Source organism: Tiliqua scincoides, chromosome 5 (genome assembly GCF_035046505.1).
Source record: "Tiliqua scincoides isolate rTilSci1 chromosome 5, rTilSci1.hap2, whole genome shotgun sequence".
Classification (NCBI taxonomy): domain Eukaryota; kingdom Metazoa; phylum Chordata; class Lepidosauria; order Squamata; family Scincidae; genus Tiliqua; species Tiliqua scincoides.
This window is the reverse complement of record NC_089825.1, coordinates 118,204,052-118,339,746: the sequence shown is the minus strand read 5'-3', so window position 1 is coordinate 118,339,746 and position 135,695 is coordinate 118,204,052. Positions and strand designations below refer to the sequence as shown.

The 135,695-nt window shown below is 46.3% G+C and overlaps 8 protein-coding genes and 1 pseudogene across 9 annotated transcripts; 3 read left to right on the top strand and 6 right to left on the bottom strand.

Moving 5' to 3' along the window:
• Positions 1 to 1,279: 1,279 nt before the first annotated feature.
• PRODH2 (proline dehydrogenase 2) lies at positions 1,280 to 10,090 on the bottom strand. Its single transcript, XM_066630334.1, has 10 exons — positions 9,911 to 10,090; positions 9,362 to 9,555; positions 7,342 to 7,462; positions 6,149 to 6,232; positions 5,963 to 6,043; positions 2,797 to 2,943; positions 2,469 to 2,635; positions 2,243 to 2,353; positions 1,553 to 1,641; positions 1,280 to 1,449 (listed from the first exon to the last, which is right to left on the bottom strand). Exons 1-10 carry the CDS (start codon positions 10,088 to 10,090, stop codon positions 1,280 to 1,282), a joined length of 1,344 nt encoding a protein of 447 aa, XP_066486431.1.
• A 3,609-nt stretch (positions 10,091 to 13,699) lies between these two features.
• On the bottom strand, positions 13,700 to 31,151 carry LOC136651629 (eukaryotic translation initiation factor 3 subunit C). 2 transcript variants are annotated; one of them, XM_066628208.1, is made up of 21 exons: positions 31,019 to 31,151; positions 28,514 to 28,665; positions 27,424 to 27,489; positions 26,953 to 27,142; positions 26,328 to 26,453; positions 26,090 to 26,144; positions 25,868 to 25,977; positions 25,387 to 25,514; positions 23,171 to 23,327; positions 22,953 to 23,056; positions 22,031 to 22,172; positions 21,752 to 21,877; positions 21,475 to 21,568; positions 20,593 to 20,780; positions 18,885 to 19,109; positions 18,024 to 18,387; positions 16,586 to 16,745; positions 15,923 to 15,988; positions 15,693 to 15,780; positions 14,466 to 14,628; positions 13,700 to 13,874 (listed from the first exon to the last, which is right to left on the bottom strand). In XM_066628208.1, exons 2-21 carry the CDS (start codon positions 28,612 to 28,614, stop codon positions 13,789 to 13,791), a joined length of 2,739 nt encoding a protein of 912 aa, XP_066484305.1. In that variant the 5' UTR covers positions 28,615 to 28,665; positions 31,019 to 31,151; the 3' UTR covers positions 13,700 to 13,788. The 2 variants fall into 2 exon arrangements, with proteins under 2 accessions (XP_066484305.1, XP_066484306.1); XM_066628209.1 differs by having other exon boundaries at positions 28,514 to 28,661.
• Positions 31,152 to 34,325: 3,174 nt separating this feature from the next.
• Positions 34,326 to 45,898, bottom strand: CLN3 (CLN3 lysosomal/endosomal transmembrane protein, battenin). The gene is made up of 16 exons (XM_066627469.1): positions 45,822 to 45,898; positions 45,636 to 45,723; positions 45,469 to 45,553; positions 44,078 to 44,180; positions 43,225 to 43,296; positions 42,590 to 42,669; positions 42,242 to 42,327; positions 41,380 to 41,452; positions 40,218 to 40,361; positions 39,017 to 39,123; positions 38,653 to 38,702; positions 37,630 to 37,698; positions 37,463 to 37,518; positions 37,239 to 37,332; positions 35,760 to 35,900; positions 34,326 to 35,043 (listed from the first exon to the last, which is right to left on the bottom strand). Exons 2-16 carry the CDS (start codon positions 45,682 to 45,684, stop codon positions 34,924 to 34,926), a joined length of 1,329 nt encoding a protein of 442 aa, XP_066483566.1. The 5' UTR covers positions 45,685 to 45,723; positions 45,822 to 45,898; the 3' UTR covers positions 34,326 to 34,923.
• Positions 45,899 to 48,384: 2,486 nt separating this feature from the next.
• On the top strand, positions 48,385 to 52,278 carry APOBR (apolipoprotein B receptor). The gene is made up of 7 exons (XM_066630333.1): positions 48,385 to 48,516; positions 48,645 to 48,781; positions 48,919 to 48,973; positions 49,055 to 49,193; positions 49,649 to 51,828; positions 51,908 to 52,095; positions 52,215 to 52,278. Exons 1-7 carry the CDS (start codon positions 48,385 to 48,387, stop codon positions 52,276 to 52,278), a joined length of 2,895 nt encoding a protein of 964 aa, XP_066486430.1.
• A 10,191-nt stretch (positions 52,279 to 62,469) lies between these two features.
• Positions 62,470 to 70,585, bottom strand: IL27 (interleukin 27). The gene is made up of 5 exons (XM_066630332.1): positions 70,498 to 70,585; positions 65,671 to 65,867; positions 64,207 to 64,305; positions 62,800 to 62,964; positions 62,470 to 62,709 (listed from the first exon to the last, which is right to left on the bottom strand). The coding sequence occupies exons 1-5, from the start codon at positions 70,583 to 70,585 to the stop codon at positions 62,470 to 62,472; spliced, it is 789 nt and encodes a 262-aa protein (XP_066486429.1).
• Positions 70,586 to 78,007: 7,422 nt separating this feature from the next.
• Positions 78,008 to 78,127, bottom strand: LOC136654601 (5S ribosomal RNA; annotated as a pseudogene).
• Positions 78,128 to 86,699: 8,572 nt separating this feature from the next.
• LOC136651186 (phosphatidylinositol transfer protein beta isoform-like) lies at positions 86,700 to 99,341 on the bottom strand. The gene is made up of 12 exons (XM_066627377.1): positions 99,243 to 99,341; positions 94,514 to 94,544; positions 94,136 to 94,281; positions 93,965 to 94,056; positions 92,972 to 92,979; positions 92,601 to 92,675; positions 91,715 to 91,798; positions 91,451 to 91,528; positions 89,376 to 89,486; positions 89,000 to 89,122; positions 88,469 to 88,551; positions 86,700 to 87,775 (listed from the first exon to the last, which is right to left on the bottom strand). The coding sequence occupies exons 1-11, from the start codon at positions 99,260 to 99,262 to the stop codon at positions 88,504 to 88,506; spliced, it is 816 nt and encodes a 271-aa protein (XP_066483474.1). The 5' UTR covers positions 99,263 to 99,341; the 3' UTR covers positions 86,700 to 87,775; positions 88,469 to 88,503.
• A 3,210-nt stretch (positions 99,342 to 102,551) lies between these two features.
• Positions 102,552 to 114,435, top strand: LOC136654407 (sulfotransferase 1B1-like). Its single transcript, XM_066631425.1, has 7 exons — positions 102,552 to 102,946; positions 103,194 to 103,322; positions 103,398 to 103,495; positions 103,596 to 103,722; positions 104,281 to 104,375; positions 113,306 to 113,486; positions 114,243 to 114,435. The coding sequence occupies exons 1-7, from the start codon at positions 102,766 to 102,768 to the stop codon at positions 114,353 to 114,355; spliced, it is 924 nt and encodes a 307-aa protein (XP_066487522.1). The 5' UTR covers positions 102,552 to 102,765; the 3' UTR covers positions 114,356 to 114,435.
• A 3,384-nt stretch (positions 114,436 to 117,819) lies between these two features.
• On the top strand, positions 117,820 to 123,647 carry LOC136654378 (sulfotransferase 1C2-like). The gene is made up of 8 exons (XM_066631361.1): positions 117,820 to 117,908; positions 118,020 to 118,194; positions 118,743 to 118,865; positions 118,963 to 119,060; positions 119,393 to 119,519; positions 119,802 to 119,896; positions 120,128 to 120,308; positions 122,828 to 123,647. The coding sequence occupies exons 2-8, from the start codon at positions 118,023 to 118,025 to the stop codon at positions 122,938 to 122,940; spliced, it is 909 nt and encodes a 302-aa protein (XP_066487458.1). The 5' UTR covers positions 117,820 to 117,908; positions 118,020 to 118,022; the 3' UTR covers positions 122,941 to 123,647.
• The last annotated feature ends 12,048 nt before the right edge of the window (positions 123,648 to 135,695 follow it).

The window sequence follows — 135,695 nt, the reverse complement described above, 5'->3', positions numbered from 1 at the left end:
TCTTTCTGAGAGCTCTGTGGAGCCTGTGAAAATTTAGGCTCATGTCACAAGGCCAAGTCTGAAAATCCCCAATGCTTTGGGAATGGGACTGTCTCATCTGGTGGGTGGAAAATTAGCCTGCAAATAAAATGACTGCTCAACACTGGTGGATGCCCCTGTCCGTTGGGCTTTAAGGGGTTGGGAAACATGATAAATGACAATCTCAGTCCAATAAGAATCACTTCCCAGAATCCTCTTAATCACCACAATCATCAAATTGTCATAAAAATAAACAGAACAACCCTCCAAAAACCCAAAACACCCCTCCACAAAAAATGTCTCAGATTGTAATAAAGGAAAATCTTGTTAAATTGCCAACCCCATTATCTACTCAATCTCCCCCCCGACCCACATTCATTACAAAGCAAACCTTCAGCTCCTCTCACTTTCCTCCAGTATGTTGTGCTTACCTCTGCAATGTAAAATGGAGATTCCAAATAAAGCAGAAAACCAGGGTACATGTGTTATTCTAGTCCAGGAATTTTTCAAACTTTTTCATCTTACAGCACACTGACAAAGTGCTAAAATTGTCAAGGTGCACCATCCGTTTTTTGGCAATTGACAAGGCATACCAGTGGGAGGTTCACCCCTCCCCCCATGGGTCTACTAATAAATGACCTTCCCCCCAACTCCTGTGGCACACCTGCAGACCATTCATGGCACACTGGTTGAAAATCACCGCTCTAGTCTTTTCCTATCCCCATACTAGGACAGATCCCCCCACCCACAAGTCCATAACCATTGTGTGTATTTGCTTCTATTCACATGTGTACTTGCAACAACAAACCACAAAAAATTACAGTATTTTTCTTTGGCTGTCAAGGATAGCAAAATGGTGGCAGTAGCAGCTCCACAATCCAGCTGAGTTCAGATGGCAACCCGCTTGTGGTTCACACCTCATCAGCTGAAGGTCTCTGCTTTAGGACAATTTGGCTGTCATTCAGCGACGGGATTGTTAACAAAAATCATCCAATGTGAGAAGAGTGGCAAGAGGTGAAAAACCAAGGTGGTGGATGCACATCAGTGATTTTCTTGGTGGATTCCATTTCAAAAGGGGGAGCTAAGGTGAATCTCCCCTATACACAAAAAGAGCAGCCTTCTTTTGGTACAGTGAAGGAGATGGTTAAAGGCTATGAAAAAGGATGTGAGACAGGAGATGAGGAGTTGTATTGTGGGGTCCTGTTTTCCATGAATCCAGTAAAATGGAAATGGGGCAGCTCTTTTAGATGTTGGGGCTCCTTCAAGGTTGCCTCAGAATCCGTCTCCGTAGCTCTAAGCGCAATAGATCTCTCTCCTTCCGGATCCCAAGTAGTACACTCTCATTCTCATGAGCACGACGGATCATGTAGGGAATCACCTCTTCCACAGAGCCATATGGGATGGATTTGTAGACAGCATAACCAGCCTGTCCTAGGTTTGAGCAGGGGGCAAAGAAAAAGGGAAAGGAAGTGACATCTCACAGGAAAAAGAAAGGAAATGGCAGGGAAGCAGGGGAGACCAGCATGCATCTTACCCAGTGCCAAGGAAACCTGGTCACACATGCCCAGAAGCTGCCCAAAGTTGATTGGTCCAGTACTCTTGTCGATGCCCATCTCTGCCATCCTTAAAATGGGTAAAAGAAGCACATCCCACTGCTATGTGAGGGAGAACTATCTATAGCACAGGCGTAAAGAGCAACAAGCTGTAAGCCAGAAGACATGAGTTCAAATTCTTGCTCACTGGCCTTACTGGAAAGCCACTTGCCATGATCTCTCATTGTCAACCCCTCCCCCATCTGTAAAATGGGGAAATGACTGACTTTACGGGATTGCTGTAAAGTGCTGTAAAGGCTCTGAAGCCTCCGTGAAGCAAGGAAAAGCTGTGCTATTCCCCAGCGTAGTTCCTAGGGGAAGGGACATTTGAGGAGGATTCTCTTCCAGGTGAAGGTGTAGGTTCCTTCTTTTTTCCCCAACCTCTTTCTTCGGCTCAGCATCATTTTAATTCAGGAAAGTGTTTCAGGAATGCACAGACTTGCAAATGTATGAGACATCTTAACAGGTAGTTAAACAAGAAGACAGCCCTCCTATTTTCCATTTAGTTATTTGATTTTCTCTCTGAACTGCTTTGTGAACTTTTTTATTGTTGAGAAGCAAAATATAAATATTCTTCATAAGCATATTCTTAATTACCACAACATTCTCCATCTACCTCTAGCTCCTCTTACCTTCGCACAGCCTGCATCACTGACGTTTCATTGTGTGTGGCCACAATCAGTTCAAATCTGCCTTTGGCTTGAGCCACCTGGTCCAAGGCGAAATTCAGGCAGTGCTGGTAACTGTGTCCCATGGGAAAAGGAATGGGTTTGTCAGCATGGAGGGGACCGCCAACAGGATGCATTGTATTGAAGGTTGGTAGAGTTGAAGAGCAGATCTGTGGGGGAAGAGCCTTACCTTTCATTGGTAGCCTCCCAGCTGGGGTACACAGGATCAGAGTACCCTTTTTCCTTGGCCAGTTTCCGTTCCTTCTCCAGATAAGCCCCCCGGACAAGTTTCACACCAAAACATACGCCCAAGTGCTTGGAGAGGGCCACATCCTGATTCATCCGCTCCTGAGTGTCCTGGAGAATGACACCGTGGTCACAAGCAAAATGTCTGCTACAGATCAACAAACACACAGGAGTCCTCCAACAGCATGGAGCTGGTGAAGCAAGAGTGGACTACTCTACCTCAGGAAGTGTGGTGGACAGAATAGGGAGAGTTGTTGCTGAAAGAGGCATACCTTGAGATATGCCTGATATGTATTCCAGATCCACGGGTGCTGGGTGTTCCAGGTGGCCATCATTGCCATGGTAACTAGCGTGAGGGCAGGGTTAATGTATGTGTATTCAGCATCCACCAGGACACGGACTCCTTTTTCCACAGCATACTTCGGCAAAGAGAAAGGGAGACATAAATAACAGGGATGGCTCCGGGTAGATAACCAAGCTGTCTTATTGCTGAGGATGTTGCACTGCTTGGTCCCACTCAGTCCTCTAAATATCAATCAGATCTTAAGAACGACAGAGACATGGGTGGCACCTGAAAGTTGGACTAACAGTGCAATTCTGTGCATGTCTAGTCAAAAATAAGCCCCACTGAATGTAATTGGAGTTACTTCCTGGTAAGTATATATAGGAGTGCAGCCTAAGTTATTGTGGCATTGGATTGCATCCAAAGAAAATGAACCAGAAGTAGGGAGGGGAGTCAAATTTTTGGAAAGGAAGTCCATCTTGAGAGTACTGCTCTGCTCTGCAAATGCTGCTGGTTTGCAAGCAGACACAAGAAGTCGGCTGAAGGATGGTTGAAAGCACCAGAGGAGGGACCTGGAAGGCTTATCCATGAAGAAACTCCTGGTTTGGAGTGGTTGCAATGCTCACACAGGTTGAAAAGCAGGGGTGTGCTCATGTGTAATTTCACACTAGGTAACTGCATGTTTGGTCTGGGCCTTAACCTCCATGACCCCACACTTTCCTTTAGTTCTAGCCCTCTTCCTCTGCAAGTTGGGAGCAATACTGAAGCACCCAAATTCCTGGGCTGTCTCTGGTCCCCGTCCCCCATCCCCCACACTGGACACTCATTGTATGCAGGAAACTACGAAAGCACATTTAACATAGCCATTTTTCTGGGATGTATGCAACACAGTACTAGGGTATTTGCATCCTAGACCAGGGGTGTCCAAAAATTTTGGCATGAGGGCCACATTATCTCTCTGACACTGTGTCGGGGGCCGGGAAAAAGAAATAATTAATTTACATTTAAAATTTGTATAAATTTACATAAATGAATTTATTAGAGATGGAACTTATATGAATGAATGCAGGTCTTGCAGTAGCTCAAGGCTTATAAAAGGCCTTGCACAAAGCGAGGCCAGCCTTTCCTTTGCTGCCACTGTTGCATCACAGATGTGAAACAGCAAGTAGTGGAGGGAGCCCTCATCCCACAGCTCAGGTGAGAAGTCAAGCAGTCATCCTCATGCTGAGAGTAGTTGTGTTGGGCCAGCACAGGCTCCAGCAAGTCTCCAGATGGCCAGAAGCTCATTGAAGACTGGGGGCTCTTTGAGGGCCAGATTGGGAGCCCCCGAGGACCGCAAGTGGCCCCTGGGCCAGGGTTTGGGCACCCCTGTCCTAGACTATTGTGTCCTGGTCATATGCATCCCAGTCATTGGTGTCCCTGGGTTCACATCTGGGTTTTTTTGCATCTCACTATAACTGGACAATAAAGTCCATGTTATATATCCTAAACCTCTTATCCATGCCCTAACCCTATCTTTGCATTTAAAAAATACATCTAAAATAAATATACATATATTGGGACACAAATGTCCGAGATGAGCCAAAAGAAGGGATGCAAACGTCCAGTACTGAAATGTATTTGACTGGGACACAACTGTTCAGGGCGCAATGGTCCTGTCACTAAACGGGAGCAATCAACAGGTTTACCTTTGGATAACAAGCAAAATGCAATCAGGTGCCTTCCCACAATCCAATACAATTGAAGGAAGTAGTATTTAAAGGTATGTAGAAGAGGATGCCTCTCAAACCCGTAAACTTATTGATGTGGAGGACTACACAGGACACCAAATTCATATATATTTTTCAAGTGAACACCCAGAGAATTTGTCAGGTTCTATGGATCATGTTATAGCCACCTTTCTTTTGTTAATTAGGTTTCTGGTTAATAGCCATCAGTTGCTGTTTCACCAACAGGAACTAATGGTTCAGTGGTTTCCTGATCAGTGGGGAATCTCTCTGTTTTTGAATAAGATATCAATCAGAGTTTGGGGAAGGAAACACCCATCCAGCTGAAGAGAGGGAGCAGATTTAAGATGTGTGTCTGTGAGAAGGAGAGAACAGCCTTGGCCATTTGGGAAGATGCAGGGAGAGACAGGAGAGTTTCTAATTGGACTTAGCTGAAAGTGGATGTGCAGTCTAGTGGGATGTTTAAGTTGCTCTCTGGAAGATCTGTTACATTGTAAGAGTGTCTCTTGTTGGCCTCTACTTATGCCCTGCTTGTATATTTGTCAATAAAACTGATACAGTATTATAAGGATAGTGTGTGTCTCCAGTGCTCTTTTGTATCCAAAGGAAACTAAACAAACCTAAAGTAGAATAGACAAATGAAAATACAGTACAGTTGGACCTCAATATCCATTCACAGACCCCCTGTAGGTACCGAAACCCACAGATAATGGAATCTGCAGGTGGGGTCTCACAGAACCTCCAGACATGACCGTAAGCGTCTTCCATGCAAGCCTTCCTGGGCCTCAGAAAGCCTCCCAGCCGTGATAGGAAGCTGCTTCTGGTCGCATCTGGGTGGTCAGGTGAGGTCCTCCAGCATGGGTTTCAAACCCACACTGATTCAAATCCAAGGGTTCTGAACCTACAGATTAAGAGGGCCCACCTGTATACCTTTACCAATTAATCTGTGGAACTCCTTGCCACAGGATGTTGTGATGGTACCTGGTTTAAGCGCCTTTAAAACAGAATTGAACAGATTGATGAAGCAAAAGTCCATCACAGGTTACAAGCCATGATGACTATATATTTAGTGGTAGACTATATCTGAATTCCAGACGCAAGGGAGTGGCGGCAGGATATAGGTATTTTGATATCTTGAGTGCTCCCTGAGGTATCTGGTAGGCCACTGTGAGAAACAGGAAGCTGGACTAGATGGGCCTTTGGCCTGATCCTGCAAGGCTTGTATTCTAAACTCTGCATGGTAGTGTTGACCCAGGACCTCTCACTGTTCTGGGAAGCAGAAGCTCCGAACAATACAATAGGCATGTAACAATACGATACAATAAGAAGAGGCACGGACTCCTTCCTCATTCCCTGCCCCCACCACACATCCCTCCCTTCCATTTAAAATTCCCCATCAGCCTCCTGGAAGATGTCTTTTTCCTGTACCTGTGCTACAGAGTTGAGCCGACTCAGTGATTTTTGGAAATGCAGGTTCTCTTCTCTGGTCAGGCAGCCAAAGCTCAGTTCCTGGAGAGATGGGGTAGGAAGGGGAGCAATTAACAAGCTTTAACTCTCTGAGGAGCAAACCAAATCCACAGGGTCAAAGAGCAAGGGAGAAGGAACCTCTCTCACCTCTCCTTTCATGAGACCCGCCACTCTCTCTACAGTCAGGTCTGATGCCCCCTCCTGTTCTCGTAAGCGCAGGGTAATAGTCTTCTAAAAAGAGAGACAAGGAAAGCTCAAATGAGACCGGAATAAATCCTCCTTCCAAAAGCTGTAACAACAACAACAACAACAACAACAACAACAAGTATTTATATACTGCCTTTCTTGGTCTTTATTCAAGACTTTATTCAAGGCGGTTTACATTGGCAGGCTTATCTAAATCCCTTATTAAATAGGGATTTTTACAATTGAAAGAAGGTTCATTTCTTTCAATGCTATACAGGCACTGATGTCTGACTTCCCAAAATCCTGTTCAAGCCTTCTGTTCTCTGTAGCGTACCCCCAATATCCATGGATCTGGCTTCCATGGATTTGATTCACCATGGATGCCATGGATACCAAGGAAAATCCACTTCCAATTTGCCACCAGAAGTCACTTTCTGAGGCCTCCAGGAGACCAGCAAACTGGAAGCAGCTGAGATTCATGTATCCACGGATTCAAGTATCTGCAGGTGGTCCTGGAAAAGATTCTCAGTGGATAAAAGGGTGAACTGTACTTCTGAGAGGCCACCAGTCATTGCTTGTGTATATTCAAGTCTTAATATACTTAGTCTTAAACCCACCCTTAAATGCTAGAAACTTGTGACTTTAAAAAAATAATTATCTGACTACCAAGTTCTTCTTTAAATTCACCTTTCCCACCACAGTCACTACCCCGTGAAGGTTGAAGACTTCCTTTGCATGGCTGCTAGAAGCATCAATTATTTGGGGGAAAACAAACTGCTATCCTGCCTGGCAAGCACCCCCGTAGCCCCTGCTGTACTGGACAGCAGTGGGGAACTAAGGTCCAGTCCTATCCAACTTTCCTGTGCCAATGCAGCTGTACCAATGGGGTGTGTGCTGCATCCCATCCCGTAGTGGGGAGGCAGTCATTGAGGCCTCCTAAAGGTAAGGGAACATTAATGGTAAAGGGCCTGTATTGCAGCTGCACCAGCACTGGAAAGTTGGATAGGATTGGGCAAGGTGGCAGTGGATCCTCACTGTCTTGCCCAGGAGTTAGTTGGGCAAGAGTGTGGGCTTGTAGTTAATGGGGTCCAGGCATATTGTCCCTCCTGCTGAGCTGCTGCTGGGCAGTCCCCACTCTGCCACATGATACTCACACAGAGCTCAGCTGCCATCAGGGCTGTCACTTTCAGTTGCATCATTGGATTGGCAGCACCCCCCACGGACAGATCCAGGCAGTTAAGCATTGAGCGGGCATTCTCATCGTACCACCCTTCCCTGGACAAAACAGAAGGAAAAAATTCTATCTCCCATGTGAAATCTTCTCCTTTCAATGACCAATGAGGAGCACCACAACCACCAACTCCTAAGAACAAAACCCTGAAACTCTTCTGATGCCTCTCCAGGGCCTAAGCTCCATTTTTCTGGTCTGCCCACCATTGTTGTGTTCCAGATAACTTCCTCCTCTCAGCATCTCTGAAGCTTTTGTTAATGATATCCAAAACAGAAGAAAATTGATTCCTGTCCCTTGACCTTAACATGTGAGATTTATCAGTCTATAGTTTTGAGGGGCTTTTTTTCTTTTTCTTTTTCTGCAGCCTCCTCTCTTAGCTCACTGCAGTTAAGGAAAAATGTTCCCCAAATGTTTTGCCAAAGATTTTTGAAGATTAACCAAAGGCCCTTCAGTTTTGGAACTGGAAGTCCTTCACTTCCTGGTCTGATGGCAGTGCACAAGGGGAATGGGAAGGGTTTTGGTTTTTGTTTTGTTTTCGTAGCGCAGAAGTGGCAGACCAGGGGTGGCATCAGGTGGTATTCCGAATCACACTGACCCTGGACAGAATGTTTGGATCACACACACCTCCCAGGATGTGGTAATGGCCATTAGCTTAGATGGTTTTAAAATGGAATCAAATGACAATTATTGTGGGGGGTACCTAAGAAAGGGGCTATTAGCCATAAAATAGAACCTCCATATTCAAGGATAATGTACCATAAAATACCATTTCAAACTTTCAGAGGCATCTGGCTGGCAACTGTGCTGCTAAGCAGAATACTGGACTAGGTGAGTCCTTGGACTGCTCTTTGATGGCTCTTATGACCTGCGATTGCTTTAAACTACATTTTCTATCTTCCTTTGGGAGGGGGTGGAAGGTTCCATCTTTGTGTGCTGCAATTATCATTATACTTTAAAATGGCATCTTACCTTGCCGCTTCTCAAGTGGCGACCATGTGCAGAATAAAAGTGTGAGATTACCCTTTTGCACCTGTTATTTGAATCACCACTTCCTGAATGCAACATCTCGAGCTGCGAAGACATTTAAAGAGCAGCCTTGTGCATTATCAGGAGATCCCAGAGGACAGGGGTGAATCATGGTTCCTGTGTTCACATTGTATGCAAACCCGTGCATTTTCCCGCCACGACACAAATGCTGCCCCAGCACCTTCACCACTGCACAACCACCAAAGTGCTAACTCGCTCATTGAGTCACAAGGGAAGCAAAAAAGGACATGTGATTCGTGCTCATTTACCACTTGCGTGCAAAACTGGCTTGCAAAGGTACCCCGAGCAGTGCTTAAATTACAGAGGGGAGGCAGTGATCATGCACCTACTCTGCAAACAGACCAAGTACAATCCTTGATGTCTCTAGAGGAAAGTTCCTGTCTGAAACCCAGAAGAATCCATGTCAAGCATATTGGGTTAAATGGTCTGATTTGGCATGAGGAGAGCCAGGGTAGTGTCATGGTTTGGGAGTCAGACCTGGAAGATCCAAGTTCAAATCCTGCTCAGGCACAAAATTTCCTGGGTGACCTTGGGCCAGTCACTCTCAGCCTCACCTATCTCACAGAGCTGTTGTGAGAACAAAAGGAATGAACTATATAGACCACCATGAAGAAAGGTGGTATAAAAATGTGAAAAATAAATAAGGCGGATCCATTTGTCCTTTAAGGACAACCACTAGCCCTATAGTCAAATCATGCTCTTCCTGTAGTGCACAGGTGGGCTTCCCTGTTCCCATGTAATTCAAGTGGAATACATCCTGTGATAATTCTGAATGTATTCTCAGCCAGGACATCTGTGCTGCTTCAAGACCCAGACCACCCCTCTCCTCCTCTTTGTGCCAACGCAACTGTTCCTCTGCTGTTCAAACCCAGCCCCCTCTACCTGGGAAAACTCACCCTTCCTTTGCCTGCCCCACATCTTCTTCAATAGGGACTGCAAGGAGAGGCCGGACCCCCAAATGCTGGAGCCGCTGCAGTGTGTTCTGGATCTCTTTGGGGGTCTCACCAGCCACAAATTGTCCATAGAGTGTGCACCGGAGGAGAAAGCTCCAGAATCGGCGCCCCAGAATTCGTCGGGAGGCAGAAAGGAGCTTGGAGGAGCAGAGGAGAAAATATTGGACAAATTATTGGACAAATTCAGGAGGGGTCTCTGTAATAACATGCTAAAAAATGGTTAAGTGGCCACAGAAGCTATCAGGGACTAGAGCTGGGTTTGTATAGCTGCTGAATGAAGTCACCCTTCGTGAATCTGATGAAGTGGACTCTGGGACCACCCAAGCTTCTGCTACAATAAATCAGTCTTTAAGATGTCATGAGACACCTTTTTGTGTAGGGCTAGGGTTACCTGTTCCCACAACTTGGCCCCTATATTCCTCTCCCAGTCACAACATAGCTAGCCACCACTTATCGTGGTGGGAGAACAGATTCAAGGCCCCTGCATCTCACCGAGGGTGCTCTCTGAACCAGCCATGGGGAAGAGCAGAGCAAAAACACCAGCAGGCCACGCGTCACCTCCCAATTGCTCTTAAGCCGGAACACCTTCCCGTCATCCAAGTTGAGCAAAGGCTGAGGAGGCATGGACTTCTGTGCCGTAGCAGCAGCTTGGGGGGCTGGCTTGGGAGGCATGGATCTCTGAGCAACAGCTTGGGGGGCCCATAGGGCTACCAGCCTGCAGTACAAGAACTGTGCCCTGCGCTTCAGCATGTTGTCAGCTCCGCTTGAAGGTTAGCACACCACTCCTGGAAATAAGCACCTGGTGCTGATCCCACAGCTCCTGGGGCCAGCAGAAAACCCTGAAGGAGGTGGGAAAGAGAAAAAAAAAGAGGGCTGCACTGGATCCACAAGATGCTGGTTCAGCAGGTGGAGGGCTGTGTGTGAGCAGTTCAGTAGGGTAGAAAAACTGCTGAGGAGGAGAAGTCACTGATTAACACCGGGACTCGTGGTTCCATCACATAATTGCTTTAGCCCATCAGATTCCATGCCCTTAAAAAACTGAGAAAGAATATGAAAAACACACCCCAAAATCTGGGTTTCCTGGTGTAACAACCAAGGCCAGCACCTGCCCTCCATGGCGAGAACTTGGGCACAACCCAAGACACAAAGGCTAAGCCCATCTTCCACCACCCTGATTATGCTGTCTCTGCAGTGAGAAGGTATCTCCCTCCCAGGCTGATTATCACCAGCTGTGAACTTCAGCAGTAGCCTGGGAGTGCCCCTCCATTGGTGTTTGATTGACTCATCTTGGCCAATTGGCACCCTGCGCTCCCAACATAACCTCCCTACTCTAACCCAACATTGGCATGACCCTCGACCTTCTCCGCAGCCCTGCACCATTCCATGGAGTTCGTAAGTTTCATTTTACTTGTCTATTACGTGTGCGGGTTTTATGCCTGTTTACTTTGCAAACTGGGAATAAAAAGATATCTGCTCTTGAGCTTGCTGTACTCCTTTTCCCTGATCCTTAAAAGAACCACATGGGCTGTGGGATGGCCCAAGGACTGGATTTTCAATACATCAGAATCCTCAATAAAATACAGACCAATATTAATACCGTTAATGTGTTCATTAATACCCCCCACCAGAAGGCTAAGTAAATTGTTATGCTGCCCCAAGGTTGGGGACAGGGCAGCACCACTGAACTCCAGCAAAATAGGGTCTCTAGTGTAAGATTTTGCAAGATTTGGCTACAGGAAAGGTGACAATTATTGGGAGTGAAAGCTTTCAGTCCACATCCTGGTGCATGACTGTGCTAACCAGTTCCATTGCTTGGGATTTTTTTATGCACAGGTCTCTGTGATGGGTTCATCTTGGCAAGATGGTTTTTGGCAAAACGGAATCTAGGAAAAGGTACAGTTCTCTGTTTAAGCAGCGAGCCATATTCTTGGAGATACATGCTGATAAAGCAGCAACGCTACTAAGATATAAACAGGGACAGGTTGAATTGCAGTTGGTTGAGATTCTCAACATGTTAATGAAGTCTTTGGTCTTTACGACCAACACACCTCTGTTAATGAACTCTGAGTCTTCTCTTGTCTGCATCTCTCTGCTTTCATGAAGGCTGAACCCTCAGAGACTTGAACCAGGAACCTTTGCAGCAGGTGGTGTGGAGCAGACAGCAGCAATGCCACTAATCTGTCACCACCTATGGCTCAATTAGCTTTTCTGGGTAGAAAATGACACCTGCCCAGGAAAGCTAACAGGGAACCAGGCAGCATATAGGGCTACATCCTTCTTCACTGCTGCTTCTGTAGCCAAGACTAGCAACATGGAGAAATTGTGTCTGTTGCCTGTTCGTGGAGGATGTAGCTCATACAAGTTAACAGCTATAGAGAAAGCCTCCCAGAGGAATTCATTAATGTTGTTGAAAACTGGGTCAGCTTTCAACAAGGACTCCATGAGTATGCAGAAGGCCAAATTGCAGCACTGCAAGGAATATAAACTACCCTACAGTGAGGGAGGCAAAGTCACTTCAGGAACTGAGACTTAAGGCAAGACTTTGTGGCTTCTGCTGCTCACACTTCAGGGAGTCTTTCAGCAGAAAATTAAGTTGGCATTTTTCAGAGATGCTGTATGCAAAACGCTTTATTTCCAAGACCTGAATAATGCATCTGTACAGGAAACTGGCTAGATTTCTATGGAACTATGAGACCAATTACAAGACATTAAGGATAGAAAAATTGTTGGGCTATGCAGCCACTTCTCTGGGTCAGTTAGCACTTCAGGCCTGCGGTAGGATTGTTTGGTTCATGGTACAAAACATGCATTTCCATGCTGTTTTCTCTGGAATGTCCATCATTCATTCATTTGCTATAAATGAATGAACGAGCAAGGTACTGTTCCAGAGTTCTCCCTGTTGCCATCCCACCTTTTAAAGACCTGGCAAGTGCCAGATTTTCAAATATAACACCCACAGATCCAGCCTACATCTGCCAAGTGCTGTTAATGAAGCAGGTGGAAGGAGTGATCTGAGGCTGTTGTTAAGCAGGGATGAATAGTGTATGTTGAGCTTGCTGCAATTGGCTTGCTGTAGGAGTGCCTTAATAAATTAGCTGTGCTTCATTAGGAAGAGGCTGCATTTCTGTCTCAAAGTCAAACTGAAAAAAAATAATCCTCAGAACCAAAGTCTCTTTGAAACACAGCCAGTAACACGATTGATGAAGAAAGATTCCTTCGCTGCTCCCAACTTTCCCACGAGTAAATAGCCTCATCCAGGTCTCAAAAATTATGAGCAAAAGTGCCGTGTGCGGGGGGGGGGGGGGGGACAGGACACAAATACCCCTGTTCCCTTTGCTTCTTTGAAAGGAAGCTCTATTTTCTCCACAACTGCACTAAACACAGGTGTGCTAATAAAATTAAACATGAACCAATGTACAGATCTACAGCATATCAGTGCAATATTGTAACGGGGGGGGGCACACAAACCTGCCACCCCCCTTTGCCATGGACAGTAGGTTCTACTCGTATCTCCACAGTGCAAGACGGACCTAGCATGGAAAGAGATTTAAAACCAATAGTTCTTAGACTAGACCCACACTGACTAAACGGCTTTTTTGGCCAATTCAGAGAGAAGGGGTGCATGGGATTCAAAGGAGTTTCTTACTAGTGCTTGAGTGCCCATCTCTTTTTTGGATGCCGGGGGTGGGGTGGGAAGAACACACAATGGATGCAGCTGGAAAAACCTCAGTAATGTGTGGCCAACTCACTTGGAAATGTTTTCAAATCCATACAGTTCAGAACAATATCTCTAGGTCTGTTTGTTGGGAGTGCTGCTCTTCCTAAGCTCCCGATCTTAACCTTTTTGGAAACGTATTCTTATTAATTTAGGTGTTTTCTTACTTTTTAATTAACCTGCTGACCCTCATGTCTTATAGCTGTGCTATATATTTCTGTCTCAAAACACCAAGACCGAATCAATGCGTGTCCATTTTTCCTTTGTATTACGTTGAATGTCCATTTTTAAAAAACCAATCTTGCACCTACACAGGAGTTGCAGATTCAGTACCAGTTCCCATGAAGTGTGAACCCCAAGAGATTTTGCAGGACTCTACCCCTTACAATGAAAATTTTGACCAACCTATTTTGCCATCTTATGAAGGGAGTGTGTGTGTGCAAAAATGGCTGGCAAGATAACTCCGTGCACAATTCAGACAGGAAACACTTTTGCCAACTCACTTTCACTTCTCTCTGGAGCCTCCCTCAAAGTGACCCTCACACCCAAGATCTCCACACCTCATCTCCTTTCAAAGTTATTCTTTATTCAGCAAAAGATGTGTCCCTCCCCACAATTCCACTCTGAGAAAAGCTCCATGGTGACGGTTCAACAATCAGTAATTGCTCTGTCGTTCTTGCTGCCGGTACCCTCCACGGCGCATATAGCCTCCTTCATTCTTACGATAGCCATCTTTCTGGTCTGTAGAGAAAGAGATAAGAGAGCTGATGAACAGGCATCGTGCTCAGTAAAATACCCTCAAAGTTACAGATCAGAGCATGTGAGAGCAGGCAAACATTTCTGGTCCTTCTACCAGAGTCCAGCAGTTATGTCAGAAGTCACACTTACCATTTTTAACAGAAAGGCAAGAGTAACCATTTAAAATAAATAAGTCTATGTACATGGGGCTTTGCTGGATTTATGAAAATCCATTTTATAAAAATGACAGTATGACACTTTGAGAGCTTCTGCTGAAGAGCATCTTATGAAAATAAAATAATTTCAGTGCCCTGTATGAAGGAGACAATTCACAAGCAAAAAGCAAGGCCCGTGAAAAGATGAGGGAAGATGTTGTTCCTTGACAACTGGAAGTTTCATTTAATTAGCGGAAATTATTCATATGCTTCTTGGTTGTCCTCTACAACCATGAGGATTAGAGGTTTGACTTGCAGGGATTTCACAGAAGCAGTGGCCTCCACACAATTACCATTGCCACAAAGTGACTAACGGAACAGGGAGGAGAGCAATGTGGAAGAAGCGTTAGTTACACAGGCTTGTAGTGATCTCACTCACCCCTAAAGTAGCCTCCATAGTTGCCTTGCTTCTGGTCAAAGACCCTCTCATTGTTCTCCACAAGGCTGCCCAACTTCTCAGCTAGCTGCAGTGCCAGATTCTGTTGCGCTGTAGGCTCTGTCCGGTGCATCACAACTGTCTGGGTTGGCTGGTCCAAGGAGGCCTGGGGAGGAAAATAGTTTGAAATTTGAGGAAGCTGGATGGAACCAGCTCTCCCATCCCCAACACATGCAGCAACTCTGGCAAAAGCTAGACAGATCTCTTGGTGCTTGTTTATTTTTCACATTTGTATATCACCCTTTCTTCCAAGAAGCTCAGGGTTGGTTCCTTCCCCCCTTTTGTCCTCACAATGACCTTGTAAGAGAGGTTATACGGAGAGATAGCGATTGGTTCAAGATCACCCAGGAAGTTTTGTGGCTGAGTGGGAACTTGAACCTGGATCTCCTAGGTCTAAGCTCAACTTGAGAACCACTACACTATCCTGGCTCCAGAGATGTTTAGTTGACAGACTATTTGGAACGCTTATCTTGTACACTCAGCACCAAACAAGAACACACAACACTTAAGGTAATAAAATAAGACACTCCCCTATGTTCACATCATGTTTATCTCAAAGAAGTTCCAAGCTAGGGTCTCTCCTTAAAGCTTTCCAATGTCCATTTAACTTGCCATATAAACCTCCTACTGATGTATCCATTCACCAAGAAGGTGATATTTTAGGGGATATCCACTAAAATTCAGTGTTGGGAGGGTTAGGACAGACAAAAGAAAATATTTCTTTACTCAGCTTGTGGTCAGTCTGTGGAACTCCTTGCCGCAGAATGGGGTGACGGCATCTGGCCTGGATGCCTTTAAAAGGGGATTGGACAAGTTTCTGGAGGAAAAATCCATTACGGGTTACAAGCCATGATGTGTATGTGCAACCTCCTGATTTTAGAAATGGGCTATGTCAGATGCAAGGGAGGGCACCAGGATGCAGGTCTCTTGTTATCTGGTGTGCTCCCTGGGGCATTTGGTGAGATACAGGAAGCTGGACTAGATGGGCCTATGGCCGATCCAGTGGGGCTGTTCTTATGTTCAAGCAATTTTCGTTGGTTTGTGTGCAAGAAATACATTTCTCCTAGCCTGTCCTTATCTCAGTCACCCTCAATGTCAGACATCCTGAGCCCCATAACTTTGTTTGTGCTCCCACTGTCTCTGCCTGCCTCTCTACAAAGGACTGCTCACCATTAGCTCTTCATTGATGATCATCTTGCTAATGATACTGTGGACTGTGGGCAGGTCCAGTTCAAACATATCAGACAGGATCTCCATGCTAGGAAGACAAATTTCAGAGTGAGGAGCAGAGATTGTGATTTAGCCATCAGCAGCGGCACCCCAGCAGCTCTGCAGGGCTGAAATGCTGTTGAGGGGAAGGCACCACAGAGGGCTGTGTGATGAAAAGTGGCCCCAAGTACCTGATGGAATCGTAGACGCTGCTGTAAGTGAAGAGATATGTTCGGAGAGACTCTTCTTGGATCTTCCTGTAGGGAGAGCCAAATAAAACAGCTGTTAGAGCCAGAAACCGATAGCAAGAGCAAAGACTTCTGTTCTTACTAACAGCTACCAAGCTCCTTGCCACCCAGCCATGAGTGAATAAAGCAGTCACTACACAGTGACCTGCGGCAGGGCTCCAGGGATTCAGCCCTACCTAGGGATCTTTTGCTGGCCTTCCCCATTTCTTTCTTACCAATTCCACAGTGGGGCTCCCCTCTCTCCTAAGCTTGCATGCTGATGTACAGCTTGGCAGCAGAACATGTGCTTTGTATGTCTGAGGCCTAAGTTCAGTCCTTAGCATGTCCAAATTAAATAGAACCCACGAAGAAGGGCTGGAATAGGCTACTGATTGGAACTTAGAAGACTGACACCAGTCATCGTAGACAATCACAAGCCAGATGGAACAAGGTCTAACTGGGTAGAAAGCAGCTCCAAAACATGCACCTTCCATATTTCCACTTTGACTTCTCACTACAGTCACCTTTGCCAGTCCACCATTATTACCATGTTTAGAGCCCAAGAGTAGACATCCTTGCACTCTTCCCCTTTCTCCACCCCCAAAACAGTCCCCACACACAACTGACCGGACAAGCATGCTGCGCACTTTGTCAGCCTCAGGGAACAGGTCCCAGACCTTCCCATTCATTTTCTCATTGACGATGAAGCGGTGACACGTCTTCCAGTCACCCATCTTCATAGCTTTGGATGCTGCCACCACATGCTCCCGCATAGATTCTGGGGGGCCTAGAGTAAGGAGAAGAGCAGGGCCATAGTCAAATGACAGAAAAAGCCTTCCTGGTCTGGATGGATAAATCCACTAAACAGCACCACCAGGCTAGATTGGGACCAATTGCAGCACAACCTCCTTAACATCCTCTCACATGTAGAAAAAGCAAATATCCCCCAAATTTCAGCTTTAAAGCTTAAATAAAAGGCTTTACATCCATGGATCATCATTAGAGTCATAATTCAAATCAGGTATCTTGGTCTATTATATGTGTTTCAGTTGATTCAGTTGATTCAGTTGTGAAAACAGAGTTAATAGAACAATTCTGAAGAAACATACACTTCTTTTAAAATGGGGATACAGACCACAGCATGTGTTATTCTAAAAGAGGTACCTCCCTTTCTCAAACACAGAAAGGAATGCCTCCAAGACCATCCTTATCTGAAGTTTTTACATGCTGAATTTTGCTGTTTAAAAGCAAGCAATGTGACTAATCAGGGGCACTTTTGGGGGAAAAAATCAAAGTGATTGAACAATCAAAACATGCATCCCTAGGACTTTGACTTAACTTTGATTTAACTTTGACAAATGCACTAGCTAGGGGCAAGCACTCCTGGCCTTACGACAAACACACACGGTAGCACAAAGGCACTGTACCCCAAATTCCAAGTGAACTGAAGAGGTCAGAAACAGAACGGTATCTTTAATTACTAAAAGGAAGACGATATTTCTTCTGTTCTCCAGTGCAAATAGAAGACCAACCTGCCTCTCTTCCAAGCCATGTGCATATGGTAGGGACTCAGAAGAGCAGAGGGGGTTGGTGGAAAATTCATATAATAGGTTATTAGTATGCCACACCATGTTGTGGCCTCCCAGTAACACCTGGTGAAGTCCTAGAAGCCAAGCCATGTTGAAGCAAGGATTCCCATGCCTTAGGAACTACAGCTTTAGCACCCTGCCCTACTCACAAGCTGAATTACATAAATAAGCCATTATACAGTGGCTTAATTTGAATGATACACAGATTGCAGCATTTAGCTGTTCTTGGTGCCAAATTACAAACAGCCCTAAAAACAGCTAATGTGGCTGTCATCTGCCTTGAGGGGCGGCGGTGATTTTGTACCACAAAATTAAGCCAGAGAAAATTCCTATGTTGGTGGATATTCACACACCATAAAGAGTGACCCTGATCAAAACATCAGACCAAGGCACTAGCAGTGCAAGCACACATTCACGATAAGAACTGCAGTTTTCGTGGTTAAAATGTTCAAGTGGGATATTCCAGGACTGCTCACCAAGAAGAGGCTGGCGCTCGCCCACCCGCAGTTGGTGGTGAAACTGCTTGCTGATCATGCGCCGGCGGGCATCAAACTCATGGGCAGCCATGTAGGGGATCTCCAGCAGCATGGCTGACACAAGATAGACACATTCCAAGAGCTCCAGGTTAATATGCATGTGGAAAGGGACCTGACGCCGCTTCTCAATCTTCTCCTGCTCCTGGTTGCGCTCCTGCATGCTGCGCATCAGAAGGCCCTGGCCCAGCAGCTCTTTGGCCCGTCCACTGGACTGGATATCCAGCAGAGCATTGTGGGCGTCCTTGATCATGCCCTGGCGGAATGCGCAGATCCCCAGCTGCACCATTGTTCGGTTATACAGGATCTGCAAAGGAAGGAGGTGGATTGAGGAGGCTGTAGACCTTCAGCTTTGGCCAACAATGCCTTGCCCTTAAAGACCAACGCCAAGTAACTCATTCCCAGCCCAAATATCTGCTTTCTGAAGGTCCACAGGGCAGGCTACAAGCTCTGTCCCTACTATGCTGTATGCTTCATTTTCCCTATTCAGTCCCTATCACCTTGTCTTTCTAGGCTTGCCATGTGTTTTTCCAAAACAGAAAGCAGTTGGCAGAGAATATGCTGCCAAGAGGGATGGCAGGCAGGGTGAAATCAGAATATAAAGTCTGTCAACTGTGCAGGATTAAGTCTGCCGGTCCATGGGCTGGAGGAGCAAGATGCTCCATTCCAAACCTCGCACCATCACCCACACAGGCAATGTGAGAGGTTCTCAGAGAAGTAAGCCTCTAGGCTCAGCCTGCTCTGCTTGTGGAGGACTGCTGCAACAAACCCCCAGCGCTCCTTGCCCCAGTTTTGCCCTCTCACCTGCACTGGCGGGTCTGCGTGTTGGATGTTGTCCTGCAGGTGACTCATGAGCATCAAGTCGCGGGCCTGGTACCAGCGGTCATGCAGGGCATGGTGGTATATGTGGCAGAGGATGGCACAGGTACGGATCCTATCTGTTCGGTCCTTGGCATAAATAAACTTGCAGAGGCGCTCCATCTGCACTGCAGAGTCTTCAGCTTCATTCTCGGCTTGGTCCTGTTCCGACTGCGGGCAGTAGGTAGGGAGAAGTTCTCTGGTTATTTGCTGAACAAATCGCTTACCAGTAGCCGACCAACCACTTCCCCCCCATCCACCCCAGTTACCTGCTTTCTTGGTAACTACTAGACAGTGTCCATATCGTGAACGTAAGCAAGTTTCAATTTGGTTTAACATTCAATTGTTAACATTTGGTTTTTAATCTCTCCCCCATCCCCCAATAGTCCAGGGAATTGTAGATCTAGGGACAGAACTGGGGATCTCTATGGAACAATGTCACTGCATATATGCACAGCTCCAAGAATATTCTGAAGCAAATGAAACCAAACCTCAATTAAGAATGTAGACATGCCCCCAAACCACTGCCATCCTTTCTCCACCAAGCCCTTGGCATTCACATGGTATGTGCTATCATATACTACCAACTGCCCAGCTTATCAGTAACACTTCCAATTCAAAAGAATAAGATTATCCCAGTTGGTACAGAGCAAAGAAATTGTTCAGCAACCCATTTTCTCAAGGTGGTCAACCAGAACATTCTGGAAAGCCCACAAGCTAGGCATGAACCTCCTAGTGCTCTGCCACTGTTGTTCCCTATGATATTCCATGGCACACAACCACTGAAGAGAGGATTCAGCTGGTCATCATGACTAATAAGCATTGATAGACCAGCATCCTTCAAGAACTTTGCTCTGCTTTTTAAAGACATCTAAGCCAGCAGCCATCACCACATCTTACTGAATTTCATAAATTGTCTAGATCGCCTGTCCAAAAATTTTATTGGGTGACCCCCCCCACGTCCTAGTATTGAAGGAAATATGCCTTACCCTGTCATTTCATTACCACCAGCGAGACTGATGAACGCAATCCAGCCTGGTGCTGGTGAAGAATATCGACTAAGAAACTGAGCTGAGACTTCCCTGGTTTGAATCTTGCCTCTGCCGTGAAACCACTAGGTGGCCTTAGGCAAGCCCCTCCCTCTCAGCTAGTTCCCCAACAGCAATATGGGGATAAATGAAACATTCACAGGGTTGTTCTAAGGCAGGGCTTTTCAAACTGGGGCGTCGCAACGTCCCAGCCTGTGGGCTCTGGCCTCTGGCCCCTTAAGGGGTGGGGGCAGCCTGGAGGTAGGGAGGAGGCTTTAGCGGAGTGCAATCGCTCTGCATTTACTTTCACTGCTGTGGGGAGCCCTGCTGCAGGTTGAGCCGGGCTCCCCACACCTCTGGGAAGCTGCAGGAGGCTTGGGTAAGTGTACCCAAGCCCCTGCAGCCCCGAGCGGTGCAATCCTGGGGATCGTGCTGCTGCCTTCTCCCCGCCTCCAGGCGGCAGAGACCAGGGCCCTCAGGCTGAGGCATCACGACACCCCAGTTTGAATAGCACTGGCTTATGCTATGGCGCACACCCGCCTGAAGGCTAGAGATGCAGCCAATATACTGAATGCTCTGGCAAGCAGCTATTGGGAGGAGCTTGGCTGCCACAGCAGCTGACCCACCTTGCTATCCCCAGCTGGGCCCTGCTGCCGCTGATGGGCCTTGTAGTCAAACTTATAGTAGGTGTGGAGGATGCAGCGCAGGTAGATGCGGCAGATCTCCTCTGTGGTTCCTTTGTCCTGAAGGTAGGTCTGTACCCGATTTATGATCTTGCAGACTCGGGCCTCGTCCTTCAGGTGGTCCACATACTCTGGCAGGAAAAAAGAAAAAAATTCATTCACAACACTGTCCGTCCAAGCAGAGGAGATGGTGGCACAAAGCAAACAGGCAAGTTAAAGCTAGCGTGGAATCCTTAGAAGTCCTGGCTTTTGTAGAAAGCACACTTCTACCTCTTGTAGTTGCCAAGTCAAGACTGAAGCAGGCAGGCTGCTCCTGGTAAAAGGATCCAAGACTGAAGTTTCTGTGCTTTGATTAGCTGCCTCTTCCTCAAGGCCTTCAGTCACCCATACTGCTCCTCTTGCTACTGCACTACTTTTAACACATCAGCTTTGCATTTTTGAGGTTTGGAGGAAGAACGCATAATAAGATCTCATGAAGCTACACAGACTGTCACACAAAGGCCTGCTTCATTAATTAGCCCCCCCAGCCCATAAGCTGAAGGGCAACATACATTTGTCAAGGATGCAGACTGTTCATGGATTTAAACTGTCCATTCCTTAAATCAGGGACTTTTATACTTTGCAAAATTCCATGTGCACTGATACTGATGGCATTTGTCAAGAGAAAATAGTGCATTTTCTGGGAAAACACATAGCAGAGTCTGAAGTATTCCTCAGAAGCAAACTGTTGGTGTTTCAGGTATTACAGAGAGCCACATGCCAAGAGCTCCACTAACCCTACTTTAGTGTCTCCTAGACACCTCTTTCTTGGATGCCCATGCTTACCCTGGGAGTGGGGGTCTGTGTTCTGCATGATCTTGGTAAACTCCTCATCCATGCGTTCAACTAGTGTCAGAATGCAGCCACGTACACGGAGAGGCTGGGTACAGAAAAGAGGAAAACAAATGGATGAACAAAAGTGGCACTTTCTTCTCTAGCTTGCCAGCCTAGGCCAGCATCCTGTCTACTCCCCACTTGTAGATTTCAAACCATCTCATCTCATTTTGGTTTGATGCCCCAAGAATAGTGAGAAGCTAAACACACCTGCCTCCATGACACTCACCTGTTCAACGTTGGACAGGTTCTCTGAATCCTCTGCAATGTTCTCACCAATGAAGATATTGGGCTGAGCAAAGAGGATGTCCAGAAGCTCTTCAATGCTGTCAAGACATTTTTGCCACATTTCAGGCTGCATGGGAAGGGAGAGGAAGCACAAAAAAGGTCACACAGGCCTCAATATTACAGAAAAGAAAGCGCCAGCTTCTCAATGTCAACTAGAGACAGCAATGTGCGGGAAAGGGACTGGACCTTATGGAGAAGTAGACCCCACCCAGTTCTATACCTTCATGTATGTTGCAAGATTGGGGTTGTAGTCATACAAGGAAGCAACAATGTTGAATTTGATTTTGACATCAATAGCAATCCCCAAATTGTTCTCAGCTGCAATTCCAACTAGTAGCTGCAGAAGATCAATTTGTGCTGCTCTGTGGAGAGGAGGAAGAGAAGATCAGTGAGGTGTGTGGTTGAGGGGAGGGCGGAGGGGGGGAAAACAGTCTTTACCCCTACTCCCTCCAAGCTGTGCAGCCATGCAGCTCTAACAAAAGCCCTGTGGGGCTTTCACTTTCCAGAGCTTGATAACGACATTGCCGGGCACTCCAGAGTGGCTCCTACACAGCTCCACTAGGGCTCCTTGCACTTAGGGGGTTACAATTAGGGGAAACACAGCTCTCCATCTCTTCTTTATTGGTTGTAGAGATTTAGACACCATATGGCCTTGCTCCCCCTATAGGCCCATACCCCTTATTTCTTTTTCTGCTGCTCCTAGTACCCAACTCCTACTTCAGGGCAATGGAAGGAGAACATGACTCAGTGGGCCTGCAGGACATCATTGCCTCCAAACCCATCCCTTACGTAGTCTAAGAAAAAGTGGCAACCACTCAGTAAAACCAGAAGGCACAGATAGGCAACAAGGAAAGGGAAACCAGAGACAGTTTCATAGTGTTTTGCGTGATTCTCTCTCCCTTCCTTTCTCTACGGAAGGGATAAAAATAGATGCTTATCCCTTGGCAGCATACCTGGCTCTCCACCTCTCCTACTCACTGTATGCTTACAATGGACCTGTTAAGCAAACAGGGCCAAGTGTATGGCTGCCCAAATGACTGCTCAATAAGCTTCAAAGAGATCTGAACTTGACTGTAGCCACTACACTACACTGGCACTAAACAGAATTATCTTCCACCCAAGCCATCCCTCTCCAGCCTCACCGATCAGTGCCTTTCTTTCCACGGGCCTGCAAAATTTCATTGAGTTTCTTCACTACCACAGCATGGTTGATCTCTGTGCCTTTGGCAAACATCTTCGGCTTCTCCTGTAGGAAGAAATTGACAGATATGTTCAAACCCTGTTCAAGAGAGTGGAAGCAACAAAAAACCATTCCTTTACCCCCCGCCCAGCTACCTCCTGGTTGAAAAGGGTGCCTCACCTTCACCAGTGGGACTCCCCCCTTGACCTTCTCCCATTCGCCACCCTCATTGTCGTCCTCCTCATCATCGTATTTCTTGGATTTGCGGTCTTGCTTTTTCTTTGCTTTCTCTTCCCGTTTCTTCTCCAAAACTCTTTTCTCCTCTTCAGTGCCAGTCCTGGTTTGGGGGTGAAATTAAATAGATTGAGGCAGTTTAGGGCCACAGAATCTCTAGGCAAAAAGGAATTGCTCACATTTACAAATCCCTGGGGGCTGGGGGATAAGAACAGGCCCTCAGTTTGGCTGTACTTGTCGTAAGAGGCGATTAAACAGCCATCGGGTAGATGAGACTCGTCAGCCTGGGAAGGCAGCTCATCTGAGAGAAGGAAAACTCTGATCCCAAACCTCCACTGCCTTGTGGCTACATCCAGTTATGGAAAAGGCTTCAGGAGTCAACCTCGAGGCAAAATCTGGAGCTGGAGTCCCTGAGGCAATTCATGGCTGAATAGAGTCATGTTCTGGCAACTCCCGCGACGCCACTGGAACAAACTGTATTGGCTTCTGTCTTTCCATTGGACCATTTCAGCAACATGGAGAGGGGGAATTTGCTGCATGGGTAACAGTCTATCCTCTGTATCTACTTTACCCAGGCTTTGCGCACTGGAGAGGACACTGTTCCAGAACCACCATTCAGAGCACAACACCATAGTATTCCGAGACTGAAGGATGCCAACAAACCCCAGCTTGCCTCAATTACAGATAAAACACACACTATCGTCCTATCTGACTTGCAGTCATGAAATCCAAATTGTTGCATGTAACAAGATACTTACCAATACAAACTGGTTGAGACTCCCCTGGAATCTCTCTCCATAAGTTATTAAAATAATTTACGTATCACTTATCAAAAAGCACAGAAAGCAGTATACACAAAATAAATGAAGACATGGTTCAGCTTCTAAACGTACAGTGTCCCAAACCTCTAGAGCCTAGACAAAGCCCTTAAACAGGTCCAAAACAGACATGCCATCCTGATCTGCTACCATGTTTGATAGGAAATAACCAGATGAGACCCAGCACGTACTAAGGCCCTGGAGATTCTATAGTCGCCTAGGTCAAAATAGTTCTAAACGTGACATTTTTACTAATTTTGCCAAAATACCTTCTGGAACACAGATACAATTTTCTAAAGCACCAAAATGACAGGTCAAGCCTCTGAACCTAGCAACTCAACCCTAGAAGTGGGTCCGGGAACAAAAGAATTTTACTCCCAGGTCCTTTATACAGATTCTGACCTGTTCATGGTTGATGGCCCTTGCGGCCCATGATTTTTGGATCACTGTGGCCCACGATAAGAAGCCCTGCCTGTCATGGATATGTACAATTCAGGCCTAGTAGCATTGTAAGGCCTGAACCAAGCTAAAACAGTAACACAGAAGTGGCTTGCATTTCCTAGCTGCTAGGATTTACATCTCAACGGAAGGTGATTATGTAGCACCTAGGCAGCCAGAAAGACGCCCATCAAGGATGGAAAGCAGCTGCAGATCTCCAGGGGGGAGGGAAGAGCTGAGAGGGCGAGCTTCCAGCCCCATTTCTGGAGGACAGGGTCTTTGTTCCTTGTCTCTTGGTGAGAGAGGTGGTGGGTGCACATCCTGCCCCGCCAGGACCATGTGGCCATAGGTAACTGGCCCGAGGATCTACAAAAGAAGCTGACCCAGGTGAGGGTTAGGAAATAATAGAGTTAGCCAGTTAGCTTTGTTGTTTTATGCTGTTATGTTTCCTAGAAGTTTTATGCCTCTAGCATTTGCTGCCTTTTGTAACATTTTGTACCCTATGTATTTAATAAAGTAAAAAATCTTTTTACCATGTTGGTATGTTGGTTCATTGTCTGTTGGGGACAAAGGTTCAGAATCCTGCCTAGCCGTTCAGCAAGCTACCAAAAATCCTCATTGAGGACTAGTGACTTGAGGACTGAGACTTTAAGTAAAGAAAATGCTCAGTGCCTACAAGGGATATAGTTAAGCCTAAAGGGTCTTGGGTTCCCTGGACTGAGGCACTGGCTCTTACAGGGTGGTGGCAGTACTACCGAACAGGGATCTTTGAGGGCTCTAGGGTTCAGAACCAACAACTCTGAGCACCCCAAAACCCTGGGAGTGAGACCCAAGTGTACGACACTGCCCCAAAGGTGCATTCACATGTATGCTTCCCACCCTGTTCAACAGAGGCAGCCCTCTTACTTCTTAAGGAATTTTGAGGCCAATGACGTATATTTGCCCTCATCTTCATCGGACTCAGAGTCAGATTCTGAATCGGATGAGCCCCAGTCTTCATCATCATCCGAGTCCTCCTCCTCCTCATCTTCATCCTGACATAGAAAAAGAGAAAAAGATAATGCACCAGCCAGATTGGAAAATACAGGCTGGGTAGAATAGAAGAGCAACACAGGCCAGTAAAGGGGGGGGGGGGTTGGCTTCTGCCAAGACTCATGGGAAAACGGCTTTTGGTTTGAAGGCCTCTGGGAAAGTTTCTTCAACTCTTTTCTTCCACAAAGGTTCCTACTTCCCACCTCCCTCAACTCCATTGTGGCCTCTTGTCCAGTGAGTTTCCTAGCACCCAAATCCTCCCTGCAGAAATCATTCTGTTTTGAGGGATACAAGCAGTGGAAGTCTTAGCTCAGGTGGTGAAGATGGTGCAGAGATGCTCCTTCTCAGGTCTTACCTCCATCTTTTTCAGGAACTTTGCACGTCCTTCACCCGCCCCCTCCTTCTTCTTTAGGAAAGCAGCCGCACTCATTCCCTCATCATCATCGTCATCCGATGAGGAGGATCCTGAAGAGAGGAGGAAATATGGGGTTGCAGAAGAAAAACTCATGTGCCCACTATGCAGAAATAGACACAGAATGGAGACCTCCAACATTCTACATGGTGCTGCATCACTCACCTTCCGAATCATCGCTTTTCTTGTCATCATCTTCATCGGCTGACTGTTCAGGGTTCTGGAAGATATAAGGTAGACGTGCTGATCAAGATACACAGAATACTCTTTTCTCATTGATCATTCCATAAAAATTTGCTTTTCCCTTATCCATCACCCCAAGATGAACAGTGACTCCATCATCACCCCCCTGCCCATTTCTTAGGTGCTTCTCTGGATTTCTCTCCACCCTCTGACATAGTACCTGGCGGTAACCTGTGATCTGAGTCTCGTAATCACGGTTATACTTCCGAATCTTCTGGCGGAGGGTGCTCAGTGCTTTGGCATTGTTTTTATTCATCTTCTTCTTGCCTTCCTTGTCTTCCCATAGCTGTGAAAAATCAGGAGAGAGATTAGAGGATGCGTGGCCACCAAGTCCACAAAGGAATCTTGCCTCCTTCCTCAAAATTTGTGACAGAGTTACGTAGACCAAGTAACTTGCTTTTCTGGCTACTCCATTAGAATGCAGTAATATAATAAACCTTGCACTTCGGTTTAGCTAGTTTTCCTCTCAACACCAAGAGACACTCCAAGTAAGCAAGGAATAGTGATAAGAGGGCACCCAACTATGATGGAGACAGCTCACATAGCTCACTGGAACAACCATGGGCCAGTCAGCCTGCGACTGTTTATGGAGAAGGAATTCTACCCTATTAGCTGCCAAGAGCTTCCTGGAGGCTATGTACCTTTCCCCCTTTAGCTTCAGAGGTTAGACTATGCTAAAGAACCAGACTCCCAGCACACTTCCCAATCAGACAGATACTCCCCCCCTCTTCACAAGTATTTCAGAAGCAGTCCCAATAGGTCAACAGTTCCCCCCCTCATAATACCTCATTGAGATAATCCTCCAGGTCTGCCAAGATGCGGATGTAGAAGCGGGGAACTCCCTCTTTGTCCACAATACTCTTGGCCTTCCCATATGCCTTGCCCAGCAACTCAAATTCCTCCAGACACTTGGTGACATCTCGGATCTTCATGGCATTCCGGATTGTTTTGATCAAATTGGTCAGCTCCTCAAACCTGTCACAAAGAATGAGGTGGGGATGGGAAAAGAGAAGGAATTATTACATTTCTTGGAGGCACACCTGGATCCCTTCACAATAAATATCGTTTCTGTATGGCCTGAAGGGAGAATTATGTCAGACCCATCAGGGGACACAGTACCACTAAGGTCAAAAATGAAAAGCAACCCACAACATGTTACTGAACGGGGTGGGAAGTTTTCTTAGATATTATGAAAAAGTATTCTGTCTGCCAGAAAGAGAGGCCTCTCTTACCCCATCACATCAGCTAAACCTCACCTCTTGTCCTTTGCACTGCGCACAACTCTCTTTGTATCTTCTTCATCTTCACTTAACAACAGGGGCCTGCAAGAAAGGGAAGTCAGACAGGCAAAATGGATCCTTGAAGCTGCAGCACCCAACTAAGTGAGCTGGCTCACATACATCTGTATGAGATATAAGCCAATAGCAAAACATCCACAACTACAACAACAACAACAGTATTTATATACCGCTTTTCAACTAAAAGTTCACAAAGCGGTTTACAGAGAAAATCAAATATCTAATGGCTCTAGAAAACAGTTCCTACTAGAAAACAACTAGAAAACTGTTCCTACTAAGGCAAACTCAAATTTATTAGGCAGAGAAATACATGGGAGGAAAAAGTCCAAGACATACAGCCTGCATCCAGACAGATGTCAGTGAAATAGTTGTCCAAAGAGTTTTTCCTCATCCAGCATTATGTCCAACTATTTTCACCAGGCTTATTCTGAACCTTGAAGTAGGAATGTATGCCTGGTAGCCCCAAAGGGTGGTGGCGGCAAGGAGAGGAACATTTTTTCAAATGAAATTTCTACTCAGTTTTATCGCCTCGAAGGGTATTCAAAGAATCATGCAAGTGATAGAGGTTCAGATTCCAAGTTCTTGTGTACAAGGCAAAGCATAGGCCATAAAATGGGCACATTACTGCTCCAAAAATCAGAGACACGACTGGACAGATTACAGCAAAAGATGAAGCCAAGAGTCCGCAAAGGAACAAAAAAGAGGCTGGAATGACCAAGTAATAGTGAAGAAATAGTAAGACAACTAATTTCAGAAAAACATATGGAAAAATGATGGAGAGAGAAAAAAGCAAAACAAATGGCTGTCTGGAGCATTAGAAGAGCAGGAAAAGCTCAGAGATGTGAGATGGCAATTCTGGGGTTTTAAAAAAGGTATGAAATGACTGCAGATTATAACAAGGAGGAAAAAGTTGGTCACATGGTCCTCATGTCTCATTTGCTGACTTAAAATCTGCAGGGCTACAATAAACTCCCCCTGCCATTACACCCTTTGCAATTCAACTTAGGACACTCGCTAGTAAGTCTTTGACCCTAAGAACCATACTTACTGTTTTCCAAAGTTGCCCCCAACTGGCTTGGCTACTAGCTCATCACCAGAAAGCGATGACTCGGACTCACTGTCCGAGCCAGTCATAAAGAAACGCGACATGGTGGTGGTTCCTCTGGGCTGTCAGCCAACTCTCCCAGATCCCAATCCTGGCTGGCAATGATAAAAATTCAAATGCTCCAGTTAGTTCAATAATGTTTTAAAAGTACATCTTTATTACTTTCTTCCATTTCAATTCCTGCTTGTATATCATCAGCAACTATTTTGTATACTTAGGTATAAACCTTATCCAGTGTTTCCCAACCTGTGGGTCAGGACCCACTGGTGGGATGCAACCTGATTTTTGGTGAGTCACCAAAGATAGATGGAATGATCAGATAATTGCCTCAAGCCCTGAGGCTATTGAAAAATTAGATATTGTAGCTGTTAACTGTTAAGGAGCTGAGCCCCTGCAGTTTGCAAGCATGTATAAATAGAGAGAAATAAAGTTTGAGGCTTTTCCCCCTGGTTATTATTATTATTTATAAATAAAATATTTCTTTCTAGATCTCCTTTTTTAAGAACCTGGTAAACCTAGGTGAGTCTCAACAGAGCAGTCATTTTCAACTACTGTGTTATGGTACCCCGGTGCGCCGCTGATGGACTTCAGGTGTGTCAAGAGAGCTTGGGGAGGGTCATTTGTTAGTAGGGCCACTGGGGGATGAGAGCCCCTACTATCCATGGGTGTGCCTTGACAATTGTCAAAAAGCTGAAAGTGTGCCTTGACAATTTTAGTGCCTTGTCAGTGTGCCATGAGATGAAAAAGGTTAATAATCGCTGTGATAGAGTGCCATGTTAAAAAGTGGGTAATGGTACTAAAAAGTTTGGGAACAACTGCCTTAACTCAAACCCTTTACTCCATACTGAAATTGATTCTAAATACACAGTCAAGCAGGATGTGTCATTTCCCACCCCATCCAACCCTCCAAAAATCCTCCTGCCCTTTCCCCCGTATCAAATTTGACAGTGTTTCTGGCAGTGCTCTGCGAAGAGCCAGGCGTACAGATGGAGCTCTATAAATGCTACCACTACTAATTGCCTAGGTCTGGTCAGGCTACTTTCTGCCTACTGTAACAGCCTGTTAAATATAGATCTTTGCATACAATGTTCTACATTCTGCAGCAGGCCAGTCCACAGAGAAGGATGGCACTTATGGCTGACTTAAACTTAGTAAGTGTAAATAAGGCGCTGCCTCCAACGCATCCTCGGCATCACCTGGCAGGACAAAGTTCCAAACAACACAGTCCTGGAACGAGCTGGAATCCCTAGCATGTATGCACTGCTGAAACAGAGATGCCTGCATTGGCTCGGTCATGTCGTGAGAATGGATGATGGCCGGATCGCAAAGGATCTCCTCTATGGAGAACTCGTGCAAGGAAAGCGCCCTACAGGTAGACCACAGCTGCGGTACAAGGACATCTGCAAGAGGGATCTGAAGGCCTTAGGAGTGGACCTCAACAGGTGGGAAACCATGGCCTCTGAGCGGCCCGCTTGGAGGCAGGCTGTGCAGCATGGCCTTTCCCAGTTTGAAGAGACACTTGGCCAACAGACTGAGGCAAAAAGGCAAAGAAAGAAGGCCCATAGCCAGGGAGACAGACCAGGGACAGACTGCACTTGCTCCCGGTGTGGAAGGGATTGTCACTCCCGAATTGGCCTTTTCAGCCACACTAGACGCTGTTCCAGAACCACCACTCAGAGCACGATACCATAGTCTTTCGAGACTGAAGGATGCCTACTACACTAAATAACCATTAATAAGGCAGCTTCTACTCCCACCTCAGACCATGGGCAGACCCAAGGGGGAGGGCCATGGGTGTGACCCCCCAAATTGACACACCAGGGGGTAGCAAAGTCAGGAGCCAGGGGAACGCCCACTAAGTAGGGCACTGGCAGAGCCGAGTAAGAATGGGAGTCCAGGTCTATCCAGCAGGTAGATCTGAGCTCCACATCCAGGTGGGTCCAGGTCCACCCACCCAGCAAATGGCCACAGAAGCCCGAAGCTCAACCAGGAGCCCAGGTCCACCCAGCAGGTAGATCTAGGCTCCAACTCAACGTTGCAGCCCAGGTCTACCCACCCAGCCAACCTCAGCCACAAAGTTCAACAGGGAGCCCAGGTCTACCCACCTGGAAGAGGTGGCTGCAGAGGGCAGCCAGAATGGGAGCCCAAGTCTACCCAGCAGGTCGATCTGGGTTGCAAGTGCAGGCAGGAGCCCAGGTCTACCCGCCCAGCAAGCCTCAGCCACAGCAGTCGGGAGCCCAGGTCTACCCACCTGGCTGGCCTGGGCTCTGGAGTCAGGGGAGTGCTCATCCTCCCCCCCCAGCACTGGAGCTGCCCTGCCTCAGGCAGAGGCAGGCACTCTTCCCGCCCAGAAGGCCTCCAGCCCCAGCCCGGTTCCCATCTTGGCCGCCCAGCCCTGCCCTTGCCCCCTGCCCGCTCCCAGCAACGCTGCCCCGCTCACGCGCTCACCCGTTCCAGGCCTGAGCACAAGAAAGCAACCGGCCTCCCGTCAAGTGCTCACTGCGCAGGCGCAGCACCTTAGCTAATGCAACATCCTCGCAATCCAATGGCCACTTCCTGCCTAAAATGGCTCCGGTATTCCGGCTCAACGATCGAACCATAGAGTTGGGATGGGGTAGAGCGACACCACTAGCTCACATCATCATGACCGTAATGGCGTACCGGAAGTTCGCCTATCGATTTTTTTTAACTAATCTCTGTGGACTTAGTTAACTCATCTCTGCGGATTTAGCGTGGAAGTGACCTCACGACTTGAAGGGAGAGAGGGACGACGGGAGTTGCAGTTCCAAAAGCAGACGTGACTCGGGAAGAAGGGACGATGGGAATTGTAGTCACAAAGGAAGCGGTAGAGTGCGAGCCAATAGGAATGAAGCCGCGGTGACCGTTGCTACTAGGACCGCCCACAAAGAACTTCCAAACCGGCGAATGCTGTGGATAGGCTCGTACCGTATATCCTAGATAATCACAACAATCGCTTTTCACTGCGCCCCCGAGGGCATGATAGGCTGTGCTGTGTACCACACATTCCTTAATAGCTGCGCCTCAAAATTGGTCCCCAAACCTTCCCTCATGTATCCCAGTTCTTTTATTTTAAAAAATAGTAATAATTATAGTATACAACATGTATCATGTATTGTATTGGCAACCTTCAGTCTCGAAAGACTATGGTATCGCGCTCTGAAAGGTGGTTCTGGCACAGCGTCCAGTGTGGCTGAAAAGGCCAATCCGGGAGTGACAATCCCTTCCACACCGGGAGCAAGTGCAGTCTGTCCCTGGCCTGTCTCCCTGGCTATGGGCCTTCCTTCTTTGCCTCTTAGCCTCAGACTGTTGGCCAAGTGTCTCTTCAAACTGGGAAAGGCCATGCTGCACAGCCTGCCTCCAAGCGGGCCGCTCAGAGGCCAGGGTTTCCCACTTGTTGAGGTCCATCCCTAAGGCCTTCAGATCCCTCTTGCAGTATACAACAGCTGCTCAATAAATATTGTCAACAAGTATTCTGGTCTCATGCTCTATGGGGCATTCCTTTAAGCTTCATCCGCACCTGCGGAACTCCCTGCCCCTGGAAACTAGGCAAAATATGAGACAGCACCCCAGCATGTAGAGGGTTGTTGGTGGCTGTGTACAGGCTGATGGGAGGTAGGCAGTGGTGCAGCTAGAGGGGGTGGGCAAAGCACTAAGTCTTGCAGGGAGCCTCACCATGGCATTCAAGCATCCCCTCCCCCTTGGAGCCATTCTGGGCAGTGGGTGCAAAACTGAATGGCTCTGAAGGGGAGGGGCCGCTTGCACACTGCTGTGAAGCTCCCTGCAAAACTTAGTACTTCCCCTAGCTGCACCACTGCCTACCTCCCATCAGCATGTCCCCAGCCACCACCAAACCCTGACACGATGAGGTGCTCTCTCACATTTTGCTAAGTCTCTAGTGGCAGGGAGTTCCACAGTGAAGCTCTCTGTAAAACTTAATGCTTTGCCCTCCCCCCCCCGCTACACCACTGGAAGTAGTGGTATGTGTAAAAAAGTTGAGTTTGACTGAGGAGGACCTGAGGGAAAACTGCTGCAGGAGAGGAGGCTGCAGTACCCGTAGAGGGAAGATAGAGGCTGCTGCGTGCAGAGGCCTATAAAAGGGGCTGCACAAGACTGGGCTTGGATAGACCACTAGGGAAGCCTTGCTGAGAGGAGCCTCAAGACTGAGCTGGGAGAGACCATGCTGCTGAGAGCTGAAACCTGAGCTGAGGAGAGAGTTGCAGCAAGGAGCCCCTGGAAGAGCCACACAGAGAACCAGGGAGCAATCACCCAGCCCCTTTGCCTCAAGTCCTGCTGCCTCCTGCCTGCATAGTGCCTGCCTGCCTCCGGTCCTCAGGGAATTTGGAACTAGGCTGTGTTTTCATTTGGTTAAGGTTCCATTCCAAACAATAAAGGCCTTAAACCTTTCGTTGGTGTCAGTAGTCTCTTTGGTCCTGCGTAACAGTAGGTTTTTTCCTTTCAAGCCATACCTGTGCATTATTTTTTAGGTTAAATCTTGAACATTATTCTGAAATTTCTGTTCAACCGGCTATTTCAGCGCCAAGGGCCAACTTTGCCTTTTGCTACCTTCCAAGAGTCGTCACAGCTGTCTACAGCACCCTGCCTACAGCACCTTGCTCAAAAGAATTTCCCTAAACAGTTAAATTTACATTTTAAAATCTATCCTCATTTTTGAAAACATTTCTCCAAAGATCTTCCCTTTTTATTTTTACGATCAACCCTATGAGGTGGGTTAGGCTGAGGAGTGACTGGCCCAAGTCCACCCAGTAAGCTTTGTGAACGAATGGGGTTTGAACCCTGGTCCCTACACACACTGTACACACACCTTGGCTGTACTGGTTGTAACAATCCAAGATTAGACCAGGAGTGTCAAGCATAAGACCCATTGGCCAGATATGGCCCCAAAAAGCAATTTATCCGGCCCCCGTTATAACTGGGCTCTCTCACATCTAGAAAAGATGAACAAGATTTGCACACCTTCTCTCTGTCATTTGCAGCTAATGAGTTTCTATGTGAGAACAAAGTGCTTATTTCTGGCCGTCATCTGCTTAATGTCGTCATTTCGTGCTTAATGATGTCATTTCCAGCCCTCAGAAGGGGCCATGAATAGTATTTGGCCCACTATATGAAATGAGTTTGACATTTCCCCATTACACATTCATGTGTATATGATGAATTCCAGTGATCACAAGTCAGGGGCTGGGCCAACCTGGCCCACCAATAGTTTTAGTAGCACTGCTCTGCTATATTTACTTGGATTGCACCCCTCCCATTCTATGGGGCAGTCCTATTATAATTGTGCAGGGGTCTCCAAACATTTTGGCCAGAGGGCCGCATCAAATATCTGGCACGGTGTTGAGGGCTGGAAAAAAAATTTAAATATAAATTTTTTATAAATAAATTAGAGATGGAACTTAGATGAGTGAATGAATGAATGAATGAGCGAGCTCATTAATTCAAACTTTCTGGCCCTTAAAACACCCTCCACATGCAACCAGAGCACAGTTCTAGTCATGTTCAGCCAAGTGGGCCAGAGGCTTTCAGGGGACAAGAGGCTGGCCATGGGCCAGATTGAGGCTGGCCACGGGCCACATCTGGCCCCCGGGCCGGGCTTTGGAGACCCATGTAATAGTATATGCCCAAATCAATGCCACTGAATAAAACAAATACCACTCCACCAGCCAGAACAACCCTTGGCCTACTTTGCACAGGACAATAATTTAATAAGAGACCATCATCTTTCCAAAAACTGGTTTACTTATAGTGTTTTGAAACAGAAATATATTAAACTGCAAAACCATTAATGACCCTTTCCCTGGGTTGGGCCTAAGTGTCACCCTAGAAGACTTCCCTCACTTCTATCAAATTGACTTACAGCTCTAAATGAACCTATTATCTTCATTCTGCTCCCTCCTTCCACAGTATCTTCCAGTTATGTGGATGTGGCATATTAAATAGTGCTCTGCTTCCCCCACTTAATACGGAAGTATTTTCATTGTAGCAGGAGTGTGCAACCATATGATATGATTTTCCACTCATGTGCTTTTGTAAACTCCCCTTGTGCCCTGTTTAAGATGAAACAACTCCCCCACTGCTCACTTATAATAAAATGATATAGAAAAATCAAAACAGACATGAACATAAAATACCCCAAGCCACACCTTTTGTAAGGGAAGAACCCCCATCCACACATAGTCCCTAACTCCCATCACAGCCAGATGAGGGCATTTGTCATAACTCCAGCTTCTTTCCTCCCTCAGCACTGGGCACTGTACTACTCAGAAGCAGAGATACGGCAAGCTGAGGCATCTGTTGGTCCCTCTGGGAAGCAAACCTCAGGGTAGGTGACAGAAATAGTTGTGGACAGGGATGGCCACAGCCCCAGAAAATGAGATGCCCAACGTGTCGGCAACACAAGCAACTCCCATGGCAAATTCTCGGTGCTCTGGCTGGCTCTGTATTTGAGGGAAAGGAGGAGAGGGAGGGAGGGAGGGAGGGAAAGAGAGTTGTTGTTGGCAAACTTCAGTCTCAAAAGAGACTCGAAAGAAAGTGAGTAAGCATTAAATGATTGTTACTCGGGGCAGACTCCTGACATCTCCTAAAAACCTCAGAAAAGCCTAAAAAACTCTTCCCATCCCATTCTGTGCCCAACACACTACGAGTCTTTTCAGATAAGGGAACTGAAGGGAATGTTGAAATCTACAAGCTGTATGCCCAAAGTGTTTTGGGAGACTCACAAACAGGCTAGGACAGCATAAGATAATGGGATGAGGGAATGGAATGATCATCCCTTGTTATGTCCTCAGCATTTGATACTAAAGAAGAATAAGCAATGAAGATTCAATTTCTAGTTATCGAGAGTCTCTTCCTTGCACAGAGTGCTTGGGAAGGTGAAAATGTGAGATCCAGACACTGTCCCCTCTCCCATCAAGGGTCTTCTGACGTTCACAGAAGCATGCGGGGGAGGGGAAAGTTGGTTAATGGGATATCACTGTCAGTTTTTTACAGAGGTGTTTGCCATACACTGGAGCTAACCCCATATTCCTTTTCCTCAAGCACTGAGATAATTTTCACTACCCACCCAAGGATTTGAATGAAAGCCCACCTTTGTGTGTCACATTCAGGCTCTTCCCCATTCTGTCACTTTCCTTGCTTCTCCCCCCAAGCTTACCTCTGCACTGACACAGTGGAAGGTGTTCACGTAGCCAGCTCCTCCTAGTAATCCCTCGTAGAGTATCAGAATGAAAACCAAATAGATGGAGGGCAAAAACATGAAGTACACAGCAGCCAGGAGGAACACCATGTTCAGGCACTGGTGTGAGAGAAGAAGAGAGTTAGCATGACAATGACAACTGGATGAAGAGCTGAGTGTGCTGTTATGGGGTGAAGAAGGAACAAAAAAGGTGGGCTAGGTAGAACAGGATAAAGACAGAAGAGATAAAGGGCAGCATGATATAAGGGCAGGAGATCTAAAAATCCAAAATGGAAACTCAAGGCTACCAACTTTTTACCAGCTAGTTCTCCTGTCATTTTACAACAGTGTGATCCACATAAATTTTTAAAAATATTTACATATTGCTTTGCAACAAAAAAAAGTCCACAAAGCCATTCACATAGCTAAATAAATACATGTTTCTCTGTCCCAAAACTGCCCACAATAAAAAAAAAAAGATGCGGAAGAGACACCAGGCAACAGCCACTGGGTAAAATGCTATGCTTGAGTGAAGAGGAATACTTGGTTTGTTTCATGTCCACTGCCTGCTGATTTCTGCAGCTCATGCTGATATTAAAAGCAGAGAAACAGGTTCAGCTAGGCTTTTGGGTCAGCTGCCCAGCCTATCCAGAAGGACAGTGAATTAAACAGCCAATGTTTGGTCCTTCATTGAATGGAGTCCAGCTGTCTTTCCTCCAGGCATTATGTACTGTTTAGAAGTTTTGATGTCACATAGGGAGACACAGCCATACCACTGCCCATGTCTCCCTTTAGGACAGACAAAAGAAAATATTTCTTTACCCAGTGTATTCTGTGGAACGCCTTGCCATAGGATGTGGTAATGGCATCTGGACTAGATGCCTTTAAAAGGGGACTGGACGAATTTCTGGAGGAAAAGTTCATCACAGGTTACAAGCATTGGTGGGTATGTATAACCTTCTGATTTTAGAAGTAGGCTACCTCAGAAGGCCAGATGCAAGGGAGGGCACCAGAATGCAGATGTCTTGTTGTCTTATGTGCTACCTTAGGCTTCTGGTGAGCCACCGTGAGATACAGGAAGCTGGACTAGATGAGCCTTTGGCCCCATCCAGAGGGGCTCTTCTTGTGTTCAGTGGAAAGGCTATCCAGCTCGGGGTAGTGTAAGTGCTTGCATGCATGAAGCCCCACAGTCAGTCTCAGCAGCTCCAGTCAGTTCCAAAAGCTCTCAGATTGGTTGGGAAGGATCTCAGCTTGAGATCTCGGAGAGTCACTGGTCTAGATGGACCAATGACCTGACACCATGTAAGGCAATTTCACAAGTTTGCTACCAAGGGCCACAAGGAGGCAGGAAGGCCATGACCCCTTGGAAACAGCACATATTTTACAGTGGGAAGGGAGGAAAGTAGGTACCTTTAGAGGACAAAAAGGAATTATTCATGTGGGCAGGAAAAATTTTACCTGCAGCACTGCTAAAATCCATATATGCCGAATCCGTATGCAGCTGGCAGAGGAACGAGAGATAAAAACCCCAGCTTGGTACAGCATCTGATACCTGCAGGAAATGAAGAAACCCAGGAGTCTTCTTGGCTTTGACCCCTTTTCTGCATTAGCGTATCAACCCTCACTCAGCTCCAGTCCTGGAGTCTTAACTTTGGTTGTCTTCCCACCCCACCCCCACTCACCAGCGATATTGTTGGGGGTGACTTAAAGGTGCATTTCGAAAGTACAGCAGCTCAAACTGGGGAAGGAGAACACAGAAAGGGTTAATAAGGAAGGGATTGATCAGCCGCCCCCCCCCCCCCGCCCCACAATACAGACATGTCCACCCATATCCAATCCTCACACTCACCAGTCCCTGGTTGATGAAATATTCTGCAAAATACACAACAGCCAAAGGGAAAAGATATTTTAAGAGATTCTGGAGAAGAGAAGGGATTGAGTGAATACATCGCAGTAGGACCACATGCTTGCACAAAATCACTAGACAGAGAACAAGAGGTATCTGTTTGGAAAGCCACCTTCATAGAGAATCCTCTTAATGCCCACTCAACAAACTTCAAATACAGGAAATACTGGTTTTGACACTTGAAGAACTTCATCATTATCCAGCAATCTCAGTGTTGTCTCCCACAAGAGCCCTCCAGGAGTTTTGCCAATGAAGGTATGCTGTCTTCTTGAGAGTGTAGACTGGTTTCCACTAGGAGAATGGCATTTTAAGTGGCGGTACTGAAGCTATAGAATGTTGTTCTAACAGAGGTTTGTTCATGTTTGGTCTCTTTTCAGGAGGATGTAAAAACTTTATTGTTCCACCAGGTCTTTAAGAATGAAGTGGGATCAAATAGAAGTTATGGTTGTTTTTTTTCTCTCTCTCTACTGCTTACTCTGAATTTATTCAGAACTGTTTGATTTATTAAAAACGTTTTATTTTGAATGTTTCAAGGCGTGTAGGAGTCTTTAAACCACCTTGGAAACATTTTGTTTAAAAATGACTTGTAAATACTGGACGGGAACAAGGAAGCAGTCTTCCAAGAACTTAGCTGATTCTATGGCAAGTGTACAGTTCTGAAACATGCAAAAAATAAAAAATGCTGCCCCTGAGCATATGCAGAGTGCGTTCACCACTGTGTAACCAAATAGCACCCTTACATCCAGGATCAGTGGGAAGGGGTCAGAGGGCATAAATTCCATGGAGGGTTGAGACTGGGCATCTCTCATGTTAGAAATTAGCCAATAGACACCACCCAATACATTATGCACTATGAACACCTGTAAAATCACACACACCAAAATATCCTGCATGCTCCTACAACCTGTCTCCATGAAAAATGAAATCAGACCACCCTCACCCACATGTTATCATCATGATTCTTACCCTGACCACCTGCCCCTTTTCTGGCAAACTGAGTTCATAACGTTGTGACTCTGGAAGTGGGTTGGTTAAAAAGGAGACAGGATTAGTCAAAAAAAGGATAAGAAACATGAAATATTTCACACACCAAGTGCAACAGAAGTTCTACAAAGAATGACAACAATACTTGTGGGTGATCCCCCATCCTTGATGTGAACAAAGTGCATCATGTGTAAACATGTAGCAATTTGGCTTTTTTTCTTTCTTTCTCACAGATAACGTCTTTGGATAAGCAAAATGAACCATGGTCACATGTTTATCCTGTCACCCATGATGCAACAGGGAGCGCTGAAGGAAGGTGAACCCTACCTGTCGAGACATCACTTACTGTTTACGGCTGTGACCCCTAAGAGTGGCTCACGAGCTGTGGAAGGGCCACCAGTTTGCACTGGTCGCGGTGGGTGCCGTGGAGGTGGAACTAACAGGAAGAAATAGCTATGGGGAAAAAAAAGAGGGACAGAAGGTCACAGGGATACATTGTGGAATAATAGAACATTTCATCATTACAGGCACATAACCCATATTAAAATTGCTTCCCTGAAATGGGAGATGGTTCCTACTTATCAGGGCTGTGATACTCAGAATAACTTACTGCAGATTATTCCATTGCTACAAACTGATGGAAGTTGTCTTTTAAAAAATCCCCTTTAAGCACTTAATCTGGGTGACAAGGGGATAGATATTCTTCCAGCCTTTCTGTTCATCCATGTGACTAGAGTTAATCATATAGACATAGTAGGGGGTATAAAACTACATTCCACCCTTACAAGCCCTGAACATTTTATCAAACGTAAAATCCAAAACATCAGTCCAGTTCTCCCAAAACTTGGCCTGGAGTAACTAGGTGACAAGCACAACCACTTCCCCAAATTATGTGCTGGACTGTTGAGAAATGGATGAACCAGATAGAGCAGGGGTGCTCACACTTTTTTGGCTCGAGAGCTACTTTGAAACCCAGCAAGTCCCGGAGATCTACCAGAGTTTTTTTTACAATGTTCGCACCATCATAACATATAACATTTATGTGTACAATGTATGTTGGTGTACCTTGAGCCCCACTGAGTATAACAGGACTTACTCCTGAGAAGACATGCCTAGGATTAGGCTGTAATCCTAGCCACACTTACCTGGGAGTAAGCCCCATTGAGTACAATGGGCCTTACTCCCGGCGTTTCCTCCCAGAGGCACCTGAAAGGGGGGGGGGTCGGCACTCCGCGATCTACTCATTTTGCCTCGCGATCTACCAGTAGATCGCGATCCACCTATTGAGCACCCCTGAGATAGAGTAAGAAGGAAAAATGTGATGTAGCAATTAGAATGCTAGTCAGGACCAGGAAGTTGTGGGTTCAAATCCCCACTCAGCCACAAAGCCCACTGGATGACCTTGGGTCAGTCTCAGTTTAAAAAGGGGGGGGGAGAGACCTGTCGCTTGGTCACTTTATGCTCACCAAGCAATCTCCCATCCTGTTTCCCTGACAATTGCCATCCTTTCTTAGCAACCAGCCATAGGCCCCACCTCCAGAGCTCACCTGCCCAGCATGATGATAGGAACAACAATCATGGAGAGGAGGGTATGCTGAGGGCTCAGACCGGCCTGTGTCAGCCCTAGGTAGGAAAGTGCTCCAAACAGGCCAGCCCCACCTGTTCCTGAGGACCAGGCAGATACCACAGCACTATTGGGGAAGAAAAAAAAAATGGAAGGAAGCCAAACAGGAACAGTGAACCTCTCCCCTTCTCAACATCTCCTATCACATCACAATTAACAAGTGCTAGCCAAATGTCTGCTACATCACATGCAGAAGCAATGTGTATTTCAGCAAGGCAAACAATGGATCAACGGTCAGTCTTGCATTTCCCCTTTGCATCAGGCCAGCTTTTTTCCCCAAATTAAACCGATACACGTATATTAATTGGATTACACATCCATCTTTTACGTGGCCCTCACCCCAACCTTCACAAGGCCGCAAAACTACTTAGAGGGGCGTCTGCATGTTGATACTGATACAAGTCCTGACCAAAATGCACTCTCTGCTGTTTACTTTTTTTCACATTTCAGACTGATGATGCTTGACAGTGGACCTCTTTTTTCAGTGTTTCCATTTTAAAAAAAAAGTGCTTGTGAGAATAGCCAGTGAGAGCAGCTTTCAAACTGCCCCTGGGGGGGGGGGGGGAAACATTTGTCCTCATCCTCTAAAGCCTTTAACATTCCAGCAACTTCTGCTGAATGGGGGTTTCTTTGTGTCCCTGTAACATGCAGAAGGGTGCGCAACAGTTAATCTAACACAGACATTTTCAACCATTGGGCCATGGCACATTGGTGTGCCGTGAGTGGTCCACAGGAATTTAGGAGAAGGTCATTTATTAGTAGGGCCAATGGGGGATATGAGCCCCCCACTGGCAGCATGGTGTGCCTTGTCAATTGTCAAAATCCTGATGGTGTGCCTTAACAATTTTAGTGCCTTGTCAGTGTGCTGTGATATGAAAAAGGTTGAAAATAGCTGGTCTAACAGATCCAACCTGTTAAGCAAGTGGACATCTCCCATCTGCTAGTTCTTGTATTATTTTTGAAGTCACTTTGGGCTACCCGTGGCGAATATGCAGGGGAAAAATCTTTTTAAATAACATAAAAATACAAGTCTAATCCCACTGTAAAGTCTCATCCTTTACCCCCAGCCCCTGAACCTTGGTTACCTGTTGAAAAAGGATGTGAGCGCCAGGAATGTTATTTCACCCAGGCCAGATGAAATGCTGGCGAGCACAACACCTGCAGTAATGAGAAGGACAGACATCCTTTCATCCAAGTGAAACCTGTGTTCAGGTTACCCCCTTCCATTTGAGCCAGGAAAACTGTGTTCCCGGGATTGTGCAGAAGGAAGACGAATACTCCGTGTGGCTTTTTCTCCTCACAAGGATGGGAGAAGCTACACTTACCCTGTGCATTTATTAAAGCAACAGGTACCCTTTAAAAACTACCCACTGACTGGGTTACAGGGTGGAAGAACTGCTAGGATAGGCGTCAAACATAAGGGCCACAGGCTGAATTCAGCCCCCAGAAGCTAATTATCTGTTCCCCATTATAATTGAGCTCTCCCAGCATGATAATTAAGCTCTGTCATATCTTGAAAACATGAACAAGATTTGCACATTTTCTCTTCTATCATTAGCAGCTAATAAATTTCTATGGGAGAACGAAGTGCTTATTTCTGGCCATCATATGCTCAATGATATCACTTTCTGCTTAACTGCCAGCCCTCAGCAGGTACAATGAATGCTGGCTTTGGCCCCCTGTATGAAACTCTATGCTAGGAGGTTCCTAAAGGGTGAGGGTAATGGTCATTTTTCAGAACAGAGAACAATTCTAAAATAAGAAATCATATACCCTCTTCCCAGTGCTCAAATTACAGGAGAAAAGCACCCCCCCCCCAAGCATGTCCCTCTCCCCCCTCCTCGGTCTTTAAAATATTAACTAGAGGGTCTTCACAAAAGCAAAGGGGCAGACTCTCTAATTCAACCCTGCCGGTTCCCCACATTGTTCTATGGCAATGCCCCTTACCAGTAAGGCTCTGGACTGGACCCGTGGAGAAAGCCACTATCAGGAAACTGCCCAAGGCTGAGATGACACAGATAGCAACCCGCAAGCTGTGAAGTCAGTAAAGGGAGAAATAAGATGAGGTCAGAATTAACCAAAATAGCTCTCTTGATTAGTTCTGCACATAAGCCACCCATAAGGTAAACCAATTTCCTCTCCTTCCTCCCAGCAACCACCTTTCTCTTAGCAACAAGCTTCTACAGCACCATCCCATGATTTCCAACCCTGCATGCCTTATATTGCCCACCCTCCTCTTCTCTGAGGTTTTGGTTTCCACTCCTGCAAGGTTTTGTGTGAATGGTGCCAACTCACCCATACGGGAACCAGTGGATGCAAAAAGGGGCACTGAATTTGATGAGAAGAGTGGGCAGAATGTCAGCCAAAAGCACAGCCTATAGGGGGCACCAAAGAGACAGGTATGAGTAGCAGTAAGCTTCAGGGTCTGCTCTGAAGGCCATGATGATGCAGCCAACTTGGGGAAGCTAAACAAATCTGGGCCTCCCCACTCAGTGCATGGACTGGTGACCATCAGGGATTTCCATGCACACCTGCCTTGAGTTCAAGCAAGGAAGACTTAGCAGAGCTGTGGAAAAAAGAAAGACTCATTAACAGCATAGTTCAGTTGCATGAAGTGCTTTATAGACAAACTGCAAAATAAGAGCAAGAGAAGCAACTGATTGTGGCCACATAGGCATGGAGACAGAAGACAAGACAGGAAAAGCTAAGCTAAGGAGGAGTCTAATAAAAGCAGGAGAAAGCCACCCGTAAGCCTTTAAACTAGAAACTTAGTAGGTTACTGTTCCCCTGTACTGGTGGGGCTGAGCATTTAATGTGCAGCTCACGTGCTGTCACTTTTCCAACAGAAAGTTAGGATAGAAATGCGATGAATAAAATGATAGTTAAGAACTCTCAACCTTCATACACACACCCCTGCCCCATATACTTACCCCTGTAGATATGGTGTTGCAGTCATAGCGAGAAGCATTAGTGCTGTTCTCAGGAAGAATGCTGGGGGGAGTCTGAGGGAGAAATCCAACACAAAAGAGAAAAGATTATGCAAGGAGAGGAGAATACCACCCATCCTTCCACCTCTTGTTTCTTCTTTCATAATTTCCCTAATTCCAGACCCAGCTCATGAAAAAGCATTACTTGGTCTGTATCACATTCCAGTTGACTTTTACAGGTGTAGACTGTTGGATCCTAAACTTATATGCTCCAAAAGTTTATAATCTACTGCCGGCACCCAACATGCCTGGTCATATCCTGGGGGGATGGGCAGGTTGCAGAGCCCAGGGGAGAGTACACCACTGCCACTTTGGTGAGCATCATGCATTATCATGGTTTTCATGATAATCATGGTCACTGTGGTAATCCAATCCACAAAGTCTCATTTGTGACACAGGAGGGAGAAAAACACCACCAAGACTGGCACTGTTGGAAGAGGGGGATAGAGTGGAAGAGGAGACGAGAGGAGAGTGGTGAGCTACCACCACAGGCCTCAGGAAGTCTTGGGCTGGCCCTGAATGCAACCTCTGTTGATTACGTTTTGCACAACCTTTCCTTTGTGCATACCCGTCATGTACATTGGAGGGGTGCAGGCCTGTCTTAAGCCCCACTCCTTTGCATAGGCACTCTTTGGCATATTCTCCTGGATCTGGCACAGCTTTCTTTGCCCTCATTTTTCTAGGGGCCTTTCTTCTGCAGGAACAGCACTGTTGCTACTCATTATTTCCCCCTGAACCAATCCATTTTTTTGCACGTGGACCCAAGCATACACCTTCTCCTCCATTGCACACCCACCGGTCCAGTCCCATTGCCTCCTGGTACTTTCTGATGGCTGAGGATGTCATGAGCAGCACTCAGCATTACCACATAGGCAAAATTGTTGCAGAGTCCTAGCAACCTGTGAGAGGAAATCAAGCTGGTTAGCCCAGTAGGGGTGTCTCAAGCAGTCAAGGCAGGGCATGAAAGCCAGAAACCACCATCCCATTTGCACACCCAATGTTCTGCGGCATCCAGGCAAAAAGTGCAAAAGAAGCAGTGCAAATCAGTTACACTAATTTAGAGAAATTTAGATGAAGCTGAAGTAGATTCCTTGTGGTTCCTAATTCCTAGTTCCTCATTTATCAGAGCTGCATACCTGAAAGTTCCTTGGAAGCATACCTGAAAGTTCTCTTCTCCCACCAAGGCATTTGTCTAAAATGCTCACAGCATTTGTCTAAAAATGACTAGGAATGCTGGACTTTGAGATGTGCTTCCATGCTTACAGAACTGACATAGTCCACATGACTATCTCATTTGAGATGCATGAGCATAGACTTCCACAACTGTGGGAGAAAGCAGCATAAATAATTATTCCTTGCTCAAAGCACTGCTTTAAACATGTGACGTTTCCAACCTCTCCCCCTCTGCTCAGGATTAAGGAACTGGACAATTTCCACCCCAAAATAAGCTTTGCACTATCCTGAACGGCACACCCACAACACCAGGAGACTGTCTTCTACAGCACACTTTGTCATCATGCCTCGTACATTTTTGTGCAAGTAACTTGCGAGCATATTTGCCATCCTCTTCAGAAACTGTCAATGTATGTATACATTAATCAGGAACTGGGGGTGCACACATCAAAACAAGCAGGTCACCCCAAATGACATGCCCACACCACCAAGACCACTGTTGCCTATGAGACATCCTGGCATCCTGTTTGAGAATGACTGGCACACAAGCAAAGAATTGAGCCAGATATGATGTGAGAGCATTTAGTATGGGACATTCTCTTAGTAGTGAGAGTCATTTGGGGGTAGTGAGAAGCAAATTTGAGGGCACATGCTCTTAGTTCATTATTTATGTTTAGGTACATTTATTTATTTTTCACATTTTTATAACACTCTTCCTCCAAGAAGTTCAGGGTGGTGTACATAGTTCCTCCCCTCCTTTTGTTCTTGCAACAACCCTGTAAGGCAGGTGAGGCTGACAGATTGTAACTGAGCAATGACTGACATGGGACAGCACACTTGAGAGTGAGATTGACACAGACACAAAGGGAGATGACATGGATCAAGTCATCAGTTGTGCAAAGAGGAACAAAGCATGTACAGAATGTACACCCAATGGCAGCTGGACTGCCTACTTCTGTGCATGCAACATAGACTTGAAGAACCATGGAATATGTAAAGCAAAGGAAACCTCACCAGAAGCCCACATTGTTCCTCCACTTGCTATGGGCATCTACGGTGGTCTCCAGCTCTGGAAGGGTTGTCTCATCTTCATCTTCCTCTGTTTAAGAGGGGAAGAAGAGAGGCAGAGTCAGTGAAGATAAGAAGACAGGAAAGAACTGGAGAAGGGGGCAAAGACTCACCTTCAGAATCACCTGCTAGGTGCTGCCATTCTCCCCCAGTGGACCCCATGGTAGACAGGAGAGGAAGGGATCCTGGGGGAAGGGGGACCTATAACCAAAATAGGCAACATGAGTCACAAAATAACACATTACCTCTAGAAAGTTCATAACCACATTGACTCTCTCTCATTCGCACACACTCTGCACCTTTAAGAATCAGCCCAGACCATGACTGCCCTCCTTTGCAAGCCTAGGCACAACAGATGCGAACAGCTTCCTCTTGAGTCATGTGACCTTGAAAGTCTCACCACCCCACCTGACTCTTGCTTCCTGGTTTGATACCATTTCCTGTTCTCATTGCCCTCACTTGTGTGTCACTCTAATCATCTTCCCCAGAGAAACAAAACAAAACATAGCTACGCAGATGAAAAGCGCAGGTGGATCCTGGCACACTCTTGCCAATGGGATGCTATGATGGCATTCTGTTTGCCCGCACTTAAAATGCCTACCTTAGAATAATAATGGTGTCTGCCAGGAGGCATTGACGGGCACCTGGAATCACAAATAAGGAACAAGACACCTGGAATCACAAATCTCTGATAGTTTCAAATGGGTGCCAGTAGGTGTGGGGTTGTTGTGGCTTTATAACACAGCAATTTTACACCAGGCCATTTGAAAGATTCATATATTTAAATCAAAATACACAGATGCAGCCAACAACGGCAGCTCTTCCACATATTTCTTCCCTGTGGTTATGCTGGAAACACTGAATCATGCACGGGGAGGCACATATGAAGCTGCCTTATATTGAGTCAGGTCACTGGTCCATCTCAGTGTTTCTCAAGGTTTGTCCTCCACCTTACCACTTCACATGGTCCACCTATTTGAAGTGCCTTGGGAAGTAACTGGCGATGATATCATTGTCAGTTAGGGTTGGGGAGGCCAGATGTGACATGACAAACACCAGTATGGGCTCTGGGTGGACAGGAGGGCGCTTTTTTTGGCACAGAAAAGCATGCTTTGGAGCTCTGCCTGCCGAGCTGATCCTCCTACCGCTGCTTGTTGTAGTCTCACTGCTGGGGGGCAGGGGTCCTTCAAGTACCACCATACACTACCTCAAGTACCACTGGTAGTACCTACATCACTGGTTGAGAAACACTGGTCTATCTGGCACAGTATTGAACAGCTCTCCAGCCTTTCAAACCTGGAGTCTCTTCTGGCCCCAACTGTCATGTGATAGGGTATTTAAAAATGTTTTTGCACATGGACATAAAAAATGTTTATTGCAGTGATTTTCAACCTTTTTCGTTTCATGGCACACTGACAGGGTACTAAAATGGTCAAGGCACACCATCACTTTTTTGACAATGGACAAGTCACACCATGCTGTTGCTGGCAGGCTCACACCCCCCAATGGCCCTACTAATAAATTATCCTCCCCCAAACTTCTGTGGCACATCTGTAGACCATTTGTGGCACACCAGTGTTGCACACCAGCAGCACAGTGGCACAGTGGTTGAAAATGGCTGGTTTATTGGAATACTGCTACTAACTAGGCCAAGCCATATGAGCAATAACAGCCAATTACAATAAGCTTATGGGCATTCTGGAGTCAGCTAACTATTTTAAAAACCTGCACAAAGAGAGATTGAAGACTGTATATACTTGCATTGCTTTAAATCAGGGGTCTCTAAACATTTTGGCCAAAGGGCTGCATCAAATATCTGGCACAGTGTCGAGGGCCAGAAAAAAAATATAAAATTTAAATAAATACATTAGAGATGGAATGAATAAATGAATGGGCTCAAATGTCCAGGATTTCTCCAAGCACCAACACAGCTCAAGAAATAAAGCACACACTTAAATGGGCCCCCATTCCCCCACCCCACAAGCACAACTCCGGTTGTATTTGGTCAACAGAGGCTCTCAGAGGATCAGAGGCTGGCTGCGGGCTGGATAGAGGCTCGCTGCAGGCCACATCTGGCCCCGGGCTGGGTTTTGGAGACCCCTGCTCTAACAGTTAGCCTACTACTCCTCTCTCTGCTACATGGCCTCCTATGCTCCACTCGCCCCTTCCTTTTTCAATCCAGGGAGTAAGAGGAGCAGAGGCTGGCACATCACCAGGTAAATGTGAAGGCAGCATTTGGCATTTCACTTCAGGCACCAGAGGTCTTTGGCCAGCCGTGTCTTCACTACCTCCCAAAATCCCATGCTGCTGTTGATGATTGTCCCCATGCTTGAGAAAGAACCAGTCAATATGAGTCAGTAGGAGTTTCAGTAGGAGTTTATCACCAACCAACATAGGGCTGAAGTAAATTTGCCACCAAATTTCTCCAAAAGCAAAACAAAAACAGAAAAAAGAGGTGATTTTGGAGATTTAGTGCCCAGTTCTATCCAATTTTCTGGTGCCAACAGGGTGTGCACTGCCTTCTGCAGTGGGGAAGGGGGGGCAGTCATGAAGTCTTCCTCAAGGTAAGGGAACAAATGTTCCCTTACCTTGGGGCTGCATTTTGGCTGCATCAGTGCTGGAGTTAGATGGGATTGGGGCCTTAATCTGGGCAAAAATCTGTGATTTAATTATTTCAATAAGAGGTGCGAAAGCTTTCAAAGAAGGGTTTTGCAAACCCCCTAGGTTGAGCCTGAGTCTTGGGCGGCAATTGACGTGTTAAGTTTCCACAAGGTTTGGGGCGTGTTGTTATTTCTGTTTGCAGAGTTGTGCAAAGCCCCAGTAAAATGGACTGTGGCGTTGAGCGTGAGGAGGAGGAGGAGGATGTGGTCAAAAAGCTTTCAGAGCACAACTTCCCTCCCTGGGAAGAAAAGGGAAGCCACTCGACTTCCGAGCCTCCACCTGATCCAGATGGAGTACTTTCGACGGTTGGTGGGAGCCTTGCAGGAGACCTTGGTCAGCACCCCTGCCTTCAACCGTATTTGGGTGGGAACTAGGACCGCTCACTTATCTAGAAGGGATTTGCTGGCTGCCTAGACCGATGGTTTATGTTCAGTGTTTCTCTGTGTCCACCCCATCTGCAGGATTATGTTTCCTCCTTCACCACTTACCTCCTTGGAGATGAAACTCACCCAGGAGCAGAAGAATCAGGGCGTTCAAAGGAGCTGCAGCGCCGTAGCAGCCGTCATGACTCGGAAGTGGAGACAGCAGCACATTCTGGGTAACAAAAGATGCAGCTAGATCTGCTCTGGGGAAGCTGTTTATGGTGGGAGTTTTCTTGTGGCCCAGAGGTGCAGCTGCCTCTGGAGTGGAATAATCTCAGCAGAAGTTGGATTCCTCTCTTTCTTCTCCCTGCAGGGACGTTTCTCCACAGGGATATCTGGATGCCTTTGAAAGACCGTTCCCCACAGAGGTAGATGTTACAGGAGAGGAGGTGGGGCAAAATCCATCTTTGCACCATCCCTCTCCCTTTACTAAGGTACTTGCTTTTCAGGTAACCCTATTCAACCAAGAGATCTGTGTAGCATCAGAAGCAGTAGTCATTGATGCTCAGGCTACAGAGGCCATTCCTGAACCTTCCAAATCGGCCTATAAGTGTGAGGGACAGGAAGTGGCTGGGCAGAAGCTCTCAGGTAACAGAAGACTTTTGAATATGCTGAAGTCATACCATACTGTGGGGGATAATGGATGGTTCCAGAGGACTTGTGTTGCCATTTACCTTGTTTTGCTCTGGAATCTCTACCCGTGATCCAGAACATGTGAGGAGGAGTGGCTGTGGTTATTCAGTGAGAAGACACTCTACATGTGATCAGACATGTCTCCATCTTTGTTAGCCAGACATTCTCAGATCAATTACTGCCGCTTGAATAAGGTTCCAGGGCTGAGACCTGGTGATCTCTCTGATTCAAATTAAGTCATGCTAAGGTTCAAGGAGGAAGAGAAATATACTAGTCAAGATGTGCGTGTGTATGTGTGTACATGCAATATTTCTCTTCCCCATAAAATAAAATAATGGGGGGCTTGGGGGGAAAGGTTCCAAGATGCTTTAGTGTGATCTGTGTTATTTGTCTTCCATTTGTCTCCACAGAGATTACTGATAACTGGAAGAGAGACCTGGAGGAGTTGGCACTGATTCAGGGACTCCATCCATGGGAGCCAGAAGAAGCTACCTTGATAGAAGAAATTCAGCAAGAGGGCCTAGAAGAGGTTGGCCTGGATACAGGGAGTAGCCCACACTGCAAGCCAGACAGGCCATTGGCTGGAGGGAACAGAGAGGGGGAACAAAATGAGGCAGGAAGGACTGATGGAGCTCAGCAAAGAGAGCTGGAAGGAACTGTGAGGACTGAGGAGATTGAGCAAAGGACAGACTGGGCACTGCCTGTGGCAGAACAGCCAAGTGGGCTGAAGGGAGCAGTATGGACTGGGGAGACTGAGCATGGGAGACTAAAGGAGTTGGCCAAAATGGCAGAGAGCCAACATTTGGAGGAGGAAGAGGATTCAGCTACAGAGACAGAGGGGGATCAGCAGAGGGGGACAAATGAAGGGATTCAGCAAGCAATGCTGGAGAGGGCAGAAACTGAGGGAAACCAGGAGGGAGTGCTAGAAGAAGTGGACAGAATCTATCAGCATGAGCCAGTGAAGACTGTGATGACTTTTGAAGAGCAGGATCCAAAATGGGTAGCAGAGGAAAGGAACAGTTATCAGAGTGGATTGGAGAGGGCAACGGATACGGAGGATCACCAACAGGGAGAGTTAGAGGGACCTCTTAGAAATGAGGCATGGGCTAAAGACAAACAACAGGAGGAGCCAATGTATGGAGTTTGGGAAGGTACATCAGAGAGGCTGGTGGAAGAAGAAGAAGATCTTGAAGAATTACTGGAAAAGACAGAGACTAGAGGGATACAGTCATGGGAGAGAGAATGGACTGAGAGGAGCCGGCAGGACAAACCCACAGGAAGCAGGGCCTCCCTTGATATGTACCTCTTTGGTGGGGACCAAATAGATGGAGAACCAGAGAAGCTGACAGAAGAACTAGAAGAAATAGCAGCAGTCGTTGTGCTGGAAGAAGCAGAGGCTGTAAGGCACCAGCCACAAGAGCCAGAAATGACTGAGAGGAGCCTGCAGAAGGAACCCACAGGAAGCAGGGCTTCCCCTGATATGTGCCTCTATGCTGGTGGGGCACAAGTAGTTGGAGAACCAGAGAAGCCAACAGAAAAACTTGAAGAAGAACAAGAAATCATAGTAGAAGTGGTCACAGTGGACGATGAGAAGACTTCAGGATACCAGCCAAGGGAGCCAGAAGGGACAGAGAGGAAACTGCATGAGGAAGCCATGGAAAGCAGGGCCTCCCTGGATACATGTCTCTTTGGTGGGGAGCTAATAACTGGAGAATCAGAGAAGCTGGCAGAAATAGTAGCAGTTGTGCTGGAAGAAGCAGAGACTGGAGGGCACCAGCCATGGGAGCCAGAAGTGACTGAGAAGAGCCTGCATGAGGAACCCATGGGAAGCAGGGCCTCCCTTGATGCAGGCTTCTTTGATGGGGAGCAAATAGTACAAGAACCCAAAAAGATGATAGAAGAAGTTGCAGTAATTGTGCAGGAAGAAGCAGAGACGGGAGGGCACCAGTCATGGGAGCCAGAAGGGGGCCTGCATGAGGAACCCAAGGGAAGCAATGGCACCCCCAATATGTGCCTCTTTGGTGGGGAGCAAATAGTTGGAGAACCAGAGAAGCTGACAGAAGAACAAGAAGAAGCATCAGCAGTCATGCTGGAAGAAGCAGCGAATGGAAGGCACCAGCCACAGGAGCCAGAAAGGACTGAGAGAGGCCTGCAGCAGGAACCCACAGGAAGCAGGGTCTCCCCTGATATGTACCTCTATGCTGGCAGGGATCAAATGGGAGAGCCAGAGAAGCTGACAGAACAACAAGAAGAAATAGTAACAGTGGTTGTGCTGGAAGAAGTAGAGACCGGAGGGCACCAGCCATGGAAGCCAGATGAACCTGAGAGGAGACTGAATGAGGAACCCATGGGGAGCAGGGCCCCCTTTGATACATGCCTCTTTGATGGGGAGAAAACAGTTGAAGAACCAGAGGTCCTGACAGAAGTACAAGATTTAGTAGAAGGAGTTGTGCTAGAAGAAGCAGAAACTGGAGAGGGGCAGCCATGGGAGTCAGAAGGGCCAGAGAAGAGCCTGCATGAGGAACCCACGGGAAGCAGAGCCTACCCTGATGAACACCTCTTTACTGAACCCAGCACCTTCCCAGATGAGGTAAGCAAGGGGGGAGAGTTGGGGGGGGTGATGGGAGTCAGAAGGACATGGGGACCTCTAACCCACGACTTCTCTTTAGGTGCTACCTCTGGACACCAGTGCCCAGAAGGAACGGGTGTTGCTTCGTCGCAAGAGCTCCATCCGACGGGCACCCAGCTTGAAGAAGCCAAAATTGCCCACAGAGACTCAACCACCACCAGCAAACCTAACTGAGGCTGTTCCACCTCCATCACAGGCACCAAGGCAACCAAACCTGAGGCATACTGGGTAAATATGAATGTCTCTTCCCCACCACCAGTGCTAAGAATGGAGAATAGATGGTTGGAGGCTGGGTCTCAAGACCTCTGAGGGTTGTCTCACTCTGCCCATTCTCTTTACTTTCCCAGGTTTGGGCCCATGCACCCCAATATGATGGCTGAACTGCAGATGCGCTTGCGCCGACCCCAGTGACTCTAAATTCAGAGGAGTTTGTTGGGGAGAGAGCATGCAAGTTCTCTGCTGGGTGCCCAGAGCCAGCTGCCACAATCAAAAATGGGGAGCACCAGGCAATAGAGGCACATAGACTGTATTTCCTTTCTAAGCAAAGGATGAGATTTTTCGTTTCTGAGAGGTTCCCCAAAACAAGAGAGCAAGTCAGTGTAAAATTGTGCAATAGGATAGGTCTGTTTGAGCTGCTGCCAGCTGGGGTGGGGCTTAACTGAACTGCGAGTGTGTGTTCTTGCGAGTCCCCAACCCCTGCTGCAGAAAGCAGCCAGTTGTGGTCACTAACCCGGGTCGCTTGACACATTTCAACACTTCTTTACCACAAAGCCCACATGCAGATCACTGTTTGTTTTACTTTGTTTGTTTTCAGAAACTTTTGTGAAAAAAAATTCTTATACCTGTACTCTGAAAGAACATGCGACACTCTGGGTGCCTCTATCACCTGTGCTGCTCTCCTTCCCCATTTTGGATCATGGTGCCTTTAGTGAATCAGTTGCATCGAGGCTGTAACCGTTCAAGGGTGCTGCAGTTGGACGTCTTGCCCTGGCTCTGTGCTTCCGATTCTCTGAGAATCTCCTGACTGCACAACCTGCAGAGAACCAGGCTACATCTGGAAGACTAAAAGGATTAGCAATGTTAGAGAGAGAAGCCCTGTGAGAGGCTGAGATGTGATTGAAGGCACTCCTAATGCAGAGAATAGGGAAGGGATTGAGGGCCAAGCATGACATGAATTGGCATGAACATCTACGGTTGCTTCCACACTAGGGTTTGTTAATATTGCTGAAGGAGTACAGGTAGAAGAAATTCCACTGGAAGTGGAATTAGAATGGGGATGCTATAATAACATAGCATTATTTTCCCATAAAAATCCAGCAGTGTCCACCTCCTATAGGTAGGAAGATTTACCAGCCCTCCAAGATGAGCCTGGAGTCTCCAGGAATCAGCATCAATCCAAGTGCCTAGTGAAGAGAATTCTGGAGATTTTAGCAAGGCCACCAGGAATTTCTAACAATACATCCTGTTGGGAAAAAATGTCTCCAGGAACTATTACAGTCAGAGATGGCAATCCTATGGGCAAGATCCCACTACTGCATATGTTTATTGAAAAGTAGGTTCTGTTCAGCAAAGGTCCTGCTTTTGGGGGCAACTGCCCCTTTGATTAATATTTTCCTCCTTGCCCTGTTCTTTGAGAGCAGCTAATTAGTTGTTTCTTGCATCATTCCAGAATTTCCCCATAATTAGCCAATTCTTGGTCCCTGGCAGAGTACGCGTGTGTATTACTCATTTCTTCTTTGTAGCTGGAACAGTTATTTATTTATTTTATGTCCTGTGATCATATTTGCAACAGTATGCTGATTAAACTAGAATTTAAAAGAATTGCTCTGGTTGCAGAGAAGCAACTAATAATTAAAGCACCACCTCCTGGAAGAACTGATGGATTAAAGGACAATTCAGGAATGCAATGGTGAGCAGCTAATTAACTGCTTTAATGAAAGGGGTAAGAAGAAGCTACAAATTAAAGGGACAATAGCCCTGGACAGCTTCAGTAGTTTTGGAGAATCTTGTGCAACAAACTGTCACAAATTAGGTCTGTAAAAAGATAGAAAGTACTGAAATGCAGCTGGTTTGCACCAAGTCATCTAGATTCTTTCTGTCAAGTGAGTGAACGGAAAATAGCGAACTAAATAGCCAATATGAAAGTGATATATGTATAATGAGAAAATATAAGGAATATCAGGGAGGGGGTTGTTCTCATGATCACGCAACCTGACGAGGTGGCTGCAGAGCCCTTGCAGCCAGGAAATGGCAGACTTCTGTTAAGGCTCAATAAATGGATGATATATGCTTTGAAGAAAATGGGCTAGATGCTATTGATATAAGTACTGTAGAACCCATTCACGTTTGGAGAAACATGTTTTAAATTTTGTCTCCAGCTTTCTTAATTGAGTTAATAGTTTTGGTTATTTCTTCTCCCTTTATCTCATTCTATATCCAGGGAGGAGAAGATATTCAGGGAGGACAAATGCTTCTTGACGCATTGGCAACACAGAGGTTGCATTTGAACGGGAGAATATGCAGGTGGAAGGGGTAAAAGACTTATTTCTAGTCTCTAAGCCAGCCTCCAGGGAGGATGATGCAACTGCTTGTGTAAAGACTTGTACAACGCATGTACTGTATACCTCTCACATTTTTGTATTAAGGTTGCCAGATTTTTAGCTTGCTTCTGTAGCTGTGCTTGTAACAGTAGCTTGTTCGGCTGATTTTAGCAAGTATGGGACAATGGGCGCAATCCAGAAAACAAGTTGGGCCAGCACAAGTCCCTTGCACCGGCCCAGGAGGGTCACAAACGTGCCATAAAGAACGTTTGCGCCTTCTTGGGAGTAAGCCGAGGCTGACACAAGCCTCCGCACCAGCTTTCTTGATGAGCCTTGTGTTGACCTGACTGGGCCGATGCAAGGCTTTAGGGTGGGCGGGGAGGAGGCAGGAGGGAGGCGTTCCTGGGCGGGTAGTTCCCGGGGCAGGCAGGTGGGAAGCAGGAGGCGGGGCAGGGATCTAGCACTTATGCTGAATCCCAACCACCTTTCCCAGGGAGCTCGGAGCGGCTTCAAGCTGCTCCACTCTCCTCGGGCTTGTGCCACCTCAGGAGGTGGTGCAAGTCAGAGGAGACCCATAGGGGCCAGCGTTCCTTACCCAGAGGTAAGGGGAAAAGTTTCCCCTTCCCTCTGGCTGAGTCGCTTTGGGCCCCTATCCTGCGCTGGATACAGCGCAAGCCTCTTGGCAGGATAGGATTGCACCCAATGTTTATTTCCATGCTGTGGTATGCTTCCTCTGCTGATTTCTGCACACCTGACTTCTACTAAAGGTTTTTTTCTTTCAGGTCAGTTGGCAACACTTAACTGTAATCCAGTGGTCTCAAACTCTCCTTGTTAAATTAAATAAGATCTGCATCAGAGTCATTGGTCCTAGTGCTGCCATCTTCAGAAATGAGCTGGGTGGTGACCCAGGGCCAGGGCCTTTTCAGTGGTGGGGCTCCATTGGCAGAAGTCATCCTCCAGGATCATTCTCCAGGTGCAGACACTATTGTCTTTTCAAGTACAGATGAAGTCAATTTCATTCCCTCCAGATTTTGGTGGAGAATTTTATTTCTTCTGATCTCGGCCCATTTTTGTTTAATTACTGCTTTTATTTTTGGTTTTTATTGTTGACTGTAAACGTTAAATTGATATAGATGTTAAAATTTTGGTTTAAAAAAAGGTTTTATTATGAAGCCTGGTTGGTCTCTTCACAAACTTGGGCTTGAAGAATACCCAGAAATCTTTTGCATAAACAGAAAATAAATCAGAAATTTTCAAACTCTTTGGAGTTCCTGTGTAATTTATTAGGAGTTCTTTGTTTGCACACCGTCCAATGAACACTCGAGACAACAGATATGGGAGAAAGGGCCACTTTATTAGCAGTAACAACTGAAGGGGAGGCTGAGATCTGCATCAGCCGAGGCAGTAAAGCCCCCCTGTGCTCCGGAGGCGGGACCACTGGGCGGGACCAGAACACATCTACCCCCAGCCTGGCATGCCCCCTGACTCCAAGCCATGCCCCCAACTCCAAGCCATACCCCATTCATAGGCGGCACAGCTCATCCAGGTCTGCCCCTTAAGGGCAAGGCAGCCAGACCGCAGGCAGTGCCGCCTCGAGCCTCTGAGGCAGACCCCGCGGGGGTTCTGCCTTGCCTATGCCACCTGAAGGTGCATGCCAAAGTCCCTTTCACGCCTCCTCACCTGCACCACCTGCCCTCTGAAAGTGACCGATGAAGTTGGAAGGAGAGAAACCTCTTGCCCCTGACAGTCTGGGGTAGGCGAAAAAACTGCCTTCCATAGGCCAATCTTGGCAGGCAGCAAAAAATTCCTACCCGGCCCCAGACGGCAGCCAATAAACTCAAGACTGCCCTCAGGGTGGGCAGGTGGGTGTCCACACAGCGCCCACGTGCGATGGAGGAAGAGGGCTGGGTGCTGTGTCCTTAAAAGGCCTCTGTCTGCCCTGTTCCAGCCCTCCTCCACTCCCCCACGGGGAGGAGGCTCTTGTGCTGAGGGTGGCTCAACAAACTCCGAGCGCCCCTTGAATTGGGCAATCGGCTTTATAGGAAGATCAAGAATGGCAGAAAACTTCCCTGAAAGGACTCTTTTTCAACACTGCCCTCTCCCCCGCCATGTGCAGTTATAGGCAGATCCCAAATACAATGGGGGGCAGTGCAAACTTGTAGTATTGGCCCCTCCCACACGCATGCTATGATCCCATCCCAATCATACAATTTCACAAGCTATAAAAGAACAGTTTCTGTTTTAATTCTGCAGTTACATTTTGCATTTCTGAAACCACCCCATGTTGTCCCCCCTTTTGCTCTTTTTTTTTTTTTTTTACTTCCGTTTGCTTACTCATATATTTTTGGCCTGTAAATTCTACCTACCGCACTCACTTCCTGCTGTCCCTTGGATCAGTGTTCTTGTATAATGTATTGTTGGCATCCTTCAGTCTCGGAAGACTATGGTATCGCGCTCTGAGTAGTGGTTCTGGAACAGAGTGTCCTCTCCAGTGTGTGAAGCCTGGGTAAAGTAGGTATGGAGGATAGACGGTTTCCCATGCAGCAAATCCCCCCTCTCCACGTCGCTGAAATGGTCCAATGGAAAGGCAGAGGCCAATACGGTTGGTTCCAGCGGCGTCGCAGGAGTTGCCAGAACGTGACTGTGTCCAGCCATGAACTGCCTCAGGGACTCCGGCTCCGGATTTTGCCTCGAGGTTGGCTCCTGAAGCCTTTTCCATAACTGGATGTAGCCACAAGGCAGTGGAGGTTTGGGATCAGAGTTTTCCTTCTCTCAGATGAGCTGCCTTCCCAGGCTGACGAGTCCCATCTCCCCGGTGGCTGTTTAGTCACCTCTTACGACAACTACAGCCAAACTGAGGGCCTATTCTTGTCCCCAGCCCCCAGGGGTTAGGTATTATACTATATTATTATATTATATATTATGTTATATTATTATACCCCCAGGGCATATAATATATTATACAAGCTATATTATATAACTAATATAATATATTATTGCCTGCTCCTGCTAGCCTCCCTTCCCTCCTGCACCTACACAAAGAACTCTAGGGTGTGTGATTCTTGAGAGAGTGTGTTTCCAAAGAAAGCACTTTCTGTCTCTCAAACTACAGGTCCTAGTTTAACTGCTGTGCAAGCACAATCTCTTTTCTAGAGAAGGGGATGGGTCAGCAATTCATGATTCAGAAAATTGTTTTTGTTTTTGTTTTGTCTTTACAATCTTAACACTGCTTCTGCTTGACTCCAGCAATTCTCACAGGATCAGGACAATAGGAACTTAGATGCATGCAAATAAGTTCTGTCAATATCCTCAAGCATGAACTATAATTTAACCTCAGTTTTTTTTTTCCTAGTAGGTCAGTGGAATTGCAGCCTTGGCTGTGCCCCACTGGATCTCTGGCTCAGTGGTGTAATTTAGGAGGATATGGGGTACACTGCCCTAGGTACGACTTGAGGGGGTGCCAATCTGCGCCTGAGGTGGACCCGAAGTGAAAAAGCAACCTTCTGAGGCCTCCCGGAGACCTTAGAAAGGCACTTCTGGTTTTGTGAAAACCTGAAGTGCCTTTTTTAAGGTTTCCAAGAGGACTTCTGAGGGCCACAAAGGAGAAGATGAATCTGGAAAGGAGGCTCTGTGTGAGTACTTTTATGACTACCCAATACCACACTCGAATTTACAGGGAAGCGATAAAGATACACAAACACCACAACAAAATGAACAGAAAGGCGGAGACTTTAAGCATCAGCAATGCTTGGCTACCAGCCCTTAGAAATGCTAGGGTCCAGGAATTTGGAACAGGAAAAGAACTGGGTTGTGGAAAGAAAGTGCATAGTCCTTTAAGGAACACATGGCGAATAAGATCAGTGACAGTTATTGACAGTTGCTCTGGGGTGGGATGAACGGTCTGTGGTTCTCACCTCTAGTCCTTTGAAAATGCCCACTGTAGTTGTAGGTGAAATGAAAATATTTATAGACCATGGCCAATAAGGCCAAACACTTCTTACTGCAACATCAATAATACAGGCCACGACAACCTTAAGATTATATAATAGTTGGCAACCTTCAGTCTCGAAAGACTATGGTATAAGCCTACAGCACCCGGTATTCCCAGGCGGTCTCCCATCCAAGTACTAACCAGGCCTGACCCTGCTTAGCTTCCAGGATCTTGGTATAAGCCTACAACACCCGGTATTCCCAGGCGGTCAAGATTATATAAAAGAAAATGCTATAGCACACAAGTGGATCCGCCTCCCCAGTACCAGGGGCCAACCTGTATTACTTATTCTTGCACTTTAAAATTTAACAGCTTCACGTTTTGTGCTTCTCATGTTTTCTACAAGACATATTTTTGAAAATGAATCTGACAGTTTTGGGGGTGTGTGTGCAAGCAGCTAGCCTTGTGGAGGCACATGTCTCCATAGCCGGGCACATGTCCTGGATGCGCTTCAGTGATGACTGGAGACTGGACAAATGGCAAATATGCTCTTCCTGGGAGTCTGACTCAGAGGTTGAGCATTTCCACAGCTTTTTAAATGTTTCTAATATTAAATTTGACTGGATGGTAGATCATGGCTTCCTGGTGTATCTTCTTTAGCCCAGCTCCAAGATGTGGAATGGCACTTCAGATATTCCACTGCATCTTCCATTGGGGCAACAGGTGCTGGAGATTGTCTTGGGATTTCATTGCCTGCTGAAGATGAAATGCTGCTCAAAGAGCAGAGTGAATCCAAGGATGTTTTTGACAAACGAGATTGGCATCTGGTGGACGCAAGGATATACCATGCATTGCAACTCCAACTCACTTATGAGTGGAAATGAAGTAGAGCGGAGCATTGCAAAGAGGCTTCTTTCAATGCATTCCTCCCCCCTCCCCCCCCCCGCAAAGAACCCATAATCCTATGCCATGAGCTGTGAAATGGGACTCATCCATCCAGATATAGGATGTGATAGTAAGACTGATGTATTCACAGAAGAGACCAAAACGTGGCAGGCAGTCACAATGCTTGTATGATGTCATATCCCCCACACCTACAAGGAAATCAGTAGGTCTAAGGTTGACACTATGGGGTAGTGGCTCCCAATGAGTGCAGCGAAAGGGGACTGCCACTTATTTTACTATTGCAGCCTATTTCTTCCTGTAGCAAAATCAGGCAGAACGCTTTGCTGTAGTTTATGATGATGGAATAGACTAATAATGCTGCAAAGATGAGACAAAGGACCATGTGAACTGATGTGAGGAAGCTAAGAAACTAGAGGATCTTCTACTCCCCTGGAGGTCTCTGACTAAGGGAGAGCTGCTTACCAGTCCATATCCCTTTCTTCGTGAAGTGCCTGCTTGTGGGACCATGAGACGACGTTACACAAATGGTAAAGTAAACCACTGAGGAACTATGGGAAGCAGCAAGGTCACTGTAAGGCATATCTATCACAAGCATGAATATGATGCTACCTTGCAACCAAAAAGCAAGGTATTTGTTTTAAATGGTGGTCTGGCTTTTTCTGGACCTGTAGGGTCCCTGCCCTGGAGGGGCCTGGAGCAGGCTTGTTCCACCCCCAGGGAGACCTCAGATTGGCTGAAGGGGGAGGGGGTTCCAGCACCCTTGTCCTCCTCCCTAGCAGAGCTCAGACCTGGCCTAGGAGCTGTTTACGTCACAGCTCCCTGCTTCACACTGACTGCCTCTCATCCCTGGCCTCCCTATTTTATGGAGCAAGTCTGCCCCCTTTTGGCCCCTCCCCTTCCTCCAGGTGGGGCAGAAAAGGCCTTTCCTGTTCCTGACTTGTTTCCTGCAATGTTCCTTGTTTGCCCTGCCAGCCCCCTCTGGCTGGTTGGGGTGAGCCAACCTGCTTTGCCCCCTTCAAGGGCAGGGAAGTCTCCCCACCCTGGGCATGGGATGCTTGCTCCAGGGTAAGTTGGGGGGTCAGGGCATCTGGGAGGGGCCCTGACAGGACCAGACCTAGACTCTCCTTGGAAAAACCTCTGACATCACAAGCCTAGCCCTGATTGGCTCAGGGGAACTTTACAAAGAAAACACAGCAAACTTCACATTTATTTTATTTATACAGGTATTTATATACCACCTTTCTTTGGTCATCAGATTTCTCCTCAGACTTTAATCCAAGGTGGTTTACATAGGCAGGCTGTTCGAAACCCCCGTAGGGATTTTTACAATTGACTAGTTCTCGTCTTTCATAGAACTCCTCGTTCCAGCTGGATTCCTTCCCGGTTTGGCCTCTCTCTGGCCCTTCACCTCCCACGCTCCACTTGACGGCAACTCCTCTCTGCCACCGAGGGTCAGCTCATCAGTATATCAGCGTGTCGTCAGTTCTCGGGTACTTCCCGTTGTTTCGAACTGGCAGACTCAGATCTTCAGGCATACAAGGCGGCAGCTCTACCAACTGAGCCAGACCGCCCAATTAGGCAGGAGGTCTGCCTAATACCTATCACCATAGCTATCACCTCTTTTCTGTTCTGAGCATGGTGGTGGGAGGATTAACGAAGACATACATATACCACTTATGACCCACTTTTATTTTCACAACAACCATGTGAACTCAGTTAGCTGGAGAGAGAATGACTGGTCCAAGGTCACCCAAGAACATAAGAACATAAGAACATAAGAACAGCCCCACTGGATCAGGCCATAGGCCCATCTAGTCCAGCTTCCTGTATCTCACAGCGGCCCACCAAATGCCCCAGGGAGCACACCAGATAACAAGAGACCTCATCCTGGTGCTCTCCCCTACATCTGGCATTCTGACTTAACCCATTCCTAAAATCAGGAGGTTGCGCATACACATCATGGCTTGTACCCCATAATGGATTTTTCCTCCAGAAACTCGTCCAATCCCCTTTTAAAGACGTCTAGGCTAGACGCCAGCACCACATCCTGTGGCAAGGAGTTCCACAGACTGACCACGCGCTGAGTAAAGAAATATTTTCTTTTGTCTGTCCTAACCCGCCCAACACTCAATTTTAGTGGATGTCCCCTGGTTCTGGTATTATGTGAGAGTGTAAAGAGCATCTCCCTATCCACTCTGTCCATCCCCTGCATAATTTTGTATGTCTCAATCATGTCCCCCCTCAAGCGTCTCTTTTCTAGGCTGAAGAGGCCCAAACGCCGTAGCCTTTCCTCATAAGGAAGGTGCCCCAGCCCCGTAATCATCTTAGTCGCTCTCTTTTGCACCTTTTCCATTTCCACTATGTCTTTTTGGAGATGCGGCGACCAGAACTGGACACAAGTTCACAAATGCACCCAAGGAGCATCATGGCTGAGTTGGGATGTGAACCCAAGGTTTTGGTTCTCTCTAATCATTACATCACACTGGATTATATCATAGGGTTCATTTGTGTATGTTGGGGAAAGCGGATCCAGTTCACTGTAGTATCCAAAGGAAAAAGGTATATCTTTCCTGGTGTGGTTTCCTCTGTTTCCATCACTGCTTTGACATAGATCCATGTGTAAAAGTCTTCCATTCATATGGTCCTGCTTTCTGGTGTGTTCACAAACCATGCAAACAATGAACTGACACAGCCTTCAGAGATGAGGGAACAGAGGCTGTGGCAACTATGCCCGAAACAGTATATGTAAAAGGGGCTGCCATTTTTAGAATTATACATTGAAATGATACCTGAATATCTGACCGGCTTCTTGTTCTTGTGGGCCCAGCCTAGCATTCAGTGCAAGAAGTGCAAATGCCTGGATGTGTCATGGCCCACTCATGTAGCACAGAAAGCAGTAAGCACACAGGCCTGCCTCCATTTAGCCAAATTAGCCACAGCTAGCTTCTCCCCACTGGTTACAATGGTGCTTAGTACACCTGCATTGGTTCCATACCAATGCTTTTAAAGGATTTAATTACAGAACTTTAAAAGTCTGATGTGAAGCAGAGGTGGTGGTTTTTCAATTCCATTTATTGACAAAATAAATTAATATTACATTTTATATATTTATAAATAAATAGATATAAATTAGACATTTTATATCAGAATAGATTACGTTCATAAATTACTAAGGGGGAGGGGGCTGGATACCAGGATGCCTGCATTACCTGGTGGGGAAAAGGGTTAGAAAGGGAGATGATGGGAAGCAGGAGACTTGGTGGCTCCCAGATGGGAAGAATGTTTGGCAACCTTCACTCTCAGTATCTCGAAATCTCTCACAATACGGCACAGGACACTCTCAAGGGAGCGCAAGACGTGGTACACTTCCTGGCGGTTTCTCCATGCACTCTCATGCTGAAGGATTTGAGGGGGGCTGTGTGTGGGTTCGGGCTGGTCTTCCAATGGCAGGCCCCAAAGTGAAATCTACAGGGGGAATTCAAGAAGAGTAAGACACTGCAAAAGGCAAAAGGAAAACGCCCCAAATACAGGCCCCAAAGGAAAAAATGGACCCACCTGATAACTCACATGACTACTCAGGTCTCGGAGGAACACACTGAGCTCTACAAATCGATGGGTGAAGTGACAGTTCTCCTTTTGTGCTTCGTGGGCCATCAGCTGCCTCACCAGTTCCTGATAAAATGCCAGCATCTTGGCCATGTGCGATAGGCGCTCGGCAACCTAGGGAAAATGACAGGGTTAAAAAGAAAATCCATCAGGAGTACCTGGGTGTCCTGCTTCTTTCCTTTCTTCTTTCCTTTCCTTTCCTTTCACACCTATTGTCACGGCTGGCCCATCCATGAGGACAGCTAAAGAGGTTGCTTCAGACAGTGGATTGGCAGAGACACCCTCCTCCTTCCTTCCACTTGCCTCCCCCTGACCTTCCTCCTCCTCTCATTCCCTGGACTGGAAGAGGGGAACACAGCAGGAGTGTGAAGGGGAGGAGACTGGGCTGGAGTGGAGACTGGGAGGTGGGCTGGAGTGTCAGAACAGCAGAAACTGGCACATCACCAGGTAGGATTTGGCATGCCACCTTGGGCGTCAAGAAGTCTTGGGCAGGCCCTCTCTACTGAAACGCTGTGCTTTTGTCAGAGGGCAACAAGAACACATATGGGGTCACACACTCATCCTTTCACGTATTTTAACATCTTAACATATTTTTCAAGAAAATTAGTAACCATTCCAAATGTTCTCTAGGAATTGTTAGGGTAGGATGCGAAGATGGGTGTGCACTAGGTCATGCATATTAGCCAATAGGCAACTACAACACTCGTTCCCACATGTACATGCAACTCTTAGAGAACTTCAGGTCATCTAGGTTGGTGTTTTGTTTTTTAGGGTGCAACTTGAAATGCTGTGAAAGCCTGCAAAATGTTTTCATCCAGGCAATAGACTATGCCTAACAGCACAATCCTATGCTTGTCTAGTCAGAAGTAAGTTCCTTTGAGCTCTGTGGGGCCTGCTCCCAGGAAAGTATGCATAGGATTGCAGTTGGGGTCTCCTAAAAGTGATTGTGTAAATACAGCCGACAAAAACTGTAGTTCTCTGAGAGGGGCTAAGGCACTGTTATTTAATAGTATCAGCATTTTCAGCGAACTATAATTCCCAAGATCCTTTGTGGGAAGCCATGTCAACAAAACTGGTATAAAACCAATATAAGCTGGGAGTATGTATAAGTGATTGACTACCAGGTATTTTGGAAGTGGCACCACTGTTAGGGGATTCTCCCTATCCATTCACCTCATGCCAAAACTTTTTAGCTCTTCCTGCAGTGATTGCTGCTGTTGATGAACACTGTTTTAATTGTTGGTTTAAAAAAAAAAATTGTCATATCAATCATGTCTCATAAGATGCCTTGAGAATATTTCATTGAAAGGTGGGATATGCAAGCTTTAAGCAAAAACATTTTAAAGATGTTCTTACCGAAAGAGACAACCAGTTCTGGACACTGAGACTGGCTGAAGGAAGCAGCTCTGAACGTGATAGGAAAGTGAGTTGGACTCCAGGCAGACGCTCAGAAAGCTGGAAAGAAAAGACACTGGTCAACCCTCCATTGCCACTGTGTCTTAAGTAATACACAGTTTGAGATGTGGGGAGGCAGGGAAGGAGAGAGGGCCTTCAAGGCACATTTGTATGGCACAAGTCATTCCATCATCAAGCTGGTATCATAATCTGCAAGAAGGTCTAGTTAAAACCTGGCAACTCTTCACCAGACTATCATTTATGTTACAAGGTGATCTGAAAAAGGATTAGGAAGATGGAATTTTCATGTTCTAGACCAGGAATGTCAAACATAAGGCCTGTGGGCCAAATGCGGCTCTCGGAAGCAATTTATCCAGCACCCATAATAACTGGGTTATCCACTTAATGATGCCACTTTCTGCTTAATGATGTCACTTCTGGCCCTCAGTAGGCATCCTGCATGCTAACTTCGGCCTTCTGTATGAAACAAGTTTGACATCCCTGTTCTAGACCAAATCAAGGTCCATTTCTCCTTATCCTTCACATGGCAAAATCTTTAAAATTATTTCCCAATTTGAGATCCTGCCAATACACTAGGACTGAGAGACCTGGGTTCAAACTGATGAAGCTTGCTGGGTAAACTTGTGCCAGTTACCTCTCTCTCTCTCTCTCTCTCACTCTCTCACTCTCGCTCTCTCTCGCTCTCTCTGCCTAACTTACCCCACAGGAGAGTTGTGAAAATAACATGAGAAGGAAGACATGTAGGCAACCTTGACCTCCTTAGAGGAGGAGAAGGTGGGGTAAAAGTTTAATCTAACAACAAGAAGAACAAAACTGGTTAACTGATCAAGAGAGCTGATAGACCCATAAATCGCTACAAATTTTTATTATTGTTTACTGTCTATTGAAACATTAAGCTAACTAAGGACCCAAGTCTAAACAGTCACAGTGCCGGTGCTGAGCTCCAGCACTGGTGCTGGGTGTTGCAAACATGGTGTAAGGTATATATGCTGTAAGGCAAAATGGTTGGAGCAGACCATTGCAGGGCTTGGGGCTTTCCTCAGGGGAAGGGGATGAAAGTCTCAATGGTACCACTGGATGCAGTGTTCACCATTTTGGTGCCATTGCACCCGGTGGAGCTGCAGGCTTTAGGATTGGGTTGTAAGTGGACCCAAATGATCAGGTTTATTCCTACCAGTCCATTTCATTGATTTGAAAATTGAATTTATTGTGACCTGCTATATCTGTGAATTGCTGAGTTAAGCATTCTCATGATTGTTTGCTGGCTAATTGCCTTTTCTGTTATTTTCCAGTTGTATTTAAAGAGAAAAGACTCCCAATAGTAGAGGTTTTTAAAATGTGTTTCTTTAAAAAAGTGCTATCAGCCAGTTCGTATCCCAAAGAGGAAAACAAGAGCAGACGTACGTATTGACGAGTAAGGATCCGTGTTTTGTAGAGGAGTTGTCGTGAAAGTTTTAAGTTGCTTCTAAATTCTTCCTGCAGATCCACCCGCCTGTGGTGGTCACTTGCAAGCCCTGGTTTTTTTGCCTCCTGGAGAGCAGATGAGACTGCCACGATGACAAGGCCAAAATTGAGGAGAGCCTGGAGAAGAAGAGCTGCACCTGGAATGAGACCCACACAGTTAAAAGTAAGAAGGAAATGATTTCTGTATGGGAAAGGGGGTAGATTGGAGATATTGGGACATCTCCCAGATTTGAGACAAGTGCCCAGGTCTGGGAAACAAATACAACAGGGACCATGTGACTCCCACAATTCGTGTCATGGAGGTTCTGTGGAGATGCTGGTTTGGTTTGCAGGACTGTCACAGGGCTGCATATCACAATGGGGAAACCCATTTGAGGGAAATTTCACTGGCTAACCAGAGATATTTTCAGTGCCTTCAGAGTCTAAGTTTAGAGTAAAGGGGAAAACAGTTCCGAGATATTAATAGGCCAGGGTTGCGCAAAAACTCACTGCAAAGCAACAACTTGTATGACAGCAACGGACAATAGAAGACAAAAAAGAACTGAGGTGGCCATGACACAGTGAGAATTGCAGTGTCATGGAAAGAGGCAAGGGTATCAGATTTGAATTGGGGACAGCCGGATACAAACTCACTCAACTTATGGACCTGTAACCCTGGGTTAATAATTCTTCAACCTAAAGGTCTTATGTATGTAATTCTTCAACCTAACCTGCCATACAGGTTAAATGTCAGGACACAATGAGACACTGCTTGGTGTTCCTTAGATACAAAGCAAAACTGCTAGCCAAGGCCCTTTCCACCAGCCAGTCTGATTCAGCTATCACCTGTCCCCATCCCTCCCTTAGACTCCAGCAGCAACAGACAACAAAGTAGGACCTGCTCCAGTTTCAGGGGGCTCCTGGCAAACAGCCCTCCTTGAGTCTCCTTCCACCTGGGTGGATTCCAAGGAAGTCAGTCTGCCTCTAGCATCCCAAGGCCAGGAGCACAGGAGTGGTCTCAGGATCCTTGGCAGCTGCCCAATAATGCCAACCAGTCAGTGGTCCTGGGAGACAGAGGCCTTCCCATCAGCTTCTTTTGACAGCAAATTCACCTGGCTGTTCTGAGTTCATTCTCTTTCCCTCTTTGCCGTTACTTTCCTCCCTAACGTGCCATGTTTTCATTTTTAGACTATGTCATCCTGCAGATAGGGCCTGTGTTGTTCCAACTGATTATACAACACTGTGCCATGATTTATTTTGGTATGTAAACCACTTGGTGAACCACTATTGAAAAGCAGTTCATCATCATCATTTTGACAAAAGATTCCAAATGGACAAAAGATTCCAATTTTTTCCAATTCCAAAGATTCCAAAAGAGATAAATCTACCAGCCAGTTCCTCTTCCAACAACAACAACAACAAACAGCACTATGATGGGTGTCCAGAGATGCCTACAGACCATTTGGCACATGAAACGAATGTTATCCCCCCCCCATGGTAAAATGTACCCAGAAACTAAATCACTGACAACATGAGGTGTCTGTCATTTTATGCTACTCTTGAATCTGTTCTGTGAATCACCACCCTGACAAACAGAAAGGCAAGGCCTGACAGTGTCTCTCCTTGTTGCGGAGTCCTCCGATCTTCACATATTGCCCCTTGCTTGCACTTCATGATGCCCCCCAAAGCAGCCCCCAGGGCTGCCTTCCAGTACCCTGCAGCCTACTCAAGGATCAAGGCATGGAACGGCAGAAGCATAAACACAGCAAATCTTTCTTCCATTCTTACCACACAGACGCATCTTGAGGTTCTGCAATTAGTGGGGTGTCTGTCCACCTGTCCAAGAAGGCAATGTCTGTCCCCATACTCCATCCTGGGGCGCTTTTTAAGCCCAGTAGGTTTCATTTTCACGGATCCAAAATGTCCCAAATTACAAGGGCCTCTTAGTTAGTTTTATTCGAAACCAAGTGGATGAGCCTAATGCGCAGTTTCGAGGAAGGGAGTAGAGAGGGCTCTGAGCGACTGGCTTCCTCTTTTCGGGATGAAAAAAGGAAACCACTTCAGCGCTGATCTGCGAACAGCCTACTTGGATTAACCACACAACACGGGATGCCCCCCCTCATCCCTGCAGATGCTTCTCTCAGCCCTGGGCTTTCCATCGCCACCCACGTTCCCTTCAGCTCCACTTCGTTGACACGCTCCCCCCCCAAAAAAAAAACTTCCTGGACCCCTTCAAGGCAGAAGTATTGCCAAAAATTACTTCAGCCCCAAATGCATTGTGATGTTTGGGATGAGGGAATAGAAGATCGCCCCAAGATCTCTATGACATTGCGATACCATGCCATTGTGCCACCCTTCTTTGGCTTTAGTGACCCTGTTTGGTGAAGGCATCCCATAGTATTGCACAGTTCAGTGTTGTCCGGTAGTTACTTTGCACAGCAGCAGTCCAGCTTGCTGCTGCTCTGATCGCTTCTTGCCTATGGTGAGGCTTTAATGTGTTTGTCATTAGGTCATAAGAAGAGCTGGATCAGGCCAAACATCCATCTGTTCCAGCATCCTGTTTCCCATGTTATCCTTCCAGATACTTCTGGAAACAAGCAGGGCAGAAAAGCAACAACCCTCTCCTGCCATTGCTCTCCTGCAGTTGGTTTTTAGAAGCATCCTGACGCTGAACCTGGACATAGTGCATCTATAACTAGTAGCCATTGGAAGACTTGTCCTCCATGATTATGTCCAGTCCTCTTTTAAAGCCATCCTAGCTAGTGACCATCTTCATATTTTGCATCAATGAATTCCGCAGCTGCATTATGCAGTGTGAAGAAGTACCGCGACCCCCCATGTCCGGGGGAGAGTTGTTCTGTTCTGAACTCAGACGGGAGGCAGCATACGTGACCAACTGGGGGTGGCACCCCAGCTAGTGGAAGGTAGCAATTTGCAGTCATGGCCCTGGGTGGCCCCGCCACTGCAGTTTGGCCCTTGTGACGTTGTTGTGTTTGTTTTTTACAGTTGTGGGGGTGAGTGGGTAGAGAGTGATTTGGATTTGGACCACAGCTGGTTAGATGGAGACTTTAACCTGTGACCTCGACAGAGTTCTGATTTTGATTGGTCCCCCGTGGCAGCTATTTTCCTACTGTAAGGAAGCTCTCATTGGCCTCCTAGCATGGAAAAAAAGCAGGCAGGAGGTGAGCAGAAAGGATCCTGATTAGGAACAGAGTGGAGGGAAAGCCTCCTTCTCCACTTGCTAATGTTCCCATTTGAATCACCCACCAGGAATAAGTGAGTAAGATCCCAGTTCCGTCCTTCCCCCTCCCCCAATCTGGCGGCACCAAAAAGGTGTGTGTTGTATCCAGCAGGGGGAGTTTGGGGGGAAGGGGAATTATTTCCTTTACTCCTCCTTAAGCCCCACAACCACCAATGGGTCTCCTACAAGTCCAAGAAGAAGAAAGGGCAGGCAGCCTCAAAAAGGCGAGGATAGGATCTGGCGCACACCATTGCGGCCATGTCCAGTTCCTACCACCATCTCCTCGCCCCATTCCTATCTCTCCCCACCCAGTTTCACCCCTTGTAATAAATGTGATCTGGTTGTCTGCCTTCCTGCATTCTGGTCAGATCAGTCCCTTTTGCAGGGGTGGCTGCTGATCTTGCAGGCACACACTGTAGGCAAGAACCTGGAGAATCTTCAGGCTCTCTAGAACATTGTGGCTTAGCCAATCTAGTATGACTTCTGACCATAAATATGCGTTGGACTGAACAAACCGCTTGTGTTTCCAAGGGGAGGTCTCCCAAAGGATTCTCCCTCAAGGATATTGATGTTGATTAAGGCTGCTTGTAGTCTTCCACTGCCCACTACAGGTGAATAGCAAGGCCCCTCCAACCCAGCCTCATTGGTTTTCGTCCCCACTGTCCAACCCCTTGAATGCACTGAGCCATCTGTGCCCATGCACTGCAGTTATGCTCTTCATTTCTCTGCGCCTCCTCGCACCTATTTTTTCTCTCTTTCATTCACCTTTGTGACTGTTTTTCCTAAAATATTATTTGCCCTCCTAGGCAAACCACCTAAGAACCAAACATGCTAGCATGACTGCTCAGAGTGATCTCTGACCCCACTCTCTTTCCTCGATAGAAATTATGTGCATGTCCCCCCTCTCATTCTGAGTATCAAGCCTTCTTTCAAATAGCTCTTTGAGTTGAAACACACACACACACAGAGAGAGAGAGAGAGAGAGAGAGAGAGAGAGAGAGAGAGAGTTCATTCTAAACAGGGCTGTTGGTATATGGTTGCTTGTGTATTTGCCACTATATTATTGTTTTGCTGCTTGTTTCATTAAAATTTTGCTACTGGCACTGCGTTTATTTGGATTGTCCCCTCCTACAGGAAGGGAAAATCCAAATAAATGTGAACTATGATTTGAGCCCTCTGGAGTCTCTCCTTTCCCCTCTCTAAAACACCTTCCCTCTAAACAGAGTGGACCTGCTGTATCCTCAGAATTGGGACCTGTTGATTTCATTTTTCATAGATCCCCAAACCCGTGGGTTGGACCGACATGGACCCTCCGGAGGCTATTGCCTCTGGAGGCTGTTCTGAGGGCCAGGGAGACAGCGTGAGACCTCTCTGGCCCTCTGAAGGTCTTTTAAGGCCTTAAAACATCACTTCTGGTTTTTCCTTAAAACTAGAAGTGACCCTTTAAAGCCATGTGTTGCCCTCCCTGGCCCTCAGAATACCCTCCACAGGTGATGGGAGCATAGCTCATATCACTTCCTGAGGATTACAGAGCCTCCAAAACCCACGGATGGGTCCATGGGTTTCCTTATCCGCGGGGGTTCCTGGAACGGAATCCCTGTGGATAATGTGGGAGGCCTGTACATCGTGATTCATGGTCATACTTTAACATGCCAGTGGCATCGTGGTAAATTTGAAGTACAAGAGCCTGTCACGATACTCCTCCGATAGCCCACTAAGGGCACTTGTTTCCTTCTCCTGCCTCTTATTCCCAGTTCTTCTATAAAGATCTTGCACATTTCAAACATTTTCAGACCAAACTCTTCAAGTGAATTGCAATAATAATATACAGTATTTTTTTTTTTCGAATACTTCGAATCAAATGTAAAAGTAAATCAAAAATCTGTTCAATGTAAAAAGTATATCAGAGAGACATAGTATATCAGTCTAAGCATGTGGGTGCAGAAGTCCCACTGTGTTTAGTAGGATTTATTCCCAAGTAAATTTGCATAGGTTTGTAACCTTAGGCTGCAAACCTATCCACACTTTCCTGGGAGTAAGCTCCATTGACTATTATGGGACTTACTTCTGAGTGGACAGGCATAGGATTGGGCTCTCAATCTTACATGAGCTGCATTCTGTCACTGAGGCAGCCCTTGGAAAAGATGATGGCCCAGATATTAACATATGCCTCTAAGCAAAAGATTCAGTTTGCCTCTTGCTGAGCTTGATGCTTCTGAAAGGTCTTTTGAAAATAGTGATGTCATCAGCACTTGACTGTTTCTGCTGATGACATCACTGCTCCTGCCATAGGAGAAGCCCTAGAGCTTCCCCACAGCTAGAGTTCTGGTCCCTGCTCCCATGGGCTTGCAAACTAAACAAGCTACAAAGTTGACAGCAAAGGAAGGGAACAGAGGTGGAGACGGGGTCAATGGTGGAAGAATACATAGTTATTTAATATACTGTACACATTCTTAGGCTTGCAGCGCAGTCCTATCCATGTCTACTCAGAAGTATGTCCCATTTTGTTCAACAGGGCCTATTCCCAGGAAAATGTGTATAGGTTTGCAGCTTTAGGCACAGTAGGCTATGGGGACAAGGGGGCTCATCAACTGCTGGGATGGCAGATATAGATGCATATTTACACATAAGGATATAGAAAATGAGAAACATATTTAGTGCGGCAAAATGCAAAAGATAATTGCATGACAAAGATTTCTGTCACCACTTGCAGGTGTCCAGTGGTTATTTTCTCCACATCAGTGTGGTGCAGCGGCTACAGCATTTGGTTTGGATGTGGCAAACCCAGGTTTAAGTTCCTTCTCTGGACTGATTCATACCGTAACTGGAATGCCACAGCATTATATTAATCACCATCTCCAAGGATACATGTAGTGGATAACCAAAGACATTTGTTTCGTAGGTACTGATGGTACTGATGGCCTGAAATTGTCTCACTTTTTATTTATTATATATATCTGAATTCGCCTCTCCTATGATCCCTATTTTCCTTTCCATAGTGGGCTGCCACGGCCTGTCTTATACAGTATTTTACTTTTTGTACAGCATGTAGAAATCCTAGGTACCATCATAATTGTCACTGTGAAATTTGGCCCAAATATGGGCATAAGAACATAAGAACAGCCCTGCTGGATCAGGCCATAGTCCCATCTAGTCCAGTCTCCTGTATCTCACAGTGGCCCAAGCAAATGGCTCAAGGAGCACACAAGACAACAAGAGACCAGCATCCTGGTGCTCTCCCTTGCATCTGGCAACACCTTGATGCTCCTTGCCAACTTTCAGTCAGTTTGGACCAATGGCAGGGCTGGATCTGATTTGCATTTGATTGCGCAGGGCTTATACTGCTGTTTGACCTCACTACCCAGACCACGACAGCACTATTTTGCCTGAATATCAGTTGAAAAATACAACAGCATCAATCTTCAGGCAAATTGTCCCCCCCATCAATCAAGATCTTAAGCAGAGTTTCAATATGTTCTGTTTTGAAAGGAATGGACTGTAGCTCAGTGGCAAAGCACCTGCTTTACACTTGGAAAAGCCCCAGATCCAACCCCTGTTATCTCCAGGTAATGGGGAAAAACCCCATCTGAACCCTGGAGGGCAGCTGCCAGTCAGCATGGACAAATACTGGTCTAGATGAACCAATACTCTGACTCAGCATACAGCAGTTTCATATATATATATGTAGATAATTTGTTTGCCTGACATTATTGAGTCATTATCCACTCAACAACCTTTTTTCAAAAAGGGAAGTCTGAAAATAAAACAGTGACTTGCTGGGGAATCCTTGTCAGGTTTCTTGTGTTTTTTCTTGCTTAATGGCTGAGAGCCAGCTCAGATATGAAAACAGATATGAGTCAAAATGAGACAATACACACAATCACAACACCAGTTACGAATGACACATGAACACGAACCTCTGAAACTGGGCAAGGAGGCCTTTTTTTAAATGGCAGCTCTCTTATATTTAGCAGGGGGAGAGCCTTTGTGCCTCTTCAACCCAGGGTATCATCTTTTGCCATGGCTGTTGGTTGGTGTTGCTCCTACATTTTCTTAGATAATAGACCCTTTTGGAACCCGGAGCAATTTGTTTGTTTAGCAGCTTTTTAAGCAGTTTTGTGAATCTTTTTCATGAAAAGTGGTACAGTGTATAAAAACTGAACAATAATGCCTCCTATAACACTGTTCTCTTTAGTGTTGTTTAACTGCAGTGCTCTTCGTCCTTGACAGTTAATGTAGCCAATGACAGCAGTGCACTCTGAGTAGTACGTGACCAATCAGTGCCAGTTTCTTGCCTCATTAGCGGCAATGTCTCTTATAGTGCTGTTTTACGTAGCACTTGACTTTTAGGGAATATATCCCCTGCACTGTTGGAGTATTGCTGTATTCTTAATGATGATGTGAATATTCTACAGGATGTGGTGCTGGCGTCTAGCCTAGACGCCTTTAAAAGGGGATTGGACGAGTTTCTGGAGGAAAAATCCATTATGGGGTACAAGCCATGATGAGTATGCGCAACCTCCTGATTTTAGGAATGGGTTAAGTCAGAATGCCAGATGTAGGGGAGGGCACCAGGATGAGGTCTCTTGTTATCTGGTGTGCTCCCTGGGGCATTTGGTGGGCCGCTGTGAGATACAGGAAGCTGGACTAGATGGGCCTATGGCCTGATCCAGTGGGGCTGTTCTTATGTTCTTATGATGATGATGATGATATTATTATTATTATTATTATTATTATTATTATTATTATTATTATTATTATTTAATAATGATGATGATGATGATGATGATAAACAGGATTAGTCTTCTTCCATTAACATGGAAACTGCAGTTGGGAAAGGATTAGGTTTCTATTTCAATCTAAAATTTGGGGATTCACAGCCCAACCCTATCCACACTTTCCTGGGAGTAAGCCCCATTGACTTTAATGAGACTTACTTCTGAGTAGACATGCATAGAATTGGGCTGTCAGCCATTCACAATTTACACTGCTGCAAATTTATGATGATGATGAGTATTTATATATTTTTCAACAGGAGTAGTTCACATAGTGGTTTACATAGTAAAATGAATCAATAAATTGTCCCCTGTCCCCAAAGTGTTCACAACCTAAAAATATACAGAAGAGACACCAGCAACAGCCACTGAAAAAGACACCATGCTGGGTGGGAGTGACTCTCCTCCTGCTAAATGTAAGAGGACATCACTTTAAAAGGTGCCTCCGTGCCCATTTAGTAGGGGTTCTTTGCCCAGTTAGCAGGGGTTATATTATACTGTATATTGTAAGTATACTTATACTTCATCACAGTTGAATTCAGACTGACACCCTGACAGTCAGATAAGCTGTCACTTTCTGGTGGGGCATCAACAAAATAAATGGGAAAAAACTATGATTTCCTCATAACTAAAAGAAACTTATGTAATCCTATTGCCAAGCCCTTGTGTGTGTGTGTGTGTAAATGTATATTTGTATATTTGTACATTTTAGTACTTTTAAGTTAGGGCCAAACAAGGCGTGGCATGAAAATTCTGGCATTTTAATTTGTGAGTTCCATTTAAAGAATTTCACAATAAGAACATTTCTGCTGAAAAAGGAAATCAGTGTTGGCTGGTGCCCATCTAAGAGTGATAGTGCTCCAAACTATCCCCATCTGGCCCCTTCCGTTCCGCCCTCCTCAGATTCCCCTGAAGGGTTTTTCAAGATTACCATCAACTTATGTATAAGTGATCCTGAAAAAGTCCCTCTTTTGCTACTATGACTGCGTGCAAGGCAGGAGGCACTAAAGGTAGAATGTAATAAAAAAGAGCGCTCATTACAAGAGAGCAAAAGCTTCTGAAAGTAAAAAAGAACTGGTGTTACTCACTGCAGGCTTCTGGCATTGGGGGCCCAACCCTACAACTTTCCAGCGCTGATACAGCCGTGTCAGCAGGGTGCATGTTGCATTCTGCTGTGGAGAGAGCAGTCAACCTAGGGGCTGCATTGTAGCTGCATTGGCACTGGAAAGTTGGATAGGATTAGGCCTGAAGCTCCAATGAGGTTAGATAATTCAGGTCCGCAACTTAGTTTACTTTCTTCATCTTTTTTCTATTTCAAAACGTAGCTAGATTTTTTTAGGTTCTTTACAAAGGGTACATTTTGTAAAATTTGCTTTACAAAATTAAAAAAAGAGTATAACAATATTTACAATGATATGTAACAAAAAACCATAATAGATGAAAGAATACAGCCACACTTCAAGCCATTTCCGGCCAATGTTGCAAATACACAACACGAATCAAATGTGTACACCTGTGGGCTGGGCAGAAATGGGTTAAACTGACGTATCTAGTCCTTCTGTCCATTTTATATACGAGTGAGCTGAATCCTATTACCATTCCCGGGCCTGATCCTCCTGCACGGATCAACTCAGACTTGCACCAGCGATATTGCTAGTGCAGGTGCATGTTGACCCCTTAAGGCGGCTGGGGATTACGCTGAAATTACGCTGACCTCCCACAGCTGACCTCCCACAGAAATTACGCTGACTTCCCACAGCTGAAGTTCCCTCACAGGTTGCAGTATAGTATCCATATCCAAAACACTACTGACATCTCTACACAAAAGAAAATATTTCTTTACTCAGCGTGTGGTTGGTCTGTGGAACTCCTTGCCACAGGATGTGGTGATGGCATCTGGCCTGGATGCCTTTAAAAGGGGATTGGACAAGTTTCTGGAGGAAAAATCCATTACGGGTTACAAGCCATGATGTGTACGTGCAACCTCCTGATTTTAGAAATGGGCTATGTCAGATGCAAGGGAGGGCACCAGGATGCAGGTCTCTTGTTATCTGGTGTGCTCCCTGGGGCATTTGGTGAGATACAGGAAGCTGGACTAGATGGGCCTATGGCCTGATCCAGGGGTGCTGTTCTTATGTTCTTTCTCCCAGGAGGAATTTCCTTGTTCCCAGTTAGTCCATTGTAGCAGTGCTACCACCATGGCTGCATGATAATACTTTTTTAATGGACTCTCCTCAGATCATACAATTGCAATTGTCTTAACCATGTCCTAAGTGTTTGTGGTGTTTGAATATGCACTGTGTTTCCTCTGAATGAGTCAAATATAGGATCATAGACTGCATACAAATCTCTTCCAAAAGCCTCATCTCCCTCCCTCCATCATATCCAATAACATTTGTTCATAAAATGGCCTTGGAGAGCTGTTAGAGATGCACTGTATATTCATGCAAAAAAAAAAAAGTGATTTTTATTTTTTAAGTTAACTTTAACATATAAATGCCATGCTTCCAGGACCTGAACCTCTTTAACTTGAATAGGAAGATTATTATGTACTCCAGCCATAATCCTTTCTTCTTTGTCTTGGCTGCTCCATGGTAAATGTATCCCTTAATTTTCAGAGATACTTTTCATGTCATTTTTTACATGTTTCCTACCTATAATCTGTAGTTTCTCTACTGCAATTGTCCTCCAGATCCCATATGTTTTGATGGGATTATTCAGTCCTGCAATATTCAGAGTAAACATATTAACTTTTATTATTAGCCATTACAATCTAAAATACTGTGTTGCAACTATAAGAGGGGAAAGGGCTAACCCTTCATTTCCAGTTTCACTGTAGCAAATTATGAAATTCAAATTCATGTAGTTTATATTATTATTATCAACAACAACAACAACAACCAGTATTTATATACCGCTTTTCAATGGAAAGTTCACAAAGCGGTTTACAGGGAAAATCAAACGTTTGTTTGATGGCTCCCTGTCTTTAAAGGGTTCACAATCTAAAAAGATGCAAAAGAACACCAGCAGTTAGCTGCTAGAAAAGACACTGCTGGGGTGAGGAGGGCCAGTTATAAGTAAAACTAAGCAAAAAGAGAGAGCTAATGTAAATTTGAATAACTGAAAGTCAGTTTAGTGACATAAATAATCCTGGTATTCAACTAAGTGCAAGAAATAAGTCAGATATACTAAATTATCCTTTGGTCTGCTTACAGTATTGTTATTTAAGTTTGCTTTCTACTTTAAAAATGCATCTGCAGGGTGACCCCAAAAAAACAGAACCCATAAAAATTTTATTAAATCCTACAAAGGTCCAGTAAATTTCAAGAAACTTACTGGACTCAAACCAAGACATATTGGGGAAGATTATTGTTCCAGTATTTCATGCACAAAGTCGACTTGTATACACTGAAAGAAAAAAAGATGAAAAATTGAAATTGACAGTTTTATTCAAAGATTTGTGGGTTCTGTTTTTTTGGGGTCACCCTGTAGTTTCTGAAATCCCACATTAAAAGCTTTGTAGATCTTCAGCTGTTAACGCTTTTTCCTCCATTCCACTCCCAATTTGATACGCCTTCCTGTCATATCCTCTTTAATGTAGTTATATCTTAATTAAATAATTAATATTTTTAAAATATATATTCTGCCTTTCCCATGCCAAAGCAAATGCCCAAGGTGGCTTACAAAGTTCCACACTGAAATGCACAATATGTAAAAACAATAAAAATCATTAATGAAAACAATAAAAGCACTGGGGGAGGACCCAACTATTTGGACCAAAACACTTTTGCAGTGGTACAGAGGGTAGACATCAACACATCACCCCAGATGAAACATAAATGTTCTGAGCCCGCACCGAAAAGCCATGTGGGAGGGATAATTCAATTCCCCCAGTAGGGAATTATGGAATTGTGGTGTCACTACTGAGAAGGCTCGCTCTCGTGCCACTATCCCTCTAACTTGGGACAAAGGCAGCTCTTGTACAAGAGCCCCCCCAGATGATCTAAGAGAGCAGGCCGGAATGTATGGAAGAAAGCAGTCCCTCAAACAACCTGGACCCAAACTGTGAAGGGATTTAAAAGTTAATACCAGCAGCTTGAATTGGGCCCAGAAACAAATGGGCAGCCAATGCAGTAGCTGAAGCAGTGGTCCAACAGAATCAAACCGCCTAGCTTCAGGAACCACCTGGGCTGCTGTATTCTGCACTAACTGCAGCTCCTGAACTGTCCTCTAGGGCAGCCCCAGGTTGGTTGGCAACCTTCAGTCTCGAAAGACTGGTATAAGCCTACAGCACCCGGTATTCCAAGGCGGTCTCCCATCCAGGTACTAACCAGGCCTGACCCTGCTTAGCTTCCTAGATCAGATGAGATCAGGCATGTGCAGGGTAACAGTTGCTGCAATTGACTCCTCTATTTGGTGGTCTATACCTAATCAGTTCAGACACATCAACTACACAAAACTTCATTCAATAAGAGAATATAATTGTCATTGAATTTATTTTAAATTGGTGATAAAAAAAATTCAATCAGTGCAATAAACATTTAAGTATAAGGAAAAACAAAAACAAGTAATTCATTTTCAGGTAGTCTCAATTCATTGATGATATCCACAGTCCAGGTGTTCTGGTTCCCCTCACATCCGTTTCTTTCAAAGAGCAGCTGTGGCAATTTGGATCAGTGCTGGGGCACAAGGGGAGGGGTGTTGAACCCCTTCCCCAGTTTAAATTGCTCCCCTTTTGTTCCCATGGGTGTTTTCCTCTGCAGAGAATAATGGTGTGTGTAGGAGTGTCGTTTATTGATAAATATGTGACCTGCCTTGCAATCAGATGATCCCCAAGGCAGCTTACACTAATAATACAAAACAACCCAGTAGCTTCTTGGCAGAGTATGATTCTTCCACGCACTCTTTAGGCAGCTGGAGTGGAGTTATTTTTTTTTTATTTTCTCATAGGGGAAAGTAACAGTTACCATTAACCCACCACCACCAGCAGCACCTCTGTGAGTGCTTTAAAAAAAATGCCAGAGGTGCTGAACATGGATCTCCTGTGTCATACCTAGTTACAGCTTTAGGGAGCATCTCCTGCCCCCATGTCTGTCCCTATTCTGCCCATTTGGCAAGATCTTCCAAGGGGGCTCTCTTGTGGTTTCCAGCACTTTCTCGAGTGTGGTTGGCAGTGACTCAGAAGATGGCATTCTCTGTGGTGGCCCCACCCTCTGGGATTCCCTGCCTGTGAGTTGGGGCACGCTTCCATGCTACTGGTTTTCTCAGGCAGTTGAGAACTTGTTTCCAGTATTCTTTTTTTTTCTTTTTCTTGGAATTTCTCACTGCTGGTGATCCTTTTTTTTTTTATAAAATGTCATCTATTTTTAATTTTTGTATAAGCTACCCTGGATCCATAAGGAGAAGGGTGCAGTATCATATTTTAAAAATAAGGAAGTAAATATCCTCTGATGGCATCTAAGGGGACTTTATGCTGCATTCCTTCATTTCTCAATTAGACCTGTCAGAACTCAAACACTGGCAACTGATAACTTGTGGGCTGGATCCAGCCCACCTCTCATGATCATTTGGCCTGTACGGAGTTCAGCTTGGAAGGCAAAGCTTGCCAAGTTCCTGTGCCACTGTGGCCTCACCTCCCAAGCCTAGCTCTGTGTAGCCCCTTCCAGGAGCTTGGCAACCTGGAAGTTCAGCAATGACATCATCACATCATTGCTGAACATCCAGTCCCTTTGCCAAAAAGGTTGCTGACCCCTGCTTCAGAGTGTGGCTCTAGAATACCCACACACACACACACACACACTGGAGAGGGGAACAATGTGCTTTGGCTGCAATCCAAAACACACCAGGGAATAAACTCCATTGGGCACACTGTGGTTTACTTGTAAGTAATCGTGCATGATTGCTCTGTCAATCAATTGTATGCTTTTCACTGCCAGGTGCAAATGTAACTATTCAGGCAAGCATTTTTAAAAAATGGCATTCAGCAAATTGAATATTTATCTTTAAACGATGTACACATTTTAACTATATATCAAAATACTATATGCATATACGACTTGGTTGGTTGCTAGTATTCCAAGATGGGGGCTTGCTCAGTGGAAGAACACTGCTTTGCATGGTGGTGGTTCCATGTTCAATTCATTAACACTTTCAGTTACATAGATCCACCAGTAGGCTATGGCAATGATCTTGGCCGGTGACCCTGAAAAATGTTACCAGCTGGAATAGACGGTGGCCTGATTCAGTATAAGGCAGTTTCCCATGTGCGGTACAATTAGGGATGTGTTGTTGAGGGACAGGAAGTCTCCTCTAGCTGCTGATGACACAGTCCAGGTTCACACCAGCACTTCACACCAGAAGGGAGCCAGGGTTAAGAAAGCAACATGGGTCAGTTGCGTAGGACACAGTCGAGGGCCCACTCCTATCAGAGGGTCCATCTGATTGACCTGCCCCTAAACCTTCCCCAGTAGCTGGGGAAGTAGTGCAAGATGGCCAGTAGTAGTAGTGCAAGATGGCCAAGAAACTTGCATCACTATTGTGTTTACAAATGGCAGTGAGCACCATCACAGGGCTTCTATGGGATACTCCTCTAGGCTAGGTATTGTCTATTATTCACCACTGGTAAGCTTAGGGTCTTCAGCAATGTGACACCAGCATGAGGGGGAGGTGCTGCAGCAAGTCTTAGGGGTTAGCTCCCTCAATCTGCAATCTTCTGGCAATTGATATAGTCCTGAGGCTTTATTCAAGGGAGGGGACTCTGAAGCTGGCAGATGAGATAATGTGCTTTTGACAGTAAGAGCTATTTCAGCGTTTCCCAAACTGCAGGTTAAGAAAAACCAGTGGGGCACGAGTGGGTCGTGAAAAGTTTTAGAAACATAAAAAAAAAACTTTGCAAGCATTCTTGCCCAGTTTCCAGAAGAATTTTGTTAGCTGGAATGCTAACTTGTGGTATGACGTAATATTCATACCCCCAAATTCAAATGACACATTTTCTGATTTTCTCTAGTAACACAGGCCTACAAAATTGAGGGTCAGAAAAGCTTTTCCCAAACTTTAGGGAGGTTTGATATGAATTTGGGGTGCCGATTCCAATAATGGCATCCGTTTTGCCCTATCACGTCTAGTTTTGGAGATACAGTATAGCCTCATTAGTGAGTGGTTCAAGCAGCTTCTTCATGAGGAAGGCATGGTGTAGGCTTCCTCATGAGGAAGCTGCTTGAACCATTCACTAAAGAGGCTATACTATATCTCCAAAACTAGACGTGATAGGGCAAAACGGATGCCATTTTTGGAATCGGCACCCCAAATATACCCAGGAATTGGTGTAACGTTTAAGGAAGCAAAATGTGTGTTGGCCTGTGTAATTGGCGTGCCATGGATCATGGTGAATTCAGATTCAGCCTTTTGTCTGGCCTGGATGTCCTTAACTCTTGCTCTCCAGTTCAGGAAGTCCTTAACATTTGTCTCTCCATTTCAACCTTCTGAGTACCTGGAATGACTGAAAAAGTTTGGAAGAGCAGTCCTTGAACTCCATTTCTAAGGACAGTCTAGCAAATGTCTACACACACATACTATATGTAAGGTCTCTAGCCATTATTTGATTATTAAATAATCAAAATATTCTTTCTAGATCCCTTTTTTGTCTAGTGGGACATGATAGATTGTCATTTTTTAAAAGCTTGGGAAGCACTGAGCTAGATGAGACATGAATGGAAACAAAAAGAACACTAAAAACAAAATAATTAAACAGATAAGAAAATTGCTTTATGTTCAATAGGACTGTGATACTCTGACCTAAAAAGTGGGTGGTGCCAGATTCAGTGGGGAGCAATCATGAAAGCAAGAGATTAGATGGGGGGGGGAAATTGAGGGGATTTTAAAACTAAATGCCCATGGGAAACTCCAGGCAGAAACCGAGGGAGGCAGAGGCAGCTGAGTTGCGAGAGTAGGCTCAGCTCCTTACCCAGTGCTCTTTATTCCACTGGGAGTCACTTGCCCTTGCTAAAGAAGGGGCAGTGTATGTACCCCCCTCACCTTTCAATACTGTAGTTGCCTCTAGTTTTGCATATATCGCAGGTCCTGACCTCCCCTAGGTATCTCTTAACCAAGGCAGAGATGTGACTCTCTTACTAAGATACAACTGTCGCTGGGGAAGAGGATGAGGTGGAAGGCTATACACCGGGGTTCTCTTTCCATTGGGTTGCCTTTGTATTTCTTTCCTACAAGAGGAACAGAAAGTGAAAGACAGTTGCAACAGCCAAACCTATTTCCTAGAGCAGCTGCTGTTTCTGAGCAGGGGAATAACAAGTCCTTGGCCTCCCGCCAGAGTTTACCATCAACTGAAGCTCGAGTGGGAATCAGGGCTCCTGGGTTCTCCCTGCTAGCTCTGGGGATTCGCTGGATCAATATAAGATTGCACAACTGGCTGCCCACCATGCCAAACACAGCACCCCAGCCACATGCCCTCTGTCAAGCGCTCCACAACTCTCCTCCTCTGCTATCTCCATCTGAAGCAGGCAGCAACACCAGGAGGGTTATCAAGCCCCGCAGGCATCCCTCTCTGTGAGGATGGTGAGGCCACATTTGGCTTGGCAGGCAATTCATCATGTAAGCCTGGGTTCATGGGTTAAGTACCCAAATAAAGATGGGGGAAATGGATTGCTGCACAGCTTTGCCACCTGGCAAGAGGGGAGTGATACCTAGGGGTTAGAGCACGTCTTAGAGATGTGAGAAAATGCTTTTGGTGGGAGTTGCCGAGTACTGTGGGCAACAGATTCCTACAGCCACAGACAGGATGCTAGAACAAGCTAAGTGTGTTCCTGAAGAGGCATGATGAATCATGGATTGAAGCTACTGGAATATGCTGTGTCTTTTAAAAAAACTGCTCAGAAACATTAATGGGTTCAAATCCATCAGCCAGGCATCAAACTAGGGCTCCCTACTACACAGAGCGCATAAAATCACATTTTCTTCCATCCACATCAGTTGCCAATATGTTTTTAGGATCCATTCAGGATGCTCATTTTACCTTGAAAGCTCTACACATCCATCTGGCACTGTGACATTGGAAGGACTGCCTTTTCCACAGGTGCCTGTTTTAGTGCCCCATTCATCATTTAAGGCCTGTTCCATTTGCCTTCAGAACCGAAGCTGTTAAGTACACAAGCAAGGCTGGCCTATCTACAAGACCAACTAAGATGGTTGTCTCACACACCAGATTGATAGAGAACACCCACCTCCACCTGCCCACTTGCTTCTGCTACTCCTCCTACTCCCTGAAAAGGAAGCAGACAGAGCAGCAGAGGAAGTGTGGAGGAGAGCAGTAGTCTAGAGCAGGGGTGTCCAAACATTTTGGCAGGAGGACCACATCATCTCTCCGACACTGTGTCGGGGGCCAGGAAAGAAAAGGAATTAATTTACATTTAAAATTTGAATAAACTTACATAAATGAATATATTAGAGATAGAACTTATATGAATGAATGAAGGTCTTGCAGTAGCTCAAGGCCTCCAAAAGGCCTTGCACAAAGCAAGGCTGGCCTTTCCTTCGCTGCCACTGCTGCATCACAGACGTGAAACAGCAAGTAGTGGAGGGAGCCCTCATCCCACAGCTCACGTGAGAGGTTTAACAGTCACTCTCACACTGAGAGCAGTTGCATCGGGCCAGCATGGGCTCCAGCAAGTCTCCGGAGGGCCAGAGGCTCATTGGAGACTGGGTGCTCCCTGCAGGCCTGATTGGGAGTGCCTGAGGGCTGCAAGTGGCCCCCGGGCCGGGGTTTGGGCACCCCTGGTCTAGAGTGTCTTGCTCCAGGCATCACATTCCTCTACATTTTCTTTTCTCCTTCCAATCCAGGGAGTAGGAGCAAAGGCTGGCATGCCATCCAGTAAGGTGGGAGGAGGATAGCATTTGGGACAATACCACAGCGCCAGCTGGTCTGGAGATGGTTCTGTAGCCCTCTAGCCTAGTGCTGCCTTCTCCAGTTGGCACTCTCTCCCCAGAGGCTTCTGTGGAAGTCTTTTCCAGTCCCTGCTCTGCCCATCAGTGTGCATTGGGAGAGGCAGAGGCAAGACCCATTTTTCTGGCCCCTCCTAGTTATGAGTACAACTGCCATGGTACAGATAGAAGCTCACGCAGGGGTCAAAATACTGAAACTGGAATTAGGGAGGGCTGTGTTCAAATCCTAACTCAGTCACTCAAGGCTGAGAGCTTGGGGCAGTTAGCAACTAAGGAAAGAAAATAACCCCACCCTATGAAAATGAAGTCTTCCTCGGAAGCAGAGTTCCTCCCATTTTCTGATAACCGAGATACTTTTTCAGAATCAAAATTAGACACATTTCATTCTTATGCCCCCAAAGCCTTACTTTTTACATGCAGAAAAAACAAGAATTCTATTTGGGGGCACCGACTGCCAAGAACAGCAACTCATGCAGAAATGGAATGGACAGCCTTCTTTGACGCCAGCTCAATGCATTATGTGGGGTGCAATGATGTACATCTCAATCCTGAGCTGCCCAGCGCGCGGGACTGCAGTGACATCAAAGATGGTTGCCACTGCATCCAGTGTGCCCCAGACAGACGGCGCCCTCTCAGGAGAAGGGGACTTTCATCCCCTTCCCCAGGGTAAAGCGAGTAGCCTCACAATGGGGCTACTCAATTCGACAGCGACCCACAGGTTGGTGTAGAATCTAGAGCTTCTGTGTTAGGTGGACAGCCCAACATGAAGGCTCAGGATCTGGTGAAGCCTCCATCCTGCCCCACTCCCTCCACCTGGCACACCTCCTCCTCCTGGGCTAGCACTGGCACTCAGGCCCATAAATATGCCTTATGGCCCAATCTTAACCAATTTTCTAGTGCCAGTGCAGCCATGCCAGTGTGACATGCACTGCATCCTGGGTGGGGAGGCAGTCACAGAGGCCTCCTCAAGGTACAGGAACATTTGTTCCCTTTCCTCAGGGCTGCATTGCAGCTGCACTGGTGCTGAAAAGTTGGACAGAATTGGGACCTTACTCACACCGCTTGAGATCCAGAACAAGCACCCTCCAGCAGAGCCAGTCAAGCAAATCACACAGAGCAGACAGCCTCTGTGCAGGCATGCATTTCCTATCCTCATAGGAGCCTACAATTATTTAATTTATTGAGCTCCCACTAGCTTGTCTGAGCATGCAGATCAGGAATGGATTACTCTAAGACTTACTAGGAATTCAAGACTGAACATAAGGGGAGTTTCAGACATACAACAGAAAAAAGGAGATTATGAAGGCCACTGGTGTAAAATAAGAACATAAGAACAGCCCCACTGGATCAGGCCATAGGCCCATCTAGTCCAGCTTCCTGTATCTCACAGCGGCCCACCAAATGCCCCAGGGAGCACACCAGATAACAAGAGACCTCATCCTTGTGCCCTCCCTTGCATCTGGCATTCTGACATAACCCATTTCTAAAATCAGGAGGTTGCGCATGCACATCATGGCTTGTAACCCGTAATGGATTTTTCCTCCAGAAACTTGTCCAATTCCCTTTTAAAGGCATCCAGGCCAGATGTCCACCACAGCCTGCAGCAAGGAGTTCCACAGACTGACCACATGCTAAGTAAAGTAATATTTTCTTCTGTCTGTCCTAACCCTCCCAACACTCAAATTTTAGTGGATGTCCCCTGGTTCTGGTGTTATGTGAGTGTAGAGAGCATCCTCTATCCACTTTATCCTTCCCATGTATAATTTTGTATGTCTCAATCACGTGCCCCCTCAGGCATCTCTTTTCTAGGCCGAAGAGGCCAAAACACCGTAGCCTTTCCTCATAAGGAAGGTTCCCCAGCCCAGTAATCATCCTAGTCGCTCTCTTTTGCACCTTTTCCATTTCCACTATGTCCTTTTGAGATGTGGCAACCAGAACTGGACACAATACTCCAGGTGTGGCCTTACCATTGATTTGTACAACGGCATTATAATACTAGCCATTTTGTTCTCAATACCTTTTCTAATGATCCCAAGCATAGAATTGGCCTTCTTTACTGCCGCTGCACATTGGGTCGACACTTTCATCGACCTGTCCACCACCACCCCAAGATCTCTCTCCTGATCTGTCACAGACAGCTCAGAACCCATCAGCCTATATGTGAAGTTTTGATTTTTTGCCCCAATGTGCATGACTTTACGCTTACTGACATTGAAACGCATCTGCCATTTTGCTGCCAATTCTGCCAGTTTGGAGAGATCCTTCTGGAGCTCCTCACACTCACATCTGGTCTTCACCACTTGGAAAAGTTTGGTGTTGTCTGCAAACTTTGCCACCTCACTGCTCACCCCCCGTCTCCAGGTCATTTATGAAGAGGTTGAAAAGCACTGGTCCCAGGACAGATCCTTGGGGCACACTGCTTTTCACCTCTCTCCATTGTGAAAATTGCCCATTGACACCACTCTCTGTTTCCTGGTCTTCAACCAAGTCTCAATCCAGGAGAGGACCTGCCCTCTAATTCCCTGACTGTGTTTTTTCAGTAGCCTTTGGTGAGGGACTGTGTCGAACGCCTTCTGAAAGTCCAGATATATAATGTCCACAGGTTCTCCCGCATCCATATGCCTGTTGACCTTTTCAAAGAATTTTAAAAGGTTTGTGAGGCAAGACTTACCCTCACAGAAGCCATGCTGATTCTCCCTCAGCAAGGCCTGTTTGTCTATGCATTTTGAGATTCTATCTTTGATGAGGCATTCCACCATCTTACCCAGTATAGATGTTAGGCTGACTGGCCTATAGTTTCCCGGGTCCCCCCTCTTTCCCTTTTTAAAGATTGGTATGACATTTGCTATCCTCCAATCCTCTGGCACCATAAACTCCATCTGAATAAAAAGTATACCCTCTTCTCTCAGAGGTGCCAAATCTTCTACAGGTGATGGTGAAGGACAAAAAGAATTCAGATTTGCCAACACTTAACTCCCTGCCAATGATCATCCCTCCCCAGCAGGAAATGAGACAAGAGCTCAACTTCAAGTTTATTTATTGTTTTACTTTTTTTTTTTAAAAAAGAGATGTCAGTGTTTTTTTTTCCCTTTTTTTAAAAAAAATACTGTTCAGATCCTTAGGAATGCACCACCAGGCCTTAAAATCTTCCCTGCCTCCTCACTGAAGTCTCCAAAGGCGGCTGAAATGCTTTCAGAATGCCTCTCCCACATGGGGAGAAAAAGAAACTACCTCCCTTCCTCCCCCTAGAATTAGGATACTGGAGCAGGGGAAGAGGGGTAGAAAGGGGGAGGAAGTAGTACTAGTAGAGTTTTAAACCTTAGGAGCATTGATTTAGTGGCCTTAAGGGCAGAAAAAACTTCAAGACATCAGAGGGTTTATACCACCACCACCCCACCCCTGGCCAAAGGGACAATTGCTTTGCTGTTCATAATACATTTATGCCTGTATGGGGCGACAAGAACCCCTCCCCCAACTTGCTACCCTTGCCACTTTTCCCACCTATCTTGGAAAAGGAGTGTAGGTTTGGAAACAGAGCAAATGTTTTCCACACATGCCTTAAATGGTGAACTCCAACCCTCCACAGTGAAAGCAAAACCATACTCCTAAGATTGAAATGTGAACTTGTTCTGCCATCCCCTTCACCACCAAGCCATTTAGACACTCCAGATCTTACTTTTCCCTGCCTGTGGAAAGACCCCACCCTCCCAACCTGACCAAAACATGATGCCAAAGGATATTAATATAATGTTAATCGTCATGCACCCCTGCCCCTGCAGGGTAAAAAGAAGAGAGACACCCCCTACCCACCCACAAAAGGTCCTCCTTTCATACCCCCACTAGTGGTGTGTCTGGGGCACCTATTAATCCATTAACCAGTAAAAAGGTAGACAGCAGTTCCGTGGGATTCCCCCATGCTGGCAGAAGCAGGGGCGGTTTTCAAATGTTTTCAGACCAGTAGGACGGAAAGAGATGGGAACTCCCACCTTCCCCTCCCAAGGTGGTGGGTGGGGGAGAGGGAGAGAAAGAGAGAGAGAGAGATAGCGCAGAGTCCCACAATAATAGGTCCAGTCTTGGGTCAGAAAGGGTACTGCACCTAGGTAAAAAGAGAAGAGGAGATTAGTCAGAAAAGAGTCTTTGCATTGGGATGAAACAATCTTGGTTACATTTTCAGATAAATATCAGCAGAAATCTCAATGACATTGTGAAACATCCACATGTGATTTTCAAAGAACATGAACTTTTGTTCCCTCTCTCCTAATACTGGAGAGAGGGTGCAAGCTGGAAGTGGGGCGCAATCGCTCCACGGGAGCCATGTGAAGGGTCGCACAGGGCTCCCTGCACCCCCGAGAGGCTGCTGCAGGGACTGGTAAGTACATGCCAGCCCCTACATCCCCGTTAGCGATGCAATCCTGGGAATTGCATCGCTGCCTTCCCCCCTCCTCTTAAGAGGGCAAAGTTCAAGACTCTCAGGCTGGGGCATCATGACACCCCAGTTTGAGAACCACTGACTTATGGGTTCCCATCCTCTCCCTGAGAGCTTGGGAACCTCAGCTGTAGGGTATCTAAAAAGTATGGGAACCACTGGCCTAGATGTCCCATTTCTGGGCATCTCAGAGACACCTGGTTGGCCACCATGGGAAACAGGATGCCAAACCTTCCATCTGATCCAAGAGGACACCTTCCTACTCCAAATTCATTTCATACATCCACTGCCAGAAATATTTTCCATGCCCTCAAGATCCCACCCACAGACACACCACCCTCCTCATTCCTCAGACTTGTCTACCTTGTCACTTCTTGGGCCCAGGCAGCAGGGGACACTCACTCATCGCTGGCAGTCATCCCTCTCACAGTGCCCTTCTGGCGCATCTGCAACAAGACGACATCCTTCAGCTGCTGGATACTTTTCAAGCCAGACCCGCTCACAGTATCAAGCCTGCTCTCTTCCACTAGGCCTTGTCCATTAGGGAGAAGTACATACATATGGTTTTTCAGCAAGCCAAACCAGCATTTTAATGGAACAAACAGTCAGATGATGGCATAGGAAGCTACCTTCTAGTGAGCCAGATCCACAGAAGGGTATGTAGCTCAGCACTGGCTACAGTGAGTGGTAGCAGCTCTGCAGGGTCTCAGTCAGGGATTTCCAAGCCCTCCCTGAAGATGCCAAGGGACTGAACCTTGACCTTGAATGGGAGAAGGCATTCAGTGCAATGCCACCAATGAGAAACACCCTCCTTGATGAAGATATGGGAGGCTTGCCACACGAGAAAAGCAGCAACCCTACAACGTGCAACCTGCTCTTCTATCCCCAGTGTACCTCGTCCAGCTCCCTCTGTGTCTCCTCTTCCATCCGCCGGATGTCTGCCATGCTTAAATCCACCCACTTATCCAACCAGCAAAACAGCTGCCTATGGAAGTTGGTAAAGAGGCGTCTTTCTTGCTGTAGAAGGAGAAGAGTTGAAGACGTTAAGACCTGAAAGCAAGGGAGGCCCTGAAACAGGACATCCAAGCAGCACTCTCCCGGAGGGAACGCACTAAGGCTTGTGCCACAGTATCCCCCAGAACAAGCTAGGCCTTTTAGGGTTAGGCCACAGGCCCTCAAAAGGAAGAAAACTACCCAGCCTATGTCTCAAGATTGCGCCAACAAACATGACTTTTCACACCAGAATCAGTGACCTTCAGTTGCACCTCACCTTCTGGATAAATTTTTCCACGCGACCCTGGAGGCCCCACCAGCGGAACTTCACCGTCACAAGCTTATAGGCACACATGTGGGGGCAATCCTCGTTATTGGCTAGCTCCCGCTGATGGAAAGGGGAAAAAGGAGGGAGATTTTTTAATTTGGAGGGGGGGGGGAAATATAACTAAGGTGGGGCAGGGGAGGACCATGATAAAGGTAGCAAAATGATAGCCACTTTTCTCCTGCATTCATCGTTCTGGGACTCCAATAAAATTAATGGGTAGCAGATTCAGGAGACTCAAGAGAAAATGCATCATCACATCACACATATTTAGTTTATGGCATTTGCTTCCACAAGATATGGTGAAGGCCAGTAGCTCAGACGGCTTTAATCCTCATTTGGAAACAGGAAAAAAATGACTTTTTTGTTTTGGGGATAACTAGTTACACCAGATAGATTTTGCAGTGTTTACAGATGAACCCAAGAAAAAAAATTATACAGCAGAATCATCCAGTCAGAATACACAATGTACGCCACCATGTGTTCTGTAAAGAGAAACACACACAAACTTCCACATGTAATTGTGTCTTGCCCTGCACCTTTGTATACAACAGGCGTGCTGTAATCCTACACATGTCTACTGAACAAGGTCTATTTATTTCAGTGGGGTTTACTCCCTGGTGTGTACAGAATTTAGTATTGTCTAAGGTAAGAGAAGTCTAAAAATCAAAGCTAACCTCCTTCTACTCAGAAGGACTGTCTTTTGACTGTCTATTCACACTGTTTAAAAGGGGAACAACTAGAGGCCATTTAGGAGTACTTCCCTAACACACAGAAATGGTATGGCTGGGGTGGGAAAACAAAAATCAACAGGTGTAAAAAAAAAAATGAAACTTAGGGTCCAATCCTATCCAACATTCCAGCACTGATGCAGCCAGTGGGAGAGGGGGGGAGTCATGCAGGCCCTTCTCAAGGTAAGGGAACATTTGTTCTCTTACCTTGGGGCTGCATCACCATTGGAAAGTTGGATAGGATTGGGCCCTTAGCTCAGGGAGAAAGTGACTCCAATTAGAAATCCTGTTCATTTGTGGGATAATATTGTACCCCTGATGCTTGTTTGCTCATAGAAAGGAAATGGCAATTCATTTTCCTTTGGGGATCTCATGTGGCTGATGACAATGTCTTCAAAAGAAAAAAAGTGCAACTGCCTTTTGAGTTTCCATTAAAAAAAAATATTCCTGGGATAAGAAATTACCCTTTAAAACAAACACACAGTGAAGGTTAAACAGGGATGAAACTGATTCATGCTGGAGGGGTCTATCAGTGGTTATGAGCTCAACAGACCACACACACACACCCGGGTTCAGAACTGCCAGCTGCTAGGAGGCAGCTGCAGCAGGGAAAGGCTATGTTCTTTATGCCCTGCTTGCAGCTTGAATGGAGGATTCTGGTTGAATACTGCAGGACACAACCTGCGGCACCGGGTGGACCATTAATGTGATCTAGAACTGCAGTCTGTATGTTCTTGTGAGGGTTAAGCCTAGAGACTGAAATTCCAAAAGATGCAGAGGTTCCTCTCAGGTGAAACATCTACAGAATCCTAAGAGAAGCCAAGAGGTTAAAAAACAAGATTTGGCAAACATGTCTCATATAGACAGAGGGCATTGCACATGCAGTGCCCACCACCCCTCTTGCTTCTAGTGTCCTGTCTCTTCTGAAAACCCCGGAGTCCAGGCTCACACTGCACTCTTCAGCCTCCCCCCTAGCACCACTTTCTTTGAAGTCACTGAGGCAGAGCAAAGACTTGACAAAGGCCACTCAATGAGTGGGTACCCACCTGTGCAGAGGTAAGACTCAAACCCATGCCTCCAGCGCTGTGGTCACGGGACAACACTGGCTGTTTTGTAATGCACACACACAGTCCAATTCAGCATAATATCTCCCCAGTAGAAGCTAGGTTAAGGGTCACACTACTAATACCAAATCCTTTCTTTGCAGGCATCAGATAATCCTAAAGACCCGGGAGATACACAGCTGGGTAGAGTTCACACCAAGGCCAGTTCTCACTTTCTGTTGGGCAGACATACCTTCCAATCAGGACCAAGTGGGCCTCTGCTTGTCTTCAGTGATTTGAAGAGAGCTGGGTCTTCATCTGGCTTGTAATCCTGAAAAAGAGATCATAGACATAATAGAAGATGGGACAGAGAAGTCCCAGAAAAGAAAAGGAAGGCGGGCTCATGAAAATCTTGTCTGTACATCAGGTAGGAAAGCAGTTGGGAAAGAGCTAACTCTCTGACACGAAAAGCAGGGCCCCATTTGCCAGTGGTGCAAGACACGAAGTGGCCTCTTACATCATCTGACACATGTGTCCGGTCGGCAATGTCTATATGAACCACTTCAACATCTTTCCAGGTCTCAGCATCAAGCCTGTGAACCTGTGGAGGTAAGACAGGAAATTAAGATTCCTTATGTGACAGACAGAAAGACAGATAGAAAGATTTTGATTTTTTTATATTAAAAAGACTTAGGTCTTTAACTTAAAACCTTTTAAATTTTATACATACATAACAAACATGTTACAAAACAGCAATTGATTTCATGATGGCACAATAGGCTTAATTTTGCTTCGTTTTTCTGCCATACAATTTTTTTTTTAAAGTTTACAAAATTCAAAGGTTTTAAGAAACCTTAAAACCTGTGGTCTGTGGAACTCCTTGCCACAGGATGTGGTGCTGGCGTCTAGCCTAGACGCCTTTAAAAGCGGATTGGACAAGTTTCTGGAGGAAAAATCCATTATGGGGTACAAGCCATGATGTGTATGCGCAACCTCCTGATTTTAGAAATGGGTTAAGTCAGAATGCCAGATGTAGGGGAGGGCACCAGGATGAAGTCTCTTGTTATCTGGTGTGCTCCCTGGGGCATTTGGTGGGCCCCTGTGAGATACAGGAAGCTGGACTAGATGGGCCTATGGCCTGATCCAGTGGGGCTGTTCTTATGTTCTTATGTTCTTATGAAACTGAGCAACAGGTGCTTTATGCTTCCATCACATGTGATGCAACACATGTGAAGCATCACATGTGATGCACATGTGATTACATGAGCTATTTAACACCTCTGCTGTGAAGCTGTTCTTGCTGAGGTGGTATTACTGATTAATCAAATGCCTTTTTATTTCTGAGGAAAGATTTGAGTGGTGTGTTTGTGTATATGTAAGCGTACCCACACCCTCTCACTTACATTATCTTGGTCACCTAGATCTGGTTTGTGCCACGTTTCAATTTTGATGAAGAAATCATCCTTCATATATTCATTCTGTTCAGATAGAAGAACACATGATTACCCAGGAACCCTTTCAACAAAATCGCTTGCTAGGGACTCTGAGTTCTGAAGGCAGCACACAACTTGTACCAACACAATATGCAGAATGGTCTGGGAAATTCCTGTGGGACTTCACATGGTGGGCACTGCCCCAGCTTAGTGGAGATAGAAGGGGAGACAGATGTGCCCATGAAGTCAGAGAGGTGCCCATGAAGTGTAGGGTAGTGTGAATAATTAGAAAACACCACCTAACTTCCCACCCACAACTACCCAGTCTGCAAGTCACTCACCGTAATAACTGTAGCAGATGAGATGAGACCGAGTAAGAGAAAGAGAGAAAATGAATTAATGCAGTATAGTGGAATAGAAAATGTTCCCTGACCAGAACAAGGGCTATCAGATCCCACTCATGTAGCTACAAGACACCCAGTACTGTTCTAAGCCAACAAACTACCCAATATCTAAAAGGGTAGAATGCATCCATGTAAAAACTGCAATTTATTATACTATAAATAACAAGCCAGACATCTCTTTCATCCCCAAGAACGGAGACTTTCTCTATTCCATCCCTTCTGACATTATTAGTGGTTTCAGACTATGATCTGAGAAACTTGGGGTTCCTCAATAAGAAAATCAGTGGCGGCCAACAAAGGCTGTTTGCCCACTCCAACCAGGTGCCTCCCTGTTTGTGCAAGGGTGTGTTCACTCTCAGCTGGCAACAAGGAGGTTGAGCAGGCCAAGCTAGCCCCTCACATAAACTGGAGGTTTGCCCTACTTCCCAGAATCCTCTGCAACATAGTTGGGGTTCTGTGGCAGAAGTGCGGTGGTTCCTTGACAAACACATCTGTTTGCAAAAGGTTCCTTAAGGAAGGAAAATTTGAAAAATCACCGCTCCATTTTCCCTTAGAGTTGGCCCAAGATCTATTGATGCCTGAAAAACAATGCACTCATGACATCTCCCCCCCCTTACCCAATGGTGCACCAGCCACTGTTACTCCTCCTCCTCCTGATGTCTGGATTAAATAAAGGAAGAGAGAATGGAGCTAAAGGGGAAACGTGGAGGAGTGGTGGGCTAGAGACGTCCTTGTTGCCCACCACTCTTCTCTCCTCCACACTTTCTCTTCTGCTCCATTCTCCTAGCATCATTTTTTGAATCTAGAGCGGAGGAGGAGTGACGGATGGGAGTGTCAACTGCTGCCTGAGGTGACCCCCTCAACCAATCCCTCTGCTGGAGAACCTCAGTGTCCCAATATCAGGTGCCCTTCCCTCTCTGCAGGGCTCACCTGTTCGACAATAGGGATAGGCATTCCAGGCTCTCTCATGGACGACTAGTGACCCCTCAGGAGCAAACATCTTAATGAATCCTGGAACTTTGCTGCAAAGAAGAGGAACAGTAAAGACATCATCATAACAGGTCTGAGCCATCTGACACCCACTCCCAGGGCGGTCCTTACCTCTGGAGGTGATAGATCTTGTGGGTGTACTGTCCTCTCTCCCCTTCACGCTCATATGGTTCATTGGTGAGCACCTCAATTCCTTCACCCCCACCAGTGTTGTTCTTGCTGGCTTCGGCCACAGAGAATAATTGCCCGACTTGATACTGGGGGAAGGGGGAACAAGACAGAAGGGTAAATACTGCCCATTCAACACCAGCCAGAGATGGGAGGAGAGAAAAGGGGTGGGTTGCAGAATTTTTCTCTCATTCAAGTGGTTCCAGCCACAACCTTGTGATGACGACTAATGCCAAGCCATTGTTACCCACAATCCTTTGACAAGGGGCAAGCAAGACTACGAACTCCCCCATAATAGCAGTGCCTGTAAATGAAACTTACCTCCTCCACAGAGCAAGGCAACACTACCCGGCTGCAGGGGAGACAGAGAGAGAAGAGGAAAAAAAAAAAAAGAGTAAGATGGGGGATCCTTTAATGTTAAAGCCCTCCTACCCCACTAGAGAGATAAAAAGCATGCACACAAAATACGGATGCCTTAGTGTACAGTTCGACCAACAGGGCCTCTAAAGCACTAGCATATATTATCGGAACTAACAAGATTCTTTTGTGTTTACCAGAATTGGAGACGCCAGACTCAGATTAGATTTATTGCTGATTCAGCAAGACAGATATCTGAAAACGATACAATCCAAATGGGTTTTGGGGGGGGGGGGTTTTTGCTGTCTAAATTGTATCTCTCCCAGGAGGGTTAAGGCACTATCAAATTTACTAATACATCATATATCAGACCCCAAATAAGAGGTGCTACCATATCTACTGGATAAAACAGCCTCATTTTAGGATACAGCTGATACAGCTTCTTTACTTTCAAAAGTACAGGACTGTTGTGTTTTAACGGATTAAACAAGTGTCCCTTTTATAGAGAAATAAGCTCATCCCTAGACAGCATGTGCCAAGCTTGTAAATAGCCATTGCCTGTTCGACTGTGGTGAGCAAAAACAGCCTCCAGGCAACCAAATAGAAAATGTGTTGCTACAGTTGTTTATTTACACAAGTACTATCACTTTGTATGGCTCTTTACTGAATAAGAGAGCAAAGTTACTGCCTCGAGGAGCTTACGGTCTAAAATTTGACAGAGGGAGGCAACAAAGGAAGGAGAGAGTTGTAGGAAAACAACATATGGTTATTTCAGTGATGAAGACTTCAGCTTAGCAATTCATTCTTAAACCCACTGCTTCCAAAAACCTTTTGGCCCAACCCTTTAGATCCCCATACTGTTTGTTCTAACGTGCAAAATTTACATTTACATGCAATTGTAAGTACATGCAATTGAAACAATGGCACATTCTTCTCCTACATACTCCTGCTCCCTTTGTTGTCCCCTTGTGTCCCCTTCTAAACTGCAAGCCCCTTGGGGCATGGCACCATTCAGCAGGTGCATGGATGGCACTGCCTATAACAACAAAACAGCTGATTATAGGGATTAGAGGCTGTGGCAAGACTCCACAGAGATATGGTGAATTTTGAGAAGATATTGAAAGGATGTCAAATAAAAGGCAGAGATATTAGGGGGCAGTAAAGGAGGAGTTGTTTGAGGGAGCACAAACTGAAAGACTCTGCCCCCCTGCTGATTATTAAATTTATTTCTCACATTGTTGCACCACTCTTCCACCAAGGAGCTCAGGGTGGAGTACATGGCTCCTCCCCTCCTTTTGTCCTCACAACAATTCTGTGAGGTAGGTTGAGGCCAAGTGATAGTGACTGGTCCAAGGTCACCCAGGAAGCTTCATGACTGAGCAGGGAACTGAACCTGGATTTGGTCTAAGGGTGACTATACTCAAACCTCTACACCTTCCAGGCTCTCTTATGTTAAATGTTTATCCTGCAATTCTGCCAAGGATCTCAGGGTGGCAAACAAAATACTTTCTCCCCAATCTTTCTCTGCACATGTGTGTTGGCAACCTTCAGTCTCAAAAGACTCTGGTATCGCGCTCTGAAAGGTGGTTCTGGAACAGCGTCTAGTGTGGCTGAAAAGGCCAATCCGGGAGTGACAATCCCTTCCACACCGGGAGCAAGTGCAGTCTGTCCCTGGTCTGTCTCCCTGGCTATGGGCCTTCCTTCTTTGCCTCTTTGCCTCAGACTGTTGACAAAGTGTCTCTTCAAACTGGGAAAGGCCACGCTGCACAGCCTGCCTCCAAGCGGGCCGCTCAGAGGCCAGGGTTTCCCACTTGTTGAGGTCCACTCCTAAGGCCTTCAGATCCCTCTTGCAGATGTCCTTGTATCGCAGCTGTGTTCTACCTGTAGGGTGCACAACCTGCACAACAGGTTGTTCTCTGCACAACAGCCCTGTGAAGTAGGTAATGCTGAAAGATGATGATGATGCATTCATGGTCATCTAGGCAGCTTCATGACGGATGGGAGGGCGGATCTCAAACGCAAACAAAGCTGCACTATTAGACTGCCTCTACCCAAACACCCAAAATATAAAGATGTTCTTTATTTGCTGATTGAAACACCATGGCAGGCTCCCCTATAGAGCAAATGAAGTACATGAGCAGCCCTACACCTGCCGGTGTAGCTCAGCCATGCTACTTCTCTGTATACAAGCATCTGAGAGCCCGTGTGGGGAAATACCTACCTCCGCTTGCCCACTCACCTCCACCTCCCTAGGAAAGGAAGGGTGGAGAGAAAAAAGGAGTGCTCTAACTCAGCAGTCCCCTCTCCTCCGCACTTCTCCAGTTGCTCCATCCCTCTTTTCCTTTTCTAATGTTAGGAACGGGCGAAGCAAAGGCTGGCACACCACCAGCTAAGGGCCAGGAGCCCAGCATTTGGCATGCTTCCCCAGGCACCAGAAGATCTTGGGCCACTCCTGCAGTGTTGCGTAGTGGTTACAGCAGTGTTTCCCAAACCATGCAGCCTAACTGCTGGCGAGTCCTGAAATTGAAACTGACAAGCTGATAGCTGACCAAGTAAAATCTATTGAGCCCTATGGAACGTGAAACTGAGCTGCACATGCATGTTTTCTCATGAGAAGGCAACCATGCCTCAGCCCACTTTGAAGGGCAGGCCAAGAGAAACCCAATACCACCAGAATGGTCCTGATCCAATGAATGCAGGCCTCAAAAAACATTCAATAAGGAAGACCCCCTCTCCAAGTGGACAAGGAAAAATGTATTGGGCCTATGGAAAGTGAAACTGAAATGCACATGTGCATTTGACCAGGGGAATAAGGGAACACAAGGCCACTAGAAAGGGCCTAATCCAGGGGTGTCCAAACTTTTTGGCAGGAGGGCCACATCATCTCTCTGACATTGGACCAGGAAAAAAAAAAAGAAAGAATTAATTTACATTTCAAATTTGAATAAATTTACATAAATGAATATATTAGAGATGGAACTTATATGAATGAATGAAGGCTTATATGAATGAATTTTATAGGCTCAAGGCCTATAAAAGGCCTTGCACAAAAGGCCAGCCTTTCCTTTGTTGCTGCTGCTGCTGCATCACAGATGTGAAACAGAAAACAGTGGAGGGAGCCCTTGTCCCACAGCTCACACAAGAGGTAGAACAGTTGGCCGTCATGTTGAGTAGTTGCGTCGGGCCAGCGCGGGCTCCAGCAAGTCTCTGGAGGGTCAGAGGCTCATTGGATACTGGGGGCTCCCCACGGGCCAGACTGGGAGTCCTTGAGGGCCACAAGTGGCCCCAGGGCTGGGGTTTGGGCATCCCTGTCCTAATCCAAAGAACACAGAGCTCAACAAATGCTCCAGAAGGTGGTGTTCTCCCCCCTTCCCCACCATAGCAAAATGAATAAAAACAGAGGCTTGAGTGTCTGGCAAAGTGAAACTTTTTTTTTTAAGTCTTGTAAGGCTAGGAGGGTCCCAACAGAGTTGTTTTTGAAAGTGGGTCCTGGTGCTAAAATGTTTGGGAAACACTGGGTTAGATAGCTGAATCCAAAAAGCATGAGTTAAAATCCCCAAGCAGTAACAAAGCCCACCTGTCCAGTTGCTGTCTCTCAACCTAACCTACCTCACAGAGTTGTTGTGAGAAAACAGGGGAGGAGAGGAGAGGCACATATGCCTCTCTGAGCTCCTTGTAAGAAAGGCAGGCTAGGAATGCAATGTATAGATAAAACAGATATCATTATAAGCCTATTTTGCATGGGCAAAGCAATGCTTAGGCAAAAATTAGCTCCCCTGATTTCACCAGGACTTACTCCAATATAAGTGCACACAGGGCTACAGCCTGAGTAGATAGTGTCCTTTGATGCAGAATTGCAAGACCCCAATGAAGTCAGATGGGAGGCTGCTCCCACACACCGCTAATCGCTTCCTCCCCATCCCCATCCCAGATGTCCCAAACCACTTCCTGAGAAAGAGACAGAGAAAGAGAGAAATCTGTTGCTGCCAACTTCCTGAAAAGTAGTTATGCCAAACCATGGCTGGGCACATCTCACACCACTCACATTCAAGTGTGGAGTCATTAGGAAGTCTCACCTGGAAGGACACAACATAATTTAACTCCAAGTAAAGCGTGGAAAGGTTTTGCAGCCCTGGGGGGCAAAGAAACTGGCAACCTGATCAAGAGATTGATCTCTCCTCCACCCTTTGATTTGATTTGAATGGGGGGGGGGAGAATCAGGATGAGAAAGACCAGGTTCCTAAAAGCAGACAGCTCGCCTTCCGCCAGGAGAGCAGATCCAGGGTCAGCCAGCTGGATGCCAGAGCTGGGTGGAGGAGCGCACAGAGGGAGCTTCTGGCAGGATGGAAGCCAGATGGGCCATGAAGCCTTTCCAGCAGGAGCAGAATCCCACCAGGAAAAGGCTGCCCTTGCTTGCAAAAGGAAAGCGCCACCCCCAGACTCAATGCAACATGGCAGCAGAGGTGCAAACATGTGCAGCACCGAGCACCTTCCTGGGGCTATAGAAAAGCAGCACAATCCAGCAGCTGGGGGGGGGGAGGAGGGAAGCAAGGGGGCAGCCATATGCAAGAGGGACTCTCCATCTGCCTCCCACCCACCCCTTTTAGGAAAGCCCCCTCCCCAGCTCTGAGTTAACCCTTGCCACCCACTGGCTCTCCCAGGCACCACCAGCCACCCCCGCCCAGGTACTCACAACTCCTTGATCAGCACCATCCTCCCGTCCCTCCAGCGCTCCGCACGCCCAAAGCACCAAAGCCTGCTGCTCTTCCTCGTCTCCCCCCTCCACCGCAGCCATTGACGCCACTTCCGCCCTCACTCCAGCACCCGCTCGCCCACGCCTGCCCCCGACGACGCCACTTCCGCCCTCACTTTGCTTTTGCTTTGCCCGCAGAGCGAAGCCGGGCCCGGAAGGAGGGGCGCGAGCCTTTGCGCTGGCCCGTGTCATTGGATGGGCAGCAGCGCCCTGAGTGCAAGAGTTACATTGGAACCAAAGGCCCACCAGGGGGCGCGCTTGCACAATCTTGGTTTGCAAGGGTTAGGGATTGGCTTTGAGAAAGAGTGTCTCTGGTCATGTGCAGAGCGCCTTTAAGGGTAGACGCAGAAGGCAATCCTGCTTGGGATTAAGGCTCAAGGTCATGACTTTTTCCATACAGGGGTGAGGGATCTGGGTAGAAATCATCAATTTATTAATTACAAGAAGGCTATGTGCTGCCTGCAAGTGTCACTTACAGGGAAAAGGAGGACACTGAAGTTCTTTTCCAGGACAGGAGGCTAAAAACAAAAAAGGCCATCTGGTCACCCTGGTAAGAGGGTGGTGTACCTTCAGATCAGTGGTCTTCAACCTTTTTCGTGCCACAACCCCAACAAACATACAGGTATGAGATGGGGGAACACTGATCCTGCCCCCTCCAGGGACCTTATTTGCTCACCTCTACCCTTATTGCTAACCAAAAATTCTTATTAGAGGGAGCTGAAAAAGTTACCATGAAGCTGGCACTAGCGAAAGCTATTTTAGCACAATTGCTAAGAATCCAAGCAAGACTGGGTCACCATCTCCTGGTAGCTGAAGGGGAACACTAGATGCCTCCCTCTTTACCTTGTGGTGTTCTAGTCCAGTGGTCTTCAACTTTTTCATTCCTATAAGTTGCCGTGACCCTACAACTGACTGAGGCTTTGTGATCCCTTTGGGGTCCTAACCCCAAGGTTGAAGAACATTGCTCTAGATTACTTCTTGAAGTTTTGAGAGCTCTGGAAGCTCATTCATTCCACTGCATACTTACTCAGAAGTAAATCCCATAGAACTGAGTGGGACTTCCTAGGGGAGCAGGCTGCTGGATAAGATTAGAGTTTTACTGGCTTGGAGGAAAGGGTCTGTGAGCCTCAGCCTCTGCAAATTTATAGTATTTGCTCATATTCCTTTTCAGCCGGAGTTCTATGTGCCTTATCTCCCCCTTGAGAGGCAGAATTTAGATAGTGGCACAGGTCTAGGCATGTCTACTCAGAAGTAAGTCCCATTGTGTTCAGAGGGCTTAATCCCAGCAACGTGTGCGCAGGGTTGCAGCATTAAGTGAAGCTTTTGAGATGCAGAAAGGATTTTACCTGTTGATTTTCTGCCTGTCATAGACAGGCTCCCTAATTGGGAGGGGGGAGAGTCACTGGTAACAGCAGGACTTCTGGGTTCATTCTCTAGGTCTGAATGATCTTGGTTCTGTTTGTTTTTTGTGAAGTCAGAGATTACCAGCACCACTTTACTCAGAGTTTGCTTAGCGCAGGAGCTGAACCAAGCTTGCTCAAAGGTCCATAAATATCACCCACTGATAATGTGTTATGCAAGGAGAGTTGAGCTGCTTATATGTGCTAATCCTTATTAGGAGTAAATCATAATGATAACCATTTGTGGCCACAGAGGAATTAACTGCTGATTGTTCAAAACAAATGATCGGCTGTTGCTTCTTGCTAACCTTATTGTCATTTTGAAGTCTTTGTTTAGCAAGAAAGGGACAGTTGGAACCATCTGTTTAAAATTTAAGGCATCTGTTTAAAATGATTACTGTTGGTTGGGCTTCTTGTTATCTGCTATCAAACTGAGAACTTGGAATACCATAATTGTGCTGTTGTGGGGATAACATGCATACTGCTTTATGCTGGAGGGGTGGATAAATGTGTGCTGGTTCCACAGTGGAAATCATTCATTCATTCATTCATTCACCCCCCCCCCCATGTATCCTCCTTTCCCTCCTTATTTACAGGGAGCCCAAGGTGGCTAAGGTAAACAAAACAATCAGCAACGTTCCATAAAATTAAATTATACATACAATTAAAACATACAATTAAAAAAATAGTAGCTGTGCAAAAAAATAAAAATAAAACAAATGGTCTAATAATCTAGGCTAGGAACCTACAAGGGACATCAAGCTTCTCTCTCTCTCTCTCTCTCTCTCTCTCTCTCTCTCTCTCTCTCTCTCTCTCTCTCACTTGGTGCCTGCTCTTCAGTTTGCAAGTGCAAACTCCAGACTTGGTGAGAACCTGCCACAGTTTTGCAGAACTGTCTTCAGTGGGGTAGTTCTGTTTCAGCCCACGTTGTTGATGTCATCATTTGTCAGCCTTTCACAGTGTTGTGCTATTACAAGGGTACCACAATATCCTGTTCTTTGCCATCTTGCCCTTCTCTTAAGAAATTTTGTGCAGCATCTATCATTTTTCCACACACACCCATTTTATTGTCACAGCAACCCTATGGTTTAGTTAAGCCCAGAGACATGGTGCAAGGTCACTCAAAGAGTTTTACAGCTGAAGGGGAATCTGAACCCAGGTCTCCCCAGCACAAGTCTGACAACCCTAACTGCTACCCCTAATGGGCTTTCTGGAGGTGACACTGGGTATCCAATTGTTCTGATGCCCTCCTATGACTGCTGTCTCTCAACCAGTCCTCCAGGGACGGGAAACCGAAGAATTGAGAATGAGCTAGTGGCTAATTTCCAAAAACAGAAGTGTAGCAACTTCTGCCGGATGAGAACTTCCTCCTCTGGTCTGCAAACTCTGCTCTGTAATCCAAGCAACAAGCGTGTGTGGGCTGTGATTGAGAGGGAAATGCTCTCTGCACTAACTCAGAGGCACTCTTGTTATTACTTCACATGTTGCTGTTCTGAACAAAGGTATTGTACTCTAGTGGAAGCTGGTTCAGATTAAGATCCCTTGAATTGGGATTCAGTTGAGATTTTCTAGTTCTGGATGAGGAAGGGAAGGTTCTAGTTTAGAGAAGAAAAAATTTGTGTGAGTTTTGGATTTCCCGTGAGGTGAATTGAGGTCTTCTGGGCAAAGAGGGTGGAACTCAAGCTTCCTGGATTCCCTCTGTGGGAATTTGGTTATGAAGGCAAGTGGTGAATACAGAGTAAGTAGGAGTGTCTTGAAATGTAGTGAGCTCACCAATCCAGTTGTCCTTTTGACGTTGATACCTGCAGTCTGTTGATAAAATACAGGCAGGGCTGCAACGCTGATTCAAAGTTCCTTCCTGGTGTTCACTCAGCTTTACTGAGTGAGGCAATCCCATGAAGGGAAATTTGTCCTTTCAGCTAACAGGAAGGAGAGAGGAACATAAAAGGGCCTGCCTCTGAACAGAGAGAGAGAGAGAGGAATAAAAGCCTTCTCCAGGACCAGGGAGGTCTCTGCCTTCTTTCAGAAGAAACAGGTTCCTGCACAGTTTAACCAGAGGTGCCATGTCAGGCACGGGGGACTACAATGAAGCCCTGCACAAGTACAAAGGGGTTTTTCGGAGGTTTCCGCTGACACTGGTCCATGGGATCCCCCTGATGGAACCCATTGCTCAACAGTGGGCTCCCATTGAGAATTTTGAAGCACGACCCGATGACTTGGTGATTGCCACCTACCCCAAAGCCGGTGAGACACCAACAAGAGGTTGCCGTAGAGAAGAGGGCTGTGTGAGGTGCATGTCAGAATCCTTGCCTTTTGTACCATATGGACATGGCTTGTGCTGTCTGACTGTTGTCCTCACAGCAACCTCCCTCACATTGTAGCTGAGGGACTGAGGCTGAGAGAGGGCAGCTTGTCTATGTTCTCCTGCTGATCTGATTTTTGCTGAAAAGGCAGCGCCTAGAATTATTGGCTGTTTCCGGTCTTGCTTCAGGTACCACATGGATGCAAGAGATTGTTGATCTGCTTCTTGTTGGTGGAGATCTGGAGAAAGCTCGGCGGGCTCCCTTGCACTACCGGATCCCATTTCTAGAAATCTGCTCTCCACCTCCTATCCCATCAGGTGAGCCTGGGAATCCTAGTCATTCTGAAGTCTAACTTATAAATGCCGGCTTAACTCTTTTCTGCTTCTCCCCAGGGGTGGATCAGCTGGTGGATGCACCATCTCCTCGTACAATCAAAACCCACCTACCTTTCCAGCTTGTCCCTAAAAGCTTTTGGGAAAAGAACTGCAAAGTAAGTGGTTCTGCGGTTCCCTTTCTCAACCTGCCATTGCTTCCCTTCCTCCTCAGTTTGAATCCTTGACCCCATTACAGGTCTCTTTGGGCTCTTTCAGGTGATCTACGTTGCTCGGAATGCCAAAGATAACCTGGTCTCATATTTCTTCTTTGACCAAATGAACTTGACGCAGCCAGACCCAGGGCCATGGAATGACTATGTAAAGAAATTCATGGAGGGCGAAGGTCAGTGCTACAGCAGGGGATTTTGTGGGTAGCCAACTCTTCCATAGGCATTGTGGGTAGTGGGGGCATTATAGGTAGTTAGATGCAAGGAGTCTCTATTTATGGAGGGCCCCTACAGCAAGAATCTTCAGCCTCTTCAAACTGAGAACTGACCTTTAACTACACCAGGATAAATGAGTACCATTCTAACTTTTTTGATTCTGTAAATCCATCTCTCCAGGGTGACCAAATGCAAAGTAAGACCTAGCAGGGTTCCTGTACTCTTAATAATTGTGAAGAGAGAATTTTGTCAAGTGCAGCTTTTCTTGTTCTTATGCAATACATTGTACCTGCCAAAATCTATCTCACTATTAAAGCCGGAGGTGTTTTTATATCCCCCTTTCCATCTTCTCTCTCTTTCTTTAAAAAAGAAACTCATCCCCCCTCCCTTCCGAGGTGGTGATGCCAATGTCACCTTTTAGTCAGGTTGGCTCTGCTTATGTGGGTATACCTGGATTTTGTGGGTTCAAGTGGCAGAATTCTTTGGTTCTTATTGGTTTTATCTCATTCATCACTCAGTTCCCTGGGGCTCTTGGTATGACCACGTTCGACGTTTCTGGGATGAGAAAGAAAATCACCGTATCCTATATATGTTTTATGAGGACATGAAGGAGGTGAGTTTTAGGCAAAAGGGGAAAAGGCAACTACAAAGTTTCTTACAGATTTTTCTTATAATAATAATAAGAAGAATCAACACAATATGTACAATCGCTGTACATATTTTACCAAATATCGCAAGGGGAAAAGAAAACCAGTTCCCTGCCCCAAGGAGCTTACTTTCTGCACAATAAAGGAAACAACAGAGGCAGAGTGAGGGAAGAGAGTGGCAAGGCCAAAGAGGGAAGAATATGAGCAATGCAGTTGTAGACAAGCTTTATTTTGGTTGAGAACAAGGAGTTAAAACACCTTTTTTCAAACATGTCCCTCCCTTTGTCACAATTATAGTACAATCCTATGCGTGTCCATTCAAAAGTAAGTTCCACTGTTTTAATGGGCCTTACTCCCAGGAAAGTGTGTATAAGATTGTAGCTGAGCAGTCCTATCCTGAGCTGCCTGGCACCCAGAGGACCAGAGGCACCAAAATGCTGCTGCTGCTGCATCCTATGGGCTTCGGGCAGCCGCTGGCATCTCCTTTGGGGAAGGGGGCAGGGCCCAAGCCCTGCAATGGAGCTACTCAAGTCTGTGCTGGCTGTTTTGCAGAGCTCTTTCCTTCTTCGCAGCAGCTCTGTGCAGTCTGAGGTTTGAAAAAAGTGCTATGTGATACTTTATTCCAGCGATTGCATCTGCGTCCCTGCAATTCAACATTGTTTTCCCTTTCCTACCTAAATTTCACCATAGCTGTGCACTGCTTGTTGTGTGCACTTTTGTGCATATAAAGTAATGGGGTTGTTGTAGCCAAAGAAAGTGAATCTTGGCTGAGCACCACTGAAGTGAATGGAACTTGAATGAGTCATGTCTCTTGTTTCATTGATTTCAGTTTTTCTTAGCCAGGGTTCCTTTGAGCACAGCCCATTCCTTTTGTTGCTGCTTCCTGCTCTCCTCACATGTGCACACCACGTTATTTATACAGTTAACACAAGCCTGCAAATTTGAGGGTCAGAAATTTTTTTCCCCCCAAAATTTATGGTGTTTTTATATGAATTTGGGGTGCAGATTCCAAAAATGGCATCAGTTTTGCACTATCACATCTAGTTTTGGAGAGACAGCATAGCCTCAACAGTGAATGGTTCAAGCAGCTTCCTAATGAGGAAACCTATACAATGACTTCCTCGTGAGGAAGCTGCTTGAACCATTCACAAATGAAGCTGTGTCATATCTGCAAAACGAGATGTGATAGGGCAAAATGGATGCCATTTTTTTAAATCAGCGCTCCATATACAAACAAAAATAGGTCTAACTTTTAAGACAACAAAATATGTGTTTGGCCTGTGTGATGGAGCAGTGTGGGGAAAGGGTCAGTAAAGAATAGGGGCCCATGATGACATCCACCAGTAAGAAAAGAATCTACTTTTTAAAAAAAATACTCTTTGGCAGCTCCACCAGGTTCTCACCCAGGCACTTAAAATCGATCAAGCAATCAATGTTACTTTGTCGCACACGAAGCATATTGTTTTACAATGTATCGCAAAGACTGTCTGCAGTTTCTGGTGCCTGTTTGCTAATAAACCATCAGCTCTGTTCTTGCCATGGCATTTGGGAATGCCTTAAGTGTTGAAACATTTCTTGACTGCCAGACTTGCCATTCTTCAGATTCCACTTTGAGATCTTCATACCTCTGAACAAGAGATGGATGCATCTCGCCTCTGGTGCGATATGGCACGTTCTCAAAAATGCGTACGCTAGAACTTTAAACCATGTTGTTTCACAGGTGTGCATTTTGCACGGCCTGCCATTTCACACATTGCAGCTGCTAGGACTGCAGCTTCGAAGCTATTCCAGGAGATTGTTTTTGCCAATATGATGTAATGCTGGAAATTCCTGGAAGCCTTGCTAAAATCCCCAGGATTATTTTCTGTAGTCATCTAGCGATTGATGCTGATTCCTGGAGATTGCAGAGCAGTGTTGGGGCGGGGTTATATGCGCAGGTTAGGCAACCCTAGCAGCTGCTGAAATATAGTATATTTTGAATTACTCAAATTCTAGTGTACTTCTATTGTATCTTTTGCAACAAATACCACAGTGTTTGGCTTTAAAATCAGTGCAGGGCCCATGACTGTAGCCTAAAATAATCCAGCATACTGAAGTCAGTGTTGAAGGGGGCACATTGAACTTAATTAGTTTCACAGTGGTTTCCCTGCCCCAGAGAATTTAGGGAACTTGGGATTGATCTCTGATGATAAGCACCCTCACCAAATTGAAATTCCCAGAATATTTTGAGGGAAAGTCTGGTGGTTGAACTTGTATAAAACCAATATACATCTGCAATGTAGATAAATCCAGAAAAATCTAATCTATCCATTACAGCCACTCACCTGATCCTTCCCCTCCCCCCTCTTTCTGGACATCAGTAGGCCAGAAATGACTGATATATGTACTGTATGTGTGTGCACATAGTCATTTCTGTGGCCTTCTGTGATTGACTGCAACACCCTTTCCAGCATGGAAGTCTTTTTTTTGGGGGGGGTGGATTGGGCCACTTCCTGTATGGTCCCCTTTCAATAGTTCCAGGATTCCTGCAAGTCTGGGTTACCCTTCCTTGAACTGCTGCTGTAAGTGGGTTTGTAAGTGAGGAAGCAGCAAGTACCTATGTGATGATTTTTATTGGGTGTTTTTTAAAATCAGTTTTTATGATGTTACACAGAGTTGTGATGATTTTTACTGGGTGTTTTTTTTAAACTGGAAATAAGTTTTTCTGATGTTCAACAACTGCTGAGCAGGTGTTGAGTAACACATTTCACCAGGAACAGACTGTTCTAGAAGTAAGAAAGAAGGCAGAGTCAACCCCTGCTGATTGGGTAAGATGCACTTTTTCAAGTGGGTGCTCCTCTTTTTAGCAGGGGGAGAGTAACTGGCCCACCTCACCCCAGCAGTGTCTGTTCTAGTGGCTGTCTGTTGGTGTTCTTTTGCATCTTTTTAGATTGTGAGCCCTTTTGCGACAGGGAGTCATTTAGTTATTTGATTTTTCTCTGTAAACTGCTTTGTGTACTTTTAGTTGAAAAGCAGTATATAAATACTGTTAATAATAATAATAATAACTTGAGTAAAGAAGCAGAAAAATTTGGTGACGAAAGAGAAGAATTAACCAGTGTGCAGCTGGATTGCAGGTTCTATAAGGAATCTGTTGTGCTGTACAAAGTTGCGTGTGTGAAAGGAATTTTTAGTCACTTTTAACTAAAATCAATAACTAGATGTGGCCAATGTGTTTACCACATTTTTAGTGACAAAATCAATCTCGTCATTCATCATTGTGGGACTAGGAAAATTCCCTTTCAGTCATCATTAGCAAATAAAAACTAGTTATAAACACGCATGCCTTCTGAGCTAGAAGGGACAACACAATTCATGTCTTCCACTTCGCTGTTCCTTGTATGGTTCTTTGGTGTTCCGCTGTTCCTTGGTGGTGGACAGGTCGATGAAAGTGTTGCCCCAATGTGCGGCGGCAGTAAAGAAGGCCAATTCTATGCTTGGGATCGTTAGAAAAGGTATTGAGAACAAAACGGCTAATATTATAATGCCGTTGTACAAATCGATGGTAAGGCCACACCTGGAGTATTGTGTCCAGTTCTGGTCACCACATCTCAAAAAGGACATAGTGGAAATGGAAAAGGTGCAAAAGAGAGCGACTAAGATGATTACTGGGCTGGGGCACCTTCCTTATGAGGAAAGGCTACGGCGTTTGGGCCTCTTCAGCCTAGAAAAGAGACGCCTGAGGGGAGACATGATTGAGACATACAAAATTGTGCATGGGAAGGATAAAGTGGATAGAGAGATGCTTTTTACACTCTCACATAACACCAGAACTAGGGGACATCCACTAAAATTGAGTGTTGGGAGGGTTAGGACAGACAAAAGAAAATATTTCTTTACTCAGTGTGTACTCAGTCTGTGGAACTCCTTGCCGCAGAATGTGGTGAAAGCATCTGGCCTGGATGCCTTTAAAAGGGGATTGGACAAGTTTCTGGAGGAAAAATCCATTACGGGTTGCAAGCCATGATGTGTATGTGCAACCAAATGATTTTAGAAATGGGCTACATCAGAATGCCAGATGCAAGGGAGGGCACCAGGATGCAGGTCTCTTGTTTTCAGGTGTGCTCCCTGGGGCATTTGGTGGGCCGCTGTGAGATACAGGAAGCTGGAGTAGATGGGTCTATGGCCTGATCCAGTGGGGCTGTTCTTATGTTTTTATGTATGCAGGGGGACAAGCATCTCAATGGAAGGGTCAGGCCATTTCGGCCCAATGTTGCATAGACACAACAGGGATCAAATGTGTACACCTGTGGGCTGGGCAGAAATTTAATGAAAGACAAATCTTAAGAGGATTGTGCCCCAGAACCTGTTTCATATGATGACACTGATAGTGTTCTGGAGAAGAGTTTGGATTTCTGTAACAGTCAAGAGCCATTTGCTCATGTAGCTGCTCTCTGTGCCCTGGGGAATCCTAGGAATTGTAGTTTTGATCTCAATTCTAAGTGAATTTACTAAACTGCAATTTTCAGAATTTGAAGGAAGAATCCATATGCTTAAACCGGCATAAAATGGATATACATTTGTAGTATTGATAGGAACATTCAAAAAAGCGACAGGACCATTACAGAAGCAGTATAGAGAACAGGCTCAGAATTAAAGTACACATTGCATTGAACTCGTCATTGATCCTGATATGCTTCATTTTTGTTTGCTAAATAACAGCCATGGTGGAAGGGGGGGGGGAGATGAATTGGGATCATGATGAGGACATAGCATGAAAAGTCTCCATCCTCCTGTGCAACAATTTTTTCAAGTACCCCCCAGCTGCTGTTTAGTAAACCAAAATGGAGTGCGTTGGTGCCAATAATGTGGCTTATGTAACATGTAATTTGACCTTTGTGGGTTCTGCGCATGACAGCCAGAGGAGGAGATTAATTTATTTTAGGAAACAATAGGTGATGAAGGAGCTCCAGTGTCCTTTTTCATCTCAACCTGAAGATATATGGACAGGAGTTGTCAAGTGATAGGATTAATAGAAATTTCTGATCACTGGCTGCTCATCTGGCAAAATTATCTCCAGGTAAGGGGGAAAGGAAGCTCCTGTAAGCTGGAAGGCATTTGGTCCACTTTTATGCCTTCCAGGCTGCCAATATGCCATAAACTAGTGGTTCTCAAACTTTTAGCACTGGGACCCGCTTTTTAGAATGAGAATCTGTCAGGACTCACCAGACATGATGTCATGACCAGAAGTGAAATAATCAAGCAGGAAAATTTTTAACAATCCTAGGCTGCAATCCTACCCACATTTACCAAGGAGTAAGTTCCATTGACAGCCATTGTTAAAAGCATATATATAATAGCCTGTTAAAAGTTCAGATCTGTAACATTTCCCCCAATACAGTCACATACCATCAAGTCTAATATATTAAAAATAAAATACACATTGAAATGAATGGGGACCCACCTGAAATTGGCTTGCAACCCACCTAGTGAGTCCCAACCCACAGTTTGAGAAATACTGCAACGAACAACTAACATGTTGAACATGCATAGATGAACATTGGCTAATATACCAACATTTGCAGGCCAGTAGTAACTTGTTTGGATTTATAGGGAAGGCTGCTTTGAAGGGCTTCATGTGCCACTTCCTTTCCTGCAAGCAAAACTTTTTGTGGCATTGGGCAACCTCTTAATTCGATGCCCTTTCAACACACCAGCTCTAGGATGCCTGCAAGCTTTGGGTCCGGTACCCAGAACTGATGTTGAAAGGGGTGTGTAAATGAGGAAGCAACAAGCAGTAGTGGTACAGAGTGGTATGTTTGTGCACATGTGTGTGTATCTTCATGTTGAATACTCCAAGGGTCAAGGCTAGCAAAAGACCTTATGGCACCTGAGATGGCAGTGTGCCAAACAGTGTCCCCCTTTTCCAATAATGCAACAGTTACCACATCTGCCACCCCTCATCCCCCCCCCCCGATTGATCATGGAGGAATGGAGCAGAAGTGTGGAATATCAGAGATGCTCTAGCCCTCCACTCTCTTCTCTTCCACACTTCCTCTTTCACCTCACCCCTCTCTTTTCAAACCCTGGGAGCTGGGGAAAGTGGAGGAAAAATGGTAGAGGGGCTCCCCCACCAATCTACTCTCTGAGGCAACCCGTCTCATCAGTCTCATATATAAGCTGTTCTTGCTAAGAGCGTGCTAAGAAAACCCCGTTATCAGGATTTCTATTTTCTTAGCATTTTTGCAGTCAGGTTTCAAATGCCCTTCCACTTGGGCTAAATCATATAAAGTTCCTGGAAAAGTTTTTGTTGAATGATCGTGTTTCGTAATGTTAAAAATAAAGCTGAATGCTTGTTGAGTAACCCATTTCACAATGTTCTAGGAGGATGAGAGAGTCAACAAAAGGCTGGGGAAGTATGAAAGGAATGGAATTAACAAATAGCCAGCTGAACTGAAGAATTGCAAGTCAGAGAGAACTGAGGACTCTCAATTCTGTGCTTTCTGATTGGTTTCCTTTCCTGCATGTGGTACACTTTAGCAACAGAGTCCATTGCGTCACTGTGGGAATGAGGAAATTCCCTTGTAATCACTTGTGGATAGGCTAGTCACAGACACAAGCTTTGGGGGGGGGGATGCTTCATGCCTCCTAACCTGCTGATCTCTGTGGGACAAACATCTCCCTGTGAGAGAGGCAATGGCCAAGAACCACCTTTTTAAAAAACCAATATTCAGCCACTGATCCATGTGAAGGAATATGAGCCTCTGAAGTTAGGCAGATTGCCAGCATTGAGTGGTTTACAGCACAAGGTTAGGCATGTCTACTCAAAACAGAGTCCTACTGAATTGAATGGAACTTACTCCCAGGGAAGTATGAGATTGTAGCCTTAAAGACGTCTGCCTCCAGTTTAGGGGATATGAGGGATAACTTGAAAATTTAGATTCAAAATGGAGAGATGCTTGTGATCTCAGGAGACATTTAATAAATGTGGGCACAATGGCAGAAACATGGAAGGGATTCAACAGTCCTCTAGTTTCACCCTATGAGGAAGGACTATCCACAGTTTTCTGTATTCTCTCAGAAACCTCTAGCACAAAGGAGCTTGTGCAGGAGATGGTCTACACAGGTTGAGTCAAAAGTGATTTTGTTTGACCCAAGCACAACAGTGAAGTAGGTACACTTTTCCAGGGGCCAGAAGGACTTGCCCCCAGCTACAAGCCTATCACCATGGCAAAAAAATGTTGAGAGTTAATTATTGAATGTGTTTGTTTACATATTCATACCTGGGGTCTCTCCCAGGTGGCTAGGGCCTGCCCCTAAAAGGAAGGTTCCTAAAAAGGAATATGGTGGATGCTGTCATCAGGAAGATGGCTGTTTGAAGAGCATTCCAGGAAGCCAACTATTATGGCTGGCCCTACTCCTCTGCACCCACACATGCCATGTATAGTGTTAGTTCATGGAGAAACAAGGAACAGTAGCTCTTTGCTGTGGTCAGAAAGGCACAGGCAAGGAACCTGTCAAAATTACTAGAGTTGATTAAGGAAAGGCAAAAATGAGATTGGGCAAAAAAAAAAAAAAAAGGCACATGGGAAGAGACAAAACAGTTCATGTAATGAGAGGCAATTGGAAATTATAAAACGGAACATAACTATTTAGGCATAAGCCCTACCTAGAAATAATTGGATTCTTTGCAGTGTCTTTGTTCAATCCAGATGTGGTGTGTGACGGGTTAACTCTGCATGCAAGAACAAAATGTGCACTAGTTCAAACTATGGAATTGTTTTTGGGGGGTGGGAATCGCAATTTTACCCTTCTGATTGGCTAATCCAAAGGCAGGAAAGTGAGGGTCGGCCTCTTGAACTGTGCCTTGGCTGTCATCCACTGGAGAGACTTGTGAGCAAAACCCAACAGTGTGCTGAAGTTTTCTGCTTGGCCCATTGTTTGACCTAGGAGAGGTCTGGCATACCCTGCACACCTCCAAGTTTAAGACTTTCTGGTGGGTGTGCACATTATTGGCATCTGTCTCCAGGTGCCTACTTAAAGCAGTTGTGCAGATTTTAACAGGGCCTCCAGGAATTTCCAGCACTGCATCATGTTGGAAAAAATATCTCCAGAAATACTGGAGTTAGATACTCCAAAGTTGACCACCCTACATGACATGTTTCCAAGTACTACAAGCCCTAACGCCAGGATGGTGGAATGGTTTGGGAGTTGGACTTACTTAGACCTGGAAGATCCAGTTCAGACTTACCCATAAAGCTTCCTGGGTGACTTTGGGCCAGTCACTATCTCTCAGCGTCACCTACCCATAGGGTTGTTGTGAGGACAAAAGGAGGGAAGGAGCTATGTACACCACCCTGAGCTCCTTAGAGGAAGAGTGGTATAAAAATGTGGAAAATAAATAATAGTTTCTCCTGATATTTCCCCTGTATATGCAACAGGAGCCAACAATGTGTGGCCAATGACTGGCAGCAGGAAGAAGGGGCAAACACAATGATACAGAGACATTGTGATCCCAGTGATAGAGGAAGCCAGTAGTGCAGCTCTGGAAAATGCGTGAGTCAGTGAGTTAGGCCTCTGGTCTTCAGAGAGTGACACTAGATCCCAGGGACAGAAAACAGCACATAAAGGCCATTTTTCTGTGCACTCGTATGTAATTAATTATAATTAATTTATGTACCATATTGCCATGTCAGGCTGTAAAATGTCAGCTCAGGCAGCCACAGTAGTAAAGAGCTTAGAGAGAGGGAAACAGAAAAAGCTCAATGACACCAAACAATCCTCCAGTTTTTCAGAACAAACAAGAGATGGATGAAAACAATGCGTTGGAATGTATGCACAGGCCCAGATGTTGTCCGGGCGCTGGTTATGGCCTGTCATGTATCCTACTCAATGCCAGTCCATATGTTTCCACCAGGACCTGGTTCGTGAGGTTCGCCGTGTGAAGGATTTCCTAGAGCTGGACCTGTCTGAGGACATCCTGCAGAGGATTGCACATCACACGTCATTCAAAGTCATGAAAGACAATCCAATGGCAAATTATGAAAGTGTTCCTGAGGCCATTTTTGACAAGACAAAAAGCCCTTTTATGAGGAAAGGTGAGTAAGGACAGAAACCCTTTTAAAAACCAAAAGACATGGATCCCAGTTTGGGAAGCCCATCCCCGCTCCACCCCAGTCATTCTAGTAGTGTTATTTCCAAAACAGAGGATAGCAGCATCACATGACCCTCCTGGTTTGATTCTGACACTAGATCAGTCAGAATGGCAGTGAAGCCATTCCAGGGCATATTTCTGGGCAATAGGGCTATTTTGCCCAAGTCCCCTCTCCAATCTTTCTAGAGAAGTTAGGTTCACTTTTCAGCTAATTAGCTCCCCCAGTTCTCCACCAACTAGCAGTCTCCAGCCGCCGCAGTCCTATAGTCTACAGTTGCCTGTTCACCAGTCCATCATTCAGCCAGCCAACCAGGCAGATCAGTCAGTTAGCAGGGCTGTTAGTTAGCCAGTCCATTAGTTCGTTAGCCAGGTCAGTCAGTACATCAATCAGTTAGTCAATTCACCTTCCTTCCTCCAAACCTGTCCTTCTGCTACCCACACACTCTCCCATCTCCAGGTGCTGCTTTTATCCTTGAAGACCTTGTTGCCTCTAGTAGCAGCACACCCAGTGCTAAAAGCCTAGGTTTTAACCCATGCTTTCCAAACCTGTCAGAGCAAGGGGCCACTGTTGATACCACATAACACCCTATCTCCTCAAGGGATCTTGCATGTTTCCATTACAAGGCCAACCCCAGTAATGTCCTAATACAGTTACCCACAATCACCTGCTCCTTCCTCTTTCTGTCCTGCATTTCCTCAGGTGAAGTTGGTGATTGGAAGAATTATTTTACGGTGGCTCAAAGGGAGGAATTTGATGCCGATTATCAGTGCAAGATGGAAGGAACCACCTTACATTTCCGGGATGAATTATAGACTCACATCATATATCCGCCTTGAGATATTTTCTGACTGGCAAAACATTCTATTTGTTGTAATAAAAGTGGCTTTCAAAACTGGTTGTGAAATTCTTGGATGCCTATGAACTGGAGGGAGTGACAAAATGAGTTCTGAGAGGAATGCGTGAAAGATGGGAGTGAGCACACCTGGGCTTTGTGCAGAGTGGCCTCATTCATGAGGCCTACTGAGATGGTTGCCTCAGGCAGAGAATGATGGAGCCACTTGACAGGAGCTACCCAGGCAGTTGCCAATCCTAAAACTATGGGATAGAGAAGAAGGGGAAATTCCACTGGAAGCAGCGCCTAGGAGGCGAGCGCTGCCTGCCACCTGGAAGCAGTGCTTGCCTCCTGGGCACCTCATCCAGCAGTGCCAAAAGCTCTAATTGAGCCTTTCATGGTGCTTAGCAGCAGCACAAAAGACTCCATCAGAGCTAGACGTGACATGCACCTCCTCCAAAATTGGAGGAGGCGAGTGCTGCTTCTGGCTCACTACCCAGCCATTCTGAGGGCTGCCCTCCTCCCCTTTCTTTAAAGGGGAGGAGAGGAGGGCAGCCCTCAGACATGGTCACAAGCTGCACCGATAATGGCTGCAGGAGCGCAGCCACTGTTAGGGGAGTTCCCTGCTGATCTGAGGGCCACCCTCCTCTCCTCCCCTTTAAAGAAAGTGGAGGAGAAGAGGACAGCCCACAGATTGGTACAGAACCGCGTCAACTTCAGAACTGCGGCCCTCAGATTGGCACTGAAGTGCAGCCACTGTTGGTGCAGTTCCCGACTGTGCAAAAAAAATGGTGGCAGGGGCTGAGAGGCTCACACTGCTGCCCCCCCCAAGCCTGGCACCAGGGGCATTTGCCTCCACTGCCTCCTCCCTGAATATGCCACTGAGTGTAGTAGCTCCTTATGACACCCTTACTAGCCACAGGGCCTCTCAGAGGAATTTTATCAAGGGGTACAACGTTTCTTTTGGGCCCCTTTGCAAAGGGGGAGGGTGGTGATGGGCAAGGAGAATAGGAGCAGGGAGGGGCAAAACAGGGTGGGGAGAGAGTAGAGACTGCTGGAAAAGTCTTTGGAGCCCAGGTCTACCAAACCACATAGGTTGGTAGTGTTGCCAGCATCCCATGTGGGCAACAAGTCTGAGTAGATAGGAAATTGAAATAAACCAGGAAATTTCTGGGCCCCCTCCTTTGGCTCCTGGGCCCCCCATTTGACCCTGGGCCCGGGTACAAATTACCCCCTTTACCCCCCTCTTCTAGGCCCTGACTAGCCATGTCTCACTATGGTGTCGCAAGAAAAAATCAACTTTACATTTTTTCATTAGAATGTTTTCTTCTCCCACTGATTCCTGCTTTGAAGCTTATTACACTTCCTTAAAAACCATTGCTCATTTCACTCCAAACTTTTGTAATAGGTTACAGTAGTTCAAAACAAATGTATAAAAATTGAAAAACGAATTTTTAAAATATCTCAGATATGCATAAAAGGTACGTTAAAAATCAATGTTTACTCAGAAGTCTCACTGTGTTCAGTAGGGTTTATTAATCAGGTACATGTGCACAGGATTGTTGCCTTCATGTAACATGCGCTGTGTACTGTCTCTCCGAAAGCCCTTGGGTAATATGATGGCCAAGCCCTAAACATTAATGTATGCCCCTTAGGTAAATGTCTCAATTGGCCTCCTTCTGGGTCCAATGTTTCTTTTGTACTCAAGTCCTTTTAAATAAGTTTAAAAGGCAGTACTTGAGTGCTCCTTCTGATGATGTCACTGTCCCTCCTGTAAGAGAAGACCTGCAGCTCTACTTACCCCAACTGCCTCCTTGTGTACACTCCTGCTGCCACACGGAGGCGCCACCATCCCAAAGGTTTCATTCTGCTTTCAAATGGTAGTGAATAATCTACCTTGTCCTTTATTACACAACAAGTCCATGCCAAACAAGGAATTTGATCCCAATGGGTTTTTCTGCTCAGTGGAGGAAAAATGGTCATGGGGTTCCTTGTTCTCACCTGAACAATCAAAGGGCAGCTAACAGTGACCCAAACAATGAGGCAAGATCCCAGTGTATTTTTACAACACATTCCCAGGGGTTCTCCAGCCGGGCTCCCCATGAACATACAAGATTTGGGGGATAAAGCGTTAGGGGATGGACACGGGGAATCTCAGACAGCAGCAACCATGTCAAACCATGACCCAGTCGTGCATATATTCTCCTTCAGGTGCACCGATTAGGAAATCTGTACAGTGGTTGCCAATGAACTCCTTTTCCCAAATGTGCAGTCTCTTCTAACTCCATCTGAGTTCCTTGCCAGTCATTTCAGAAGTTATTTCTGTTGTATTCCAGAATATGATGATTCCATAAGTTATTCCAGCCAGGGGTTCCCCTTGAAGGGGTGAGGCATGGCTTCTACTAATCACCTAAGGCAGTGGTTCTTACACATTTAGCACCAGGACCCACTTTTTAGAATGAGAATCTTGTCAGGACCCACCGGAAGTGATGTCATGGCCAGAGGTGACATCAACAAGCAGGAAAATTTTTAACAATCCTAGGTTGCAATCCTACCCACACTTACCCAGGAGTAAGGTCCATTTACTGTCATAGTTAAAATAATATACATAGTAGCTTGTTAAAAGTACAGGTCTGTAACATTTCCCCAAATGCAGACACATAACATGGTAGCATCAAGTCTAATATATTAAAAATAAAATATTGAAATGAATGGTGACCCAACTGAAATTGGCTCAGAGCCCACCTAGTGGGTCCCGACCCACAGTTTGAGAAACACTGACCTAAGGCCATTGATCGGTCCTCCTTTTCTACAATCTGCTCTGCATCCAAAACCCTGGTCTTTCCTCCGTTGCTTGCCCTTGTGCCCTTGCCTTTAAACCTTCTGCCAGTCTTTCCCTCTTGCTGGGTCATCTTGGACTGTGGAAACTGCAGCCAGCCTGCCAGCCTCTCTCTCTCTCTCTCCCCTTTAAGCTGTGTCTGTCCTGACAGATTCTCAAATATCCTCTACCTTCAGCTACTAAAACTTTAAGCAACTGGTACTTCTAGTAAAAATTGCTTTCTTCCTTGTTTCCTACGTCTTTTCAATAAAATGTATATTATTTGGGAACTCTTTCAGATTAGTGGTAGCCTAATCAGAGACCCTTGGATGTGGTTCATTCAATCTGCTATACAGCCAACAACCCCACGCTGCATTCCCTGTGCCTTGGCAACTTAGCCTAAAATTCCCTCAATTTGGTCTCAATTTTGGGCTGAAGAAACCCAGACCTGAGGTTGTATATTTGCAGAAGTGCACGTGGGAGCAGTATTGGCAACACAGTAGTTCAGGGAAAGGTCCAGGCAGCATTCCAACTGTAGCGTGCCAGAAACAGCAGTCAGGAGAGCACGCCTCCTGGTTCCAGTTCTATCACACACACACACACACACACACAGAGTCAGAGTTCATTTCCTTCCTCAGACATACGGAGCAAGAAAGAAAGAGAGAGCTCAAAGGAAAGAAACACTGACTGCAGGAGTGGGGAGTGAAGCTGACAGGTGAGGTGTGCTAGCAGGTGGTGGGTACCAACAGGTGAGGGAGGAAGCATGGGCTGCTGGTGCGGGAGGCACACAAGACTCTCATAACTGTCCCTTTTCTTGCCGTTCTAGATAATGGATCTCAAATCTAAGAGAGAAGATTTGGACTCAGAGTCCATTGAGCGGTTAACACTTGTGGAAGTTGAGGGAGTCGCACTGACCAGTGACACAGCAGAGAAATGGGGTCGTATATGGGGGTTTCAAGCCCGGCCTGATGATCTCCTCATCTGTACTTACCCCAAAGCAGGTAAATAGGGATAGAAAAGGAATTAGGGGCACTGCTTTCGCTGTGGGGATATAGCTATGGAGGACCTTGGAGGTAGGGCAGTGGTTGCACCCACCTCATGCTCCATAATGGGTTGCCTTATGAGCCTTATGCTTAACGCTGCACTGAAAGCATTTCTGGAAGCCCCTGGAGGTCGCTTTTGGGTTATGCCAGGCCCATGACCCACTCCATTGGCCTCTGCATCCCTAAAAAACTTCACAGAAGTGACCGGAAGGGCAACAGAAGCAAACCAGAAGTAAACTGAATGTCGCTTCTGGTTGCTTCCACAAGCATCCTGGGTCCTGTGGAGGCCAGTGGAGTGCGTTTCAGGCCCAGTACAACCCAGAAGCGGCCTCCAGGGGCTACCAGAAATGCTTTTTGGTGCCACATTGAGCGTCAGGGCACCACCCACTGCACTTTGGGTTGCTTACCCAGTAGTGGGTTGTGAACCAAGGTTAGGGAAATGCTGAGCTAGGGCAATAGAAGGTCATTGGCTGAATGATATAATCACCATGACTCTTCCCTCCCAGGGACCACCTGGTTACAGGAAATTGTGGACATGATCCAGCATGGAGGGGACCCAGAGAAATGTGCCCGGGCCCCCATCCATCAACGGATGCCCTTTATAGAGATCTGCCCTCCTATGTTTGCACGTGAGTTGGAGAAAAAACTCTTCAGGGAGCAGATGTTAGGGTGTGGAGTAAAGTGTTCAGCGCAAAGCTGAAAGTTCCCCTTGTCCTGGTATTTCAGGCTTGGAAGAGGCAGATGCAATGCCCTCTCCACGGACTCTGAAAACTCACCTTCCTGTTCAGCTCCTGCCCCCTTCCTTCTGGGAACAAAATTGCAAGGTCAGGATAACTGTGGTGAGATTGCAGAAAGTTCAGAGTACAATCTGAGCCAGGGACCAGTCAGGAATCTTCATTCTAACATCCAGGTTCAGGTGCAGAAGATAGTCATATAATGGTCGTAAAAGAAGAGGGTGCCTCTTTCATTCTCAGTTCTTTGCCCTCATATGTCTGAATAGTGCAATGGATGAGACAGAATAATTTGGGACATCTCAACACAGTTGAGGCCCAGCACCTTCTTCCTTAGAGGATTTAAGGCCTGCTCAAAATGGGGGAGGATAAAGGTTTTGGCGCTAGGACTTCTGGGTTCTCTTCTTTCTGCTTTCTTTCCCCAGATCATTTATATGGCCAGGAATGTCAAGGACAATGCCGTCTCCTATTTCCATTTCCACCGCATGGACCAGGGAATGCCAGAGCCGGGAAACTGGGACCAGTTTCTGGCAAAGTTCATGGCAGGGAAAGGTGAGTGAGTGAAGCCAAGAATTGGAAAACAGAAGCTAAGAGGCTCCACATGAAATCACTGGTAAGCTCCAGGAAAGGGCCTTGTCCTCCATCTCCTGCTTTGAGACTGAAATGGAGCCTTGTGGTTCCCACTAAGGATGACATCCCTCTGTAGTGAGGTGGGGCACAGCGAGGCAAATTAGAAAAGTTCCTCACAGTTTGTCTTCTAAATCTGAAAAGCTACAGTCTCAGCATTGCAGCCTGTTTGCACCCTGCGTGTCCATCTCTTCCATCTCTTTTCAGTCGCTTGGGGGTCATGGTTTGACCATGTCCGTGGTTGGTGGGAGGCCAAGGACCGTCACCCGATCCTGTACCTCTTTTATGAAGACCTGAAAGAGGTGAGCAGTTCTCTCTGTTCCACACACACTCTCTTTCCTAAGGTGTCAGCTTCAGCTACTAAGGAATTACTATGTGCTTAAATGCTCCAATCATTCCCTATCATGCTGTGAGCTTGTGAGAGCCATGGCCCCGTTCTGTGAGGAAGAAACACAGTGAACTTCCTTATGGCAACATCCCCATTACAAGCAGCCAGAAGTTTCCCCTCTCTCTCTCTCTCTTTCTCTCTCTAGGACCCAGCCCAGGAAATCCAGAAAGTAGCCCAATTCCTAGAACTAGAACTTCCGGAATCTGTTCTGAATCGGATCATCCAGCACACAGATTTTGAGAGCATGAAAGCAAACCCCATGGCTAATTACACCAGTCTTTCCCCTTTGGTCATGAACCATGCCATATCTCCCTTTATGAGAAAAGGTGAGGGTTGTAGCTCAGATCCTTGGGACAGCTGATGGGAGATTATTGTGGGACCACTGGGAGCAATGGAGAAAGGGAGCCCAGAAAGGTCATCTTAAGCATACCAGTATAAGGCATACGTATGTTATGGAAGGGCTACCATTAGCACCTAGTGTTATTCATGTGTGGCCCAATACTATCCCCCTTCCCCATTGCCAGAAGTACTATTCCAGCAATGGGGAGCACTTTGCAGCCATTGCTGACAGCCTGCTGGTCACCCTTCTAAGACTAGCCAACTAACCAAACACCAAATTTCTGCTTCCAACTAACCAAACACCCTTCCCAGACCTGATCATGTGACTGGGTCCACGTGGACCTGCATCAGTCATTTCACTGGCACAGATCTGAGTAAATCCCTCCATGCCGTGCAGGTTTACCCCCAGGTAGGGACAAATGTTCCCTTATCAGGAGGACACCTCTGGGACTGTTCCCCCACAAGATGCAGTGTGGGCTGTTTTGGCATGCCTGTGTCTGCCCTGCAGCTGACAAGGCTCCAAGGGCAGCTTTCATGTAATCAAAGATTGGGAAGTCACTGTAACAGACAAAAAAAGTGGGTGGGGGATATACCTTGCTGGCTTGACCTGCTGCTCACAGGGCAGGTTATGGCTCTATGGTTACTGGGAAGGGGCACAGTCCAAGCTTAAAGAGGCCCCAGCAGTTGGAAGTGGCAATGATGACTTTTTGCTTTGAGTAGTACCGTCCTTGTTATTACTGATAGTCTTCCCATTCGTGATCTTTTTAATTTGATCCAGTTAGACAGGCCACCCTGCATTTTAATTAAAAGCTTCTGGTGAAGAGCAATCACCAGTTGAAGGAGTGCATTGAGTGCATTCACACATAGATCATGTTCTTGGTTCAAGGAGGGCCAGACTGGGAGTGGCGTACCTGGAGGGGGGCAAGCAGGGCAAATGCCCCAGGCACTGACCCTCCGGGGGTGCCTCCTCCCACCACCCTTTTTTCTTTAAAGAGAAAGAAGCCGGCAGCTCCACCAACTTCTGTCCCTTTAAAAAAAAAACAAAAAAAAAACCTTCTCCCAACAGAGGAGGGGCGCCCAGGATCACTGTTGGAGAAACAGTGAGCTGCTGCCTCTCCGGCAACGATACAGCACCGGACTGAGCTGCCCCCTGCCCTTTATAGGAGGAGAGGAAAGGGGCACCCTAGAGAGGCAGCGCGCTGGGAGTTGCGACTCCTGGTGCGCAGATGCTCTAGGGCGCCCTTTCCCCTCCTCCAGAGGAGGGGAGAGGGTGGCCTAGAAAGGCAGCATCGCAACTCCCAGCACACTGCCTCTCTAGGGCACCATCTCGTCTCCTTCTCCAGCAGCGATCTTGGGCGCCCCAGCTCCACGTCTGAGGATGTCCCTCAGAGGCAGAGGGGGGGTGGCGCATGCCTCCTCCAATTTCAAAGGAGACACGTGCCACTTCCCAGGCCCCGACAGAACTTTCCACACCACTTATAAGCAGCATGGAGTTCTCCATTGGAGCGGTCAGGGGCCGCTGGAAGAGGTGCCCAGCAGGGGAGCACTGCCCGCCTCCTGGAAGAGGCGCTTGCCTGTCTTAGGTGATGCTTCCAGCAGCCTCAAACCGCTCCAATGGAGCCCTCCACACTGCTTACAAGCGGCGCAGAAGGCTTCATTGAGGCCTTGGCCTCCTCCTCCGTTCCCCCTTTGAAATAAAGGGGAAACGGGGGAGGTAGCCGCGTGGTGCGGTGACGATGATGTCACCGCAATTACTTCTGGGTCAGGGGCAGGGGCCGGAAAATGGGGTGTGGAGGGGTGGAAAACGGGGGGGGGGGTTTGCCCTGGGCACTAGGACCCCCACTACGCCACTGGACTGGGGCCCAGCAGGAACGGGCCAGCCAGTGCTTCATGTGGTCTAAGCATTTGCCCAAGAACAGCCCCAGAGTAGAACAGTGGTCTTCAACCTTTTTCATGCCACAACCCCAATCAATCAACCAGCTGGGAACCTCACCATCAATCCTATCCCACTTCCAAGAGCATACTCACCCACCCCATCCCTGCTGCCGCCCACAACCTGCCCAGCACTGTTCCCTGTAACCAAATATTCTTATTAGAGAGAACAGAAAAAGTAACCATGAAGCCTGGCACTAGTGAAAGTTATTATCACACAATTGCTAAGAACTTGACCAGGACTGGGACACAATCTCCTGGTACCTAAAGGGGTACACCAGATGCCTCCCCCTTTCCTGGTGGTGCTCCAGATGAGTGATCTTCAACCTTTTTCATTCCCATAAGTTGCCACAACCCCACAACTGAGGCTTCATGACCCCATTGGGGTCCTGACCCCAAGGTTGAAGCTCTAGAACATGGTAGGATTCTGAGGCAGACTTGCAATGAAGTAGCAAAGGAATGGATGAGGAAAAGGAAGCCAGGAGGTTTGAGAGCTAGACACTAGAGAAACAGACATGTGGATAGAAACGGAGATAACTGAGTTCCTTCTCTCGGATCACCTTCCCTGCTGCAGGTACTGTTGGGGACTGGAAGGAGCACTTCACGGTGGCACAAAATGAACAGCTGGATGATGTCATTGCCCGAGAACTGGGGGGCAGCAGCCTGACGTTCCGCACACAGCTCTAAGCAGGCACATTTATGTCTCCCTTTGACACTTCCACTGAAATGCGCCTTGATATATTTTGCCCACATCAAATAAAAGAAGTGCTGAAGTTACAAGCAAGGTTAGGCTGAGTTGCATCTTGTGTGCAGGTCTCGCTTTGTTTGCTTGTCTAGATTTTTTTCATCTGCACACGAATTTCAGTGAAACAAAATGAGTAAACTTTGTTCCTTATTATTCCTCTCTTGATAAGAGAAAAGGAATAAGAATTTACATGGTTTCTAATGTCTTTGTCCCCTGAGAAACCCATGGCAGCATAAAAAAGATTTCAGGCGATGAATTGCCAGCCTGAGGCATTCCAGTCTTTTCCCTGCCTCCGCTTTCCAGCACATCTGTATGAGTAAATACCTGTGTACCCTTCCGAGTCCCTCCATGGAATCACGCCCAGCTCTCCTTAATTGTGTTCACCTACTTGGTACCATACCCCATTGATACCCAGTGAACTTCATAAGTGAGCAGGGATCTGAAACCTAGTCTGCAACCCTATACCCACTTATATGGGAGTAAGTTCCATTCAACTCAGTGGGGCTTACTTATAAATACATGTATGTAGAATTGCGCTTCCAGCTTGTCTGGTCTGAGGCCATCACCCAGATCCATCTCATATTAAGCAAATACCCTGGGCTGCTGGGGACTCGAAGACTACAATCCTATACACACTTTCCTAAGAATAAATCCCTAGGAAATGAGGGGAATACAATGAGACCTACTTCTGAGTAGATAAGCATTGGATTGCACTGTTAGCCCTTCATTGAACTACATCCTCGGGCCATCAGCCAATATTCTGTCTTACAAAAGCAGTGGCCACCAGCAACCATTTCTTTATGTCCTAATAAAAGCTTATCTTTCTATCATGGCTATTAGCCATGATCCAAAATAGCTTTGCTACCTCATCCAGTGGCTGGGAGCCAGGACTCCTACTCTTACTGATTCATTCATTTATTTGAATATTTCTATTCCACCTCTCTTAAGACATGCTCAAGGCAGCTCAGCTCTTAGTTCCTTGGAAGGAACAGAGAACAGCTCCTTTGCTTTTAGCTTTGAAAGGGGGAATTGGGCCACTTTTTTTTGTGAAAGGGAGAATTGTGGCCACTCCTTTTTATCAGGAGATGGGCCACAATTAAGAGCACCAGCTTTGATCAGTCCCTCCTCTCTGCTCCTGCTTGATCTGCAGATATTTGCAGAAAACTGGCTACCTCTGTTGTAAAAAGCTTCACCTGACAGGGATGGGAACTTGAGTCAAGTGACTCGAGTCAGAGTCGTGAAAACATGCAACGAATTTCTGGAGGAAAGTCCATCACAGCTTACAAGCCATGTTGGGTATGTGAAATCTCCTGATTTTAGAAGCAGGCTACCTCAGAATGCCAGATGCAAGGCAGGGCACCAGGATGCAGGTCTCTTGTTGTCTTGTGTGCTCCCTGAGGCATTTGGTGGGCCACTGTGAGATACAGGAAACTGGACTAAATGGGCCTTTGGCCTGATCAGGCAGGGCTCTTATGTTCTTATGGACTCAATTCACACGTGTCAAAGACTCCCACAAACACTTGAGTCTGGGGCTACTGACTCAGAAAATGCCATAGATTTGAGTGACTCGAGTTGCCCAGACATGGCTTGGGGGTGCTGCTTTGCATACTTTGATGTTGCACCGCTTCTGTTAAATAGTGGGTCCATGCGAATAAAGGAAGGCATAGAGATAACAGCTCAACACATTTATTTCATCTTCAGAACAGAACCTGGCAATGGAAACACAAGGCAAACACCCCTGGCTTTATACCCCTTAGCTCCGCCCAGATTCCCCACGATTGGTGCTGTTACAACACTAAACTAGAGGGCCAATCGGGCCAATTGGCCAGTCATAAGACTGAGCCAATCGGTTATGCAGGATTTCAATCCGGCAAAACTTGCATACATAACACCCTCCCCCCCAAAGTACAGTTCAAGATTAACAAACGTAGTCCTCTAAACGGCGAGGCCGTACCCGCGTTCACAAGGAGTGGCAAGGCTTCAGTATCGGAACCTCTTGTTCCTTAGTGTGCTCTGGGGTTGGCACAGCTATGGAAGAGGGACTCCCCCTAGGTGCGCTGACATCAGCTGGCTCAGATAAGACAGTTTCTGTGTTGCCCGAAAGACCTCATGATCCAGAAGCCGGGCATTCAGATCTGTGCGAGTTGCAGCAACCAGCAGCAAGGTATGTTATGTTCAGCCAGGAGGCAAAGACAGGGGCTGGAGGAAAATGGTTACTTTTTGGGGGGTTGGGCTTGTGTATCAAGTTGCAGAAGTAACTAGTTGTAACTAGTAACTGGTTACTAGTTAAGTAACTAGTAACTGGTTAAGAGGTGCTTTTTCAAGTGGGTGCTCCTCTTTTATTTAGCACGGGGAGAGTAACTGGCCCACCTCACCCCAGCAGTGTCTTTTCTAGTGGCTGTCTGCTGCTATTGCATCTTTTTAGATTGTGAGCCCTTTTGGGACAGGGAGCCATTAGATATTTGTTTTTCTCTGTAAACCGCTTTGTGCTTTTTGTTGTAAAGCGGTATATAAATACTGTTGTTGTTGTTGTAGTAGAAGTAACTAGCTGGGGGGGGGTGCTGCAGGTGTCCAGAACATGCGGGAGGGAGGTGCTTCTTCTTGTCCCCCTGACTATCCATTGGTTGGAGGATGTATCCTGATTTGTGTTTCTGGGAGAGGGAGGTGGAGAGGGGGAGCCTCACAAATGGGGGTAGGAGGTTTGGCCATTGGGACAAGTGGGTTTTTGCAAGCAGGGAGGGGCAGTAGGAGGTGGGGGGTAGCCGAGGGGAGGCGGTTCCTGGAGCGATTGAAAATGAGCCACCCGTGGCTTATGTGCTCATTGCATCGCTCACTTGCTCCTATGCTGCATAGTCAATCTACTCATTCGTTTGCTCGCTCACTTGCTCGCATGCGTTCCCAGCACCCAGGCAGTGTTCCTTTATGGCTGGGCAGGGCAGGGATGTTTTGGGAGATATGTTTGCAGCAAGCCAGCCTGCCTCAACTTTCCTTTTTTGGGTGGTGCTTTGTGGGGTAACAGCAGGTTGCTTTTTCTTGTTGGATGCACACCAGCACAATGCATTCCCAAAAAAATATTTCTGTCCCAGGCTGCAGCCATTAGCAGCCAGGCGGTTTGTGTGGGTTCCTTGATTAGGATAATGATGTTTCCAGTGTTGTAACTGAGAGGGTGGTGGTTTATTTACAGCAAATGGTGGTAAACAGAATTAAGAGATAACATCTAACTGACAGTATATCTTATGGGGTAAATATTCTGGATCTTCTGGTTGTATCTGTATTATATGCCAATAAAGGTAATAATCCCACAGCCAGCCACCATGCAATATACAGGTTGAATCTCATTATTCACAGAATAATGTTCCCAGGGTTCCCAGAACTCAGGTGGATGGCAAAAATGCATTAAAGCAAATCCATTTAAAAAACAATGCCCCTTTGCTGAGCAATTTAAAAACAGCCTTGCTGACCTTTGTGATGTAAGAGTCATTAAGAAGACAATCCATCAATCAGTCTCTCAATCAGACATAGAGACTTTATTCCAACCCCACCCAGAGCAAAGTGATGATCTTTCTTTCATTTTGCTCAGGGGGAAGGGAGGGGTCCCTGGTTCAGAGGGAAGCCTGGAGAGAGACTGATTGATGCTGTTGTCAGGTTGTCAGTGGGCTGCCCTCTCTCGCATTAATGAAGTTATTGTTAAATGACTGTTTTCCTTTAATTTAAAGGACCCTTCTCATCCCATTGAGATAGTGAAAAATCCTTGAATAATTAGGTTATACCTATAATCACTTGCATGACTGTCTCTCTACAACAGTAAGAAAAGCAGTTTTTTTAAACTGTGATTTTAAAGGGATGCATTTTTTTCCCTTCTCCAAAGATCAGCACATTCCTTCTCATTTGCAGTGGCCATTCATGTTGAGTCAAATCCGTGTATAAAAAAATCTGCGTATAACAAGGTTGGACCTGTATATACTATGATGGTTGTATTTATGAATAACGCCATTCCAAAAGTATTTTTACCATTCAAATATGGTTTTGAATACCATTCAAAAACTTTTTCCAAAAAGTTTCCAAAATTTTGGCCACTAGTGGTGTCACCCCCCCTTCTCCCCCTGAGGGTGTCAACCTGGAGCTGTCTGAACCCCCTTCATCCCCCTAGTGATGCCACTGAGCAAGTGCTCCTAACAAGGTTGGACCTGTACTTCTAGAGCAGGGGTGTCCAAACTTTCTGGCAGGAGGGCCACATCATGTCTCTGACACTGTGTTGGGGGCAGGGAAAAAGAATTAATTTACATTTGAAATTTGAATAAAGTTACATAAATGAACATATTAGAGATGGAACTTATATGAATGAAGGTCTTGCAATAGCTCAAGGCCTTGCACAAAGCATCACAGATGTGAAACAGCAAGTAGTGGAGGGAGCCCTCATCACACAGCTCACGCGAGAGGTCGAACAGTTGCCCTCATGCTGAGAACAGTTGCGTCAGGTCAGCATAGGCTCCAGCAAGTTTTTGAAGGGCCAGAGGCTCATTGGAGACTGGAGGCTCCTCGCAGGCCGAATTGGGAGTCCCCGAGGGCAGCAAATGGCCCCCCAGACCAGGGTTTGGGCACCCCTGTTCTAGACCATAGGTTCCCAACCCATAATAACAAAGAGCCTCTGAAAGAAAAAAATCTTAGCACTTTTCAGACCACCCTTCTGATTGGCAGCTCCCCACTTCAGTGCCAGGAAAGAGGCTTTTTCTCCAAAGCAGAGGCACAGCTGCAATCTCCTAAAGCACTATGGAGCAGCAGAGGCAGAGACAAGTCTCTGTGCTTCCTTCCTTTTTTTCTACATTGGGGTGATGGAGGGGCAGGCGGCCAGACTTGCTGGCCATGAGCAGCAGGGTGATGAAGTGCATTCAGAAGCTGAGCATCAGAGACCAGTCCTATGCATGTCTACTCTTAAGTAATCATTATAGTTGATGAGGCTTACTCCCAGGACAGTGTGGCTAGGATTACTGCCTTAGAGCCCAATCCTAGGCATGTCTACTCAGAAGTAAGCCCCATTATAATCAATGAGGCTTACTCCCAGGAAGGTGCACATATGATCGTATCCTTAGAGCCCAGTCCTAGGTATGTCTACTCAGAAGGAAGCCCCATTATAGTCAACAAGGCTTAGCTCAGTCCCAGGAAACTGCGGCTAGGACTGTAGTCTTCCTCTCCAGTTCCTGCAGCCATTGCTTTCCATTGGGGACTTCAACTATGAAAAATCCTTGCTTCCTGTTGCATTGCCTCCTTTGCAATCATGCTCAGCCTTGCTTCGAGGTGTTTCTCAGGAAGGGGATGGTAGGGCAGCACAGCAGGGGCTCTTTTTTGATCTGGAAGTGCCAACCTGGGGGGGCAGGGACATAGCTACAGTCACCTGGCAATGATCTGGCCTCTCTACTTTTCCTCCCCCCTTTAATTGCCTTTTTCCCTTCCCCCACTCCAAGTTTGGCAAATTTGGCTGTGGCTCTGCTTACAGCTGGGTGAGTACTGGCTATGCCCACTTACCCAGGAGTAAACCCAATTGAACACACCAGGACTTACTTCTGAGTAAACATGCATAGGATTGCAGCGCAAGTGGATGTAAATACCTGCGTGTACGTTTGTTCATATTTGTGACCCTTACTGTGTTTCTATTTTTCTCCTTTTATCTCATTAACTGTTCAAGCTTAGATGGAAAGATTGCAAGATGCTTGTCACAGCTGCGATACAAGGACATCTGCAAGAGGGATCTGAAGGCCTTAGGGATGGACCTCAACAAGTGGGAAACCCTGGCCTCTGAGCGGCCCGCTTGGAGGCAGGCTGTGCAGCATGGCCTTTCCCAGTTTGAAGAGACACTTTGCCAACAGTCTGAGGCTAAGAGGCAAAGAAGGAAGGCCCATAGCCAGGGAGACAGACCAGGGACAGACTGCACTTGCTCCCGGTGTGGAAGGGATTGTCACTCCCGGATTGGCCTTTTCAGCCACACTAGACGCTGTGCCAGAACCACCTTTCAGAGCGCGATACCATAGTCTTTCGAGACTGAAGGTTGCCAATACAGCTTGTCACAGGGACCTGCTTTTTTCTGGCTTCTGTTCTGAAAAATGCCTTTGACACTGATGTCACATAATACGAGTAAATAGCAGCAGCTGTTCTTCTTGTGATTATGGAAAGTGATGCTGCGAGGATCTGGACCTGAAGAAAGGAGGACTGCCTACCTGGTCTATCTGTCAAAGATTGAGGAGCACTAACTTATTAACATTCTCCTTCCCTGCATGCTAGTTGCATTGTAGCATGCTTCTCAGTGCTTGGGAAGTGGAATAACCACATTAATTATTAATTTATCTTCTCCTGTTATTACATATTTATTTTTAGTGTGCAGGGATGGAGTTAATTAATTAATTGATTAATTCATCTTATTGCAAACTTAATTGTATTTTTGGGGGTGGAGGGTTGCATGTGGTCGGCGACGATTCCAGTTTTTGCTTCAGTAGTCCCTGGGCTCCTAAAGGTTTGGAAACTCTGTTCTAGAGATTGTATTATGCAGCCAAAGTTTAAAGCACAAGAAGAAGACATTAGGAAAAGAAGCATTTAGTTTACTTGTTCCAGTAGGTAACTGTCTATTCTAGTATGTTTTTCCAGCAGAGAAAGGGAGGGTTTCTTTTTTTTCGATTTGATTGTTTGTTAGGGAGGGAGAGCTACAGCTTAGGCTTCCATTCCCTTCTTCCAACTGGAATCAGGCAGCAACCAGCCAACCAAGCATTGTGTTTTGGGGTGTGCAGAGAAGTCAAAACACAGGCTCTCACATCCCACACATTGTTAGTTTGTTTATTTCTATCTCTATTATCAGCCAGCCACTTTCAGATACTGGCTTTTTTATTATTATACAGCATTCAGCTACTAGATGGGATGAATAATGGAATGAAATTATAATTATTTGAGAGTACAAAGGAAATTGGATTTTGGTGCTTTTTTCCCTTGTTACAAGGCATTTACATGGGGCTTTGTAACATGTATATGTTACAAGGCATATACATGGGGATAAGAATAGGCCCTCAGTTTGGCTGTACTTGTCGTAAGAGGCAACTAAAAAGCCACCAGGTAGATGGGACTGGTCAGCCTGGGAAGGCAGCTCATCCGAGAGAAGGAAAACTCTGATCCCAAACCTCCACTGCCTTGTGGCTACATCCAGTTATGGAAAAGGCTTCAGGAGTCAACCTTGAGGCAAAATCCGGAGCCGGAGTCCCTGAGGCAGTTCATGGCCGAACACAGTCACGTTCTGGCAACTCCTGCGATGCTGCTGGAACCAACTGTATTGGCCTCTGCCTTTCCATTGGACCATTTCAGCGACGTGGAGAGGGGGGATTTGCTGCATGGGTAACAGCCTGTCCTCCATACCTACTTTACCCAGGCTTCACACACTGGAGAGGACACTCTGTTCCAGAACTACCATTCAGAGTGTGACACCATAGACTTCCAAGACTGAAGGATGCCAACAAGGCATTTAAATGTGGACCCCAGTATCACTGGAGAGTCAAATCAGTGGATACCAAATCAGTGGATACCAAAGTCCCATCTGTATCTTCTTTTAACAGAGCACTGTAAGCAGTTAGATTTACAGCCTGATGCGATCAAGCTGTAAGCATCATGAATCCTCTCTTAAATAATCTCCAAGGCTAAACAGGAAGTGGCAGTGAACCCCTTCCCATCTATAATAATAATAATAATAATAATTACTACTACTACTACTACTACTACTACTACTACTACTACTACTACTACAGTATTTATATACCTCTTTTCAACAAAGTTCACAAAGCAGTTTATAGAGAAAAATCAAATAACTAATGGTTTCCTGTCCCTAAATGGCTCGCAATCTAAAAGGATGCAAAAGAACACCAGTAGATAGCCGCTAGAAAAGACACTGCTGGGGTGATGCGGGCCAGTTAATCTAATCCAGTTAGGGCCCAATCCTATCCAATTTTCTAGTACCAATCTAGTACCAATCCTATCCAATTTTCTAGTACCGGTACAGCCGTGCTAATGGGGTTGCATCCTGTGCTAATGCACTGCATCCTGTGGTAGGGAGGCAATCACAGAGGCATCTTTAAGGTATGGGAACATTTGTTGCATTGCAGCTGCATTGGTGCTGGAAATTTGGATAGGATTGGATCCTTAGAGCCCTATCCTGTGGTCTGCGGCACAGCTCCGTGCTGCGCACCACAGTTGCAAATGTGCTGTAAGGCACGTTTGCAGGGCTCACCGCCAGGCTCCTGCTGGAGCTAGCTCAGTACCGGCCACAGCTGGGCTAGCGCGCAGCAGTTGCCCGGGTTCCGCAGCTTGGCGGTCTCCTGGACTGCGGAACGGGAGGCGGGGGCGTGGCCAGGAGTGTGGGGGAGGGGTTACAGGGAGGGTGGAGGCGTGCCAGGGAGCGGGTGGGAGGCGTGTCGGGGGAGGGGGAGAGACGGATCCGCAGAGCTGAGCTCTGCAGGATCCAAGGCGCTCGTGGAGGGTTGCGTGCCCTACATGAGCGCCTTTACTTTAGCGCCAACCTTTTGGTTGGCACTAAAGCGAGTGGCCCCATTGCGAGGCTGCTTCCCTTACTCACGGTAGCGTGGGAGGCGCAGGATCTGGTGGCAGCCCTCACGGAGCCGCCGAGCTTGGGTGTTGCAGGCAGTGCAGGATTGGGCTGCCCCTCAATTAATCCAGCTTCAGAGCTAGTTTAATCAAGGGATTATCTCTGCTTGGAACTGTGTTGCATCAAGCTGCAACTGAAACGACTTAATTGTGATGCAGTCAGGCTCCCTGGCAATTAATCTTTTGTTTATTCTTCCTTCCCCCCTCCTTGCCTGCCTGTTTCAGTACAAGATAGGATTATGCTGCACTTGGCGCCACAAACGCTGTCAAGCCACCCTCTGACGCCTCCAGTCCACATTAAAAGGTCAGCACATCATTTCTGGAGGACCAGAGGTGTGTCTCTGAGCAGAGCCACAGACTTTTCCCTGCCTTTGTTCCTGCCTACAGGTCAGTCAGTCATTCCGTGAAGCCCAGAGGTGTATCTCTGGGTGGTGCCACAAATGCTGACTTCCCTTATTCAGGGTCTGTGTAGCCCATAACGCAAGTGAGACCATGGGCGAAATCCCAACCAAATTTCCAGCACTGACATAGCTGTGCCAATGTGGCGTGCACTGTATCCTGCAGTGGGGAGGCAGTCAAGGAGGCCTCCTCACGGTAAGGGCTACACTGCAGCTAGGTCAGTGCTGGAAATTTGGTTGGGATTTCGCCCCAAGGTTTATCAAGACCTGATGTGTGTCATTCCTCACTCACTGCCTGCGTGCCGCTTGACATGCAGAGGGTTCTTCCGTGTCCAGGATCCAGTTAGGCTGTTAATTGGAGACCCAGGTAGTACTTTGGGGCATCCATCTCGGAGAACACCCCTCCTTTCTGCCAGAAACACCAGGCTGCCTGTAACTGTCAGTCACTGTGTGAATGAATGTCCAGGACACTCACTAGTCTCCTCGTCCACAGTTACCTGGGAGGAGGAAGCCCTTGGCTTTGAATGGCACAGTGAGACTCTCAGAGTAAAGCTGCAAAGGAGGAGTGGGTCAGTTGTAAGCTAGCCTCCCAACTGCTGTTGGTGAACAATGCATCCCACCTGCCCGCGGTTGCTTCTGTCCCCTTTCCTGCTCGTGCTGCCCCATCCCCTCCCACCTTGCCAAGCTGGGATGCATCCTCTCTGCCTCCCCATAGGCCCACCTCTGCCTGTGTGCACTGCTGCCTTCACTTGAAGAATAGCATGGCTTTTGTTTACTGATGGGATGGGCTCTGGGGTCAAATGGGATAAGTGTGGTTCGCTGTTTAAGCCATCAAGGTATGTATCACCTAAGTGTGGCATAATTGCTACACTTAATCTGGACATCTTTTCAAAATGATCATAACACGCTGTGAAGTTGCTCAACTCAATTACGCTGGAGAGACACCCAAGATGCACAGGTGATGTTATCAGAACTGGGTATAAAAATGCGTTGTCAGAGAACAACTGACATGGTAAGCACTGGTAAGCCTCAACTCCTTGCCTGTAAGATCTTTAATTTATATATTTCCACTTGTGCCACAGATAGGACCATATTGATTCTAAAGCGTGCTTCTTTTCAGGTCCTCCAGGTTAACTTGGATAAAGAGGATCGATCTATTTAGTGGTAAGTAGATTTGGCTTAACTGTTGGTCAATTTATATGGTCTGAATTCTGATTTTCTGGATATGATTCACCAATGTTAGGCAACTGGGAAACATTTCCTGTGACTATTGATTGGAGAAGATGTCAATGATATATCGGATCCAAGCTTAGATCAGGGTACTCTCCCATGTAGAATGTGCTCTGTAGTGAGATCAGCAAGACTTAAATGGAAGAATTAGGATGAATTGATCCCTGGCGTGCTTGCCATCCATATGATGGAGTATACATCTTCAGTTCATCGTTGTTTTTGACTGGATTATTTTATTATGGGTGCAGCCCTAACCAACTTTCCAGCACTGACCTAGCTACAATGCAGCTCCAAGGTAAGGTAACAAACATGCCCTTACGTTGAGGAAGACACCTTGACTGCCTCCCCACAGGGCATGCTACATTGGCACAGCTATGCCAGTGCTGGAAAGCTGGTTAGGACTGCACCCTATATATCTGCAGTTCTCAAACTTTCAGGGAGTCTGCAGGGCTCCCCAGCCTTCAAAAAGTAAAAGTGGAGAGATCACGCCCCACCTCCACAAAACCGAAAGTGGAGCGTGATTGCTCTGCTTTCACTTTCTGAAGGCTGGGGAGCCCTGCGGAAGGTTGCACAGGGCTCCGCACACCCCTGAGAGGCTGCAGCAGGAACTAGTAAGTAAATGCTAGTCCCTACAGCCCCCTTAGCAACGCAATCCTTGGGATCGCATCGCTGCCTCCCCGCTGCCCTCACCCCTGAAAGGGAAAGAGCCCTGGGCCCTCAGGCTGGGGCGTCAGGGACGCTCCGGTTTGAGAAGTCCTGCCCTATGTCAACTTCTCTTCTACCCAAAATTAGAGCATGTGAAAGAGGTATTATTGCTATATCTGATCACACTCCTATTACATAGATTTTTCAGTCCTTGAAGGGGGTTAGACCACATTGGTTATTGTGCTTTGATGTTTCTCTTTTAAATGATGAAAACGTTAAAGCTCAAATGGTTATGGATTCTAAGGAAAATTTTGAAATCAATGAATGGATGATTGAGGGCACAAGCCTATGCATGTCTACTCAGAAGTAAGTCCTACTGTGTTCAGTGGGACTTAATCCCAGGAAAGTGTGGATAGGATTGCAGCCTATCCTATCCAATTTTCTAGTGCCAGTGTAGCTGTGCCAATGGGTGTGAATTGCATCCTGTGGTGGGGAGGTAGTCAAAGAGGCCTCCTCAAGGTAGGGGAACATTTGTACCCTGGGGCTATATTGCAGCTGCACCGGTGCTAGAAAGTTGGATAGGATTGGGTCCTGAGTCATGCATAGTGGAATGAGAGGCTTACGAGGCTGTCATAAGGGGGGAATTATTTCCTATGGTTCTTATAAGAAAAATCTTAGGATAATAAAAGAGGAAGCTTTGAAGAATAGACTGAAATTCAGTCAACTCTCATTATCCACTGGGCTGAGGTTCCTGGAAAACCCAGCGGGTGTGGAAACAGTTGTTATGGAATCATTGATCCTATGGGAAAAAATGGGTTAGATTTATATCGACCCTCTTTACTCTGAACTTGAATCTTACCTTGAATTAAATGGGCTGGGGGTTAGAGCAGCTCAATATTTCCAACATGTGCTGCTTCCTCCTCCATGCTTGTTGTCCCTCAACTTGTTGAAGATTGTGGCAATTTCTTCCTTCCACCTGAGGAAGAGGAAGCCCTCTCTTAAAAAGGGGTTTGCAAAATGTGCTGAGCTGGATGGTAGCTTCCTTACTACCACACAGCAGGGTAAATATTGAAAAGATCAGGATGTCCCTTATCAGCAAAATTCAATGGGGTCTAATGGCTGGCTTCCTAGCTGGGGGAACTTAAACAATACAGTGAGTCAGCAACACACAGAAGGCAGTTCCAGTTTGCATACAGTACTTAACTGGATGTAGCCACAAGGCAGTGGAGGTTTGGGATCAGAGCTTTCCTTCTCTCAGATGAGCTGCCTTCCCAGGCTCACGAGTCACATCTACCCGGTGGCTGTTTAGTCGCCTCTTACGACAAGTACAGCCAAACTGAGGCTGTAGAAAAGGCTTCAGGAGCAACCTCGAGGCAAAATCCGGAGCCGGAGTCCCTGAAGCAGTTCATGGCTGAACACAGTCACGTTCTGGCAACTCCTGCGACGCCGCTGGAACCAACCATATTGGCTTCTGCCTTTCCATTGGACCATTTCAGCGATGTGGAGGGGGGGATTTTACATTTTTGAACCTGTACCTGTTTTTAAAATAAGCAAGCCAGCCAGCACTAGCAGAGATTGGCTTCACATTTTCCTGATTTCCCGATGAGTCCCTAAATGTGTTTGGTTTTGAGCCTTATGCTACTGGTGTCCACAACACTTCCCTTGCAGCCAACTATCTAATGTATTCATATACTAAGCTGCATTTCTATTTTTTCATTGGCTTCATTACCAACCACTGAGGTCACTTTAGCACCTTCCACAGCAGATTCATGCCCAGATTTATAAATATCATC

What these genes read in the sequence shown, in the direction of transcription:
- APOBR (XM_066630333.1), top strand. Translation starts at nt 48,385, where the DNA reads ATGTGGTCAAAAAGCTTTCAGAGCACAACTTCCCTCCCTGGGAAGAAA. An exon ending in AAAGACCGTTCCCCACAGAG is followed by an intron (nt 48,974 to 49,054) that starts GTAGATGTTACA and finishes CTTGCTTTTCAG; the next exon opens with GTAACCCTATTCAACCAAGA. An exon ending in GGCTGGGCAGAAGCTCTCAG is followed by an intron (nt 49,194 to 49,648) that starts GTAACAGAAGAC and finishes TTGTCTCCACAG; the next exon opens with AGATTACTGATAACTGGAAG.
- PRODH2 (XM_066630334.1), bottom strand. Translation starts at nt 10,090, where the DNA reads ATGCCTCCCAAGCCAGCCCCCCAAGCTGCTGCTACGGCACAGAAGTCC. An exon ending in TGGTTCAGAGAGCACCCTCG is followed by an intron (nt 9,556 to 9,910) that starts GTGAGATGCAGG and finishes TGCTCCTCCAAG; the next exon opens with CTCCTTTCTGCCTCCCGACG. An exon ending in GGCTCAACTCTGTAGCACAG is followed by an intron (nt 2,944 to 5,962) that starts GTACAGGAAAAA and finishes TCTTTGCCGAAG; the next exon opens with TATGCTGTGGAAAAAGGAGT.
- IL27 (XM_066630332.1), bottom strand. Translation starts at nt 70,585, where the DNA reads ATGAATCACGATGTACAGGCCTCCCACATTATCCACAGGGATTCCGTT. An exon ending in GGAAACCCATGGACCCATCC is followed by an intron (nt 65,868 to 70,497) that starts GTGGGTTTTGGA and finishes GTCTCATTCCAG; the next exon opens with GTGCAGCTCTTCTTCTCCAG. An exon ending in GTAGTCATGTGAGTTATCAG is followed by an intron (nt 62,710 to 62,799) that starts GTGGGTCCATTT and finishes TTCCCCCTGTAG; the next exon opens with ATTTCACTTTGGGGCCTGCC.
- CLN3 (XM_066627469.1), bottom strand. Translation starts at nt 45,684, where the DNA reads ATGGGGTCCACTGGGGGAGAATGGCAGCACCTAGCAGGTGATTCTGAA. An exon ending in GAGGCAATGGGACTGGACCG is followed by an intron (nt 43,297 to 44,077) that starts GTGGGTGTGCAA and finishes TTTCTCCCTCAG; the next exon opens with ACTCCCCCCAGCATTCTTCC. An exon ending in AGGGGTCACAGCCGTAAACA is followed by an intron (nt 38,703 to 39,016) that starts GTAAGTGATGTC and finishes ACCCACTTCCAG; the next exon opens with AGTCACAACGTTATGAACTC.
- LOC136651629 (XM_066628208.1), bottom strand. Translation starts at nt 28,614, where the DNA reads ATGTCGCGTTTCTTTATGACTGGCTCGGACAGTGAGTCCGAGTCATCG. An exon ending in TGGAGGATTATCTCAATGAG is followed by an intron (nt 26,454 to 26,952) that starts GTATTATGAGGG and finishes GATTTTTCACAG; the next exon opens with CTATGGGAAGACAAGGAAGG. An exon ending in GCCTCAAAATTCCTTAAGAA is followed by an intron (nt 23,328 to 25,386) that starts GTAAGAGGGCTG and finishes CCCCCAAACCAG; the next exon opens with GACTGGCACTGAAGAGGAGA.
- LOC136654407 (XM_066631425.1), top strand. Translation starts at nt 102,766, where the DNA reads ATGTCAGGCACGGGGGACTACAATGAAGCCCTGCACAAGTACAAAGGG. An exon ending in GAAATTCATGGAGGGCGAAG is followed by an intron (nt 103,723 to 104,280) that starts GTCAGTGCTACA and finishes TTCATCACTCAG; the next exon opens with TTCCCTGGGGCTCTTGGTAT. An exon ending in AAGCCCTTTTATGAGGAAAG is followed by an intron (nt 113,487 to 114,242) that starts GTGAGTAAGGAC and finishes GCATTTCCTCAG; the next exon opens with GTGAAGTTGGTGATTGGAAG.
- LOC136654378 (XM_066631361.1), top strand. Translation starts at nt 118,023, where the DNA reads ATGGATCTCAAATCTAAGAGAGAAGATTTGGACTCAGAGTCCATTGAG. An exon ending in CTGCCCTCCTATGTTTGCAC is followed by an intron (nt 118,866 to 118,962) that starts GTGAGTTGGAGA and finishes CTGGTATTTCAG; the next exon opens with GCTTGGAAGAGGCAGATGCA. An exon ending in TTTATGAAGACCTGAAAGAG is followed by an intron (nt 119,897 to 120,127) that starts GTGAGCAGTTCT and finishes TTCTCTCTCTAG; the next exon opens with GACCCAGCCCAGGAAATCCA.
- LOC136651186 (XM_066627377.1), bottom strand. Translation starts at nt 99,262, where the DNA reads ATGGTGCTGATCAAGGAGTT. An exon ending in ATGGTGCTGATCAAGGAGTT is followed by an intron (nt 94,545 to 99,242) that starts GTGAGTACCTGG and finishes TCTCCCCTGCAG; the next exon opens with CCGGGTAGTGTTGCCTTGCT. An exon ending in GGACACATGTGTCAGATGAT is followed by an intron (nt 91,529 to 91,714) that starts GTAAGAGGCCAC and finishes TCTCTTTTTCAG; the next exon opens with GATTACAAGCCAGATGAAGA.